At 52.2% G+C, this 123,488-nt stretch overlaps 1 protein-coding gene across 9 annotated transcripts; it reads left to right on the forward strand.

Annotated features, from left to right (window-relative positions):
* The first annotated feature begins 7,117 nt into the window (after positions 1–7,117).
* On the forward strand, positions 7,118–55,243 carry Src (SRC proto-oncogene, non-receptor tyrosine kinase). 9 transcript variants are annotated; one of them, XM_037205393.1, is made up of 18 exons: positions 7,546–7,614; positions 23,394–23,470; positions 30,625–30,752; positions 34,577–34,831; positions 40,035–40,211; positions 41,231–41,488; positions 42,843–42,942; positions 43,159–43,176; positions 45,338–45,370; positions 46,120–46,218; positions 46,385–46,488; positions 48,013–48,162; positions 49,090–49,245; positions 50,661–50,840; positions 51,657–51,733; positions 52,546–52,699; positions 52,809–52,940; positions 53,144–55,243. In XM_037205393.1, exons 6-18 carry the CDS (start codon positions 41,239–41,241, stop codon positions 53,350–53,352), a joined length of 1,662 nt encoding a protein of 553 aa, XP_037061288.1. In that variant the 5' UTR covers positions 7,546–7,614; positions 23,394–23,470; positions 30,625–30,752; positions 34,577–34,831; positions 40,035–40,211; positions 41,231–41,238; the 3' UTR covers positions 53,353–55,243. The 9 variants fall into 9 exon arrangements, with proteins under 9 accessions (XP_037061287.1, XP_037061288.1, XP_028711391.1 ...); XM_037205392.1 differs by lacking the exons at positions 7,546–7,614; positions 34,577–34,831 and adding an exon at positions 7,118–7,214; XM_028855558.1 differs by lacking the exon at positions 34,577–34,831.
* Positions 55,244–123,488: the final 68,245 nt, after the last annotated feature.

Genomic DNA, 123,488 nt, shown 5'->3' on the forward strand with positions numbered 1-123,488 from the left:
AGGTACCTACAACACATACTTGTTTTTGAGACAGGCTCTCACTAAGTAGCCCTGGCTGGCCTTGAACTACAGATACCCACCTGTCTCTGCCTCCTGAACACTGAGGTTAAAGGTGTGCGCCACTACAGTCAGCAGCCAGCAGACTTTTAAGGGAGGAAGGATGAGCATGTAGGAGGTTGGCGATGAGACCATGGGAAACTCCACCAGCAGTGAGTGAGCCTGGAGTAGCTGGAGAACAGCTGGGAGGCTCCAGCCCCAGCCTCTGGGCCGCCAACCCCCGCATACCTGGTAACCCCTGAGCCACAGCAGAGGAAGTAGCACTACCACTCAGCTGGTGAGCGAGAGTCGGGTCTCAGCTTCCCTTCCTGACGTGCCAAGTTTCTTCAGCACTGGGACCTGCCCCCAGCCCTAGCCCAGCCTCTGCATTGTGCATTGACTTGGGTGGTGGTAAACTCAAGATCCCAGGAGGGCTGAGAAGGAATCTCAAAGACCACTACTAGAGAATCCCAGGGACCGTGGCTTGCTGTGTCTACTTATTTGGAGACCATGTTGTGGTTGGGCCTGGGCTGTGGCTCTCAGGTCTTGATGGGACAAATTCCTTTCCATTCTTCAAGTCTTTACCCAAATGCCACTTGCCTGGGAAGCTCTAGGAGTCCTTGTAACAGTCGGGTCCTCCTCTGAGCTCCCGCAGCTCTCAGAACACCCTGGAAGAGACCCTGACCACTGAGCACTCACTGTGAGTGAGGCCTTCGCTGTCACACAGTAGGGCTTCTCACAGCATCGTGGTGCCAACATCTCCTTCTGTCCTGGGCCTTTTGGAAGTCACATGGTATGCCGATGGCCAGGCCAGGCCTCCAGGACACTGACTCTCCTGCTCAGTGTTCTCTCTTTCTCGCTGGGAAATACCCCGAATGGCAGGCCGGTATCCTTGGAGACCTGGTTCTGGACCCCGCCCCTCCTCTTCATCATTATGAGTCTCCAGGCTGGTCTCTTGTATACAGTAGGCAGTTAATAAGTTCTTATGACACCGATTCTAAGTTCTAGTCTAGATGCTATTATGATCTTGGGTGAGTCACTCTGTTCTCCTCGTCCTCAATGTCCCCAGCTTTGGGCTGGTTTTATGTCAGCTTGCCACAAGTTAGAGTCATTTCGGAAGAGGGAACCTCAATTGGAAAAATGTTCCCACCAGAGTGTGACAAACCTGGGGTGCATTTTCTTAATTAGAGATGGAGGTCGGAACCCGGCCCACGGGTGTGCTCCTCCATGGTATCCAAATTAGCTCCTGCCTCCAGGTTCCCACCCTGCTGGAGTTCCTGCCCTGACTGCCCTCACTGATGGACCGGACTGTGCTGTGAAATCTGTCTCCTCTTTGTCTCAAGGTTCTTAAATCTGGGAGTGAGAACACAGGACATGCCATTCCTGTCACCACGCCAGGAGCACACGTTATCAGGGTGACTAGGCATTGGTGACACTGACGTGGTCACCTGACAAAAGGAAGCATGGGTCAGGTGTGTCCACTGTCCAGTTAGTCCTTGTTCCTTTGCCCACTGTTTCCTCTGGGACACGCACGCACGCAGGGAGCAGGAGCTGGCGCCTCCCCCTCATGGGGGAATAGCAGCGTTTTTCTTCTGAGCACTCAGACAGGGCTGCATTCCATCTCCAGGGGAAAGTAGAGAGACTTTTCCAGAGGTGCAGACACAGGCCTGAGGGAGGGCTGCCCGGTGCGGGGCTTGTCCCTCCGGTGTGAAAGAGGGGAGCCCAGAGGCTCCCAGCAGGAGCCTTCCAAGGCGGCATCTGAGCCCAAATTAGGGAGGCTGACTTCTGCTCTCCCTCGCCATGTCCCCAACCACCATGTCACCGTCGTGCTTCCGCTCTGAGCTCATCCATTCCAGGGAAAGGCAGTATCTGCGCTCTCTCTCCAGCGAGGAACAAAGGACTGTTCTGAGGCTACACGTAGGCACTATCAGTGAGTGCATTGTCTCTGTAATTATCCCCCCACCCCTACCTGGAATCCCCCTACCCCCACTCCCCCCACCCCTCCCCAGTGCCCTTTCCCTCAGCAGGCTTCTAAGCTGCTCACACTTGGAAGAGAATCTCTGCTTTTGCTACAGACTTCCGGCTTGCCCTCTGCCCTCCTGTCAGGCCTGGGGAGGGTGCGGGTGGGGGTGGGGGGGGGGGCGGGCGGCGGGATATCAAGGGCCTGACTGACTTCTTTCATGTTTCTTCACAGACGTTTTAGAGGAAGGAGGCCTGGGCTGGAGGTCTCCACCCCTCTGCTCTGGGTGACCTTGGGAAGCTGTCTGGCCCTCTCTGGGCTTCTCCTAGGGCCTGAAAGGAGTAATTCCATAAGCCATTGAGTTTATTGGCACTTGGCCTTCTTGAGGGCTTGGTGGGACTAGACATCTCCCTAGTTTTCCACAGGCAAATTTCATTTTTCCCCCTCCGGTGCTGGGGACCCTCATGCCCGCTGAACACACATGCTACCACTGAGCTGTATCCCCAGTCATTTTCTACTTTTAATTCTGAGACGGGATCTCACGAAGTTGCCCAGGCTGGTGTTATCTTCGTAGCCCAGGCAGGGATTGAATTGTGAGTCTTGGGCCTCAGCTTTCCTGGGTACCAGGTTGACAGAGGAGACTCGTGTCTGCTCTTGACATCACGTTTGTTCTCCTCTCTTCCCTGGTCGGTGGGTAGGGGGAGGAGGCCCTGCTGGTGGCTGGTCACGCTTCCGGGTAGCCAGCCTCTGAAGGGATGGCACTCATGGCTCTGCCTGTTTTCTGGCTCACAGGAGGCTGTGTTAGGGTTTAGTTGTCCAAGACACTTGGCCTTAATTCCTCCACCACAGATCTGTGGTCACGCTCACGGGTGCGCGTGTATTCACACACAGCGCAGGAGCTCAGGCATCCACCTCACCTGTGTTCTGGCCCCCTGGGCCTGCCACCAGCATAAGGTCCCCACTGCCCCCTCCCTGCCTTTCACTGTCCCTCCCACATTCTCTGCTTCTCTGCTCACCATCCTCTCTGGGGTCCCACTTCTGTTGGGAGGAAAGCAAAGCTAAGAGTCCCTCACACTTGCTGGTCTTGGCTTCTCCTTGGGTCACAGGAGCGGCCCCAGGAGCCTCAGCCCACGCTCCGCTGCTCCGCTTAGGCAGACCCTCGCCACACCCAGCACACCACTGTTCTGTGGCCCGCTGGTACTTTCCCTAAGTTCTAGCTATGAGAGTGTGTGTAGCCTCGGTCCTCCACACAGCCCCTCGGCCCACATATTTGCCGTACCTTACCTGGTCGCCAACTCTCCAGCTCTTCAGATTCCACACATGCTGGGTGAGCCCCACCTCGCCCCTTAGTCCCCTCTGGGCTTGCCCGGCCTCTTACTGTGGGCTCTTGCAACTCACAGCAGGTCTGGCTTACTCACTGCGGTATCCCCAGCCCCGGGCCCAGACCCTGGTATCTACTAGAGACTCAGTAAGTACCCGCAGAAGAGAGGGAGGCCTGGGGGTGTGGGGGAGGGGCACTCCAGCAGAGATCAGGCCTTGCAAAGGCCCGGGGTCCGAATGAGGCACAGCAGAGAGCAGGCTTGACAGAAAGGCCAGGAACCTGAGGAGCTGGCGGAGGCCAATCAGAGGACAGCTCTGTGTAAACTGTAAAGTCCTGGACCCGGCCGGAAAGGCCAGCCTCATCTAACAGCCTCAGGCTGGAGCCTGGCTGGAGCCTGTCGGGAGCCTGTCTATGCCTCTACCCTCTCCTGCAGTTTCCAGGCTGGTGGCTTTAAGTAGAGGACTCACAGAAGGTCGTGCAGGGTATGGTGGGACTGGGTTGGAATTCCCCCGGAAGACTGGGATGGGTCTGATTTTCCAGCCATTGCCCGGAGGGTGCTCTGGGCTCTGCAGATCAGCTCTCACAGACTAGGGCCACCAGGGCTCCTAGTGAGGATGGGAATTGTCCCTGATCCCATGACATGGGACAGCCTTGACCCATGCGTCCACTACCATGTGTGAAGGGCCAGGCCTCTACAGGCTCCATCCTGTGTTCCATCTTTAGGCTTTTTCCTCTATAGGGGAAGAAGGGGTCTGAGGCACAGCACTGTGTACAAACATTGCTTTAAAAACCAATGTGTAGCGGCACACGCCTTTAATCCCAGCACTCGGGAGGCAGAGACACTCAGATTTCTGTGAGTTCGGGGCCAGCCTGGTCTACAGAGTGAGTTCTAGGACAGGCTCCAAAGCTACACACAGAAAACCTGTCTCAAAAAACAAACAAACAAACAAACAAAAAAACCCAAAAAAAACAAAAAACCAAAAAAACAAAAAAACCAACCAAACAACGCCCCGCCCCATCCCCCACCCCCGCAAAAAACCCCAAAACCAATGTGTATATATATTGTGTGTACATGTGTGTGCATGTGGAAGTGCACACACAAGTGTGTGTGTGTGTGTATGTGTGTGAATATACTTGTGTGTGTGTGTGTGGAGGCCAGAGAAGGATGTCCAATGTCTTCCTTTATTGCTTCGCCCCCCCACCCCCCACCCCCACCCCCTGCACCTTTTTTTATTCCCAGCCTTACTCCCTTGAGGCAGGGTCGGTCACTGAAGCTGAATCCTGCTTTTGTGGAAGCACTTTATGTCCACCCTCCACCGATGAGGTTTTGTGCAGGTGCAGCCGTAGGTGGCCGGAGATTCAGACTCAGATCCTCGTGCCTGTACAGTGTAGGACAAGTGCTCTGACCCACTGACTCATTCTCCCCTTCTGGCTGTGCAGTGCTCCTGATGACGTCACACGAGTAGAGTCTGCCCAAGCTAGGCAAGATGGCTTCTGCCTGGGCCTCTGGGCCTGGGAGGCCGAGACAGGACGGTCGGAAGTTTGAGTGAGGCCAGTGTGGGCTACAGAGAGAGACTTCTCTGGGGATGGGGGAGCACCTACCGGGGCTTGGTGATGGGTGCTGGGTTCCAAGCCTGGCCCCGGATGTTTCATAATAATGATGTGCAGACTGGAAGCTGTAAGTTGCTGTTTTTCTAACACAAAGCAAAGTCATGTACACAGTCATTTGTCTGCCGGGCCAGACCACCAACCCTCCCACCATGTTCTGCAAAGTGGTGGGACGCTCACTCCCATTTGACTGATGAGTAAACTGAGGCCCACAGAAGAAGGGTCACAGTCAGTGACAGAAAGTGTTGAAACTTGTTCTCAGAGAGTCTGTGGAGACCATGCCAGGGTGTTTTCCACAGCCAACTGGCCAGTGACCATTAGATGCTGGGCACAGGCCAGGCCATGGTTCCTGCCCTCAGGGTGGGGACAGACACACCCAGAATGGACTCGGGTCGTGTCTCTATCGGGGGCGTGTCTAGAAACAAGTCCTGGAGGGCATGGCCCTTACCCAGGATCTTGAAGGTCTGGGAGGGTGGGGAGGCTGGTGATAGGGGTGGGCATTCCTGGTGGGGGTTATAACTGAGCAAAAAGCCCAGAGGGGTGGTTAAAAATAAAGAGCACTCTGATAGCTCAATAATGAAACCATTGTGCTGGCCATTTCCTCAGAGAACCTCGCCTGTCACTCTGCCCTCAAAGCGAGGTAGCTCCAGGTGTGAGGCTGCATCACACCAGAGTCAACACCAGTCTTCTGTGTAGGGCTGTGAGCGCTTAACCCTTCAAACCGCCCTCACCTCTCTGTACCCTCACGCCAGCCTTCTCAGGAGGTGTCCTCCTTACCCATTTTGCAGGGTTTTGGCATGCTGAGCTTGGAAAAATAGCATGCTCTAGGTCATTCATTTATTTTCAAAGTAGTAGAGTTGAGGCTTCAACCCAAGCCTGTGGGTCCAAAGTTTGTGCTTTGAAGCTTGTCTCAGTTCTAGCAACGCCCAGATCTTTTCTGTTGAACTTCTGGCAATGGATTTAGTGATATGCTGGCAAATATTTAACAGCCAACTCTCTGGAAGAAAAAGCTAAGGCATGGTTTGTCAGATTTCTCCATTTCCAAGTCGAACGTACTTCCTCTGCGGCCGATGCCAGGTGACCAATCTGACATCACCGGAATATGGCACTGGGAAGGACAACGGTCATAAGTTCTTGCAAGCCGCTGAGAACCAGCTCCAGCACCTCATAGGAAGAGTATCCACCCTTCCCCCAGCCCAGTGTGGCCAGTAAAGGCCATTAGACAACTCTTTGGCAGAGAAGAGGGCAGAGAAACCTGCTCCTCCAGCCAGGGCCTGCCGAGTGGAGTCCTGGGAACTGCCGTTAATCTTTAAGCAAGTCTTGCAAACAGGAGTGGCTAGTTTGCCTGCTGTTCATGAGGAACCCTGATCAGCCCCATCCCCTCTTCGGCTTCAGTGGGCTACCCTGGCCACACTTCAGCAGTCCGGCCTCCAGTTCTTCAGTTCGTCCACTCCTACTTCAGAGGGGGCTGGAACAGGAAGCTGATGGGCTGAGCAAGCCCTGAGGCACCTGGCCTAGATGTGAACTCAGATCAGCCTGACTCAAAGCTTTGCTCCTTCCTGGTCTCCTGGAAGAGAGATTGTATCCTGAGGCTGGAGCCTCTTACATTCTAGGAGGATAGGGAACCTGCCCTTCAGAAGGGATCTCTCTAATCAGGAGAAGCTCAGGCCTGGTGCCATGGTGCCACATTAACCGGGCTGCATCTCAGTTGCCCATCTGTGAGATGGGAGCAATTTCAAGAAAGGACGATGGAGGCAGATGGTGATTGACAGCTGGTCAGACCCATCTTTGTAGAGCGGAAAGGAGGAGTCAAAGGTGGATCCCTGCCTGTCCCCAAGGGGCAGCCCTAGAACCTGGACAGGGACTGATTGTGTGTGGAGTGGTCTTCGAGACCAACCTGAAGCCACATCCTGCCCCCCTCGTCCCATTTTCCTTCTCCACTTCCTCTCCAGCTGGTCCTGCTGTCCTCAGTGGCTGGCTACCTGCACACTGCCCAGTAGATGTACATGGTCTCTGTATGCATTGAAAATGAGTTTTGGTTTGGCCTGATGCAGTCCCTTCCCTCCGTAGGCAGAGGCTGGAGGCTCCCCACAAGTTCAAGGCCAGCCTGGGCCACATAGTGAGCCACTGTTTCGCCTCTTGATACATTTTTAATAATGCTGCCTCTCCTCAGCACTCTGCCCTTCTGAACCCAGTCTCCGTTTAAAGACACGCAGGGCAAGGCTGGTGTGACCAGTGCCTCAGTTTCCGTGTCTGGAAGACGGTGCTTGCCATCGGCGCGTAGCTCAGGTAGCTAGGGTGCAACCCTAACGTGGTCCCGGGCGGCCGAGCCAGGCGCGTGGCGTGGAGGGCGCCCCGCGGGCGGAGCTGCGGGGAGGGGGCTGGGTGCGGGAGGCGCGGGCCCGGCTCGCGCAGCAGGTCCCCCGGGTCGCCGACGGGGCCCGGGTCCGCGCTTCCTTCTTTCTCCGGCTCGCCGCGACCGCGGCCCCTCCTCCCGCGCGCTCCCTCCCCCTCGCCGCCACCGCCGCCGCCGCCGCCGCCTCCTCCTCCTCCCTTTCTCTAGGTCTGTCTCTCCCGGCCCGGAATCCACCCGGCCGCCCCGCCGGAGCGGCCAGGCCGCCGCCCGCCAGCGCCGCGCGCCCCGTTGGGGTCCGCCCGGGCGCATCCGGAGCCCGCGGCCGCCGCGCAGGTGAGCGCCCCCGCCCCGCCGGCCCCGCGCCCGCTGCGGGCTCCCGCCCTGCCCACTCCCCGCCGCGGCCCGCGACCTGCCCGGCGCGGCCTTTTGTTGGGATGCGCGGGGAAGGCCGGGCGGGGCGCGGGGGGCACCGGCGCTTGGGGACCCTCGGCCGCGGACTCCCCGGCCCGGCTAGGCCACATCTGAAAACCCGGCTGATCGGCGCCGCCCGCGATCGCGGCTGCGGGGCCCTGCGCCCCCGGCCCGGAGTGGGTGGTGGGGGTGGGGTGGACCCTGAGGACTGGGTGCCCTGCCGGCCACACGACCTCCTTGGGTCTCGGGGCCTCGGTTAGGGCCTGGTGCTCCTGGCCTGGAAGAGACTGGGCCACTCTGTCCTCGGCCACCCCCAGCCCCCCAGCCTCGCCCCTGCTCAGGCCCAGCGACCGGCCGGCTCAGAAGTTGGCAAAAGTTTTGGGGTTTCACTACCACCACTAAGTCCGCTTGCCCACCCGGGCAGGTACTGGAGGTGAGTTTGTGTCCCCTACTAGGACCGACCACCACTTGTCATGCATGCTGTGTGTCTTGGGGACAACTGCCTTTGCTCTCTGAGCCAAGGTCCTCCTCAGTGATGGGTGGGCCTGGCCAGGACTGCTGAGCTGGTTGAAGGGTGGCGTGAACAGAGGGGACTCACCCCTGGGTAACCTTTAAACCTCTGGGGTATTCAGAGGGAGAAAAGTGGACAGAGGCATGTGAGCCTTATGAGGCCCTGAACAAGATTTTTCCAGCCCCACCAACTGCCCAATAAAGGCAATGCTGACGGGTTCACCTGGGTGGAAGTCAGAGTCAGTTTCCAAGGTGGGCATGGGGGCGGGGCGCGCGCGGGGTGGGGTGGGGGCTCTTTCCAGACTTGGGAGTCCAGGCATCTAAGTCTCTTGTTTTCGGCGTGATTTGAGCTGGGGGCCAGCCCCTTGGACCCTTCACGCCAGCGACAGGGCCCTCAGGTGACTAGTCCCCCGCGCTTCTGCAGCTGAGGAGTTGGCATACATGGGGACGGGGAACTCAATAAATGAGTCCCATCCTGGAGCCTGCTCAAGATGGCTGGGGTGCTTGTGGCACAGCCGCCTGCAGAAGAGGGTAGCTTCTGTGCCTCAAAGGGTGCCCTAGAGCCCCGCCAGAAAGAAATAGCGGGGCATCCTCCAGCGGCCCACAGCTGTGTGAATGTAGTTCTCTTTGGCCTCAGTCCTGTCAGGGAGGGATGATCAATTGGGTTGTGAGGGAACGCCGTGGTAGAGCACAGGCTTCGAGTGCCCGAGGCCCCGGTGCTAGCCGCGGCACCTCAGGGCGGACAGAGACATCAGATGGAGCCATGAGGACCAGAGATGCTGAAGTCCACTGAACTCCTCCTGGGGCTAGCTCAGTCTGCAGCTGGAACCGGAGGAGCCTGGACTTCAGAGGAGCTGGCTGGCTGCCCTTTAACCAGCAGGGACACCGAAGGCTGTGCAGTTTGGGGTCAGGCACAAGGCATTGTTGGAAAAGGCTCCTCCCATATCACCCCCACCTGGCAGAGCCATAAGTCTCTACTGGAGATGGGGTGTGTCCCGGTGAGGTGGCCTTTCCACAGGGGAAGTGAGTGACTTAGAGTGTGTCACCTCTCTCAGCTGACCGCCTGCCTACATCCTGGGGTACACACTGAGAATGAGTGCTAGGAGCACCCGCATCTCATGTTCATCCTTCTTCCAGCCTTAGGGCAACCCTATCTCTCCCACCCCATCCTCTCCTGTTTCCTGTTGTGCCCCGTCCCGTCCCCCCCCCCAGCCTCCAGCGCACAGGCTGCCTCCTGCTTGAGCTTTTACCTCCTTGTCATCTGGGAGTCCGGGTGGGGATGGGGCTTGTCTGGGTCCTCTAAGCCCCAGGGTCTAGGGAGGACTTGGTTAAATGACTTTTGTCCCTGCTCTCCATCTGGTCCTCGGCTGTCTTTGACTGTTCATTGAGCACTTACTATGTGCTAGGGCCTGTGAACTTTGGTGAACGGCTTTGTGGGGCTTCCTGGAGGAGGGGCTTGAGCTGCTGGCAGCAGTGGCCAGCTAAGCCAAGAGTGCAGCTGGGCCAGTGTTCTTCCTCTCTGCCCAGAAGGTCATCTGCCTGGGAACTTGCTGGGAAACTGTGAGCGGGTCCTTGGCTCCTAGAAACTGGACAATGGGGGATAAGCCAAGTGGCCAGATAAATGAGTATATAATCATGGCTGTGATAAGGGCAGGGCCTAGGGAACAGAGGAATCTTGAAGGAAGGGTGTAGGAGGGACCTGGGCATGAAGCTAGGGGAAGGTGCCCCAGGCAGAGGGGCAAAGTATGTGCAAAGGCCCTGAGGTCGGGGGAGTGTATGCCTTGCTGTGGAGAAACAAGGGGAGAGCCGTGAGAGAGGACTGTCTGGTCTCTGTGAGGGCTCCCAGAAGCCTTGAGAAGGCTCTTATCCTCCATTCTTACACAGGGAGCTGTGTGAACCCGCTTCTGGAGGCCGAGGCCCAGAGCTAATGGATAGATGTGTAGGCTGGCCTCTAATATTCTGTGGGGGCCTGCTCAGGTCTCAAGAGGAGGCAGTGTGTGAGACTAGGCTCTGAAGGTACAGTAGGAGTTCAACCCATGAAGCCAGGAGGCGGTGAGAACCAGGGATCAGGAAGCACAGTGCTGTGGAGTGGGGTGGGGGGCTTGGGAGTGAGCTGGAGGACAAGGATGGTCAGTCAGGAAACCGGAGATCATCTTGTGTGTCTGATAGGCCTGAGTTCAAGTTCTGACTGCTGACTGTCCCATTTGCTGTGTGTCTTTGGGTTCTTCGCTGCGTCTTTCTGAGGCTTGCCTTCTTCATTAAAAATGAGGACCAACAATCTCCCCCTTTCCAGTTAGGGTTGAGAGACGGCCCTGTGCCTGGCACTACTAAATGCCCAGAAAATGGGACCCAACTGGCTGTATGTGGCATTGGGAAGCCTGTTGGTATCTCTGGGCTCAGCCTTGCCATCTGGCCATGGCCTTGAGTGATGGCATGGATCTGAAGGTCTCAGTTTGGACAGAGCTTGTCTAGAAAGAGGATGTTGATAGGAAAGGACATCAGTGTGCTGGGTGACCGTGAGCCCTGTGCTCTGTGCCGGAAAGCTGAGCTGGGGGTTGTGTACATGAGATGGTCTAGCTTTCTGGATGTAAACTGTTGTTAAGACTTAGAGAGAAAAGGCCACTTGCCCATCCAGGGATGGGCTGTAGAGCTCTGAACTCCGCATTCAGAGTTGGTGCTACTGGAGTCTCAGAGCCCTGCAGAGGCCCTGTGTGGAGGCCCCACTGTGAGCCACAGCCTCAGTTTGAGGTCCTCCTGCCCCTCTGTGGTCCTCCAGACTTCACAGCCCTTTGGGTCTCTCATATACCTTACCCCTCCCCGGGGAAAACCTCTCTGGGTTTCTGGGGAGAGGTCATCACCTTTGAGGGGCCTCAGTGTCTTCATCCATGAAGTAGGGCTGGCTCATGGCTGCCTTGATGCCCCAAGAAGATGGACACAGGGTACCTAACACATTCAGGGCTTACTAAATGTGAGCAGGTTGGAACCAGACATGGGCGGAAGTCTTGCCTCCTCTAGCAGTTGGTCCTGGTCCTGAGACACAAGGCTGGAGCTGTAAAATGGACTAGCGACTGACAGGGCCAAGGAGAGGCTGGCATCCCACAGGTCTTCACTGGAGCTGGCTCTACCTCACTGCTCTTAGAGAGGGAGACCTGTTGCTCAAGGCCTCATTCCACGGGTGAGCCCTGAGTCAAACAAATCACAGCCTCTTTGCTAAGGTAATCCCAGTAGCTTAATCTACTGATTTTTTTTTTTTTTTGTACATTATATATATTTTCCCTTCTCTGGCTCAGACAAGAAGTTCTGACTTCCAGTTCCACAAACTGAAGTGCTGTGTTGAGCATTCTGACGTCCAGTGTTGGCTTCATGGGAGGCAGTGCTGTGATAGATTAGTAATGTCTGCTCTGGGCAGAAGATTAGCAAGCATCGTCTATGTTCTATGAGTTTGTCATTCCTGATCTATCCAGACCTTCTCCTTCATTGTGGGGGACGTGAAGGAGACAGACCCAGGGCACATTAGCCAAGCTGGGAAGGATGTAGGCCTGTCCCCACCAGCCACAACACTGCCAGACGGCCTGACGAGAGAGAGGGCCAGGCCATGAGGGAGAATCCCAGAGCAGGAAGCCAGAACCCCCATCTCGCCTCTCGTTGCTATGGGACTCGGGGCGAGTGACTTCCCCTAGGACTACTCAAAGGAGTTCTAGAAAGGAGAAGCAGGAAGCGAGAAGAAATTGAAAGACAGTGGTTTTATCTCTTCCTGTTCTGGTCCTCCGTGTCTTCGTCATGGAGCTCTTCCCTTGCTTGAGAACCTGAGTCAGGGTCCTAGCTGGAGGCGGGTGGGTGTTCAGGATGGGTGGAGGGCGTCTGCCAACTATTGGTGACGGTAGCCGTGGGTCCATAGGTGTCCTTGGGCCTGCTGGACTACGCAGCCAGCACGATCGAATCTGACATTGGAGGTTGGAAACAGGGCTGGCGTGGCACCGGGAGGCATGGTGGTCTTGCTGGAGGCTGGTAGCTTCTCTCAGGCCACTCTGTCCAACTTGTGGCCTCCACTTGGCTTTATCTGATGTCAGAATCCACACACTGTGTTCTCCAAAGCTGGGCCACAGCAGGGTGACCCACCGTATCTGCTCCTTATCCTGGAGTGGGTGGAGCTTTTCCTATTACGTGGAAGATGAGCAGGGTCCCCGAGAAGCAAAGGACTGTGGCTGTAGTCATCCAGCAAGTGAGATATGAGCATGGACTTCTGGAGTCTGGAGGACTGTGGATATCTGATTCCTGCTGGATGTCCCTGTGACCCCAGTGTGGCTGACGTCTTTCTTAGGCAGAGTATGAGTTCCCTGACTTCCTGGGCCTGTAATGTGGCTGGTGGATATTGGAAGGTCCAGGTGCATGATCTGGTAGTAGGAGATCCTAGGGAGGCAATTGGCTCTGGGTTTGAATCCTGGCATAGAGACCTGTTTGTTGCATCTGTTTGTGGGAAAAATGACTGCTCTGTGACTCAGTTTCCCCAATATGTGTAGCTCTAGTATAGCTGTGAGAAGATGGCCTGACCATCAGGCATGCTGGTATATGTCCAGTGCTTGGGCACAGGGCCCATCAGGGAGTTTTTGAGGCTATGAGGGAAGGTGATTCTGTGGTGAGGCAGAAAGGCATATTGATCCGGGAACCCTCAGGGCTGGCACGGGCCACCTTGGTTTCTGGTTGTCTTGCCCTACGCATCTAGGAGGGATTGCATTGATTGGGACCCGCCAGCTCCATCTAGCTACTCCAAAGCTAGCTCCCGCCTCTCCCTGCCCCTCCTAGAACCTGATCACATATCCGTCCCATGACCTCCAGTGCCTGAGACTCCCCTTACTTGTGGAGTCCTTTCTAGGAGGTATCTGCCATCTGGGCAGTGGGTGCTCCGCATGCTGGTCCACATGGCTTGAATACAAGCTGCACTTTCCTTGTGGTGGCAAAGAGAGGCTCATAGAAGGGCCCGAGCTCTGCCTAGGTTCTGGAGAAATCACCCGTTGGGACAGAGTTCCTTCCTGAGCCCCAGCCTCCCTTCTCCCATGCGTCTCTGTTGTGGGTTACCCTGCAGGCGCTCTGAGCCACTGGCTGGTTTCATGTTGGTCTAGATAGTTGGGTGTCCATGCCTTTGGCTATACCGGTTCTCTACTCCTGGGAAGGTCCTCTATTCTTTTATTGGGCAGGTGTGTGTGTGTGTGTGTGTGTGTGTGTGTGTGTGTGTGAGAGAGAGAGAGAGAGAGAGAGAGAGAGAGAGAGAGAGAGAGAGAGAGAGAGAGAGAGAGAGAGAGAAAGGTCTTGCTATATAGCCTAGGCTGATTTGGAACTCATCTTGTAGCCCAGACTGGCAGCAGTAATCCTCCTGCCTCAGTTTTCTGAGAGTTGGAATTACGGGATCCACCATTACACCTGACTGGGTACCCCACTGTTGCCCAAGGCCTCTAGTAGCTAAAGCATCTCTGGCCCTCCCCTTTCTCTGCTGTCCTTCAAGACTCCAGCTCTGTCTGAGGTGGCAAGTCCTGACTCTAGGCTGGTTTTCTCTGCCTCTAAGGAAATGTGTGGTAATTATCACTCCCAACGGTATAGCGCTTTATAGTTTACAAAGCACTTGTGTGTTGTTACCTGTGCACCCCAGCAGGGCTGTGAGGGAGGTGGAACCCAGTGAGCAACTTCATTTGACAGGTGAGGAAAATGGCCTCTGGTTGGCTCTCCCTGCTTGGGTAGCTAGAACACCCCGACGCTTCTGAGTCCTGTGAGTTCCTAGATGGATCAGAGAGGTAAAGCGACTTCCCTGGGGTCACATAGCACTGAAGGGGTGACACTGGGAGGTTCCTTCTAAGTAGTCGATGGCCAGGGTGTGCCCTGTGGACTTTGTTCTGAGCTGTCCCTCGTCCCCAGAGCAGGCTGAATCAGCTGGGCCTGTTCCACTTGCCTCTGCTGGAAGCCCAAGAAAATGGCTTCTTCCTTGTCCATGTCCGGAGGCAGCAGCTTTTTCTCTTGGGTTAGCTGGAAGATGACAAGCTCCTCCTCTCTAAATATCTTACAGCTTTAGGAAGTTTTCCCTCAGTGGTTGAGGTCGAGGGGCAGTGAAGGGAGATTGTTCCTGGCAGAGGATGGTGTGATCCAAGGCTTGCAGGTGGGGCAGCCTGGCATCCAAGGGGGGAAGGTTGTGGGTTCAGTGGGTCCCCACTGCAAGAGTTGCCTCCTGTTCCCCACCCCCACCCCTCCAGGTGTTCCAAAAGCCCGGAACCAGATGAGCCACCGTTCTATTTGGGGATAATTCTGCTGTTCCCGTTTCAATCCTGTGCCCTAGTTTTAGAAGCAATGTGGGTTTGGTTACCAGTTGGCCATTTGCAGGCAGCTCCCCCTCCACCCACTCTGCCCACACCTTAGATCCATGGGCATCATAGTCAGAACAGACCTTGGCTGCCTTTGGGGTGGCCTGCCTTTGGGGCTGTCTGCATGGGCGCTGGTGTCTGAGCCAGTGATGGGATGCCCACCTGGTGGGCACGGGCGGCCATTCCCGGGCTCTGAGAGGAGATGGACTTGGGAGGACAGGGCAGCTTGATCAGTCTTGGGGATTGATCTGGGACTCTCTGGGAGCAATGCTCTGGGGAGCCAAGTACAGACCCTGATGGTTGCTCTACTGTGAGCTAGGTACCACAGGAATAATGGCAGCCTAATAATGCCGGGAGGACTTCCCGGAGGTGATACCTAGGACTTAAAGGGTGAGCAAGAGGTCGTGAGAGAAAGAGAAGAGTGAGGGCATGCTAGACAGAGGGAGCCCAGGGACCAAAGTGTGTGTGTGTGTGTGTGTGTGTGTGTGTGTGTGTGTGTGTGTAACTTGGGGCTGTGGTGATGCATAGGTACTAAGAAGGGGCCTTGGTTCATCCAGCACACTCGGACTCTTGTCTTAGAGTGATGGGGGCAGGGCAGGCGTAGGTGGTGGAGGGCAGAGGAGGAAGAAGGGCTGGGATTCAGAACAGGGATCAAAGCCCCTCCCTGGGTGGAGGACAGCGGCTGGTTGAGGAGGAGCCTGATCAGGGCCTGATGGTACAGCGTGCAAGCTCCCTCTGAGCACTGGGAGCTGAGGTTTGGACCTGGTGCCCTCCGTGGACACCCCAAGCGTAATGCTGAAGTGTTGACACACAGCCTTACGGGGTGGGAGGGCTCTGGGGAGATGGATATATGCAGTTCTGTGGGTCATGCCTGGCTCAGGCAGTGTGGCCTCCCTGCAGTGGCCCAGGGAACTCTGCCGAGTGGTTCTGTCTGGGAATAGCAAGAGCCTGGGTGGGGTGGGGGAGCAGGGAGGCTTGCCACAGTCCCCTCTTACAGCATCTCTTGGTCACACTGCCCCTCAGGAAATGGGGGGATCCAGTGGTGGGTTCCACAGGCACCTGGGCTGGGCTCTGGTCCAGGTTCCAGCCTCCTTCCTTTTGAGTGAGCCTCCCGGGGCACAGTCCACCCTCTCTTGAGCTCCTTGTGGTCTGGGAACTATCTACTGTGGGACCCAACAGGCCTGGCTTTGAAGCCTCACTTTGATTCCAGCTGGGAGAGCTTGGCTAAGTGATTTTGCCTTCCTGAGCCTCAGTTTCTCCCCCCACAGAAGTGGAGACTGTCCTTTGGAGGGCTGTGTCCAGTGTTGTACGGTCCTGGGAGAACCTGGCTCAGAGCCGAGGCCTTGCTGAACTGCCAAGGGGCAGCTTCCGGGCGCCCTGGGTTCTCAGTTCCAAGGACAAAGCCCCTTTGTGGGGAGACAGATGGAGCCTGGGAGCCCCCGCCCTGGGGAGCAGAGCTGTCTGCCCCTCCTCTACACCCCATCCCCTGGGAGAAGGAGTTTTCTGAGGCCGAGGGTGGGAACCCCATGGGTTGCACAGCCTTGCCATTATGGCTAGGGAGCTCAGCGTCTCTTCCCTGTCTTGACCATTTCTCAGGGGCCCAGGCATCCCTGGCAAACCCTGAGCCTGCTGTGGGTGCTCTGTGCATCTGTCCTTCTGTCCACTATTCATCCTTTCATTCACCCATTCATCTTCCCATCTGTCCATCTTCCTTCCATCCCTCCACCCCAGGAACCTTCCGCTTGCTGGGCCTGTGCTTTTAGCCACACTGCTCTGTCTGAAGGTATCCAGCTATGTGTTAGTTTTGTTGTTGTTGTCTGTTTGTTTTTTTGGAGATAGGGTTTCTCTGTGTTGCTCTGGCTATCCTAGAACTCACTCTGTAGACCAGGCTGCCCTCGAACTCACAGCAATCCACCTGCCTCTGCCTCCCAAGTGCTGGGGTTAAAGCCGTGCACCACCACCGCCGGGCACTGTGTGCTAGTTTTAATACAACACTAACCACCAACTATCCATCTGAGAGCGAGTGGAGGTGGCCCTGCCCTCATCCAGAGATTGCTGCCGTCAGAGCAGAGATCCAGGCCAGGAAAGAGACATGGAGGGCCTCAGGCTGAGGGACCCTCCAGTGCCCTGAGAACATCTCTTTTGAACTGAGCCTGGAAGAGTGGAGATGGCTGGGGTGCTGTCATGGAAGTGCCTGTTGGAGTGGGGGACATGAGCCCTGAAGACTCAGAGAAAGTGAGGGAGGGAGGCATGTAGATGCGGGTGAGGTAGAGTAAACTCCGGGCAAAGAGAGTGGCCTGTGCAAGGGCCCTGAGGCAGGAGCATGCTGTTTCCAGGGAAGGGAGAGCTATTGACTGTACAGCAGAGGGAAAAGAGGGAAGGGTAGGGCTGGTGTGGTGACCGGGAGGGTATTGGGGCCCCTGTACAGACTTGGTCTTTCCTTTCGGGTAGGCCCTTTGGGGAGGGCAAGGGCTGAAGGATTCAGATCAGTGTTTCTGAGAAGCTTTCTGCTCCAGTTTCGTGGTGCATGAGAGAAGGATCCGAAGTGTTTGGAGCTGGGATTGACAAGGTTTGGAACCGGGCTACTGAAGACAGGAAACGGAGGCTGAGCGTGCCTTCTCGATGGCCAGGATCACAAGCAGGGAGGGCTGGATTTGGGCTGTCAAGGCCTAGGGGATCTATGGCTTTAGAGAATGCAGACCCTGGTCCCCAAATCCCAGCCAGCAATTTAAAAATATACCCATTTCTTGTCTTGGGAAGCGGAGACTGCTCAGTATGCCTCTAGGCTGGGGAAAGCTTGACTCCAACCTGCTGTATGAACTGAGCCTCAGTTTCTTCTGCTCACAGTCTCTCCCTCACAGTGCTGCGGGGAACCTCAGTCAGTGTCTGGGGTGTGAGGGCCTGCCCGGCCACAGCTGGGCGATGGAGCAAGGCTGGAGTTTCTTTTGGATATCTCAGCACCTTGGGGCTGAAGGTTCCTGGAGTCAGAGCCCAAAGCCTCTTTCCACGTGGAGAAGCAGCCCAGAAGGGCTCCACGGTTCTCAGAAGGCCCCTAGCCTGGCAGAACCGGACAGCGTTCTTTGCTCAGTCACTTAACTGCCTAGCCCCAGGGCCGGGCTCGCCCTGCCCTGCTCAGGCTCCACTCACTTCCTGGCCTTGCCCTCCTTCATCCTGGAAGCCAAGTTCCCAGCTTCTTGTCATTTCGACACAATGTTGTCATCTATATGGTTCAAGCTCCAGGGACTCTTGAGTTACACAAACAAAACAAAACAAAACAAAGCGGGGCGGCGGGTGGGGGGCGCGGGATCTTGTTTTAAGCAAGTTACAACTTTGTGTTAGGTTGCATTCATAGCTGGCCTGGGGTGCTGTGGCCTGAGGGCCGCAGTGTGGACTCCTTGGACGTCCAGGCTTAGGACACAGCCTAGTGGGAAGGGATCTTGTTCTTCATGGCCCAGGGCAGGGGCTCAAGTCCAGAAGAGAGCAATAGGGACCAGTGTGCCTGCACCAGGCTTGCTGCGTGAGCCTCATTTTCCTCTTGCTTAGCTTGTGTCTTCCCAGGCTGCGGGTCCTGGGTCCCAAAGCACCACCCCTCCACCTTTGCCAGGGCCAGCTGGAGCCTGCAGGCACTCTGCCCGGCGGCCCTGGCAGAGCCGGTTTGAGGCGTGACGGCCCCCAGCATGCCTGTACCGAGAATGCAGGGCCAGGCATGTTCTGACTGCTGTGGCCCTTGGAGCTGCCCGCTCCCCCACCCCCATGCGCCCTCGCTCACTCCTGCTCACTCCTTACTCACTTGGCAGACACCTCCCCCACCTCCCACCCCGTTCCTGGCCCAGGCCTGTGCTGGGTGGGGCCTGGGACGGGAGCTGCTTTATATTTTACTTTGCCTGTGTAAGCTGGGTGGTCAGAGTCTCTGCGGGGAACTCGTGCAGTTCAGGGTGCATGGAGAGCAGGGGATGGGGCTCAGCCTCGGGATGAATAGGCCTGTGGTTTAGGCTCCCTCTCCTTCCTGGGAGGCTCTAGTGGGGCCCATCCATCCCCCTAACTACCCACCCACTTGTCCACCTACTGTCTATCCACTCTTCTATCCCCACCCTGCCATCTTCTGTCCATCCGTCCGTCCGTCCGTCCGTCCATCCATCTGTCCACCTACTTACCTACTCATCCACCTGCCTATCTCTTAGTGGGGTCCATCCATGTGCATATCTGCCCACTCACCTACCTATCTGTCCTTCATTCATCCACCTACCTAGCCATCTTCACCCATCCATCTACCAATCCATCCTCCTACCTGTCCATGCATCCACCTACTATCCATGCATCCATGCATCCGTCCACCCACCATCATCCATCCATCCATGCATCCATCCATCCATCCATGCATCCATCCATCATCCATCTATCCATCCATCACCATCCATCTATCCACGATCAATCCGTGCATCCATCCATCTACCATCATCCATCTATCCATGAATTCATCCATCCATGCATGCATCCATCCTTCCGTGCATCAATCCATGCAGTCATCTATGCATCCATCCACCATCCAGCCATGTACACTGGGCACTTCTATGCACTGGACAGTGTTCTGGAGGCTGGAGACACATCAGAGAACCAGCTGGACACAGTCCCTGCCTTTGCAGTTTGTTGACCCACAGGGCGGCCAGAAAAGCAGCAAACAAGGGATCAGTGCGCATGGTCTGCTAGAGGGAGCCAAGTGCTGTGGACCCTACATAAAACAGGGAGGGGAAGTGGGTGGGCGGCCGGGAAGGTGCTCACACTGAAAGACTGGCTGGCACTGGGAGAAGGGTGGGCTTACAGCTCTCAGGAAGAGAACCTAGGGAGGGAATGCCAGTGCAAAGGCCCCGAGGCAGGGGCATGCTTGGAGTGTCGGAGCATCATCAAGAGTCTGGGGAGCAGGGTAGAAAAGGAGGAAGAAGAAGGCAGGAGGCTCTGAGGGGCAGAGCTGGTGCCCAGGGTGGTCTGTGGGCTGGAAGTGGGGTGGGGCTGCAGTACATGCTGGCGAGGAGCAGAGAGCTGTCTGCTTGGAGTACTTGGGTAGTGAGTACTGGAGTACTCAAGCATAGCTCGCTGTTCATTGTAGCCATCTTCTTTCTGTATCGAGGAGCCACAGCAGAGCCCTTGGCCCCTGGCCCTTCCTTTGCTCTCTCTCATGTCGTGATAAAGTAGATCTCCAGGGTCCCACGTTGAGTGTACATATTTCTGCAGAGCCACGGATCTGTAGTCTGCCCAAAGCCCACTGTTCCTTCCCACCAGTGGCCTCCTCCTTCCCCTGATAGTTTGCTGGTGAGGTTGATGTGGGTTATATGGGCAGCCTCCTGGCTGTGCTGAGTGGCCACACTAAGCCCGGGGCCTAGCGCTCAGTAGGTGCCCCGCACACAGTAGCCACTGCTCTGACGGGCAGCAGATACACAGAGCATGCTTGCTGGGCTCTAGGTCCTATTCTCAGGGCTCCACAGACAGGAACTTACTTTGTTCTCATGGCCTTTCTTTAAAGTAGGCTGTTTGTGTACCCTGGTTATATAGGCGAGGAAACAGGCACAGAGAGGTAGAGAAACTGCCAAGGTCACACAGTGAGGAAGGGTTGGAGCTGGGTTTTGAACCAAGGTGGTTCTATTCTTAATCCTCATGTTGAGGGAGGGCTCTGTTAGCCCAGATAAAGAGGAGCACCTCTTTTCACCTGGGTAAAGACAGGTGAGGTTGGGAACTGACCGTGATCAGTCCCTGATGAGGGAGCAGCATGTGCAAAGGCCCGGAAGCTGGAGAATCGTTTAGGGGTGAAGTATTGGGAGGGGGTGGAGAGAGATGGAGCGAGCCCCCAGCAGGCAGGGGCGTGTTTGGACCATCTTGCCGACCACTGCCCCCACTCATGTTCAGTGCCTTGCCCTCAGTTCGTGGAAAGGGAAAGGAGATGGCACCTTTGGACCGAGGGGTGGGGGCGGAGCTTAGGACTGCTAGTGCTGTGGGGCCCTGGCCACTTGGTGTTCCTGCCCACCCGTGTCCCTAAGGGAGATGCCACCTGGGTGTGGGCGGGGAGGAGGGGGCACTGTGTTCCCAGACTCGAGAAGCAACCAGAGCTGTTGGCAGGGAACAGCGGGCACCGTGGGCAGGGGCCGGCTGGCAGTCCCCCTCAGGGCCCATCCGCCTGCTGCCAGTGGGGAGAGGCCGCCCAGATGACCTTGGAGAGGCTGGGCAAAGATTGGAACTTGTTGCCTCCACGTCCCACGACGGTCACTCCCTCATCCTGAGCTTGTCAGAGACTGTGCCCAGATACTGGCTGAGGCCCAGAGGAAGTGTGGCCTGCCTGTGCAGGGCCACACAGTGATGGGGACCTCCCTGAACTCGTCAATAAGCCATCCCGGGGTGTCCCTTAGGCCTCAACTAAGTTGGGATAGCTCTAGCCATCCCTGCCTGCCTTTTTCTGGGATAGCGTGAAAAGGAAGGGTTTCCTGGCCCCCAGGAAGTCTCCCGAGCCCTGCCTTCAGATGTGAAACCATGAGGCCACGGCTGCTGAGCGCTCCATTCTGGGTGGTGTGAGCTCTTCCGGGAGGATCTGTCCCTGCCCAACGGCTCCTGTCTTTTTCCCAGGAGTCTGAGCTGGGTTCCAGGAAAGACCAGCCCAGCTGCAGGCTCTTAGAGCCTGTTCCAGCCCCTGGAGGCAGCCTGCTGTAGGAAAAACCTGGGGGCTTGTCACAGGAGTCACCAGCTGTCACAGGATGGGACCTTAGACTTGCCTGTTCTCATCTGTAAAATGGGCTGAAGAGTGACGCAAAGGGCCAGGCAGTGCCCGTGCACACCTTTCTTGGATCTTAGCACTTGGGAGGCAGAGGCAGGAGGATCTCAGTGAGTTCAAGGCCAGCCTGGTCTACAGAGTGAGGCTAGGCAAGGCTACACAGAGGAAACCTGTCTTGAAAAGGGGAGGGGGATGACACATAGGACTGGTATGGCGGCACACACCTTTAATTCCAGGACTTAGGAGGGAGGCAGAGGCAGGTGGATCTCTGAGTTCAAGGTCAGCCAGATCTACATTCTGAATTCTAGGCTATCCAGTGCTACTTAGCGTGACTCTTATCTCTGGAAAACTCATGAAAGGTGCTGGGGATGCCGCTGGGTGAGAGAGTGCTTACTCAAGGCCCTGGGTCTAGTCCCCACCACTGTGTAAGCTGAATTTGGGACGTGAAGGCAGGAGTTCGCACTTCAAGGTTATCCTCAGCTGCGTAGTGAGTCTGAGGCCAGCCTGGGCTATATGAGGCCCTGTGGGGGTATTCAGTAGATGCTAAGTAAGTCTCAGTCATCACTGCTGTTACGCATATTTCCTTAGTCCTTCATCCTTTCCACATTGTTAAGCTGCTTGTGGACGGCTACCCAGGCTGTTCCCATGGTAACGCTAAAGACAGAGTCAGGGAGCTTCCCCCCAAGAATGCCGCAGGGAGGATCCCTCCTGTGAGATTGGTGATGCCCTCCCAGGTCCTTTGACCCCCTACAGGAGGCCACTGCTGGGACCTGTCAGAATGTCAGCTGGGAGCCCATCCTTTGGTCCCTGCCACGCCCCTCTGCCTGGGAGGCTGGAGGGGAGGCTGTGGCGGCTTGGCTCCTGGGGTCTGTAGTGTGTACCCCTCTTTGGTCTCTGTTCCCCTTTGGAAAGATGAGCTGGACCGTGAACTTAAGGCTCCCCATGAGGTCAGCTGGGACAAGTGACCTTGGGAAGAGGGCTGGAAGATAGCTGGGACCTCAGATGGTGGCCCAGGCACCTACCTGACTTAGCTTCTTTGAGTATTTCCTGGCAGCTCTGCAGACAGATATGGCTGTGTGTCTGTCCCTGTGCCCAGGGCCTGGGAGAACTGGGGAGCTGGCAGTGAAGGTCCCTTGCCAAGGCAGCCAGTGGGTTAGGGTGCTGCCCCCAAGAATGACACCAAAGGAGGTTTCTAAGGACTTGTCCAGGAAATCCCAAACCATGATGCTCTCTTGACCTGGCTGAGATGCCTGTGGGGACCCCTGCACTGCCCAATGTACGTGCCACCTCCTACTCATTCCTACATGGCAGACATGCCCACTTTCCCAGTGCTCAGTGGTGCTGCTGACCTTGCTGGGAACAGCCCGAGGGAGAATGGACAATGGCAGACACAGGCCCTGCTAGTCACCATGGGATGGTCCCTGGGATATAGGAGACTCTGGACCCCAGACAATCTATGCTTGCTCTCTAATGCTGTCTCTTAGCTGCTGTAAACCTCTTTGTGCTCCAGTTTTCTCATCTACAGAAAGGAGCTGACCACACGGGTTGGGTGGAGCTTCCTGGATCCATGCATGGAGTGTACTGTTTAGCATGGTGTCTATCCCTGGGAGTCACCCTCCTCTGAGAGCCCCCAGTTTAGATAGATTCTGGGGTTTGTCCTCTGGGTTAGGGGAGAGGAGGGAGGGCTGAGAGTGCTAGGTGACTTTGTACAGTCCCTCTCCTGATCTGTGGGGTGGGGGCTGGGGGAAGGTCTGCTGGTCACAGCAGCGCCCTCTCTGGTTCTTCCTTTGTGTGCCCATCCCTTGGCTGCAGTCAGCTGGTCGACCATTCAGGGATGGGTGACTGAAAGACCCCCTCTGCCAGCGACTCCGTCCCTGCTGTGGGGACCCTTCTCTCCCCGCAGCCCTTCGTGGGGCTGCCTCTGCAGGAAGCCTGCCTGCTCTCTGCTGCTCTTGCACGCACGCCCCCTCTAAGGCTCTGGGTGACTAGGACAGTCACCTGGTGTCCATAGCAACATTGATCAGAGACTAGCCGGGACTGGGGCTTACCACAGCCATGGGGAGATGTCACTGACAAACATCCTTCTGCAGGACAGAATACGGAGACTGAGAGCACCGAGTGGCCTGTGCAGCCATGACAGGTTGAGCCAGGATCTGATCGGAGGCAGGTAAGCTGGGTAAAAGTCAGTTTCTGACTCAGGGGGGTGGGTCTCATGTGGTCTAGGCTGGCTGTGAACTAACTAGCCCAGGCTAACCTCTAACCGGCTGGGTAGTCCAACTCACTATAAAGCACAGGATCACTTCCAACTGACTGTGTAACCCAGGCTGACTTACAACTTACTGTAGCCTTGGCTGGCCTTCCGCTCACTATGTGGCCCAGAATGGTCATGAACTCATGTATAACTCTGAGGTTTTAATTTGGGTAGTGTTAACAGAGTGTCTTTTGGAGAAACAGTAGCTATGTGTGCTACCTTTCCTGGCTCCCCTCTTTCCTACCAGACTGGAGATGTTACTGGATTTGAGGCTGAATTATAGAAGTATCAGTTTGCCAATCTCTTGGGTGAACACTGATTTCCAGAATAGCTTAAAAAAAATCACAATGATATAAGATAAATTCCAATGACATTAATCCTTTTGAAGTGGTACATCACATGGTCTCATCAGAGTTGATTGTCTCTGTTCACTTAGCATAATATTTTCAAGATCTACTTAGTTGGGGCATCATGTATCCAGCTGTGCCAAGGTTTCATCTTATCAAATAATATTTCGTTGTTTGGATATGCCCTATGTCTGCCTGTCTGTCTCTGATCTCTGTCTCTCTCTGAGTGGGTGTGTGGGTATGCATACACACTTGGAGACTGGATTTGACGTCTTCCTCAATCACTTGTTCATCTTAATTTTTGAGATCGTGTCTGTCACTGAGCCTGCCTCTCACTGTCTTAGCTAGACAAGGTCAGAAAGACCCCGCAATCTGCCTGTCACTGCCTCCATCCCTGGGGTCACAGGCATGTGCCGCCATGCCCGGCTTTATATAGTGCTGGGTGTCTGAACTCAGGTCCTCATCATGCTTTCATAACAGACACTGTACCCACTGAGGCATCCCCCCAGACCCCATATATAGATCTATTTTTAACACATTGAAATGTTTTTGAGGGCTGGTGAAATGACTCCATGGGTAAAGAAGCTTGTCACCAAGGCTGACAACCTGAGTGTGCTCCCTGGGGCCCACATGTAGGAGAGAACTAACTCTTCCAAATTGTCCTCTGAGCTCCACATGCACACAGTGGCAGGAGTGTCCCCCCCTCCCCCCGCCACATACACACAAACTGTAGAGGCTGGAGAGATGGCTCAGTGGTTATGAGCACTGGCTGCTCTTCCAAAGGACCTGGGTTCAATTCCCAGCACCCACATGATGGCTAACAACAACCTGTAACTCCAATTTCAGGAGATCCAACACCCTCTTCTGCACAAGGTGCACAGACGTACACGCAAGCAAAACACTCACATAAAATAATAAATAAATCTCAAGACATGAAATGTAGTAAAAAATACCTTTAAATTTATATAAAATTGTTTATGGATAATGTGATTGATTGGTTGATTCTGTGCTGAGATGGAACCTTCTCTCATTCCTGCTAGGCAATTGCTCCATCCTAAGCCACAGTGTGTGTGTGTTTCTCTGTGTGAGAACATTCAGAATCACTCCTTGTGGCTTTTTGAAATGGGCAGTGCGTTATTACCTGTTGACACCCAGCTGTTCAGTGACAGGCACACAGGGACCTTAGTCCTAGAACATTCTGCACACTGATCCATCTTTCCTATCCACTTATTTTCTCTTTCCTCCTCATCCTCTGGTAAACACTGTTCTATCCCAGCATCTGTGATGTCAACACTTCTTTAAAACATATTTTTATTTATTTTATGTATATAGATGTTTTATCTGCATGTATATATCTGTATTCCAGTAGAAGGCATTGAATCTCATAGGACTACAGTTATAGACTGCTGTGATCTGCCATGTGAGTGCTGGGAATTGGACCCAGAACCTTTGGAAGAGCAGCCAGTGCTCCTAACCACTGAGCCATTTCTCATGATGTCAACATTTTAAAAAAACATTTATTTTTATTTTAAATATGTGTGTGTGCATGTGTTTGTGAGTGCAGATTCCTGAGGTGGCCAGAAGAGGGCATCATTCCTCTGGAGCTGGAGTTAACAGATGGTTGTGAATCACCATATAGATGCTGGGAACTGAACTTGGGTCCTCTGCAAGAGCAGCAAATACTTTTAACTGCTGTCTCTTCAGCTCCTGATAGTAACTTTTTGAGGCTCCACATGTGAGTGAGATCAGGTGGGACTTTTGGTACCTGACATATTTCACTTCCCACATGTCCTCCAGTTCTGTGTTGATTCAAATGACAGAGCTTCCTCTTTCTTTACTCGTTGTTTGGTAGACATTGGGCTGTTTCTTGGCTATTATGAATACTGCTGTGATGAACATGGAAGTTACCATGTCCCTCTGATGTATTCATTTTATTTTGAAACCAGAGGGCAATTTTATGGGCATTTGAGAGAAAAACAACAGGATAGGCAAGCTGAAGACCTCAGGTGCCAGGAGGAGGGGGATGGATAAGAATAAGGGAAAATCATGGCTTCCTGAGTTGGAGGGCAGGAACCCAGGTAAGCTCTGTGATGGACATCTGCCAACCAGCCTAATGGAGTTAGGGAACTCTTCAGATGGAGTAAGGATGCCCATAGTGCCCAAGTGCCAAGCCATGGGAGATGGAAAGAGGAGAAAGACAAACAGACTTTCCGAGTGGGTGGGCACAGCAGTGAGCCCTAAGGCCAGTGTTACTCCCCTGGCGGTACCCAGCAGGTGCACACTCTGCTCACAAGTTCATCAGTTGATGGGTGTTGGGTTGTTTCAGTGTGAGGCCACAGTGAGTGCTGCCCTGTGTGCAGTGGGGTGTGGGTTTTTGTGTGACTGTGTCTTGTCATTGCTGCTGATGTGTACCTGGGAGTGGACTTCCTGGATGGCGTGGTAAGTCTCTATGGAATCTTTTAAAGAAAGGCCAGACTTTTTCCAAGTGGCTGCATCGCCTGATGCCCCCCAACTACGGAGGAAGGTCCCAGTGCCCATGTTCTTGACAGTGCTTGGTGCTGGCTGCCTTTCTGATGACAGATGTTCTGTGGGTGGGACACAGCATCTCACATGACTGACTTGCCTTTTCTTGTGGATGCTGATGATGCGCTTCTGTCCATGTGGGCTGCAGGTTGGTTCTTGGGAGGGATGCCTGTTTGTGTCCTTTGCCCGTTTTTAAACTGGATTGTGAGTATTGTCCATTTGTAGTGCTAGGGTTTATACCTAGGCCCCCACTCACGCCAGCAAGTGCTCTGCCCCTTAGCCACCAGCCCAGGATTTATGTGTGTGTGTGTGTGTGTGTGCGTGCGTGCGTGCGTGCGTGCGTGCGTGCGTGTGTGTGTGTGTGTGTGTGTGTGTGTGTATGAATACAGGTTCCCTCCAGGCCAGAGAGGTTGTCAGTTCCCCTAGAACTGGGGGTACCAGTGGTTGTGAGCTGCCTGATATGAGAACTGAACTCTGGTCCTCTGTAAGGACAGCAAGTGCTCTTAACCACTGAGGCATCGCTCCAGACTTAGAATTTTTTTTTTCCCAAAACAGGGTTTCTCTGTGTAACAGCCCTAGCTGTCCTAGAACTCACTCTGTAGCCCAGGCTAGCCTCAAACTCACAGAGATCCACCTGTCTCTTCCTCCAAGTGCTGGAATTAAAGATGTGCACCATCACCACCCAGCCAGAACTTTTTTTTAACATTGATTTTTCTTTTCTTCCTTCCTTCTTTCCTTCCTTTCCCTCTCTCTCTCTCTCTCTCTCTCTCTCTCTCTCTCTCTCTCTCTCTCTCTCTCTCTCTCCTTTGGTGTGTGTGTGTGTGTGTGTGTGTGTGTGTGTGTGTTGCTCAAGTGTCATGGCCTGTGTATGATAGTCAGAGAACAGTTTTGGGGAGTTATTTTGCTCTTTCTACCATGTGGGTCCTGGGAGTTGAACTCAGATCTTTGGGCTTGGTAGCAAACACCTTTACCTCTCTGAGCCATCTTGATGGTCTAGGGTTCTTTATATCTTCTAGATATAAATCCCTTGTCACCTGATTTGGAAATATCTTCTTCCGTGTTTTGGACAGGGATTATCTTAGTTGCTTTTCCTGTTGCTGTCACGAAACACTCTGACAAGAGGAGAAAGGTCTCTGGTTCACAGTTCAAGAGCACAGTTTATCATGGCAGGGGAGTCAAGGTGCAGGAGCTGCGCCCAGCTGATAACGTTGCATCCACAGTCAGGAGGCAGAGAGGGCGAATGCAGGCTGCTGCCCAGCTCTCAGTCTGCTTATACGGTCCAGGATCCCAGCCAGGGAATGGTGCCACCCACAGTGGGTGTGTCTCCCACTTCAGATAAAGCAATCAAAATAATCTCCCACAGTCTTTCCCACTGGCCTGTCTTCCTAGTGAGTCTAGATTCTGTCTAGTTAACAATTAACATTAGGTGTAACGTGCCTTACTATGTAGCTCAGGCTAGCCTCTAATTCAGGATCCTTCTGCCTCAGCCTCCCACATGCTAGGATTCCAGTCCTGCTGTACCTTTCCTGGCTCCTCTCTTTGCTTTGTTAGGGGTGTCCTCTGGAAAGACCATCAAGATTTTAATTTAGGATAAATAGTAACTTATTTTTCTTCTGTTGCTTGCTACCTCATTGTCCTGTGTGAGAAATCATTATGCCCAAGGTCATGAAATTTTTGCTTATATTTCCTTATGAGTTTTTGCTTCTTTGTTTCTTTTTTTGCTCTTTTTGACTTTGTAGTTGAGGCTGATGCCCCTGCCTCCATTCCACTTCCCAAGTCCTGGGTTACAGGTGTGTGCCACCATGTCCAACTTTCTTCGTGCATGCTTTTCATTTTACCTCTTAGGTTCAGGCTTGTGATCCTTTTCAAGCTGGTTTTGTGTCTAGTTGGAGGAAACTGCCAAGCATCCTCCTGCCGTGTGTGGCTTCCCAGTTGCCCCAGCAGCCTTTGCTGAAAGACTGTGCTATCTCCACTGAGTTGTCTTGGCACCCTTGTAATGCCACCTGACTCTTTGAGTGTGTATTTCTTTCTTTCTTTCTTTCTTTCTTTCTTTCTTTCTTTCTTTCTTTCTTTCTTTCTTTCTTTCTTTCTTTCTCTCTCTCTCTCTCTCTCTCTCTCTCTCTCTCTCTCTTTCTTCTTTCTTCTTCTTTTTTTTTTTTTTTTTTTTTTTGTTTTTCAAGCAGGGTTTCTCTGTGTAACTGCACCTTTCCTGGAACTCACTCACTTGGTAGTCCAGGCTGGCCTCGAACTCACAGAGATCCACCTGGCTCTGCCTCCTGAGTGCTGGGAGTAAAGGCGTGCGCCACCACCGCCCACCCAGCTCATGTATTTCTTTTTAAAAATCCATTTATTAGCCGGGCGGTGGTGGCGCACGCCTTTAATCCTAGCACTCGGGAGGCAGAGGCAGGCGGATCTCTGTGAGTTCGAGGCCAGCCTGATCTATAGAGCGAGTTCCAGGAAAGGCGCAAAGCTACACACAGAAACCCTGTCTCGAAAAACCAAAAAAAAAAAAAAAAAATCCATTTATTATTATTAAGAGTGTATGTGTATGGGCGTGCATCGTGGTGTACACGTGGAGTTCAGAGAACAGCTTTGTGGAGTCATTTCTCTCCTACCTGTGTGTGTGTTCTGGGGATTGAACTGAGCCCATCAGGCTTATGATACAATCACATTGTCCGCTGAACCATCTTGTCAGCCCTGAAGCTGTGTTTCTGATGCTGTTCCTTTGGGTTGTGAGGTGTGGGGTGTAGCAGTCCACACTGTAGTGATGACCTCAGGTCTACAGTGTGTTTTCAAACTGAGAAGTGCAACTCCTCAGACTGTGCTTTCTGTTTCAGGATTGTTTTTGACAATTCTGGGTGTCTCAACTTTCCATACGTATTTTTAAGTCAGGTTGTCAGATTTGTAGAGAAGTCGGCTGGGACTCTGGTAAGGGCTGTGCCACCTCAGTTTAGCAGTGGGAGTATTGCCGTCTTTTGTGTGTGTGTGTGTGTGTGTGTGTGTGTGTGTGTGTGTTGGGGGTGAGGCTCCTTAGATGTCATTCATCAGGTGCCATCTACTTTGTTTGTTGAGACAGGTTCTCTCACTGACTTTTGGCTCTCCCTGTAGGCTAGGGCGCTGCAAGTGAGCTGCAGGGATCTGCTCTCTCTGCTTCACACAGCCGGGCTGTCGGCAGTGGGTGCTGTGCTGGGCTTCCCGGCGGTGGGTGCTGGGCTGGGCATACAGGCAGTGGGTGCTGGGCTGGGCTTCCCGGCGGTGGGTGCTGGGCTGGGCTTCCCGGCGGTGGGTGCTGGGGCTCAAACTCAGGTCTACATGGTTGTATGGCAGGTGTCTTGCTGACAGCACCCCCCCCCCCAGCCCACGTTGCCATCTGACCAGTATGTGCTCTCGTGACCTGTGAACAGGGTGGCTTTCCTTTCATCAGCTCTTTAATTTCTTACAGCAAGTTCGTAGCTTTTGGGAGCTTAGGTCTTTCCTTTCTTTTGTTGATCTTGCTCTAGATTCTTTGATGTTATGGGATATTCTTTTCTTATTTTCATTTTTGGTTTATTAGTTGCTAGTGTCTAGAAATGTATTAGTTGCTAGTGTCTAGTTTCTGTATCTTGTGGGGCTGGGGATGAAACCCAAGGCTGTGAGCAAGCTGTGAGCACTGTACCATTGAGCCACACTCCAAGCTCAATTAAAAAAGCTTTTTAAAATTTTTTATTTTGTGTGTGCACACGTGTGCATGTGCCACGGCATAGCATAAGTGGAGGTCAGAGGGCAGCTTTTGGGAGTTGGTTCTCTCCTTCCACCACGTGGGCCCTGGGGAATCAGTCAGGATGTGTGGCTTGGCAGCAGGCACCTTTACCCACGGAGCCGTCCATCTCTCTAGCCGCGTTTTTATGCGTTGATTCTGGAATGTTCAACCTTCCTGAGCTCACTCACTAGTTCTGAGATTTTAGTAGAATCCTTAGAGTTTTCTCTGTATGAATCATGTTGGCCCAGCATGGCGGTACATGCCTGTAATCCCAGAATTTAGGAGATGGAGGTAGGACAATCAGTTAGGAGCGAGCCTTGGAGCTCAAAGCCATCCTGGGCTACTCTGAGACAGTCTCAAAAGAAAACCAACAAGCAAACCAGCTGTGTCGTCTGCAAGTAGAGGTCATTTGGCACCTTCTTTCTTAGTCCGAGTGTGTTGAATGTTACTTTCCTCCTCAGCTGCCCTGGCTGGGGCCCTAAGTACAGTTTTAGACGGAAGAGCTGCTGGGGACGTCTGTCTGGGCTTTGCTGTCTGTCACCATTAACACCACGTGAGAGCTGTGGCTTTTCTAGACGCCCTCTGTCAGGTAAGGTAGTTCCCCACTTGCCCCGTCCATCTTCCCCATCTCTTCCTCTCCCTCATCCTCCTCTCTCACTTCCTCCTCCTGTTCCCCGATTCTTCGATAGAGTCTCACGTTGCCCAGGATAGCCTCAAAACCTGTGCTCTTTCTTCCTCTGCTTCCTGAGTATTGGAATCTCAGGTAGGGCCCACTGCTTTTTTTGTGTGTTTTGTGGTGAAAGGGTGTGGGGTTCCATCAGACATCTTTTCCGTGTGTGTTCAGATCACCCCACGTTGAGATCATCGTGTGGGTTTGTTCTGTAGGGTGGTGTGTTAGTCACCGGCTTTTAGAAGTGAAACCAAACATGCACCCTGGGATAAAGAGACACAGATTTTTCCCTATGTGTCCGGAGGCAGTTTGCTTGTTATCAGTGGACAGTTTTTACCTCCAGACTCTGAGATGTCAGTCTGTTATTTGCCTATGATGTCTTTGTGGCATTCCAGTGTAAAGGAGCACTGGCTTCATGGAGTGAATTGGAGATGTGCTCTGATGGAGAACTGGCCTTAACGCTCCCTGAGTATCTGGTCCAGTCCACCACTGAAGTCTCCCAGTCATTCGGCTAAGGTCAAGGGAAGTGAAACAATCTGGGCCTCTTTCTTTTTCTTTCTTTCTTTCTTTCTTTCTTTCTTTCTTTCTTTCTTTCTTTCTTTCTTTCTTTCTTTCTTTCTTTCTTTCTTTCTTTCTTCCTTCCTTCCTTCCTTCCTTCCTTCCTTCCTTCCTTCCTTTCTTTCTTTCTTCTTTTTTTTTTTTAAGACAGGTTTCTCTATGTAACCCTGGCTGTCCTAGAATTAGCTCTGTAGACCAGGCTGGCCTTGAACTCACAGAGATTTGCCTGCTCTCTAATGCTGGTATTGAAGGCATATGCCACTACTACCTGACTTGGTTTGAGCCTTTTTTTTTTTGGTTTTTCGAGACAGGGTTTCTCTGTGTAGCTTTGCGCCTTTCCTGGGACTCACTTGGTAGCCCAGGCTGGCCTCACAGAGATCCACCTGGCTCTGCCTCCCGAGTGCTGGGATTAAAGGTGTGCGCCACCACCACCCGGCGGTTTGAGCCTTTTTAAGGGAAGTTTTAAAATGACTAATTCAGGGACTGGAGAGATGAGTCAGTGGTTAGTAATGTGTGCTACTCTTCAAAGAGGATCTGAATTTGATTTCTTGTTCCCATGTTGGGAAGCGTATGACCACCTGCAACCCCAGCTCCAGAGGATCTGACACCCTCTTTTGGCTTCCGTGGACACCAACACATGGGTGGCATGCGTACATGCAGGCACAGACATGCACAAATAAAAAATGTACTGATTTAGGGCCAGCAAGGTGGCTCAGTGGATAAGGACACTGGCTGCCAAGACTCTAGTTCAATTCCCGGGACCCACACGGTAGAAGGAGAGAGTTGACATTCACAAGTTGTCCTCTGATGGTAGTCTCCCCTACCCTTCTAATGCATTTTCATTATGTAGCTCAGGCTACCCTCAAGCTCACCATCCTCTTGTGTCAGCTTCCAGAGTCCAGGGATTACAGGTATGCGTCACCACATCCTGCGTATTTTATTTCTTTCAGGGTTTTGATGATCTGCTTTCACTCCGGCCTGGGTAGTGTGAGTCTTCTCTTCCTTCCTTGCTCAGTAGCTATTAGAACTGTATTGTTGATCTTTCAAAAGCACTAACCTGCTTTTGTTGATTCTTCTCGCTCTTCTCTGCTCTGTCAATTCCACACTGAGCTTTATTATTTCTTTCATTTTGCTTACCCTGAGTTTGTTTGTTTAGACGGTGGTAGGTCAGCGTATTGTGTCGACCTCCCTTTTCTGGCAGAGACATTTAAGCTGCAAAGTCCTCTTGAAGTTCCCTGTTCACTGCATTCAGAATCTTGCTATGCTGTGTTTTCACTTTCTTTTCTAAGTATTTTCTGATTACTTTAGTGCTTTCTTCCTCGGGAGTTTTCACCTTTGAGGTCCCCGATCACTTTCTGTTATCGGCGTATTCCGCTCTGCCAGGGCTGGAAACACGCTTTGTGTGATTTCATTTCTTTTAAATGTACTGAGCCTTGTTTTATGGCACAGCACATGGTCTGACTTGGAGAATGTTCCATGCACACTTGAGGGGCCTGTGGACTCCGCTGTTGCTGGGTGTCCAGTGAGGTTCAGCTTGTGTCTGTCTGTTGAGGCTTGTGGTATGTTTACATCTCTTTCAGTTTGCTTTTCCTGTGAACTGACTGAGCTTATTTTTTTTTATCTTGTGTTATCTTTTATATATTAAGAAAAAACTCTTGTCTATCATATGAGTTGCAAACATTTTTTTTCTAATTTAAATTTGTTTATCAAGCCAGGCAGAGTTTGTGGGTTTTTTTTTTTGTTTTTGTTTTTGTTTTTGTTTTGTTTTGTTTTGTTTTGTTTTTTTGAGACAGGGTTTCTCTATGTAGCCCTGGCTGTCCTGGAACTCGATCTGTAGACTAGGTTGGTCTCAAACTCACAGAGATCTGCCTGCCTCTGCCTCCCGAGTGCAGGGATTAAAGGTGTGCACCACCATGCCTAGCCTAAGTAATATTTTAAAGACTTAGGTTTCTTTAGAAAAAGAAGACAAATCAGTCCACATAAAAACTTAGACCGTAGCTAAGCATGGAGGCACACTTGGGAACCCAGCACTGTCCTGGTGTAAGTTCCAGGACAGCCAGGGCTTCGAAGGAAGACCTGTCTCCAAACAAAAACACAAAACCAAAAGCAACAACAAGAAAATTGACTCACTAAAAGAAAAAGAAAAAAAATCAGGCCTAGAAAGATGGCCCAGTAGTTAAGAGCACTGGCTGCTCTTACGGAGAACCTGGGGTTAGTTTCTAGCACCTGCATGGTGACTCACAGTTGCGTGTATTCCAGTCCCCAGGAACCCAGTGTCCTTTTCTGGCCTCTGTGGGCAAAAAGCACAGCAAGGTGAACATATGTACATGAAAGCAAATACTTATATATGTAAAATAAAAATATATTTTATAAATCCCATTAGCGTCTTTTTTTTTTGGAGACAGGGTCTTATTATGTAGCCTTGGCTGTCCTGGAACTTACTTTGTAGACCAGGCTGGCCTTGAACTCACAGAGATCCATCTGCCTCTGCCTCCCAAGTGCTGGGATGAAAGGCGTGCACCACCACAACCAGTCCATTAGGTTTTTTATTTGTTTGTTTGTTTTGTTTTGTTTTTTTAATTTGTTGGTTTGTTTGATTTCTGGAGACAGGGTCTTACTATATAGCCCTGGTTGGCCTGGAACTCACTATGTGACCAGGTTAGCCTTGAACTCACAGAGATCCACTTGCTTCAGCCTTCTGAGTCCTGAGATTAAAGACAATTACAACCTTGCCTGGCATCTCATTAGGGTTTTTACAGGGCTCACGCTCACCTTGGAGGTTTTATGGGAATAATGCTGTTTATAATGCTAAGCTTTCCTTCATTTCACATTTAACGCTAATGGTGTATGAATGTTACTGACTTTCAGATAACAGCTTAGCCTACTGTCGTGTGTGACTGATTTTTGGTGTATTCTTTTTTTAAGATGTATATTATATTTTAGTTATGTGTATGTGTGTGTTTGTGTATGGGTGTGTGTACTTTAGTGCCAGTGCCCATGGAGGCCCCAGAACTGGGGTTACAGGTGTCTCGGTGCTCTCTAAACGTAGGTGCTGGGAACTGGATGTGGGACCTCTGCAGGAGCAGTATACACTTTTAACCACGGAGCCATTTCTCTGGTCTCTAGAATGTTCTCTCTGGCCTCCATACTGTCTATAGACTGTGACTCTCTGATTCCTTTCCTAGCCTGTCCCTTGGTGCTTGGGGAGACTTTGGGAGGTCTTTGTCCGATGGTGACAACAATCAAAAGAGGTCAGAGGTCAAGACAGCTCTTCCACAGAAATGAAGATATCTGCAGACACTTCCTGCCTGCTGAGGCCTGTGCAAACACCACTACCCTGAATCTTCCCTACAACACGCTCAATTAAACAGGAACAATCATGCCATTTCAAGTTTGGAGGGGTAAACCGAGGCCTGCCTAGTCTGTGTGCCTAGGAGAAGGTGAGCTGGCACCTGCCCCTGGCATTGTAGCCCCAGGCCTGAGATCACTCTTTGACTCCTGTGGTGCCTTGGGCATGGGGACCCTCTGCATGTTGGGCAGAGTCCAGGGGCATGTCTGGCACCCTTTATTTCCTCTGTTGCCTTGGGCCAGGCTCTGGCTTCTCTGAACCTTGGTCTCATCTTTGAGGGGTGCAGCCGTAGCCTCTACTTGGCTGTGCTGTAGGGACAATGGAAATCCCTTGTAAGTACCCAGCTTCGTGTTGGCATCCAAGGCCCCTCCAGCCCCTCTGTACTGCTTCTCTGTTCTCTGTGAGGACAGTGTTTGTCAGAAACCAATTCTATCCTGTCGCGTGGACTCTTAGCTCCAGATGTTAGGCTTATTATCAGCCCTGTCTGTCTGTCCATCCGGCTGTCTGTCTGTCCACCCACCCACCCATCCATCTGTCCATCTGTCCGTCCGGCCATCCACCCACCCATCCACCCACCCACCCATCCATCCATCTCTTTGTTTGCTTGTTTTGACTGTGGTGTTAATGGTGGGAGTGGGGTCTCATGTGTGTAGGCGAGCATCCTCCACCGAATCATACCCCAGCCCATGCCCATTTGACAGGAGGGAAACTGGAAGGGCACCATGGCTTGTGGAGAAGATTCAGTTAGATGCAAAGCCATGCCCCCGCCACACCTGGCCTCCCTCAACCTGAGAAGAGGAAACAGGTCTTCAGGGGAAAAGGACTATTGTGAACCTCCCAGAGAAGGAGTGTGGAGTCCCGGGCAGTGGGAGGCTGGGCAGTGAGGGCCATACCCAGAGCAGATCAGTGAACCCTGGGCCAGCCACTTAGGCCTTAGCACAGGGGGACTGTGCAGTACTCTCAAACGTTCTTAAGTACTCAGTGGTCCCGGGCTACTTGCCTAGTGAGCACGAGACCTCAGGTTCCATCCCTAACACTGCAGATAGTAGTTATTACCATGAGAAACTAACTTCCAGATGTCATCTGACACAGGATATAAAGTAAAGAGGAGATTTCCCTTTTCTGGTCCTACCCCTTGTCAGACAAAACATGTGAAGACTTGGGGATTCTTCCAGAATGTTCTCTAAGCCTTGAGCACGTGAGCATACACCTGCACACACAAATCATGCACAAACCAGTCTTACTACAGCAGTAGTGGTTCTTGTTTGCTGTAGGCAGCACAGAGCCCAGGGCCCGGGTCATCTCAATCCCTCACCAACCCTGTAGGGTCGGTAGCTGGTGAGATTGACCCCACTTTCCAGATGAGAAAAGCAAGGCTCCACGATGCCAGTGGAGATAGCTCCCTGCCATCAGGAGACCATAATCTTTACATTTTTCTCTCTACTTTGACAGTGAGGCAGGAGCATCTTTCCAAACTATGCTGAACTCTGGCGCTGCCCAGTGTCCTCAGGGTGATGAGGCTGTTGTTTCTTTTTTTTTTTTTTAAATGGTTTATTTATTTTTATTTTATGTGTATTGGTGTTTTGCCTGCATATATGTTTGTATGAGGCTGCCAGATCCCCTGGAGGTAGAGTTACAGGCAGTTATAGGCTGTCATGTGGGTGCTGGGAATTGAACCCAGGTCCTCTGGAAGAACAGCCAGTGCTCTTAACCGCTGAGCCATCTCTCCAGCCCCCAGTTGTTTCTTTAGAGCCCCCGATCTGTGGAGATCATTAGCCCTATGTGATTTGTAGAGAAGCCTCTGGCTTTAGGGTGGGGGTGAGGGGATTCGATGGCTGTGTCTTTGAGGGTGGCAGGGCCCTGGCTTGAGGGATGGGCCTGGGTTGGGTGAGGTTATATTGGGGGAAGAAGGTTCTGGAGTTTCCTCAGGGTTCCGTGCTGCAGCAGCTAGACCAGGCTTTCCCAGAGCCAGCGCTCTGCAAGTATTTGGTGACAGGCTGAGCTTCACAGGGGGTGGGGGCAGGCCTATGGAGGTGCTGGCTTCAGCAGGCCCTGGTCTATGGGTACTGGGATGTGGCAGGGGGTGTGGAGTTAATCAGGAGCCTATGGTCAGGCACTCGACCCACGGGAAAGGGCCACCTTCCTCTTGGGACCTCAGGCCTCCCAGTTCACATCCTCCACCGCTTCCCTTTGGCCCTCAAGGACCTATCTCTCCTTCATAGCTTTCAAGTGGCGGAAGAGATGGGGGGGGCCTCAAAAGAGTGACTCATGGTGACTGGGCAGATGTCACACCCCTACTCCAGGGAGCCTGAGGTCTGGGTCTGAGTTCTAGGAGAGATACCCTCCAAAGGGAGCCTCAACTCCACCCTGTATGTCCCCCCCCCCAAAAAAAAAAGCAACTGCTGAAGGCCTTGTTGGTGTACTCCTCAACTACTGGAGGGAGGGAGAGAGAGAGGGAGAGAGAGAAAGAGAGGTCGGTCCTGGGGCGCCCTGAGTTCCCTCCGGTCCCCTCAGGGAGCCCTTTTCCCTGCCTGCCCTGTGTGGCTCTTACTGCTGTCACCCTCCCCTTTTCACTCTTGCTGTGTGACTCCAGGCAGGTTCTTCAACTTCTCTGGGCCTGGGCCTCCCCATCAGTGAACTAAGGATGCTGTTAACACCCACATCCAAGATGCTCATGAGAATGCAGTGTTTGCCAAGAGCTTAGAGCGGGACCCAGCTTCTGGCGGGTCTGGACACTGACACCCAGCAATCCTCGCTCGGTCTCTGTAATGTGACCCTCTCAGTGACTAAGCGGGGCACAGTTTTGCGAGGCTGTGCTCAGTCAAACGTTTCCCGAGCAGCTGGTAGCGGCCTGTCTGTCCTGGGTGCTGCTGAGAGGGAACCTGGTGTCCAAGGCGCTTGGTGTCCATTGCCTCCTCATAGACAGCAGTTCCCAAGTCCACTTGGGCTGGTTACCGTGCTCCGAGGCCGGTACAGGCCCTCTGTTTCCGGTGCTGCGCTCGTCTATCCCTGCGGACCTGAGCACAGAAGTTCCACACTGCCGCCTGCAGCAGCCTGCAGGGTGCTGGTCGGAGAGCAACACTCATGTAGCGCTGCAGAAAAGAATTCCAGGATGAGTCGGTATAAAGCAGAGTTGAGTTCATTTAGGAAAGAGTTTGGGGGGTGGGGAGCTAAAGAGAGGGCTCAGCAGTTAAGAGCATTCGCTGCTCTTCCAGAGGACCTGGGTTCAATTCCCAGGACCCACATGGCAGTTCACAACTGTCTGTAACTCCATTTTCAGGGAACTGACTCCCTCACACAGACACGCATGTAGGCAAGACACCAATGCACACGAAATAAAAACAATCATTTTTAAAAGAAGAAGAAAAGAATTTAGGGCTAAGTGCTTGCCCCACATACAAAGGCCCTGGGTTCCCTTTCCAACAGGATAAACAGGGCTTGGCGGATCAGGAGGCTATCCTCAGCTACCTAGCAAGTTCAGGGTCAGCCTGGGCTATGGGAGAGCCTGTCTGGAAAAGATAAGGTGACGAAGCAGCGGAGGAAGCCGCCCTCCTGCCAGCATCTGGCTTCCGGTGTGCATGTGCTGGTGAGTGTGCCCACATATACACAGAAGCATGTACACCTCGCACGCGCACACAGACACAGATGTAAACATGGTTCGTTGCTGGTTCAGTGTATATTTATTATTGTGTGTGTGTGATATGCGTGAGTGTGGGCACAAGCATGCCACAGCGAGCCTGTGGAGGTCAGAAGACAACTTTTGGGAGTCCCCTCTCCTGTGGTTCTGTGGCTGGAGCCCTGGTTGTCGGGCTCCGCAGTGGCCTTGGCTGGCTGAGCCGTCTCTCTGGCCCTCCTTTAGCTTCTTACTGGAAATACCTCTACAAAAAAGGACGTTGCCTAGGTTGGCAGCCTCTCTGCAAGCTTTAGTTGTGCTGGAGTTACTAACTCTCGGCTAAAGAGAGACTTGGACAGTCTGTGTGAGAGGTTCTTTTCCTTTCCCACAATCCCTTGATTTCCCGTCTCTCTGTTCGCCCTCAGACTCAGAGGCTGCTGAGTGTCGCCTGCCCATCTGCCGCAGCCCACTCCTGGGCTGGCTCCCAACCTTGCTGCCTCTTCAGATACCTGGTGTTTGTATAGCCAGCATTAACCACAGACCTCTTCCACAGACAGCTCCTGCCCCCCACACCAGCCAGCATTGCCACCTGTGGTCCAGGCCCCCTTGGATTTGCCTTTAAGGCCCCCACTTTACTTGTCTGTATACTGGGCGGGGGTTCCCCTTGGTGTAAGGTCTCGGGTGCAGGGCCTATACCTGTGTTCTACCTCCTCAAAAGATGGGGCATACATCTTCCGCGGGCTGGTTCTCCCCCTCCATTCAGGCACATCTCTCGATAAGACATTCCTGACCCCCCTCCAGTGACAGGGGCACACTATGCACTGCTGTGATCATTCCAAAGAAAGCTCTTGCTTCCAGACAGTTCTTTGTATATGGTAAATAGATTTTATTTTTAAATCTGTTTTATATTTTGCATTGTCTCTTAAAATCCTTCTGGAACTGTTAGCCAAGGACCTGATGTCCAGGAACTAAACAACTTCCTGGGGGTTTGGGGGGGCCAACTGGGTTGGCTTCTAGCAAGCCAGGCTGTAGGGAAACCCATTGATCAGCAGACCCCTCAGAACAGAGTCTGTGAGTACAGATGGGCACTGTGACCTGGAAACAGGCCCTCCCTAACTGCCCACTGCTGGCCTGGCCCTCAGGAGTCTCTGATGATCCCCTTGGGCAGGCCTCCCCAGTCCCACGTCCCCCGTGTGAGCCTCCACAGCTCCAAGAGTAAAGGACGGACTGCTGTACCCAGGTCCTGGTGGGTAGGAGCCACAGTGCTGGGCTTGGTACTGAGGACACCTGAGGAGACTTGTTCCGTCACTGTACTTTGAGGAGCTCTGGCCTAATGCTGAGGCCTTCTGCATCCCAGGGATCTCCCCCACCCCCGGCACATCCAGAGCACATGCCAGTGACTGGGTGTGCAGAGTAACCCCTGCTGTGGCCCCATTTGGTCACGCTATAGCTGTCACATAAAGGGAAGAAATGGCATAGGGATGATGTCTCCTACCAGTGTAGTCTAGACAGCTGAGACCAGAACTGGGGAGTTGGCTTCTGAGCCTTCCAGACCGCTCTGCCACCTCCTTTCTCCTGTTCCCAGGATCTTTGGAAGGGACAACGGGCATTTTGGCAAGGGGGGGCTTCTGATGATCTTAGGGTGAGAGCGCTAACAGTTCCCATGTTCCCATCCCCACAGAGGCTCTGCAGATGCGGACGTTGAGGCCCAGAGAAGGGGAGCCACTCGCCTAGGGACACACAGCAAGAGAGGTGGAGCAAGGTCTCTAGGTCAAGACCCCGGACACCACAGCTGGCATTTGTGCCAAGGCCCCAGGCTGCTCCCCAGACCCGCTGGGGTAGCCCTGCTGCCCCCCAGGTGAGCGGAGATGAGAAAGGGAGCCCCAGCCCAGCCTCCTGGCTTGGGCACAGATGTGGAGGAGGGTAGCAGGGTATTGGATGCCATGGAGCCTTCAACATGGTTCTCTCTGTGTCCTGGTCCCAGGACCTCCCAAACCTTGGGCTTCATCTTTGAACTCAGGCTTCTCTCACCACTCATCATCCATTTGGCTGTTTATTAAGCACCTGCTGTGTACCTCACTCTGCACGGCAGTGAACAATTATAGGAATTAAAAGAAGAGGGGTTGCATGTAACCAAGGGCGGGTACAGTGGTCAGGGGGCTCATGAAAGGATTTGGAGGCCCCCTCCTAAAGGAAGTGATTGGAAATGTTTTTATATATATTGCGCTTTATTTATTTATTCTGTGTGCTTATCGGGAGGCGTGTGTGTGTGAGCCATGGCATGTGTGAAGGTCAGAAATCAGAGGGTAACTTGCAGGGGCATTTCTTCCCTCTCTTTCCACCGTGTGGGTCCTGGGGATTGAACTGAGGTTTGTGGCTACCTGCTGACCTCTACCTGCTGAGCCGCCTCCCCAGCCCAGGCAGCTGAGCGTTGACGGTACTGATTTGTCCTGGGGAAGCTGTCAGTGAACAGTTTGCAGAGGTCCTGTGGCTGGAGGGAAGGCCCAGTGGCCATCCCTTCTTCAGGCCACATACTGCCTGGATGACCACATTTAGCACAGCACACCACGCCCCGTGGTAGACAATTGGTCAAACCTGAGTGAGCCTCCTATGTGCTGGGGACACAGATATGACTCGGTGTCCCTGCAAACGAAAGCCTGAAACTGACTTTGGGTAGCGGAGGTCGGAGCTTTGGACTGGCGTGTCTTCTCTCCGTAGCTCGGTCCTAAGGTGCCAACCAGTGAAGAAACCGTGAGGCCAGCTCTCCCGGGCTGGCTCTTCCCCTTCCCAGGACCTGTTTCCCTACCCGCTGAGTGGGTGGGGTGCTTGTCTGCTCCCAGAGGCTCCCCTCTACTCAGGGTCTTCTGTCGCCCCCAGCCAGGACCATGGGCAGCAACAAGAGCAAGCCCAAAGACGCCAGCCAGAGGCGCCGCAGCCTGGAGCCCGCCGAGAACGTGCACGGGGCGGGGGGCGCCTTCCCGGCTTCGCAGACACCGAGCAAGCCCGCCTCCACCGACGGCCACCGGGGGCCCAGCGCTGCCTTCGTAGCCACCGCGGCCGCGGAGCCCAAGCTCTTTGGAGGCTTCAACTCCTCAGACACCGTCACCTCCCCGCAGAGGGCGGGGCCTCTGGCAGGTCGGCTCTCCCCCCTTGCTGTGTGTCTCTGGGCTGAGGTGCACCCTCTCTGGGCTCCGGGGGTTTGGTTTACCGGAGACTGCGAGTGGGGTAGGACTTGTAAACTGGAAAGCGGGGTTCCTGTCACTTTGGAGGCTGCTAGGTGCATAGCATAACGGGTTCCGAAGGAGAGGGCTGTAGGGAACCCCGAAGTCCAGAGGGAAGGACCGCCCTGGACCGCCCTGGACCGCCTAGCTGCAGCCTCCCGCCCAGCCTTTGTTTCCGACTGTGCCGTGCGGTGGCCCGAGTGCGCCCCTGCGCCCTCTGTTGGCGCTGCGAGGTGCCGCAGCCCTGTCGCCGAGGGGCTGGGCCGGGTGACTCACGCTCCTGCCAGATGAGTGCACGGCTACACACCCACTCGTGCAAATCCTACGCTTAGACCGAGCCACACGCACGGCTGCACACCGCCACGGGCACATCCCACGCTCAGACCCAGCCACACGCACGGCTGCACACCCCCACGGGCACACCCCACGCTCAGACCCAGCCACACGCACGGCTGCACACCCCCACGGGCAAACACCATGCTCAGACTCAGACCCAGCCACACGCACGGCTGCACACCCCCACGTGCAGACACCACGCTCAGACTCAGCCCCAGCCACACGCGCAGCTGCACACCCCACACAGGCACCTCTCACGGCCAGACCCAGCCATGATATGCGCCCACATTGGGCACGTGCCCACACTGAGTGGAGACACCATGGACATGTCCACTGTGCTCCTGGACGCACAACGAGGCCAGACACCCGCAGTGCAGCACACAAGGATACAGGTGTGCCCAGAGCCTCGCACCCTCAGACGCGGCTGTGCACTGCACCTCCAGTCATTGCTTGCACACGGGATGCAGACAGAGGCTAGGGTGCCCGGCCCCACAGCCCACCCCAGGCGACCCTTGGACAGGCTGCCGACTTCTGCCTGAAGCAGCCACACACCATCCGTTCATTTGGGAAGCATTTGGGGGCCTTAGGCCACAGAGGGTGGGCTGCAAGAGTCCAAGGAGCCGCTGCGGGTGAGGAGAGACTCTGAGGGGACGGGCTTTGTAGCTCGGCCCAGACACCCAGAGCTTCCAAGGACACAGACACCGAGGCGGAGTCCCCACTGCATGGGGCCTGAGCAGAGCAGGACGCCTGTTCTCCGCGGCCTCTGCTTGTGTCGATGGGACGCACCAGGCAGGGAGCACCTAGCCTGCCTGTCGCCCCTCGCTCCCTCGCGGGGACGCAGTGTGCCACTTCTCAGGGTTGGGCAGGTGGCTGAGGCAGGCAGTCTCCGATCCCAGCCCCAGGGCTCTGACGCCTCACGCCCCTCTCTGCAGGTGGGGTGACCACCTTTGTGGCCCTCTATGACTATGAGTCACGGACAGAGACTGACCTGTCCTTCAAGAAAGGAGAGCGCCTGCAGATTGTCAACAACACGTGAGTGGCACGCCGCCGGGAGAATGCACTGGGGGCGTGGACCCATCTCTCCCCAGAGCTGCCGGCAGAGGGCAGTGCAGACCCCGCACGGCCCCTCTGCCCGTGGTGGGTGGTGGCCCTCCCTAGACCTCCCCCACCTCTGTCCTCCCTCGTCCCGGGCCCTGCCTTCGCACCTCAGCCTCTCCCTCTCTCTGCTTCTCTCTCGCTGGCCCTTAGGAGGAAGGTGGATGTCAGGTGTGTACCGAGGCCAGGTGGAGGGGGATGCTTCGCTGAGGCTGGGGGCTGCTCTCTGCATGCGCTTCCCCCACTGCCCCTGGGTGTGGTCTCCAGCTCCCCCTCTCATCCTGCATCCCGCCCTTTAAGCCAACCCCTCCGTCTTCTCCCCATACTTTCCTGTTGGCTCCCCCCGCCCCCCCCCTTTCTGGTTTGTGATTCCACTCCGAGTGCCAGCGACACGCGGGACCCAGTGCATTCTGGAGGCCAGGGAGGGCGGCAGTGTGGTGGGGAGTGGGCTACCCCAGGCCAGGCCAAGGGTGGGTAGAGGTAGGCTGGGGTCCCCGAAAGGTGGCCCCAGGAGAGGGGCTGCCCGTCAGAGGAAGGAGCAACCTCCCTGGGAGGTGGGCAGCTGATGGTTGGAGGTGCTCGCTGGGCTGCGGGGAGGCCGGGGGCCCTCTCCTTGGAGCAGGTAAGGTTTGGGGAGTTTGATTTGGGGCGTTCTAAAGCGTAGAGGAATCCGTCACTGAGAGCCCACAGGCCTGGCCAAGGAGGCAAGCTTTCCACATCCTTCGATGTGTCTCGCTGCCCATGCCTCCTGATCCTTGCGCATGCTGTTCATTTGCCTGCAATATTCTTTCTCCTCTGTCCATCTGGTGAACTCCTATTCATCCCTCAAGATCCAGGGTGGGACTGCCTGCAGTGGGAGGCAAAAGCGAGCAGGTGCCATGTGCTGTGCCAGTCCTTCTCACCCATGCCCCCCATCATTTTGTCATCGCTGACCCTGGGGGCAGCAGTAATGGGGGAGGGGCCGGCCCTATTTTACATATGAGGAAACTGAGGCTCAGAGTTGTGAGGGCCCTTGTCCAAGGTCACATGGCTACTGAGTAGCAAGCCCCGGATGGAACCTGGACGTTTGCCCTCCCTTTCCTAGACTGCCATCCTGTCCCCTTGCTTCTCGGGGCCTCAGCCTCTGTGGATTCGGGTTGCTGCGTTTGGCTGTGGACGCCAGAGGCTCCTTGGACTTCAACCTCTCTCTGCTGTGGACTATGCTGTGTGGCTTTGGGCAAATCATGACTCTCTCTGTGCCTCATTTTCCCCATTGGGGAGATGGATGCTTTGGATTGAAAGATTTTAGAGAGCTTCTGACCTGAGTCTGTGTAGCTTTGGGCAAATCCTCTCCTACTCCGTGCCTCAGTTTCCCCAACTCTATAAAGAAAACACTGGTCTCTCTCGCCAGAGTGACTGCGTTTTCCTCCTCTCTCAAATGTGGTTTCTTCAGCTGGGGTGGGAGTCTTGCCTTCTTCCTTGTAGGATGACCTTGGGGGTCAAATCAGACAGGAAACTGTGTGCACCCCAAGCAGAGGTGGAGCTTTGGGGCACGGGTGCTGAGTGAGCTTGCACCCTGCCTTGTGTCTGTCCTGCACAGCTCAGTCATACCCTTTCACTGCACATGTCCATCTAGAAGGGACCCCTCTGGCCCAGCACCAGTCACCAGAGCCAGGTCTGATGCCCGCCTGGCCTCCAGCAGGTCCTTTGAGCTTTCCCAGCCCTGCTTGCCCCTGGCCTCAACCTCTCCGTCTATAAAGCTGGGTGAAGATATGCTCAGACATCAAGTGTGCTCAAGCTGGGACTGTGTGATGTGAGGCCAGGGCCTTTCTGTCTCTGGGCCGGGGTGGGGTCGCTGTACATCTTCTCAGGGTCGAGGCAGGGGCCAAGGACCACACCAGCTGGCTCATTTGATACCCATCTTGCCCGTCCGCAAACCTTGCATGGAGATGAGCTGGAAAGCCACTGAGCCTCATGGTACCCACAGGGAGGCACCTTCCCCGGGACCAGGACCTGGCTTGGCTGTGTGACCGTGCACAGAGCCCTTCGCTTCTCCAGCCTCAGTATTTCCATCTGTACAGGGGGTGTGGGAAGGGCTGGACCCCACCTCCCAGGCCCTGTGCCCCGATCTTCCCTCAGACCTCCAGCCTTTGCCCTGTCCCCTTTGGTTGCTTTGGATGTGAGGCCTCTGGCTGTCCCCTGGCCCCCGTTCCCAGTGTCCCCAGCACTGCCTGGCTCTCGCTCTCTCCCTCGGCCCCCTGCCACGGCCTCTCACCACCCCCATCTCTGCCTCTTCTCTCCTGTCGGGCTCTCGCTTGCTCCTCCCTCCTCTGTCTCTGGACCCCTGCTCCAGCCAGACCTGGTTCACATTCAGATGGCTGCAAAGGTACTTCCGCCCCCCCCCCTCCTGCCCAGGCCCAGAGCCCGAACCCTGCTAGGACCCCTCCTCCCTCCTCCCTCTTCCTCCTTCCTTCCCCTCTTCCTGGGGCAGTTGTTGTAAAGGGCCCTGGGCACCGGGGCTCTGACACCTCCTTCCCTATGACTCGCTGTGTGACTTTGGGCCTGGCCCAGTTCTCTCCGGCTTCACTTCCCCTGTGGACAGGGGTAGGCTGCAGTTTTGGTTAAGGACCTGTAGGAGTGAGCTATGATTTGGGACAGCGGCAGGTATGGCTTGTTTGAAGGGATGGACCTGGACTGTTGCTGGGCCCCAGAAGGGCCAGCCTTGTCTCCATTGGGTGTCAGGGCTCTCAGGGCTTGGCAAGACGTTGAAGGTCTAATGTGGCATTCATCTCATGTAAACCCTGCTTACCCCTCCTCCTCCCCTAGACAGGGAGCTTCCTTCCTCCCTCTCTCCCCAGGCAGCCCTTGGCACCTGCAGGCCGCTATGCACTTCTGGACAGTGCCTCTGGGCTCAGTCCTGGGGCTGACAGGGCTCAGTTTTGCTGAGGTTTTGGGTGGCATCCTTCTGGGTCAGCGTGACAGGGAGGTGTGAGTGCCAGGCTAGCTCCTGCTGGCTTGCTGTGGACACAGGCTAGCCCAGCTTCCTTTGCTGCAGAGCCTGGCTGTGCACCTGGGAAGGTCAGGGTTGCTGACCCGGCTCCTCTGATGATACCGTTCTTTGCTCCCTCCCATCAGAGAGGGGGACTGGTGGCTGGCACACTCGCTGAGCACGGGACAGACCGGTTACATCCCCAGCAACTACGTGGCACCCTCCGACTCCATCCAGGCTGAGGAGTGAGTATGTGGTTTAGCGTCTGCTTGCTGCCATTGCCACCTTGAGCAGTGGCCCTCCTGGGCCTGAGTGGCAGCGGTCTGGCCACTCTGGGTCCCAGCACCCAGCGCCAGCATGGTGAGCAGTGAACACTGGCCAACCAACACAGATTTGTCCCTCCCACCCCAGGTGGTACTTTGGCAAGATCACCCGACGGGAGTCCGAGCGGTTATTGCTCAATGCCGAGAACCCCAGAGGGACCTTCCTTGTGAGGGAGAGTGAGACCACAAAAGGTATGTCTGAGACATCTGTGGCTGGTGGAACTCGGCTTTGAGGGTATTGTCTGGGCTGGGTATTGGAGAGTAAGTAGGAGTTTGGTACATGGGATGGAGAGGGAAGAGCCCTTCGGTGGAAGACAGGTAATCCAGAGGTTTTCAGGGCAGCCACACTGAGGCTTTCTGTGTTGGCCTTAGTTTCTCACACGGGGGTGGGCACAGGTAATGAGTGCACACAGCCACACTTGTCCCTTGTTCCCGGGACGGTACAGATGCTGGGGGGCCCCCTCTGTTTCCCTTTCCCCTTTCCCAGGGGCCTCTCCTGGCCTTCCCCTTCCCCCACAGTCTGTTTCTGCTCTGTTCCTGCCTCTTCTCCTAGCCCATCACCATGGCAACCAAGCCAGGCTGCTTCCTGTGGGCCTGGGGCTCAGCGGGAGATGGAAAAGTGCCTGCTCCCCCCTTGTGTGCTTATGCATGGCTGGAGCTGGCCAGGGCTGCTCGGGAGTGAGATGTGGTGTGGTCCTGGTTCCTGGGACTGGGGGGTTGGGCGGTGATGGGCAAATGTGGTCACCGGGCATAGGTACATCACTGTGGGTATATGTGGTTCCGCTTGGCTATGGCCTTTAGCCCGTGCCTTCCGTATAAATGTGATGTGTGCCTTCTGCAGAAACCATGACTTCCCAGTGTAGCTTTGAGACCGGGAAGGATGGGTCCCAGGTCCAGCCCCGCCTAGCTCGCTCACAGGTTACCCGAGGATCATCGTATCTACCTGCCAATGTCAAGTGGGACTCCAGGGGCCTCGGCAGTGGGTCGTAGGGAGGCAGGCCTTCCATTCAGAGCTGCCTACTGCCCGTCAGATCCCTGGAACCTGTGCCCCTCCTCGGGGGCTCCCCTTGTTCCCTGATGCTACCCCAGATATCCCTGGCTCTATTTAACAAAGGTTTCTGTCTAGGACGTTGCCAGCTGGGGTTTTTCTAGGCTCCGGGGAGGCGGGGTGGCCCCACAGGCCACACTCAGTGTGTGCCTCCTGCCCTGGGCTGCTATGGCCGCCAGGGTCAGTCCTCACACATGTCCACATAGCCAGCTATGACTCCTGCCTGCTCCGCGTGTCTCCAGGAAGCAGAACAGGACAGACATGGCGGTGGGCAGATCCAGAGAGGGCAGCGGCCAAGCTAAGAACACACAGCTGCCTGGGGCCTTCCCTAGACCCCAGCCAGGATTTATGGAGTGCTTGCTGAGAACATATAAAGCTTCACAGTAGTCTCGTTGTGTAGAGGAGGAAACTGAGGCCCATAGAGGACCAGCAGTGGCTTCTCAGGGTCTCACAGTAGGGATTCGGAGTCTTACCAGAGCTAAGAGTTTGGGGTAATCCCTGCCCTGGGGGCTTCGCGCCTTGCCTGAATGACTGTGCCTGCGTGGCTGCTCTGGAGCCTGTTCCTGGTCACGCGAGGTGCTGAGAGAGGGTGAGGACTAAACTCACTTCCTCGAGCAGGGGGCACATCAGCAGGCTGGCACAGCTGTCTCCTCCCTGCCTGTCCACAGGTGCCTACTGCCTCTCCGTATCCGACTTCGACAACGCCAAGGGCCTCAACGTGAAGCACTACAAGATCCGCAAGCTGGACAGCGGCGGTTTCTACATCACCTCCCGCACCCAGTTCAACAGCCTGCAGCAGCTGGTGGCTTACTACTCCAGTGAGTGCCCCCTGGCTGCCACCCCAGGAGGGTGCGGGGTACCAGGGTGTGCCTCCTCAGCCCTGGGGTGCCTCTCCTCCACCTCTGCCCCGCTTCCCTCTCTCCCTGCCCAGCCCCCTCCTCTCCTTCCTCTGCAGCTGGCTGATGAGGAGGGGGTCTGCCTTGAGCAAGTTAGAAGGGAGGGGCGGAGGCTGCTGGTGATTGTTTCTGCAGCCCTAAGACTGGTCTGAACCGGTTCCTGGGAGAGGAGGAGGGGGAGGCCTCTTTGATAGAGAACAGCAGAGGGGGGCTGGAGCTGGGGTGCGGGGCCGTGTGCAGCCGTGAGGCTGCTGTGCCCGTCTGTGCATGGCGGCTGCAGGCGTAAGCTGCTAGAGCGGCCCCCTATGGTTTCTTTGGGACCAGCTGCCTCTCTATTGGTCTGCCTCTGCTCTGGGGCTTATTTGGTCCCCAGACCAAATCCTCTAGGGTGAGGTAACCACCCTAGTTACCCCTCAAAGCCAGACCAGGAACCTCTTCCTCTGGAATGCTTTCCAGAGCTCCCAAAGGATTCCCAAAGCCTGCTTGATCCCCCGTCTATCCTCTGTCACTTCTGTGGTCCTGAGAGGTGACTAGGGAAGCTTGACAGGTGTGTGTGTGTGTGTGTGTGTGTGTGTCTGTGGCTTCCTAGGGTAGGCTCCCATACCTGTTCGAACGCCCCTGGTTCTCTGGCACCCTCAAATCTGATGGATGAGTGAATGAATGAGTGGGTTGAGCAGGTGAATTTCGTGTTGCAGGCCTGTGAGGAGTGGAGACTTACAGGAGGGTGTCTGTCTAATCCCCCCCCCTCCGAGCTGGTGTGCACGCGATGAATAGGGCCGTCCCCCCAGGACAGGGAAGCCAGCTTGCTGGGGACCCTGCCTAAGCCCTATTGTCTGCCTCCATCTCCAGAACATGCTGATGGCCTGTGCCACCGCCTCACTACTGTGTGCCCCACATCCAAGCCTCAGACCCAGGGCCTGGCCAAGGATGCCTGGGAGATCCCCCGGGAGTCCCTGCGTCTGGAGGTCAAGTTGGGCCAGGGCTGCTTTGGAGAGGTGTGGATGGGTAAGCAACACACACCCCTGTCCCCACCCCAGCCAGCCAGCTCAAGGACCTCGGGTCCCCCTCTCCTTAATTGTCTCTGCTGAGCAGCTAGTCTGCTTTTATTTTATGATTGTACATTAACCGTACAGAGTGTCACATTTCCTGCGATATTTTCAAACCTACACGTAACATACTTGCTCATGCCCCTTCACCCTGACCATGACCCAACTGGCGTCAGCACTGAGATGGACACACCCGACTCCTTGTAGCCCATGCTTGGAAAGACTAGGGCAACTGTGTACCAAGAGCTGCTGGGGCCTGGGCACCACGGTCCTCCAGGCCTGTGAGTGTCTGGTCAGGTCTCGCACCAAGCCTTGGCCTCCTGATGTAAAATGGGGACCGATGTTACTCTTCAAGATGCATCTGCATATTAGCTTGGCACAGAAAGAGAAAGTGCTGTGGCGAAGGGGAAGTCAGTGTCCTGTTTCCTGTCTAACCCTGGATCCCTGGGAGTCCCCTGTGACAGTGAGCTGCAGACAGCCCTAGCCAAACCCAGGGCCTTCTGCCCAGCCAGGAGGAGCACAGGGGCACTGATTGGGGCTGCGGTGGCCAGACCATTTCACTCTCCTCCCTTCAGAGGGCGCTAGAGGGGCTGGAGCCAGGTGGGGAAGGGACGTATGTCCTGGTCTGTGGAGAAGAAGGGCAGAGGGAGAAGCCAGCTCCCAAGCTCAGACCAAAAGGAGGATTTAGGCAGAACCTGGGCGAGCCTCAGTCCTTCTCAACTATGATTCTTGGCAAGTGTGCAGTGGAGATCTGAGAGGGCCTCCCACTTTTTTCTGGGGCACTACATAGACCAGGAATTGCCATAAACAGATCCCTGGATAGTCTGACTCAAGAAGGGCCAGAGAGCTGACCTGTGCTACCCTCCGACCCAGTCCTGTGACAAGGGGGACTCCCGGGCTGGCCTGTCATTTCCCTGCCTGGTGAGGTGCTGGCACTGAGCTAACCTCTTGTTCTGGTGGCCCCAGTGGCCCCAGACATAGGCTTCCTTTGTCCTGGTTGCTGATGCCTGGAGTCCTGGCCGTGCCCCACCCAGCAGAAACATGGTCACCCCAAGTGAAAGCAATTGAGATGGGACCTTGGTCACCTACCCATCAGGCTACTGTCCTGCTCTCTGGCAACATTCCTTACCAATCACTGTCTCGTAGCAGCTGTGGTTTGTTCGCCGGCTCCAGGCGCTCCTTTCTCAGCCCTGGGGGGAGCCTCCATTCCTTGAGTCTATTTTAGAAGTGGGAACACAGAGTCTGAGTAAGGTCCCTGGCCATGGCTGAGCCCGTTCCATGAGTTCGGAGGCCAGAGTTGAGCTTAGGCACCCATGTAGGCCCCAGGGCAACAGCATGGTGGCCTGTGCTGAGGGCACTGTCACTCCCCCACAGGAACCTGGAACGGCACCACGAGGGTTGCCATCAAAACCCTGAAGCCAGGCACCATGTCTCCTGAGGCCTTCCTGCAGGAGGCCCAAGTCATGAAGAAACTGAGGCACGAGAAACTGGTGCAGCTGTACGCTGTGGTGTCGGAGGAACCTATCTACATTGTGACCGAGTACATGAGCAAGGGTAAGTAAGGCGCGTGCCTGGGGAGAGCGCCGCTCAGGGGCCTTGCACAGAGCAGGCCACACGAGGGCAGCTTACTTCTTACCCCGAGCCAACCCTCGCTGCGTGGACGGCTGGATGAGGGACCGCCTCGCTCCTTTCATAAATAATAACAAGAAATAATAATACCTCTTTTAAAAAAGGGATTATCCTTCGGTCCTTTACCACTGTCAAGATCCCTAGGTGGTGTGGTGACTCACACCCGTAATCCCAGTGCCCAGGGGGTTGAGGCAGGAGGATCTTGAGTTTGAGGCCAGCCTGGCTACATGGCAAGAATGCCTCAGTAAATGCCACGTGGGGCTGGGACTGGAGCTCAGTAGGTAGGGTACTTGCCTAGCGTGCACAAGGCCCGGAGTCTGGCCTTAGGTTGGATCCCTAGCTCTGCACCAATTAGGCATGATGACATAGACCTGTGGTCCCAGCACTGAGCGGGTAGAAGGAGGAAGATCAAGAGTTCGAGGTCAGCCTCCATTGCATAGTGAGCTGGGCTACTTGAGACCCGGACTCAAAACACAAAATGTGTATATAGCACCCACGTTACCTCAAGCTTCCCTGCTGCCCCTAGTGACCGGGACTCTCCAACCCCAGGCTGCCACTGGTTGGCAGGCTTGGTCCAGGTAAACATAATGTGTCTTGGGCTTTACACATAGTCTTTCGGGAGTGTATGCCTGAGTGTCAAACACTGAACTGAGGCTTTTGAGCAGGCGATCAGAGTCTGGGAGCCACAGCTTCCTGCACAGGGAAACCCTGGCAAGGCTAGAGCTGGCTTTTTCTCTCCAGGGAGTCTGCTGGACTTTCTCAAGGGGGAAACGGGCAAATACCTGCGGCTACCCCAGCTGGTGGACATGGCTGCTCAGGTGAGTCTCCCTTCCCACCTTCCTAGACACCTTTAGCTCTCGAGCTTAGAGCGCCCCCTCTGGGAGGCCTGCTTTCATTACACCCAAATCTCCCCTTGCTGCTCAGTGGAGCCCTGGCTGGTGCCTGGGGTGGTAGGTAGGTAGTTCTGGACAGCACACCATATCTGGGCATCAGAGACGCACATATACAGAATTAAAAATAAAAATAAAATATTAAAAGTTAAAATTTGTTGTTTCCATTTGACAGATGAGGAAACCGAGGCTCAGAGAGGGGACTTGGGACAACAGGCAGGACCAGGCATGTTCCTGTGTCCATGGGTCATCTGGGACCTCTTTTTATACTCACCTGCTTCCCTGGTTGCATCTTATTGTGACTTCTCCATCGCCCTTTGCCTGGCCCCCTCCCTCACTGAGCTCTGGTCTACCTTTTCCTTTTCTTTTTAAAATTTTTATTTATGTATGTTTTTTTGGGTATAAGTGCTCTGTCTGTACATATGCTTGCACACCAGAAGAAGGCATCAGATCCCATTATAGATGGCTGTGAGCCACCATGTGGTTGCTGGGAATTGAACTCAGGACCTCTGGAAGAGCAGCCAGTGCCTTAACCGCTGAGCCATCTCTCCAGTCATGGTCTATTTTTTCAAACCAGCGATGATTACTCTAAGCTGAATGAATTCCTTGCTTGAAAAGACATGGGATGGGCAAGGCGTTGGCCCTCTCTCTATCCTCGGGCATGACCAGCCTGGGGCACCGGTTTACAGCCCTGGGGTGGGTGTGGGTTGGCCCCTGAGCCAGGCTCTCCATCTCTACAGATCGCCTCAGGTATGGCCTATGTGGAGCGGATGAACTATGTGCACCGGGACCTCCGAGCCGCCAACATCCTGGTCGGGGAGAATCTGGTGTGTAAGGTGGCTGACTTTGGTCTGGCCCGGCTCATAGAAGACAACGAATACACAGCCCGGCAAGGTGGGAGCCCCTGGGGGGTGCATCCGATGGTTTCAGCCTGCCAAGTGGAAAGCAGAGTAATGCTCCTGTGGCAGACTGGTAGTGACGCCCTGCGCTTTCTTGCCGTTAGGTGCCAAATTCCCCATCAAGTGGACCGCTCCTGAAGCTGCTCTCTATGGCAGATTCACCATCAAGTCAGACGTGTGGTCCTTTGGGATCCTGCTGACCGAGCTCACCACCAAGGGACGGGTGCCCTACCCTGGTGAGGAGGCTACACCTGTGTCCCTGACCTTGGCCCTAAGAGCAAGTCTCACCCCCTACACTACTTCTGGGCTTCCTTTTCCTGGGGCTGGTTACCAAAGAGGCTAATCTCTGATCTCAGGCTGCCTCTGGTCAGGGCTCTTAGCCTCAGAGACAGGCTGCCTGGGTCTCCTAAGGCATCGCCTCACAGCCTTCTGTTCACAGGGATGGTGAACCGTGAAGTGCTGGACCAGGTGGAGCGGGGCTACCGGATGCCTTGTCCCCCCGAGTGCCCCGAGTCCCTGCATGACCTCATGTGCCAGTGCTGGCGGAAGGAGCCTGAGGAGCGGCCCACCTTCGAGTACCTACAGGCCTTCCTGGAGGACTACTTCACATCCACCGAGCCTCAGTACCAGCCTGGGGAGAACCTATAGGAACTGTGTGCACAGGACTGTCGCCCCGAGGCTTCTGGGTGTGGCCTCCGATGCACCTGCCTCCCTTCACCCTCTCTTTGGGGCTGGGTTGCCTCAGGGACAGGGAAGCCTGGAAGGACAGGTTGAGGCTGGTACAGTGACTGCCCCACAGCCTGCCCTGGCCACAGGCCGGCTCTGCATTCTCTCTGGAGTCAGCCTACTTCTCGTAGAAGACGCTTGGTGAAGAGCAGGGGTTGGGGGGGGGGGGCGGTTTTCCAGCCTCAGCCCACCCCACTCACCTGGCTCCTCCCCACATTCTTCACCCTGGGTCTGTTTTAGGCTGGCCAAAGAGCCTTTCCAAAGAGGAATGAGGCCCAGCCCTTGGCCTAAATCTACTTCCTGCCCCTGGCCGTCCTTGTTGGAGGCTTCTGGGTGGAATTTTGGGTCTGGAACCACCTTCCATGGCTCTCAGGCTAGACGGCCCAAGGCCCAACGTGCACACGTTGGGATGAGAGTCTGAGTGAGCTCTCCGTCAGCCCTGTCCTCCACAGGGGACCCTTGGCGATCACCAACACATTGTCCTCATTTCTCTGTTGGAAAATGGAATCCAGAGGGGCTGTGACTTGCCCAAGACCACGAGCAGTTCAGGGTTGAGGTGGGTTAGCACCTGGTGCTCCCTCTGTCTTCCTCAGGAACCAATGAGAACTGTCCTTAAAGGCAATGGACAGGCCGGGGCCTGAGACTGGTTTGCCGGTGGCAGAATTCTGCCCCTGACGCCCATGGGTCTGTCGTGGGGGAAGAATGGAGGCAAGCATGACGCTGAGCCAGGGATGAGGGGTGCAAGGTGATGGTGTGGACCAGGGTCAGTCACAATGTGGGTGGGCTTTGACCTTAAACCCCAGCCATGAAATGGAGTGAGCCCCCAGGCTGCAGAGGCAATCAAGCGGAAGAGTAAGAAGTTGGGAACCCCAGTTGTCCTCCTCCTTTTGTCCTGATCATTTCAACACCTGGCCCCTGCTCTCCGCCCATGCTGGTACCTCAGCTCATGGGGAGGGAGGGAGGGAGGGAGGGAGCTCCTTGGCCAGGGAAAGGTGGGTGGGGAGACCCTCACTGCTGTGTCCCGACACTGGCCCTGCCCTCTCTCTGAGCTACAGTCGCTGCCCCGTGGCTGTGGCCCAGGCCATTGTTCAGCCCCTGTATAGTTCACAGCTGGGAGTCCAAAGGGCCCACAGCCCCTGGACAGCAGTCAACTGACTGCTTGGTCCCTGACTCTTCTGCCCAGCCTTGGGGTATGTGGTGGCTTCCCTCTGCCTCAGTGTCCGCATCTGTAAGGTGGGGTAGTTGATGGTCTGTGGCATCTCAACTGAGGGCCCCTGTGTGTATGTGTGTGTACATGTGCCTGTGTGTCTCTCCTTGTGTCCATATTTAACATGTAAAAACACCCCACTCTCTCCCCAGACATGACCATTTCACCCACTGCCCGCCCCTTCACAGCAATAATGTCCTCACTGCCGGGGCTTCGAGCCAGCCAGGCCCTGCCTGCAGGGAAGGAGGCCAGGCTTGGCCTGCTCTGACATTTCCACTTCCCTCCATCGTCTCTTGCCCAAGTTTTCCCATCTACCTGGCAAGTCTGAGCTCGCCACCCCATTCTCGCCACCCCACTCCAGCTGCCCAAGGACCTTTGTATATGGTGGCCTCAACTGTCCTGTTTTCTTCTTTTTTCTTTCCTTTTCTTATTTTTTTCAACAGTGTTTTGTAGATTTCAGATGACTATGCAGAGGCCCTGGGGACCCTCCAGCTCTGGGCAGGACCTGGGGATCCCACATTCCGTGGCCCAGGTTTAGAGGGAGGGGAACCCAGAACTGGTTGTACATACTTTGCATACTGTCTGATTAAACACAAACAGACCTCAGTTTGGCCAGCTGTTTATTGAACATCTACCATGTGTGGGAGAGAAAGAAGAGTCCTGGCCTGGATGTGAGGGGACACAGCAGTTAGGCACCTTGATCCCTGCAGCTGGGTGGCTTCCGGGACTCGGGGGTGATGTGATCAGATGGGACAGATGCAGCAGCACCAAGGGTCTGGGGGAGGCGAAAGTTTAGGGCAAGGATGCTTATGAGACACGGGCAGCTGGCATGATGGGGGCAGGGCTGCCTAGCCTGCATGGAGTGTGTTCATGGGTGTTCTCAAAGGCTGTGTGTGTGTGTCCTGGTGGGGTGGGTAGGAGTGAACCCATGCAGACCCTGAGCCCCTGGGGAGAAGCCCTGACACCTTCCTTGCCTTGTCCCCGACCCATCTGGAGACCTGCAAAGACTTCTTTTCTCCAGAGTAAACCGGGGCCTGCAAGTCCCTGCCAGCCGCTCAGTTAAAACCAGAACACGTCTCACTTCATGTCCCTTCACAAGCCAGTACCACGGTGGACACCAAGGCCACCCCATTCTCCCGACTCCATCTCCCAAAGACTTTGTATAAGGTGGCCTCGACTGTCTACCTGCTTTCTTTCTTTTTTGAAAATGTGTGTCAAGGAACAAGGCAGGTGTGGATAGGGGCTTATGGCCTGTGTCTTCTGCTTCCCCGCAGATCTTCTATACTCGGTGCGGTCACGCTCTCTGCACACACACACACACACACACACACACACACACACACACACACACCCGTGCTCTGTGAGTAGGGGTGATCTAGGTGAATGTGGCATGCTACAATAGGTGGTGTGAGTTCACATCCACCTCCACGCAACGCTCTCTAGCTTTCCCTTTCCACTGTGACTCAGTTTCTCCTCCCTGTTGTCCTCTGTCCATTTCCAGCTTCATACTCTGGGCCTGGCTGGTTCTACTCTGGAAATCTCTATCCTCTTTCTAGCTCCTATTCAACCTTCAGAACATGTCCACGGCCACAGAGCACCAAGTTTTCTCTGAGCCCTGGGACCTTCAGGGGCTGCCATGGTGGTTCACAGAGCTCCACCCACTGGACCAGGTGCTGGGGGGCTGGCTGAGATGCCCCCAGACCCAGCCCGTGGGGCAAAATCTGTGCAGGGGAGGGAGGCGGTGGTCACTTCCCTCTCCGCTCCCCACCAGTTCCTTCTCTGGTTTCTAGTTCCACAGTCTGGCCATGTAAAGTTTGCTTTCACAGGGCTCTGTATGTGAGAGAGACAGGGACAGATGCAGACAGCAGAGGTGGAGGGGGGGGGCATGGGTTTGGCCTGCTTAACTATCCTGCTTCAGAGCATGAGACCCTGGGGCCCTTTCTGTGGCCATTGCTCCTACTCTGCAGATCTCTGGAGTTTGAGGCCAGCCTGGTCTACAGAGCGAGTGCCAGGACAGCCAGGGCTACACAGAGAGACCCTGTCTGGGGAGTGAGGGTCATGTGTCGCCCATCCCCCCCCCCTTTTTTTTTTTTGTTTTTTTTTTTGTTTGCCCTGGGTGGTGTGTTTATATGTGTGTGGTGACATCTCTCTGGCTCTGTAATTTCTCTACCCCTGTCTTTTACCCTTGCAGATCTGTCTTTCTCTTTCGTTCATTCATTCATTCATTTCACACCAAATGAATGTGGCTTTGATGTCTGCTGGTCTGTAAGGGGTGGCCCCCATGCTGTCTCCTACCCTTCAGGTCCAGGTTTCTGCAAAGCTCTTCAAACCTCCCCCTCCCCAGTCCCTTGATTCTGCCTTCCTTCCCACTCTCCTTGCCCCAGCTTCGGCTTCAGGGGTCACTGCCATCGGCTTGCTGGGGGGCGGGGCGGGGGTTTCCTTCTACTCCCATGGTTCTTCTGAAAACACGAACAGTGGAGCAGCTGTTCCTGCCCAGCTGCACGTGAGGGCGGGAGAGGGGCAGATAGAGGCCCTCATCCCTCCCTCCGTCCTCTCCCTGCCTCCAGGGAGTCGCCCAGTCCCTGGGACTGTGCATGCATGTGTGTGTGCCTGTGTGTGTGCTCCATACCGGGTAGGGGGGCTTCACTCACCCATTTCCTGCCGCCTTCCAGGTCTCCCTCCTCCATCCTGATTATTCCAGATGTGCTGGCCTCCCTCCGTGCCCTTCCCCCTTCCCCTCTGTTTTTATAATCTGCAAACCCTGAAAGCTGTCTCCAGCCTCCCTCCATCCCGCGTGTTCAGAACACTGGCTCCTCCGTTCTCTCCCTCCTGGTCCATTCATTTGTTTCCTTGACGACTTGTATGGAGTCCCTGACTCGGCCCCAACTGTAATTTGGGGGCTAGAGAATAAGCTGGGCCCACCAACCCCCTTCTGTCTAAATGAGAAGACAGGCCAGATGCAGAAAGTCCCTAGGCTTCAGGAGTGACAGACAACAGGCCCTGAGCTTGTCTGGATGGGAGGGTAGGGCTCCAGGGAAGTGAAAGCCTGATGGTGTGTGTGTGTGTGTGTGTGTGTGTGTGTGTGTGTGTGTGTGTGTGTGTGTAGATGTGTGTTTGCATGTGTGTGAACGTGTGTCAGTGTGTGTGTGTGTGCATGTGAGCTTGTGCACGTGTGTGTTTGTATTCATGTGTGTGGGTGCGTGTTTCCTTGGGTTTGGATCCCCCTTTCTTACCCAGCACCACCCAAACTCCCACAGTCCAGGTGTGTGACTCCCCCGAGTTGTATGAGGAATGTGGCACATGTGTGGTGTGGTTGCATTTTGTATGGTGGGAATTTGTGGTGTGTGGAGTGAGGCATCAGTGGCACACGAGGTGTAGTGTGGTACATAACATGTTTGGTGTGCGCGGTGTGGCATGTGTGGCATGTGACACACAGTGTGCGCGTGGCGGGGCCGTGATAGGACTTTGCATGTATGGCGTACAAAGCACGGCATATGTGCAGCCTTGGTGGTATGATCCCGGGTCTCTCCTGTCCCTGGATCCAGCAGGAGTGATGCCGAGATCCCTTCCACGGCTGGACAGAAACGGCTTCGTGTTCCCTGTGTTCGTAACTTGCTCCTGCGTTCAGCCCTCACTGCTGTTCTCAGGAGGTGGTCGGTGGCTGTCTGTCCTCCCTGTCTGTTTCCCAATCTCTCCTGTGTCTCTGCCCCAGGTTAGAGCTCTGTGTGCCGCCTGCTCTGGTACTGATTAGTTTCAATTGAAATGTGATTGCATAGTCCCAAGTGTGCGTCCGCCAGCATCCCACATGCCTTTCTGGCGCTCTTTTCAACACCACCCCCCCACCCCCGCCTCATTCAAGTCCCCTCAGGCGTGGCCTGTGGGGTCAGACTACTGGCTTCCTAGTGTGCGGCCTTCCCTCAGCTTTGGGGTCACTGCCATTGGTTGGGGAGGTTTTGTTTTCCTTCATTCCCATGGCTCTTCAGAAAGCACTCCTTGTAAAGCTGTTGCTGCTGCTAGCCATGTGAGTGTGTGAGTGAGTGTGTGAGTGAGTGTGTGTGTGTGGTGGGGGAGGGCGTTGGGTGTCCCTGAAGCCCCTATCTGTGGCCTGTGGCTTTCATGCCAATCTCGATGGCCCGTGCTTGTCCGTCCACGCACCCTTTGTTCTCCATCCGTCCAAGTGCACGTGCTGTAGCCTGAGACTCTGAGCCCTCCTAGTCTTTTCTGTCTCCAAGGTACTTCTGAAATCTGCCTGGTCCTGCGTGCATGCGCGCGTGCGCTCGCGGCATTCAGAGGTGTGTGTGTGTGTGTGTGTGTGTGTGTGTGTGTGTGTGTGTGTAAGCTGCCTGGTAACATGTCATTCCTGCCACTTTCCCTGCTCCCTTGTCCCATTCTGGGGTAATTCCCTTTACATTTGCTTTTGGTCAGCTCCTGTGAGGGCGTGGGTGAGCAAGCGGCAGCTGCTTCTGTCAGCTCAGCTCTGCTTTCTCCTGCAGCCTGCCTCGCTCAGCCTGCAGCCTCTCCCCAAGCCTCTCCCAGGCCCTTTGCAGGGTGGGGGGGCTCTCCCAGGCTTTGTCCCGTGTTTACATGTGCTCTGCAGATGTGGTCCAGGACCCACCTGCCCATCCCTTTGTCCTGCCCACCTCCTGTTTGTCCAAGAGTTATTTTAATTTTTTCCCCCATTTATTTATGTATTTAGTGTGTCCCAACTGCCTGAACTCAGGTCTTCAGGTTCGATACCAGGTAACTCTGCGGAGCCATCTCACTGGCCCTCGCTGATTATTTCCAGGCTCCTTTCTTGGGTGCCACAGCTGCCTATCCTCTGTGAGTATCTGTCCTTCTCCAACTCCATTCCCCACGGTGGGGATCCAGGCATCCAAGGCCTCTCTGCCCACTCACTTCCCAGCCCCCAACCCTCAAGGCCCGCCCCTTCCTCCCACTCCCCGGCCTGTGCCCTTGCTTCATCCCCACCCCACGGGTCCCCCACTAGTGGACGTCTCCTCTCCAGGTAGCTCCTTGCTGCCGGCTGAGGGGTCGGGGGTTCTCCCTTCGCTCTGCCCTTTCTCCTCACTGCTCACTGTTTGTGTTGCTGTTGTCCTGACCTTGCCTGGGTGACCTGGCCACCCTTCACGTGGGACCTGCTCTTGTCACCTCTTCCCATGGACATGTCCCACATCCCTCTCTTGTCTTCTTTCACTTCGAAAACGGGGAATAGCTTGTAGACCACAGAATGTGTGACTCTTCCTGATTCCCCCGGTATTGCTGACATTTGTTTTGAATTTTAATCTGTTAGGGTGTTTTAAAGAATATTTACTTAGTTATTTAGGAGTGTGTGAGTGTGTGTGTATGTGTGTGTGTGCATGTGTGTGCAAGCACACACCCCATGTGGAACTCGGAGGATATTATTATTATTATTATTATTATTATTATTATTATTATTTTATTGAGGCAGGGTCTCTCTATGTAGCCCTGGCTGTTCTGGAACTCATTATGTAGATTAGGCTGGATCTACACAGAGATCCACTGCCTCTGCCTCCTGAGTGCGGGGGATTACAGGAGTGCACCACAATGGCTGGCTTGTCCTCTGTGGCTTCTCTCCCAGGAGCCCCTTTGTCTTTATTCATTCAGCTCACATTTTCTAACATGGCTCTGTAAGTATGGTTTCTGCTCCCTCCCCAAGTTTCATTTAATTCTGCCTCCATGCTGTGTGCATGTGTGTGTGTACATGTGTGTGAACGTGTGTGCGCGCGCGCGTGCGTGTGTGTGTGTGTGTGTGTGTGAGGGGGAGGGGCTCCTCACCATCTTCCTCCCTCTGTGCTTCCCTGATCCCCTGATCTCTGCCTCCCTCCCTGGACACTCCTGCTGGACACTTTCAGGGGAGGCTGGCCCAACTTCTCCCCTGGCCCCTGCCTCCCTCCTGCTCCCCTCGCTGTCTCTGAGAGGTGGACCAGGATTCTGGCCTCCAGCCTTCCTGCCTTCTCCCTCCTTGGCGAGCTCTATGCTCCCTGGTGTACCCGGCTTTTGAGTTAGGACCTTGGACCCACATACCTACCGTGGTCTGTCTTTCCTACCCGAGAAGGACCTTCAACCCCATGTTGCCCTGCTCTGGGAAGACTTCACGCCTGGCTCTCCTTAGCCCCGACCCACTGGACTTTCTGCCGCCCCTTGACACACGGCTCTCAGGAGCTTGCCTGCCTTCCAACTTCTCCCCACCCTCTTGTAATTGTCCTCAACCTCTAGAAACACTGGGCCAGCCTCCCCTACTCCCAAGGGGTCCTTCTTACTCTCTCACTGTGCCCACCACCCCTGTCCCTACTCGGGAGCTCAGCACCCCCTCAGTAGGAACCACCCTGGTGTCTGTCGCCCCAGTGCGGGTCTCCCAGCATTCCAAATTCACGTCTAAGCCACCCCACTTTTGTGCCGGTCCCGCCTGGAGGCCCCCATTATAGCCTTCACCACCCACTTAGAACCCCGGTTTGGCCGGCACATCCCCTATGTCCCCCATAAACCCTGCCTCTCCTCCTGGGCCTGGCTTCCCTGCTACCTGTCACTTGGTACAGGGGCTACCTGTGGTCTTCCTTCATCAGGCAAATCAGGGTATTCACCAGCTGCCTTGTCTCTGTCGGGCAGCCCGGGGAGGTAGACATTTGGCTTAGGCGGGGCAGGACGGGGTGGGGGACACAGCATGTGTTCCATATAGTCTTCCTCATCTGAATCTCTTCACCTTCTCTGCCTCCCTTCCCCCCCCCCCATCCTTGAGGTGTGTCTCGTGGCTGCCAAGATCCCCACCAGCCTATCTATTGTCAAGGGAGGTACTGTGAGCCCTTGCCCCAGACAGAGGACTGGAGTCTGTCACCTCTGGGCGTTGGAATGTCTCTCTGTGGGTCAGCCATGCATCTGACTTGCGTGTGTGTGTCCGTGGGCATGTGTCTGGCACTCCATGTGTTGGGGTGTAGGTCCAGCTGGCCGTGTTTGCTCATCTGTATGTGGGTCACTGGTCATTCTGCCAGTGCACGTGGTGACTTGGGTGTCCGTGTCTCCTGTCTGCGTGGCTGTGTGTCCTTCCTTTTCACCCTCCTACTCTGCCTACTCTTTCGCTGCGCCCCTCCTTCCCTGAAGCCCCTCTCCTGGGGACTTTGCTGGGGTCTGCGCGTCAATGTCTGTGCGTGGCAGCCTCGCAGGCGAAGTGCGTCACAGCCCTGGCTGAGACGGCTCAGCGTGGGCTCAGCTTGTGTGCGTCATCCTGAGCCCTGGTGGAGAGGGGGTCTCGCCTCGCCTTGAGGCTCCCGCTCTGGCAGCTCCCTCTCTCCATCCTTCTCTCCCTCCTCCCTCCCCTTCCATTCCTTCCTCTTCAGAGCTCCTCACTTTGCCCTTCCGGTTGCCTCGGCTGGAGAGTCAGTGTTGGGAGAATCTGGGGTTCACCTGAATCTCCCATCAAGTCTCCCACAGGGGTGGAACTGGTCAGGGGCTCCTCGTGGCCTTATCTTCTTTCCTCCACCTGTTCTCCCTAAGGTCTCTAGGGCACCCCATCACAGAATCGAATTCCCAGTACTAACTACAACCAAAGTACGAAGACATGCTGCCTGCCGGCTCTAGCCCTGCGTTTCCCCGGCCCATCCTTTCCTCAAAATCGACAAGTTGCTCCTACCTTCATGCATCCGATTCTCCCTGCTGGAACCAGTTGCCAGAGATTTCCCTGCCCTCAGTTGCCTCCCTCAGGTCCCTGCTCCTGTGCCTCCTCTTTGGAGAGGCCTTCCCTGGAGTACTCTCGGATCTCAGCACCCTCTTTGCTGGGCTTCTCTGCTGCCCACTTATGCGTTCCTTTGGGGTGTATTCTTTGTCTCCCACATCAGTCTCTCTTTGCTATGTTGCTTCTCACCACCCTCCACGGGTTCTCCACCTCCAGCCTGTCCCTCCAGAACCCTTCTCCTCAGGGACCTGTTCCCCAGCTCCCGGAGCCTCCACTTGTCCAAGCCTCGGGGCCTCCACATGTTCGATGGTGCCGCCCTCTGTCCCTGCTTGTTGAATTCTGAAGTGTGCTGCTATTTCTTTTTAAATTAAAAACTTTAAAATTGAGATAAAATCGCATCCCACCTAAAACTGGCCTCTGGAGGTGACCAACTCAAAGCCTTAGAGCATTCCCAGCGTGTAAGGCCGCTGCCTCTCACCAGCCACCCCCACCCCCAGCCTGTCCCTGGAAACATTGTCTGTGCACTGTCCGTTGGACATCTGTTCCGGACACACTGTGTGAATGGGATCTCAGCATGCGACTGCAGAGTGACTTCTTTATTTACTGCTATTTGAGAGCTCATCCCGTAGGCATGGGCTCACCCCTGGGGGAGCCTGGGCTTTCCTGCTTCACGCCTCTCCAAGGCCCATGGCTTTTGCTATCTTTACGAGCCACACTCTGGCCCCTCTTGCTGCGATGATCCAGTCACGCCAGCTGGCTCCGGACCACGGCCCTCTGAGGCTGTGGCTCACAAGCCTCCGTCCCCGCTGCCTGCCTCTAGTGTACTCCCTTAGTGTCACTGCTGTTCTTTTCCAGTGTCCCCTGCTACCCTTGGCTGGCCACCTAGCCCTGACCCCTCTATCCCCTCTCTAGACATCAGCTCCTCCAACACACCCTTGATCTGCTTCAGCCATGCTGTCCCTTAAAGCTCCAGAATGGATGCAGTTCAGGCCTTAGCCAGGTGGTGGCATACTTTCCACACCTCGCTTCCCTTTGTCACCGGCTGGGATGGGATGGCCACCAGCATCCAGATGGCCAGCCACACACCTTCTTGCCCTCAGGGCCTTTATATCTGCTACCTTCCCCAGCCACGGGGTCCAGCCTGATGTGCCTTAGGCTGCCATCTGGCTGAAAGTCCCCTCCCCAAGCCTGTGAGTGGTTTCTGGTGCTCTGCATCTCTTGCGGTTAGCATCTTCCCTCTGCGGTATCCTGAGGGAAGAGCGCCCAGAACAGCCTCCCCCCCTGCTGTGTGCGGGCGGTATCAGGGTGTCCATCGGGGTGCCCATGAACCCCTTAGCACACGTGTGACCGTACCAGGATGGGCTTTCCTCCAGCAATTGTGGAGAAAGGCATTGGGTGAGAAAGGTAGAGAAGAGAGACGTGTCCCAGGCCATCACTCCTGCCTCTCCTCTCCTTTCCCCTGAGTCTTAGTGTTAGCTGGATGGCTCTGGACACCTTGAGCGTGCAGCAGAGATGTGTGTGCCCATGTGTGTGCACAGGAGATGCTGTAGCATACTAGGTCTCTCTTCTCCCAGTAGGATTGTCTGTCTGTCTGTCTGTCCATATGATCCTTTTACTGTACTGCTTTCTTCTCTGCTCTAGCCCTGGGGGTCACGTTCATTCTTTAAGAAGGTAGGATTGGGTAAGACAGGAGTCCCCCTGGGCTTCTCCACGGCCTCTTTTTTTGTGCCCTGGGAGTCAGGCTTTCATCCTGCATTCAATGTGTGAGTGTGTGTGTGTGTGTGTGTGTGTGTGTGTGTGTGAGAGAGAGAGAGAGAGAGAGAGAGAGAGAGAGAGAGAGAGAAATAGAATGTGTGTGAGAGAAAATGTATGCATGCACATGTGAGTGTGTGTGTGAGAGAGAATGTGTGTGTGAGAGAGAGAATTGTGTGTGTGAGAGAGAGAATGTGTGTGTGTGTGAGAGAGAGAATGTGTGTGTGTGTGAGAGAGAGAATGTGTGTGTGTGAGAGAGAGAATGTGTGTGTGTGTGAGAGAGAGAATGTGTGTGTGTGAGAGAGAGAATGTGTGTGTGTGTGTGTGTGTGTGTGTGTGTTCACGGTGCCTTCCCCTTGATCTGTTCTGTATCCAGAAGGTGTCACTTGGGAGGGTGCAGTACCGTGTCCCCAGCTCTTCCCCCCCCCCCCCCGCATGCCCCCCACTCCTCTCCCCAAGCCCTCCGTGTGCGGGCTGAGCTGTCAGGGCTTCCTTTCTCTGTCTTCAGTCTCCCCCTCTCTCAGCCCCCCACCCTCTTCCTTCTCCTCTTGGCCTGTCTCCTCTCAGCTCACTTTTTCCAGATGTGCCACGTCTGGCTACTTCATGCCTCATGCTTCCCTCACTCATCCACCGCCCCCCCTCGGGCTCTGTCTTCTCCTCTTCATCCCGCTCGTGTGTGTGTGTGTGTGTGTGTGTGTGTGTGTGTGTGTGAGAGAGAGAGAGAGAGAGAGAGAGAGAGAGAGAGAGAGAGAGCGCACAAGAGCGCCCATTGTTTCCTCTCACCCACTCTGCCTGCCTTGTCTCCGAGCCCTGTCTTCTTGCCGCCCTGGGTCCCTTTGTGGTTCACTCACTCCTGGGCACATTGCCCCCTGCTCCTGAGCTCTGGACATAGGATCTGGAGCCAGATGTGTGTACCAGTCATTCCTTCCCACCCCTCAGAAAGCCCCTAAGTGGCTTCCAATCCACTCTGCAGCTCCATGTCAGGCCACCCCGACCTCCCCAGGGAACCACCTTTCTGGCGTCGTGGATCAGCAATGCCCCATTCCAACCACATCGGCCTTAGGATGTGTAAAAACACAGCTGCCTCGTGGCCTCGTGGCCTCGTGGCTAGGGTGGGTGTGGGTGAGTGGCGCCCTGCTCCCTGCCCGCCATGCCCTTCCCAGCCACCATCACTCCTGCCGTTTGAGTCCCGGGCCGGCAAGCCGCGCTCCCTCTGCCCCCTCCCCTCCCTGCTTTCCTCCCAGAACGTCTCCGCATCCTGGCATCCTGGGCTCTGGGACTCTCTTCCAGAGGACCGTTGCCTGCCCTGGCTCAGACCGGACTTCCTACCCCGGCTGACCCTGAACTCCGGGCAACAGGCTGCAGCCTCAACCGGCACAAACCCGGTGAAAACGCCCTTTCTCTTTTGGAGTGAGGGCTACCTCTGTGGGGTTCGGAGCTCTAGGTCTTGTTGGTTTACTTCCCTCTAAGTCTCCTCTCACACCTGTGTGCTCTTGTGCATGAGTGTGTACGCATTTGTGTGTGCGTGCGTGAGTGCGTGTGCGTGTGCGTGTGCGTGTGCGTGTGCGTGTGCGTGTGTGTGTGTGTGTGTGTGTGTGCCCCCCCCCCCGCCTTCCCTGTTCTCTCTAGCTTTACTTTGCTTTGTTCCATTTTTCTTTCTTTTTCTTTCCAGGCACGTGGTTTTGCCTGATGTGAAAGGAATGAATCTATTTTTTTATGGCTGAACATGTAGGAGACAGAGGGAGAAAAATAAGAGTCTCCTGGCGTCCCTTTTCCCAAGGCAAGGGACGGCCGCAGCACCTGCTGTCAGTGTGTGGGAAGGGGGCGTGTGTCCGGCCCCCGCCTGCCTGCCCCTCTGCTTTATCTCAGTCGGGCTCTGTCCCTCTCCACCTCCGTCACCGGCCCTCTGGGCTGTTGCTGAGACTGCCTCCCTGCTCGTTTCTGCCTCTGCCCTGGGTCCCTCCTCATTCATTTCTTCATTCACTCATTCGCGCCTCACTGAATTTAGCCACCTCCCTGGAGTCCCAGCAGGACACTGGAGTGCTTGTGTCCGTATGTCCCTTGGTCAGTGTCCGCCTGTCTCGCTTCTGCCTCCCTGACTCTGTGGCTCTTTTCACTTACGCTGTGTGTGTTTACGTGTGTGTTTACGTGTGTGTTTACGTGTGTGTTTACGTGTGTGTTGTCTCTCTGTAGCTGCCTCCCGGTCTCCCTGGGGCACTCAGAGGGACTTTTGCTATTCCAAAAGTAGGACACAATTTTCTTCTGAATTGTGGGCCCTGAGTACAAAAAGCTTTGTTACCTTTGTAATAAGAAAAGCAAACAAACACCGCAGCCCTCACCACCATGAGGGCGGACTGGGCCCGTGTAGCCTGGTTACTGAGTTGTGAAGGTGGGGGCGGTATGGGGGGGGCGGGCTGTCCCTCCCCGGCTCCCCTCTCTCCTCTCCCCTTTCTCTCCCTTAGAGATTTCTGGAATTTCAATCTCTCTGCTCACGCTATGAGCCTGAAGGATGGTGTGTGAGTGTGTGTGTGTGTGTGTGTGTGTGTGGCTGTGTGTGTGTGTGTGTGTGTGTGTGTGTGTGTGTGGCTGTGTGTGTGTGTGTGTGGCTGTGTGTGTGTGTGTGTGGCTGTGTGTGTGTGTGTGTGTGGCTGTGTGGCTGTGTGTGTGTGGCTGTGTGCCTCCCACCTCTCCAGCTCTCACTGCTTCTGCAGCTTCTCCACGGGCTTTGTTCCCGCTCCGCGGACAGCTTCGCTCTTTGTGAAATGACATTTATTGTTTTCCTTCAGCTTCAGACAGAATACATGTTCGCTGTAGAAAAAGTAGGAAAAAAAAAAAAAGCAAAAAGTGCGTGCAGAAGAAGATAACATAAAATGTCAGGGTATCCACCTCCCGGTGAGGAGGGACCGGGTGACTCTGGGGTGCCTCACCACCTTCTTCGCTCCGTTTCCTCCCCTCACTTACGCACCCCTGCTAAAGCACTGGGGCCCCAGCTTGGGAGGTTGGCTTTGTCTGGAGAGTCCGTCTGTCTGAGAGGTCTGCTTCTATCCGGGGTGCATGTGTTGTGGGGAGCAGAGGTGAGACGGAGAGGGACACCCCGGATTAGTGGTCTTCTTCCTCTCCCCGTGCTCACTAGTGTGTCAAGGACACGACTGGGCCCTGGTCCCTTTGTTCTTTGGGACAGGAAATAGAATTGAGGAGGGGACAGGAGGCTTCCAGGTGTTTCTAAAAGATTCCCTGGAGCTAAGGGCGATCTGGGAAGTGCCTGGGCCGGGGAGGCCACCCACTGCCTCTCCCCAGGAGACAGCAAACACCTTCCCTTAGGCTCCCTGGGAGAACTCAGTGGGTCTCCATCTGTCCCTGTCCTTTGCAGGTCCCCCTCCAGGCTCTCAGCTCCATCTTGCTTTGCGTCTGACCCCCTGGGTCAGGAAAGTGACATCTCTGGAGCAGTGTCTTGGCCTGCAAGGTGAGGACAGGAAGGGCTTGGAGACCAAACGTGACAGTCTGTGTGGAGAATGCTTGGTGTGGGGTGGCAGGTGATAGAGTGGGTACCACGTCACCCAGCCAGATAACCGCTTGGGCGCCGTCCACCATTTCCTCCTTTCTGGCTGGATCATGGTAGTGGGGCCCAGGCAGCCATCTCTGTCCTCTCTTCACCTTTCCGCGGTCCACTGCCTTTTTGGTGAGCCGAGGTGGCTCAGCCCAATTCGCTGCCCTGTGTCACAGCCCGGGGCACCCAGCACATAAGGCACCCCACGCCCTCAGACATCTTCTCACAGCCAGGCTGCCTGAAGTGACCCCATGCTGCCAGTACATGGGGCGGGATGGGGTGGGGGGCTCAGAACCCTGGCCTCTTAGGCTTAGGCTGCCCTGCCTCTTGACAGTCTTCCCCAGAACATTTCCCTGGAGTCTGGCTTCTAGCCAGTTCCCTTGTTCTGGCGTGGCCCTGGTTGGTGTGGGCCCCTTCAGTAGCCTGTGGTCTGCTTGGAAGTGCCTGGTGTGCAGAGGGAGCCAAGGAGGAGGCCAGTAAGGGGTGTGGCCAGGAGATGGAGAGGTTCTCAGCGTGCTGACCCTGAGCCAGCTCTGGCCCTCCCTGTCTCCTCAACTCTCCAGTAAGACCCAGCAGCTGGGTGACAGGGCGTGGAGCAGGCATGAGGCAGGCCTGCATCCCAGGACCACCACTTCTGCTTCTGGGAAGCTCCTCACTCTGAGCCTCAGTTTCCTCCAGACTGGATCATGGTGGACAGTGGACTTTTGGGTAGGAGTGGCAGGGATGGAGGATGATTATACAGGGCTTAGATGAGGGCCTAGCACGTGACCTGTGCTCCTAGACGTTTGCTCTTGTGCTGTGCACCTTCCTGCCACTGTTCCAGCCCTTTCCACTGGGTCCTATGTCCATTACTGGCCTGTAGTGGGTGTAAATGGAAACACAGGGCCCCTTCTGGGAGCTGACCTGGCCAAGGCTGGCCAAGAGATATACAGATGAGTGTAACACGAATCTTAAAAAGTCTTATTAATAGAAAAAAAAAATAGAGCCAGATATTGGGGTGAAAACTGAAAGATCAGAGAAACTGAACAAGCCACAGCCAACCTCACCTCACCAACTCCTCAGCCGATCCTGTTTCCACGAATCCTCAGACAGAAAGCCTGAGTCCTCACCCCTGAGGGTCTTAGTTGAACTGCTCAAAAGCCTCTGGTTCCTGGTCCTCACACCTTATATACCTTTCTGCTTCCTGCCATCACTTCCTGGGAATAAAGGTATGTGTCTTTCCCAAGCAAAGACATGAGATCTTAAGGGATTAAAGTTGTGTGCCACCATGCCTGGCTCTGTTCCCAGTGTGGCCAGACGGATCTCCGCCTCCCAAGTGATAGGATTAAAGGTATGTATGCCACCACTGTCTGGCCTCTATGTCTAATCTAGTGGCTGGCTCTGTCCTCTGATCCCCAGATAAGTTTTATTTGTTAGAGCACAAATAAAATATTACCACAGATAAGCACGTGTGCGTGTGCGCGTGCGCGTGCGTGCGTGCGTGCGTGCGTGTGTGTGTGTGTGTGTGTGTGTGTGTGTGTGTGTGTACCAGCCAAGGACAGAAGAGGGTGTTAGATACCCGGGAGCAGGAGTTGGTGAGCTTTTAGGAACTGAACTCTGGTCCTCTGTATGAGCATGAAGTGCTCCTAACGGTTCAACCATCTCTCCAACCCTTATGTTGGCCTTTCTAAAGTTCCGAGTGCTCAAGGGCAGAGCAAGACAGAGCCCTCAAAAACAAGAGCAAGCTGGCCGTGGTGCCACACACCTTTAATCCCAGCACTTGAGAGCCAGGGGCAGACAGATCTCTGTGAGTTCAAGGCCAACCTGGGGTACATGGTAAGACTCTGTCTCAAGAAACAAAACAAAGAAACATACAAAAGACAGTGAATTTCCCCAGAGCACTTACTTCACTCTGGAAATACCCCCGAGGACCTCGTATAGGTGGCAGGGCTGTGTAGTCCTGTCCAGAGTAGACACTATCCCTGCTCCCATTTTATAGAAGAGGAAACCACGGCCCAGGAAGGTTAAGCGATGTACCCCAGTAAGTGGTGGAGGTGGGACTGAACCAAGGCTGGCTCCAGAGGAGTAAGGCCATGGAGAGGGCTGCTGTGGAAGCCTTTTCTTTCACAGTGTCCAAGGCGGCAGAGCCTCCTCTGCATCTCCTGCCCAAGCCCCGGGCCCCTGGACCCTCTTTCTGTTCCTCCCTGCTGGGCAACTGCTCCCTCGGTGCTGTGCTAACCCCGGAGTCCTCCCCAGGAGCCCCCAAAGACAAAGAAACAAAGCCAGCTCCATCTGGTTCTCTCACAGTCGCGTGCTGCAAGCCTGCCACTACAACTGCTTTGTTTCCTCCTCCTGTTCTCATTAGCGCCTGGCCTCACCACCCACAGGGGCTGCAGTCAGAGCCCCGAGTCATCCTCGACCCCTCCAGCTTCTGCCACCCACCACCCATCTGCCCCACTCGCCGTGATTCCATCCCACGCCACCCCCTGGGGTGCTCAGCGCCCCCTGCTTGGGCCCCACCTCCACCCTCGCCCCTCCACTTCTTGCTCAAACACCTGCTACTTTCCTAAGTCCCTTCCTAAGTCTGTAAACCGCAGCGACAACATGTTCCTCTTGAGATGTCTCGGGGATTAGTCAGACGCAGAGGCACCGTCCGCCAGGGTCGGGCGCCCAGCCTGTGGCTGTGACTGGAGATTAAAGTCGTAGTATTATCCAGGATGCCTTGGCCGATGAGTGGATGACCCTGGGGGCATTCTCTCCTCAGAACTCTCACCCACCCTTTCTCAGAGCAGGCATCTTGGTCCCTTTTGAGGGAGGGCTACCTTCTGGACAATTCTCCTGTCTGTGTAGTTGCAGGCTGAGCTCTCCCATATTTGAAAACCATCCTTCCCCTGACTCCAGCTCTCCCAGGAGAGCGCTTTTCTTTCTCCTTCTCAGAAAAGCTTTGCAAGACTTCCAGGACTTCTCACAAGGTCAAGGTCATCAGTGGCACCCATGTTGCCATTTTAGTCTATTTTAAAGATTTTTTTCATTCATTTATTGTGTGTGTATGGCTATCAGTGTGCGTGTGAGATCAGGGGACAATTTGTAGGTTGGTTCTCTCCTTCTACCATATGGCTCCTGGGGTCCAACTTGGGTCACCAAGTATGGCATCAAGTGACTTTATCTGCTGAGCTGTCTCTCTGGCCCGTCCCTTTTTTTTTTTTTTTTTTTTTTTTTTTTGTTTTTTTTTTTTTGTTTTTCTAGACAGGGTTTCTCTGTGTAGCTTTGCGCCTTTTCCTGGGACTCACTTGGTAGCCCAGGCTGGCCTCGAACTCACAGAGATCCACCTGGCTCTGCCTCCCAAGTGCTGGGATTAAAGGCGTGCGCCACCATCGCCCGGCCTGCCCTTCCCATTTTTATTTTGTACTGTATTTTATCTTTTGAGACAAAATCATGCTCTACGTTCCAGGCTGAACTTGAACTCAGTACCCACCTATCTCTCAGCCATCTGGATCCTGGGATCACAGGTGTGCACCCCCACACTTGGCTCCTAAGGTATTTATCTTTTATCTTTCATCTTTTTGGATTCACAGCAGCATTTCAGGAGGTGGGGAGTATTTGTGTCGGCATGTTTATGTGCATGTACATGTATGTGGGCATTCATGCACACTGAGGCCACAGGTCAGTGCTGGGTGCCTCCTCTACTGACTTCCACCTTATCTTTTCTTAAAGGTTTATTTATTTTTATGTGTATGAGTGTTTTGCTTGCATGCATGTGTCCATGCAATGTTTATGCCTGATACTTGCAGAGGCAAGAAAAGAATGTTGGGCCCCCAGGAACTGGAGTTACCGATGGCTGTGGGTGCTGGGAACCAAACCTGGCTCCTCTCCAGTGGGTGCCCTTAGCTGCTGAGCCACCTCTCCAGCCCTCTGCCTTATTTTCTGAGATAGGGTCACTCACTGAACCTGGAGCTTGCCGATTTGGTTAGACTATCTGGCAGGCAAGCCCCCGGGGTCTCCCTCTTTCTGCCTCCTCAGAACTGGGGTTACAGACATGTGTCACCATGTCTGCCTTTTGACGTGAGTGCTGGAGATCCCAACTCAGGTCTCAACTCCGCCATCTCCCCACCCCCTTCACGGCAGCATTTCAAAACTGCTCTCAAAACCCAAGACCCCCTCTCCATCTGCCCTCATGTCCTTCTGTGACCCCTGGAGGAAAGCAGGGAAGCTTTTCTCAGGCCTGTGGAAATGTGAGAAGCCATCGCTAATCCTGGCTGTGACTTCCCTCCCGCTCTGCCCTTTCCTCGGGACTCTTGATTCACCCAGTCTTGTGACTTGAACTCTACCCCCAACCATTTTTTGTTTTCTGAGACAGGGTCCCGAACTCACTCAAGGACAACCTTGAACTGCTCAGCCTCCTGCACGCACTGCCGGAAGTACAGACACGCACCGACACACCTGGTTTATGTGCTGCTGCAGACTGAACCCAGGGCTCAACGCTCTGCCATCTGAGTTACAGTCCCATCCTCAAACCCCAGCAAGCCTTTTATTCCTGACTTCTACCCTGAGGCCCGAGCCCCAGACGTCCGTGTCTCACTGCCCAACAGACGTTCGTGTGGAACCTGTAGGCATCTCTAAATGAGCTCCTGGCTTCCATGCCCTTCGCCTTACCCCACCCCGGCCTCCCTCACTCCAGTAACCTGGAGGCCTGCTGCTGCTCAAGCAGGCAGCATGGTTTCACTTCCAACAGTCCGTCCCTCATTCCCCGTGCCGTGTTCCCGGCCCTCCCTGTTCCTCTCTACCCCCCTCCTCTGCTCATGCTTTCAGTAACTGCTCAAATGTTTCTGTCTCTATTGGTTTTATCTCCAGACCTTTCTTGATGCTGGGGATCTGAACTACGGAATCAGCATTCTTTGCATACTTCCCTAGACGCTGGGTATTTGACGTTCCCTTCTGGGATCCATGTGGCCTATCATGGAGAGGACATCCTACAGCATGATTTTTATTGGTGTTGTTCTGGATGTTGAACCCAAGGCCTCGCACATGCTCCGTCCCAACCTGCACTTGCAGCCTCCTCTTCTACATCCTCCTCCTTTTCATCCCGAGACATGGGCTTGCTAAGCTGCACAGGTTGGCCTGGCACTTACTGTAGCCCACGAAGGCTCTGAACATGGGATCTTCCCACCTTAGCTTTCCCAGTAACCTGTATCACTCTGGATCCCGCCTTCTCTACATCGTCCTCTTCCCTCCATTGTCCCTGTCATCAGGGTGGTCATCTGCTACCTCTCATGGTGCTCCTGTCACGTCCTGGACTGTGCCTCCCAAGCACCAGCCATCTTGTCTCTCACCCTTAGCTGGGGTCACTTCTTTGACCTTGCTACACAATCAAAGCGCCACTCTGAAATCCCTGCTCCGGCCGACCTCTCCCGCCCAGCAGTCAGCTTCTGCGGTTTGATCGCTGACTCAGCAGACCTTCAATCTCAGTGAAACTTTCACCCCCAGCTCTTCTGTCCTTAGCTCCTGGACTCAGCCTTTTACCCCCACTTTGCTACTGACATTGCTTTTGGCAAAGACTGCCTGGGGCCTCCACCCTGTCAAGTTCAATGGCCGTTGCTCAGCTCTTATCTTCTTTGTCCTGGCTCCTGGCAGTGATGTTGGATGTGGCCTGTGACTTCCTCCATCTCAAAAACTCAGCATGCGTGATCCTATATTCTTTGAGAGGTCCTCTTCTGGCTTCGCTGCTGGACCGTGATGCAGCCCCAACCTCTGGGCTCCTCCACACTCTCGTCTCTCTCAGAATTCAGCTTAGGCACTCGACCACTGAGCCACATCCCCAGCCTCTTTGATTTAGTTTTGAGACAGGATCTTGCTACACAGACCAGGCTAGGATGGATTTACTATGTAGTCCAGGCTGGTCTTGAACTTAGAACAATCCTCTGGTCTGTCTCCTTTATGAGTCCCCTCTATCTGCACCCTCCCCTTAGATCAGTAGTTCTCAACCTTCCTAACACTGTGACTCTTTTTTTTTTTTTTTTGGATTTTCGAGACAGGGTTTCTCTGTGTAGCTTTGCGCCTTTCCTGGAACTCACTTGGTAGCCCAGGCTGGCCTCGAACTCACAGAGATCCGCCTGGCTCTGCCTCCCAAGTGCTGGGATTCACTGCCGCCACCACCACTACCACCCGGCAAACACTGTGACTCTTTATTACAGTTCTTCATGTTATGGTGACCCCCAACCATAAAATTGTTTTGCTGCTACTTCATAACTGCAATTTTGCCACTGTTATGAATCGCAATGTAAATATCTGATATGTAACTCCCCAAAGTGTCAAGACCCACAGGATGAGAACCACTGCCTTAGGAGATCATCCATTCATGAATATGGCACTCTCCTGTTTGCTGGTGAACCTGCCCCTGAATGCCACACCCTGTTCCCATCCATTTCTCTGCTTTGGTGATCATAGAGACCTCAGAGTCACCATGTCCAAAGATGAACTCATCCTCTCCCCTACAATCAGCCCCTTTTTTATTTGTCCCCATCAACGTATCAGTGAAATGACAGGACTCCAACGTCCTCCCGTCTTCCTGGAGTCCTATGTTCCTTCATGATTCATGCCTATGTTTTATCTACTGGAGTTCACTCATCTAGGATCCCAAAGCAGCCCAGATACACCCATGTCTTCTCCTCAGCTGCCCCCTCCTCACACAAGCTCCATCATTTCTTGGGGACACCAGCCCAGCCTCCTTTCCGGTTCTCTGTTTCGACTTCAGCTGCCAGTCTATTTCCCACCCAGAACCAGAGGGGTCTCACCAATCAGATCATGTGACCAATGCTTGTAAAATCCAAATTTGGGGGCATTCCCTACAAAACCTGAGGTGACTTGGCTCACACCCCTCTCCACGTCCATGTCTATCTTCCTTCCATTCACGGAGTCGTGGCCCCACCAGCCTGTTCGCCACCCCCAAACTGCCTTGGGACTTAGCTCTTGCAACTCTGTCAGGTCACAAGACTTCCCAGAAGTCCATGGGGCTTCTTTTCTCCTGCCACTCAACACAGGGGCGCCTTCCTTCTCTCTGGTCGGCCAACTCCCCTTTGGGCATACCCCACCTTGGCTGAGGCCTCTTGGGTCTGGCCCTCTCTTGAGGAGTGTCTGAGCGTATGAAGGCACATGCGTGCCCCGGTATACCCACCTGTGCCTGTCTCTCTCACCTTGGTGCACACGCCTTCTCCTTTTTCTCTCCTTGCATTTTGCTCTAACTCTGTCATCCATTCATTCATCTGTTGCTTTATACCATTATTTCACTTTGAAATATTTTGTTATACTACATGGTTTGGTGTATGATGTATAAGAGTGTCATGCAAGAGTATTTTCTATTTCAGGCTTCTATAAGAATTTTTATTTTGCATTGGCCTTTTTGTTTTGTTTTGTTTGTTTGAGACAGGGCCTCTCTGTGTGGCCTTGGCTATCCTGGATCTCGCTCTGTAGACCAGGCTGGCCTCAAACTCACAGAGATCCACCTGTCTCTGCCTCCCGAGTGCTGGGACCCAGGCTGGCCTCAAACTCACAGAGATCTGCCTGTCTCTGCCTCCTGAGTGCTGGGATCAAAGGCGTGCGCCACCTCTGGCCAGCTTGCTTTGGCTTTTTGAGACAAGGTCTCATTAGCTCAGGCTGGCCTCACACTCACTATGTAGCTAAGGATGGCTTTGAATGCCTAATCTTCCGGCCTCAGTCTCCCAAGCACTAGGATTACAGGCGTTGCCCCATACTAGCTTCTTGTCAGATTTTGTCCTCATTTCTAGATTATTCCATCCCCTAATTCATCTATCCTCCGATCTATCCATCTATAAATATACTCATCCACCCATAACTAACCCATCCACCATATATCTACCATTCATGCGGCCATATCCACACATTGTCTGTTGTCTTCTCTCCACTCGCTCCTCCATCCACCCACCCACCATCTAACTAAGCTCTGTGTCAATCAGTGGGAAGCAAGTGTGCAGTCACTCGGGTCAGAGTTCCCCACTTCCCTCCCTCCCAGCCACTGCCTCTATCTTGTTCCAAAGCTAGTCTCTCTCTTTCACATGGGACTCTCCCGTTCTGTTTTTTCTGATCTTTCTTTACACAACTGTGGCCTCTCACTTCCTTTCCACTGTTGCTTGGGCTGGGGGCTCCCAGTCTCAGATCTCCATCATTCATACTTTGCCCATCTATTTCTCGGTCAATCCACAGAAGTTGGTTAAACACGTGCTTTGTGTCAGGACCTGGCCAGTCCTGTGTATCTGTGCGCATGTGCACAAGTGTGTTGTCCACGGCGCCTCCCTCCTCTCCCTTCTCACCTGCTTTCATGACTTGGGACCTCACTACACGTCTCTCCTTCTCCGTCCCCACGTCCCATCCTTGGTGCCGGCAATGCTGCAGGCCAGATCTTCTTGCTCCTGAGTGGGAAACTCAAAGCCCATCTCCATCTGGCTTTGGTACCACAGGCCCCTCGCCCTCCCCTCGGCAGATGACAAGTTCACCGCATCACAGCATTTCCGCACGGTGATGTGTTTCTTTCCCTACTCTCATTAGCGCTGAGTGTCATTGCCTGCCTGGGTCCAGAGCCAGGAGCCCCAAGTCATCTCTGAGCTGTCATTCCCGTCACCCACAGCCCATCTGTTCTCCTTCCTCAGAAAGCTGCTCAGTCCCCATCCCACTGTCTCCTCAGCCTCGACTCATCCCAAGCCCAGACAGTCCAAGTCCAGACCACTGCATCCAACCCTCCCTCTATCCATCCATCCATTGACCCAGCCCTCCCTCCCTCCATCCCTCCCTCCCGCCCGCCACCTGTCCAACAAATCTGCACTGAGCAGTCACCAGTCTTCTTCTGAGGACACAGCTTTTAAGGCTCAAGCCACACCTTGCAGAAGTCCAGTGTCCCGGGGAAAATGGGGCCATTGTCACCGTGCTTCAAAATGAGGCATCACACTGTGTGGCGAGGGGGAGGGAGTGATAGTCATCTTCTTGGCCAGGGTGGCTTTTTCTTTTTTCTTTTTCTCCTTCCTCCTTTCTTCCCTCCTTCCTTTCCCCTTTGTTTTTATGTGGTGTGTGTTTGCGTGTAAACACACGTGTCTGTTTGTGCTTGTGGAGGCCAGAGGACAATTTCAGGTGTCAACCACCTTCTGCCTGTCTCCGCCTCCTCGGGGCAGTATTGCTGGCTTGTGCTACCTTGTCTGATTGCTTGTTCTGTTTTTAACACGGATTCTGGGGACTGAAACTCAGGACCTCAGCATGCAAATTCTTTACCCACTGAGCCCCCCGACTCCAGGCCCCGGGCTGTTTTCTCATCCCTCCTCCTTTCATGTTTTCTTCTATATCTGCTGTTCGTCCTGGGCATTCAGGGGCCCCTGGCCCTCCAGGAAGCCCTTCACAAAGGGCTGCAGTCTCTCCCGCTGCCCCTCCTACCACCCCATATGATGCCCAGTGACATCACAGATTCACCCAGACAGGATCAACCAAGAATCTAGATCCTCCTCTGTCTACGAGTCTAACCCTCACTGAACTCCAATGACCTACCGAACCTTCCTCTGGCGTCCCTCTCCGGTTCCTCCCTCTATACTATCCCATCTCCATGGCCGGTACTGTCCCTTGGCCTACGCTGCCCTCTACCTCTCTCCTGGCTCCTCCTGTCTGGCATCTTGCTTATGTCTTTCTCACTCATGGATGAGTTCTCCATCTTGGCTCATCTCCCTCCCGGGGACAGTGGGTGGGGTAGGAAGGGCATTCAGTGTTCCCCCTCCTCCCAACAACCACAGTGCTCATGCAGACCCCTCCACCAACTCCCATGAGCCCCATGCTGGATCCACAGTTACCTACCATGTCCTCTTTTCACTTCCCCAATCTTCTCTGTCAAGGAGAAGGGATGCTGTCATTTTCAATGACTGCCCACAGTAGGATTCCCGTCTCATCCCCGCCAGGTGCACCTTGGTTATAATTTTCTTTGCAAAAAAAAAAAAAAATCCTTCTCAGTCTCACCAATGATATATGAATACATCAGCTCCCCAAGTCACAGACAAGGTTGATCTCTCTGCTGTTCCATACCCCCTACTACAACATCCAGTCCTCTTTCCCAGTGGGAAACTACCATATCAGTGACAGAAAAGTCACCACACACAATGACCTATGTGTGTAAGAACTAGGGGTCAATCCTTACTACCACCAAAAATCCAAACCAAAACAACAACAACAAAAACCAAACCAAACCAAACCAAACAAAAAAGTAACATGAACATATTACTATAAAACAGTCCAATCATACCCAATGGGGAAAAGCTGCTTTCCTTCTGAAATCAGCAATGAAGACATGGTGTCTTTCACTGCTCCTGTTGAATACCACACTGGACACCTGAGCCCATTCAATAAGGCAGGAAAAAGAAATAAATGAGTGTAAAAACTGGAAAAGATGAACTGAAGCTGTCTCTATTAGAAAGTGACATTATTGTACACACAGAGAAACTTCTAGAGAGTCTAGAGGGAAAAAAATCTTCTAATGCTATTAAATGAATTTAGTTGGATCACAAGAAAAAAAGATAAATATAAAAACAATCAATGAGCAACTATACACCTCGTCAGAGAACAGAAGATGCAATATTGTAGTCTTGTCAGAACTTGTTTTATTTTTGTTAATTTCTAAGTTTAAAAATTTGTTTTTCTTTTATGTGTATGAATGTTTTGCCTGCATGTATCTTTGTGAAGCACACGTGTGCCTGATGCCGTGGAAGTCAGAAGAAGGCTTCAGATGCCGGAGAACTGGAGTTACAGATGGTTGTGAGTGGCCAATGTGAGGGCTGAGAATCGAACCCAGGTCCTCCAAATGAACAGTAAGTGCTCTTAACCCCCGGGCCATCTTTCCAGTCTCTTATTTTATTTTATTTTTAAAAAGGAATTGCCTCAGGCTGTATAAACTATTCCCTTCTAGGCTTTTGTTCTGAAAAGCTCTTTCAGGGGCCCTCCTTCTCTAGTGGTACCCAGATATTTTCTCCTGTTGCATGGGACTATAGAGGAGAGGAATATGGGTTCCAGCTCTCTTCCTGTGGGGGACATACGGGTGCCTCTTGCATTTTCGCCATTGGAAACAAGGGCCATGCCTCCCCTGGTTCCATTTCTTAGGTTCTGGAAGCGCCCAAGCCCATGTGTTCACCTGACTCTCGGCTCTCCTCTTTCCTTCTTTTCCTCAGTCTGTTTCTCATCTTTCCCCATCATCTTTGAACCTGGCCCTAGCCTGTGTGTGTGTGTGTGTGTGTGTGTGTGTGTGTGTGGTATGTTTGCATCTCTACCTACCTGCGTGCTCTCTCTAAGGGTTTCTCCTTCTCTCATTGACGCTTTGGCTTTTTAATTCACACATCACTGAACTTCTCTGTTCCCTCACTCAGCCCTGTTCTCTTCTACTCTCCTAAGAAGTGTGACTCAGTTGCTCTCTGAGTCTGGGTCATCCTCTCTCCCTGTGTGTGGTGGAGGGTAAGTGCACTCACAGCCGTCACCCCTCAGCTTCTCCTGCTTATGAGGTTTTCCACCTTTTCCAAGTCTTGCTTGCTGTGTGTGTGAACACACATTCACATACATTGGTCATGAATGGGCTCTGCCTCTGCCCTCAGGGACTCCTCATCTATCTGCCTGGGTGACCCTCTGGAGCACCAAGCTTGTGGCCACCTTACAGGCTCTGTTTGTCTGTCCAGCCTCTCTCTCCTTTCCTAAGTACTTTACACAGCCGCACATCTCAGGCTCTGGATGCCTATCATGGATCTTTCCCTCTTCCACATTCACTGGCCTTCTGGATGAGTCCACAAAGTTCTGTGTCCCTGTACCCCAGACCCTGATGCTTCTTTCCCTGTCCTGCCACCTATGGGATCATGGGGGCTGGTGCCAACACTCTAAGCGGCACATCCTTCCTATCGCCCTGGAGCCGTTTCTTGTTTCCCACCCAGTTCTCATTAGCGAGGAGCGTCACCACCACCTGGGACTTCACAGCTTCGAGCCCGAGTCATCTCTGACTCCATTTACTCCTACCACCCACCACCCATCTGTCTCCCCTTCTTGTCAAATCCTCTTCCAAGGGGGATCTCAGCGGCCCCCTCCCTGCTCCAATCAATCCTTGCCAGAGCCCAACCGTGAGTGTTTTGATATATGGACCATTCATCCATCCACCCACCACCCACCCATCATCCATCATTTACGCATCTACTCATCCAACAAGTGATCACCCACTGGAACAACGCTGAAGACACAGGTCCCAAAGCCCTGGGCCATATTCTGCGGGAGCTCAGACTCTGGGAGAAAACAGACCAGCTATTGCTGCATCCAGAGTGGCTGGACTCTGTGTCACTGGTGCATGGCACCGCGTGCTCCTTGATTTGTGCTTGTCCACATGCGCAGGCGCTGTCTATCCTGGGTACTTCTCCAGACCCTCCGCCCTCCTCCCAGCTCCCTCACGTGGATGCTCCCAGCAGGGGAATGCATCTCCCTCTGTCTCTTCTTCTCTGAGTCCTCTTTGCCATCCACTCCCAGAGGACCAGTGGCCTCTCCTCAAGATGCTCGGATGCCCATGGTGTGTCCAATGCCACACCTGGCTCTGGGTGGCTGTCAGTACAGCCTCACAGACTCACCGAGGCAGGACAACCTCCCCTTTCCCTCTGCTCTCCCACAGTCTTGCTCTCCCTTTCGCTAGCTCCTCGGTGGTCCTCAGAGCATCCTCATGCCACTCCCACACGGTCCCCTGCCTCCCTCCGGGTCCTCTCCAGGGGCACATGTTCAGTCTCTTCAGCCCTTGCGCTCACTCCTCCACAAAGGAGGGATAGCCATTGTCGCTGGCCCTTCTTCCCCCCTCTGACTCTGAATGCCTGCCCTAAGCCACGGAGCATTTGGACAGGGCCACTCCTGCACTCTGACAAACTGACAGCCCGTTTCTCTAACTCCCTGTCTCCTGAGCCTGTAGAGATTGGCTCCTGGGTCCTGGGGGCTCCGTCTCCTTCTCCCCGGGCCCTGTCTGGGCTCCTGCCTGCTGCTCCCGCCGCTGCCTCTCTGATTCCAAGGCTTGCCCAGACCATGCCAGAACCCTGGGGACAGCCGCACAAGAGCTCGCTTTGCAGTGTGGCCGTGCCCTAACCCCTCAGCTCCACACCAGGAGCAGAGGAGAAGGTCTGTTTCATCCTCTCAGAGAGTCTCTCCCACCCCCTCTTAGGGCCCCACGGGCACAGCAAACACGTCCCTGGGAGCAGGGTGTGTGGGGGCACCTTTCTCCTGGTCAAGCCCTAACTCTGTATGTAAGAGTGACTTCTCAGTGCACATACACACACACACACACACACACACACACACACACACACACACACACACAGAGAGAGACACACACACACACAGAGGGAGAGAGAGAGAGAGAGAGAGGTCTGTGCTCTCTGCTCTTCTCTGATAATACATTCTCTTTGTTGCTTCATGTTCCTTTTAGAAATAATCTCTTAAATCCACCAGGACCTACTGTATTAGTTAAAAACAAAACAAAACCCCAAAACCCAGAACTTAGACTATACGGCCATTGGCCTCTGTGGCGGTGCCTGGGCCTTTCATGACCCAGCATCACACAGCTGTCCCTTCAAAGTAAGGACGTCTGAAGAGGGTGCCTTCATCAAGGGCTGAGGCGGAAGCGTGGGAGCTGGCAATGCAGAGCCCAGAAGAGCCACGATCAACTTATCAGCAATGGAGAGCTCTCCAGAATCCCAGGGTCGCTGTGAGAAGAGGAAGCAGCAGCCTGAGCCCCCACACACACACCTCCGTGTCCTTGGGGCTTCTTTGTCTCCCCAGAGGTTTGTTCCGGCCTCTCCCACCACCTGGACGTCATGCATTGTCTCCTCAAACGCAGGCATTTGTGCCTCACTGCCCATCCCCCAGACCTCCCCCCTCTCTGGAGCCTCTCCGGTTCTTTGTGTGTCATCGCCCCTCTGTCTTCCTCTCCCTCAGCCCCGCTCCCTCCTCCCTGCTCTGCAGACAGCCTTTATAGAATTTTGCTCTGATTGTTCATCATTCCTGCTGTATGTGTGTGTGCACACGCACGCGTGTGCATGTGTGTGTGTGTGTGTGAATGCACACGCGTGCCTGTGTATGGAGAAGCCAGGAACCAACAGTCGACATCTTTCTTACTTCCAGGGATCTGCTTGTCTCTGCCCTCTCAGCTCTGGGACTATGATGCCAGGCCACCAGTCCTGGCTCTCACATGTCTTCTGGGGATCTGAACTTGGGTCCTCATGCTTTTGTGTCATGCACTTTACTTACTGAACCATCTGCACAGGTCTTACCTTGTTTTTGAGACAGGGTCTATCATTGGCCTGGAGCTGGCTCAGTTAGGCTGGAGTAGCTGGCTATCAAGCATCAGGGACCCATCCTTCTCTGCCTCCTCAGTGTTTGAATTACAAGCACAAGAAACATTATGCCAGGCATTTTTATGATTCTGGGATTCTTCTTTGTGTTATATGTGTGTTAACAAACAAGATTAGTTCCCACCTTTTCTGTCTTTCTTCATTTGTCTGCTTGTCTGTCTATTTACCACCCGTCAATCTATCCATTATCCATCCATCCATTATCCACTCACCCATCACCCATCCATTATCCACTCTTCCATCCATCTATCCATCCATCCATCTATTCATCTATCCATCCATCCATCCATCATCCACTCATCCATCACCCATCCATCCACCTATCTATCCATTCATCTGTCCATCATCCATCCATCCATCCATCCATCCATCCATCCATCCATCCATTCATCTATCCAAGTCAACAAATGTGAACTGGGCAGCTATTGTGTGCTTGCTGAGGCAGAGAGCTCAAAGTCCTAGTGTGCTCTGAAGAATGTGAGTCCACTCACACCCCAAGTGACTGAGGGTGACAGAGGCTCACCAAGAGTGCTTTTGGGTGTCACACTTTGGGAGTGTCTTTCTGTGGTACCCATGTCTCCCCCTTGCATCGCATCTTCCCAGCTTCAATAGGCCACAGGCAAGGTCATCTCCCGCAGCACCTGTTCACACACAGACACTTCCTGGATCATGCCACCCACTTATGAGGCTCCTGAGACAAGATTCCCTCCCCTTACCTCTGCATTGCCTGTGCCCTCCTGTGGATCTTGGTGTGGAATTATATTCACACATCCACACTTTCTAAGCCTGTCTGGAAGCTTCCTGAAACACTGCAGCAAACCCCAGGAACAATCAACTTCTAAGGGAAAAAAGAGTTCTGTGGGCCTCAGTTCTGGAGATTTTCAGTGCTTGGTTGAAGGCCTCTGTTGTTGTTAGAACTGCGATGATACATCCTGGCAGAAGTACGTGGCAGAGAAAGCCATTGACCTCACGGCATGAAAGTGGGAGGGGAGGGGTCAGGCCCCACATGCATTTCCAGTTCCGTCCCACTCAAAAGGTTATGCCTGTCACTGCACCGCAGCAAGCCTTTACCACAGGATTAAATCGTAGCACCCTGGGCGTTTCTGGGCTCCAGCCTTGACCTTCTGCTGTTCTTCTCCACTGCCCTCCTCCCTTGCATGCCTCCTACTTCAAGTTCAGCCAGCCTTTCCTTTCAGCTCCAGCCTCCTGCCTCCTTTGTATTTGTATACCACACCTCTGTGGAAAATCTCCTCTCCTGGGGTTTTGGAGGGAAGCCTGAACTCATTCAGCTCCCCCAAATGACCTTTCGTTCCCTGGCCATTCTTTCCTTTAGTCCACAGGCCACAGGGAACTGGAAGGGACGCCGGGCGCTGACCCACCACTTCCCTACCTCACACCTTGGCCACCTCCTGATGTGGCCAACGCCTGAGTCCACTGTGTCCACCTCTCAGCCCCCTGGAGGCTGCCAATAATCCATCTGCCGATCAAATCAGCTCTTTCCTCTCTCATTCTCCCCTCCGTTGCTAGGGCCCTCCAACCTTCACCAGACTTGGGATGGGTCCTTTAGCTTGTCTTGATCCCAGCAAAGCCAGCCTCCTGCTTTTCCCTGCTCCTTTCCTCTCAGGGCTCCCTTACCTACGGTGTCCTTCCCAGGGCCCCGGGGCACTCACATCTTGGCTTTCTTCTCACCTGAGATACCCCACGTCCATTGCCATGGCTGATGAGCAGCCCCCTTTGCCAGATCCCTGGGGGATTTTGCCATGGGCACTGGAATTTGGCTTTTTCTTTGAGCCTCTCAGGCTGTGTCTGCTTGCGGGGGGTGGGGGGTGGGGGGTGTCACAGCACTGGGATGGCTAGAGGGGTCATGGATGGGTGGACAGAGGGACATGTCTGTCCTGTAAGCTCTCTGGTCCTCCACTGCTGCCTCCACTGGTTTCATAGTTAATCTTTAATCTCTTAAGTGATGCATGGCTGCATCATCTTTGCACAGAAAGTGAAGTCCTCCCTAGGGCTCCGAGTCACTCTCTCTCTTTCCTGTCCAGTTTCTCAGCTTCCAGTTTCTCCCAGTTCCTGTTAGGTGTGTGTGGTCATCACACTCCTGTCCCAGTGTGGTGGTGATGGTGGTGATGGTGGTGATGGTGGTGATGGTGGTGATGGTGGTGATGGTGGTGTGTGTGTTGGGGGTGTCCCCACAGGAAAGGGAGGGGACACTCAAACTTAGGAATACTGTAAGGAGTTTACCAAGCTTGGGGGCTGGAGAGATGGCTCAGTGGTTAAGAACCTTGGCTGCTCTTCCAGAGGACCCGGGTTCAATTCCTAGTACCCACATGGTAGCTCACATCAGTCTGTAACTCCAGTTCTAGGGGATCCCCTGGCCTTTTCTGGCCTCTGAGGGCGCTGCACACACAGGGTGCAGACAAAGCATGCACACACATAACGTTACAAATAAAATGGGAAAAGGTAAAAAGGCCAGGCACGCAGGCACAGACTTAGAATCTCAGAACTTGGGAGGCAGAGACAGGTGGATGTCTGTGAGTTCTGGGACAGCTAAGGCTGCATTACTGAGACCCTGTATCCAAACAACCAGCAAAGAGACTACAGAGGTCTGTGCTGCAGGATCTGAGAGCTGAAGCACCAAAGAGGTTCTCCAGAGATGCAGAACTGACAGCCGCAGGGCTATGGCTACCTCTGCCTGCTGGGGGCGAGGGCAGCAGCGACCAAGACCTGCAGGAGAGCAGGGGCTGCCTGGCCTGCCACCTCATCACATCCTAACTCTTGCCAGGATGGCCATCGGCTAGACCCACACTGAACCCACTGACAGTCAGCCGTGGGGTCAGTCTCTTGGGGCAGAGAAAAGGATGCAGAGTAGCCCTGGAACTTTCTCTGAGCCCTTTGTTAGATTTGTTAGCTGTCCATCTATCTGTCCGTCTATCTGTCCGTCTATCTGTCCGTCTATCCATCCATCCATCCATCCATCCACCCACCCACCCACAGAGCCAGCGGGAACTGAGAACGCTCACGCTCCTGGTGCGCCTAGCAGCGTGAGGCACCCGTTGGACCCCAGCTGGGACCCTCCATGCCCCATCTGTCAGGTGCTCGTCCTGCTCCCCCTCTTCTCTTAACTTCCTTGTTGACAGGTAGCCCCCCTTCTCTTCCTGTATCTGATTTCATCTTGCTCATCTCCGCTTCATTCCTCTCTCCAGAGGAGAGTTATTGAATTTTGCTCGGAGGCTGTGCGTCATTCTTGCTGTGTGTACGTGCTGGCTGCCTTTCTCCCGAGTCTCTTCTTTCCCGGGGCTCTGTGGATGCTGTTCTCAGGCTCTGAGATTGTTTCTGCTTTCATCGATCCTGACTCCCTCCCACTCCTTTTCCTCAGAGGAAGTCTTGATCATCTCCATAGCCTGCAAAACGGCCACATCAGAGTCTTGGCCTGGAATGTAGCTCAGGCTGGCCTCAAACTTGTGGTAATCCTCCTCTGTGTATACCTCCTGGGTGTTGAGGTTATAGGCACGTGTGAGCACATCTGATTTTTCTTTTGGTTTCTTTATCCAATTTTATTCTTACTCTCTTCTTTCATCCTTTCTTCTCCTCCTCCTTCCCTCTCTCCACCATCCATGAATGACCTATCCACAGACCCACAATGCCTGTATACCAGGACTTGTGTCCTTTTTGGCTTATAGTCTCACCAGGAACTCTGTAGGTTTCTTCCTTCCAGAAGGATGGTGCGCATGGCCCCACCCTCTTTGCCCCTCCCCTTGCCTGTTCGTGTTCTCGATCTTTTGTATGTCTACAAACTGCTTAATTAGCTCAGTGCCAGGGAATCTCTGTCTCTTCTCCAATTCCTCTTCCTGCTCTCGGCCTTGAGCCCTTGAGCCGGCAAGTGATTCTCCACTCATTTGATGTGTTTTTCCAGGATGAACTAACCTAAGCTCCCCTGTGCCTAACCTGTCTTTTAGAAAAGATCCCCCACCCTTCTCCTCAAGCCACAGGTCCTACCAGGCTCCTCCACCCATCACATTATTTCTATGTCAGCAAGATGTGACTCCATTCTTAATAGCACTGGACATTGCTACCACCCAGGGCTCATGTTCAGGAGCCTGGAGTCATTTCTGCATGTCCTTTTCTCCCACTTATACATTGGGTCATTCATCCATCTACCCATCTACCCATCCATCCATCCATCCATCCATCCACCCACCCACCCATCCATCCATCCATCTATCCACCCACTCACCCATCCATCCATCCATCCATCCATCCATCCATCCATCCATCCATCCATCCACCCATCCATCCACCCACTCACCCACCCATCCATCCATCCACCCATCCATCCATCCATCCATCCACCCATCCATCCATCTACCCACTCACCCACCCACCCATCCATCCACCCATCTACCCATCCATCCATCCATCCACCCACCCACCCATCCATCCATCCATCCATCCACCACCCACCCATCCACCCATCCACCCATCCATCCATCCATCCATCCATCCATCCACCCATCCATCCATCTACCCACTCACCCACCCACCCATCCATCCACCCATCTACCCATCCATCCATCCATCCACCCACCCACCCATCCATCCATCCATCCATCCACCACCCACCCATCCACCCATCTATCCATCATCCATCCATCCATTCATCCATCCACCCACCCGTTCATTTATCAGTCCATTAAATGATCTGTTCATGCATCCATCCATTCACCTACCAAACTATCATCCATTGTCTACACATCTATTCATTCATCTGCTCATGCATCCGTCCACTCATTTATTCATCCATCCATCCAGCGAACACAGAACACTTATTGGCCGTTCCTTGAAGATCTAGATCTCATAGGCCACAACACATCCTGGACCTGAGTCCCTGGAAGAAGCAGACCCTTTATCTACAGTAAAAGTATAGCATAATAGGTGCAATGTAAGTTTTTTACTTTAAGCATCACAGTGTGTGTGAAAGATGTGATGACCCGCATCTCTGGGTTCACTGCAGACATGACTACAAAATGCCCAGGGCATTTTGGGCCTGTCGGGCCAACCCCACAACCAGAGCCTCACCAGTAGCAAAGACTAACCAAGTCCAAGAACTCTGCCTTTCTCTCCTTTCTTCAGATCCAGGACTGGAAGCACATAAGCGCTTCCCCTCATCTACCTTCCCCGTCTAACCTGGCTCCTTCTCCTGCCATGGCCCCTCCCTCTCTTCCATCGATCATCTGCGCTCCACCGTGCTGTTGCCCTAGCAACAGTTGTTTCTTCCTTCCTCCCTCGCCGGGCTTTCTCAGCAGGTGGACCCGCTCACCTCTCTCCCACCCGAGGAGACCTTGACCTTTTGTTCTCAACGTCTTCCTGTCCTCTTGGCATTATAGAACAGCTGGAGATGGGCACTTCACTGTGCCTGCTTCCCTTAGCCTGGCTCCACCCCCGCCCAAAGACCCTGGAGCTCTTTCCCTGCCCTACCTTCCTCCCTGTCTCTCAGGCCATTCTTCTGTATGTCCTTCATCTATTCCTGTACAGTCCCGGGCTCCAAGCTCCCTCTCAGAACCCTGTGCTGCCCTGGCTGATCTATGAGAGATGGTCTCCGCTTTTGTGCTGACCACACTCAGAGTGCCCTCGTCCTACCCCAGCAACCCTGCTGAGAAGGGTCACTGGGCATTCTCAGGAAGCCCTGTGCCCTCTCCAAACAAATGTTTGCCACGTAGACACGCAGGGATGTGTGTTATGGGGGGCATCTTCTCCGTCCTCTGTAGGCTGCTTGAGGGCCGGGCCAGCATCCATGGAGTGCTGGGAACCACTTGTGGCTAGAGAAGAGACAGAAGGTCCAAGGGTCTGGAGGTCCCTTCTCCTCTGCCAGCCCCCACTCCCTCTTTCCTCTCTATTTCCCTCCTGATTAAAAAAATTAAGGTGTGTGTGTGTGTGTGTGTGTGTGTGTGTGTGTATACGTTTGTGTGTGTGTGTGTGTGTGTGTGTGTGTGTGTGTGGCCCATGAGCACAAGTATGCATACCCACATCTCTAGAAGACAGAGGAGGATGTTGTGTCTTGAGACAGGATCTCTCACTGAACCTGGAGCTGGGCTAGCAGCCAGCAAGCTCCAGTGACCCTCCTGTCTCTGCCCCCAACAGCACATCAGGCTATAGGAACGTACAAACCTTTTTATGTGGGTGTCAGGGATTCAAACTCAGGTCTTCATGCTTCATAATGGTGCACCAAGTGCTCTTACCTACATTTCCCCAGCCCAACCAATGAGATTTTTTTTTTTTTTAAAATCTGGTGTTAGCTTGGGTCTCTATGGAGCTTGGTGAGGTCCTGGTTGGCATCTCCCAGCCCCCCCTTAGCACCGGTGTGTTGCTGATTTGACTTGGCCACAGTGGTAGCATTTACAGTGTAGAAAAGGACAAACATACAAAATGGCGTTTTTTTCCTTCTTCCCCTTCACCGAGGCCGTTTGTCAACTTGCTGCAGGCACAGGGCCCCTGTTTGAACACCTGCCCGAGCCCTTCCAGAGGAAAGGTGACCTGGGTTTGCTTGGCTCTCCTGCGGATGGAGTGTTTTTCTTTTCCCTTCAGGGCCCAAGAGGCTGCTCACCACACCTGTGCTCATGCAGGGCTCCTCCCTCCCTCCTGCCGTTCTTCTGGGTTCCAGGCTGCGGTTTAGACCTTGTCCACCATGTTTCTGTCTGTGGGCCTGTCACATGCACACACCACCTCCCTCCCTTCATACTCTCTTCTCCCTCACACTTCTCCTCCTCTCTGCATTTGACCCTGGAGGTCGCCCGCCGTTCCCCCGCCCATCTGCTTTGGGTGAATGCGTGGGCACGCCTTGACCTCTCCCTTCAGGCTTTTTCTTCGTCTGTTCTCCTCCTCCCCTCCCCATCCTCCGTGTGCACACGCCTGCCTGCCTGCCTCTTGCCTCTGGAGGGTCCCACTTCCCCTCTTCCATTTCTTTTGTAACTTTATTATTGATGTTCCACTCTCCACACCCCTGCGGCTTCTGCCTTCATCCCGCTCCGACGTGCTCCCTCCTCTCTGTAGAGAACATATTGGATTTGGCTTGGGGTTCGTGCGTCATCCCTGCTCTGCCTGTATGTGTGTCTGAGTGTGCGTGTGTGCGTGTGTCCAACACTTTCCCCTTCAGCTCCTTCTCTCTCTTTCTGGAGTGGCAGAGTTTTGCAGTTTGTCTCTATTTCCCAGCATGCTTGAGTGTCTGCCCGTGCCCCCGCATGTGAGCCACATCTTTGAGATGCGAGGTCCGGCTACAGAGTGACTCATGAGCACTGGCCCCGGGTCTGCCTGGCCCCTCACCTCCTGCCCTTGCATGGCCCACCTCCTCTCACATTGTGTTTCCTTCTTACACGAGCTCACCTCCTGCTGTCTGTGAGGACCCCCAATCTCTTCTTGTCCCCTAAATCTCTCCACCTCCTCTCTCTGGCATACACCCCAGATTCAGGGTTCAACTTCATCTCACGGTCTCCGTGCCCCAACAACTCCTTCCCTGCTGTCGTTAATGCAGGGTGTGCCACAACCCAGACCCCCACAAGGGGTGCGACACTTCTGCATTTTCACCCACCACCTTTCTGTGCATCTTCCTCTGAAGGCTGATGCAGCCCAGCCCCCTGCTCCCGGCATTTTGTGGCCAATGAACAGATGGCTACCGTTCAGCCAGCCATCAACAATGTCTGCGGAGCCCCTGGGAATTCTGAGGGGATAAAAATTCCAAGACCTCCAACCATGTCCCAAGGAGTTCAGGGACAAGAAAGATCAGTTACTACCAGATGATGAGTGACAGGAACTCCTAAAGTCTCTCAGCCTCTCTCAGCTTTACTGAGTGTGTGTGTGGTCTCACATAGTGTCCATATGTGTGCGTGTGAATACACACGTGTGTGCTTTGCTGGGGTCCGCCTTGGCCTCTTCCTCCACCCTTCTGTTACATGTCTATCTCCCTGTCTGTGCCCTCCAGGACTGGGTCCTCACTCATTTTTGCCCCTCTCTCGTGTGCTTTAGGGTCACACTGCTCCCAGTGGGTTTTGGGGACCCCATCTACATATGTCTGTCCTCACAAGCCCAGGTCCTGTGGTTCAGCACAGCACCAGACCTGAGGAGTCATCCTCCTCTCCTCAGCCCGGCCCAGTCTCCCACATCTGCTTCAACTATCCATCCCAGACACGTCCCTCCCTGCCCCCCTTCAGATGGATGAGGACCTCCCCTCCAAACCTCTTGTCCTGTCCTGTCCTGTCTTCTCCCGCTGTGGCCAGCATGGCCTCCACCTCTGCCCACGTTCCTCCAATATGAAGTGGGCCAGGCTCTGTCTGGTAAGCCACCGGCCCTCTCTTCCTGTGTCCTCTCATTCACAGAAGAGACTGGGAGGGAACCCTGGGACTGACCGCATCAATTCTCTTCCAGACCCAAACTCAAGCCAGCCTTGGTCACTGACCTAAGCTTCCTGGAGCCCCACCCAGGATCTTGAGCAAATCCCCCAGAGGCTATTTGGTAGCCAAATCCCACCTGCCTTTTGCCTCTTCATCTCCCTCCCCTTGCCCATTGGGCCCCAGTGACAGTGAGAATTCATCCTTGCCTAATCCACTCTCTCCTCCTGGCTTTTCTCCCATCCTTGGGTATCCCTGCTCCAAATCTTCGTCCTGTTGGCTTCTGAGGGGAGAGTTGCTCCCTAGGAGACAATGATCGCTGCCTCTTGTTCTTTATGGGCACAGAGCCATCTCTGCACACTCATGTCCCTGGACACGAACCGGAGGACAAAGGCTTGTTGTGCACACCAGAGAGGCTCCCTCTCCCTACACTGGCTTCCACTTCTTTACTCTCACCGGCCCAGCCACTTACGGAAGTGTAACGACCAAGCCGCGGGCACCTCTGACTCCTCCAGCTATGTCCAGCTCTGTAGTAGCAGCCCGGGCTCCTCCCAGCATCTAGGGACAGTGCCTTGGTCCTAAGCAGAAGCCACCACGCTGTCTGTGTGCCGCCTCCATCTACAGCCTCCCTCCTTCCATCCACACCAGCTTGCTTGCTTGAATGCATGCACACTTGCTTGCTTCCTAAACATTTACTATTTTATGTGTGAGGGTGTTTTGCCCGCATGTAAGTCTGTGTACCACATGCATGCCTTATGCCCATGGAGGCTAGAAGAAGTTGTCAGATCCCCTGGAACTGAATTTACAGATGGTTGTGAGTCACCATGTGATTGCTGGGAATCAAGTATGGGTCTTCTGCAAAGATGGCCACTGCCCTTAACCATTGACCAGCACCGACACACTGGTTTTCTAACTCCCCTGTCTGGGAGCTCACCCTCTGCCGGCTTAACCCTTCTCAGCCAGATCCCCACTGCACCCCTGGGCAAGTTCAAGCTGACTAATTTTGCTTCATGGCTTTCCAGATCAGCCCAAGTTCTTTCATGCTTTGAGACGTCTACTCTGTTCCTAGGCAGCCTCAGGAACCTCTTGAAGAGGCAGTGGTGGGGTGCAGGTCATGTACCATCCTCATGCTGGTCTTTGCACTGGAGCTCACTCAGCTCACAGCCTCACTACCTGACGAAGGAAGGTTAGACCACGGGCACACACCCCAGACAGCCAGGCCCAGGCGTGTGTTTGGAGATCTTTTCTCCCCACCAGACCACAAGCATCTCCAGGGCAGGGTCTGTCTGAGTGGTCCCCGGTCTTGGCACCTGCTGGGGAGGATGGCAGGACAGACAGAGTGTCTGTCTGTCTGTGGCTAGCTTCTTTCCCATGCTGTCTCTTATTCCCTTTTGCTTCCTTTTTCGTTCTCTCCCTTTGAAGAATTAATTGTTAATTATCTCAGCGATGGTGTGAACATGTTTGACTTAAAAACAGCTTCAAAACGTCACAGGAAAGACTAAAGTCTGCTTTGAACTGCCTCCCAAGTGTGGGCTCGGGACTGATCTTCCTTTATGATTCACAGTTATTAGATTGGTGTGAATTGCTCTGGTAGATGAATAGGTGGATAGACAGTGATTGGCAGGTAGATAGATATGAAGGTTCTAATCGGAAGGGGGCAGGGAGGACGGAAGGAAGAAAGGCAGGCAGGGAGCACAGCTCTCCCCGTTGGTCTGGCCATTGCCGCTGCTGTCTGAACATAAATCTGGCGACAGAACTCTTCATCCAGCAATGCTTTATGGGCTCATCCTTGTCAGAACTTAGACCCATCTAGCCTTTTTTTATCATCTCTCACCAGGGGCAGCCTGTGTGTATGCATGTGTACATTCAGGGTGTACATGTATGCATGAGTGTGCACTGGTATACATGTGCGTGTGCCTGGCACACATGTCTATGTGTGTGACATTTCTGTATATGTGTGAATATACAAACCACACATGTGTGCATACAGGGGTTTGTGTGAGTATGTGTGTGTGCACACATGTCCACAACATGCATGTATGTTCATGCATGTATACTTGCAGGATTCGTGCACACATGTATACACATGCAGCCTCATCTCTCTCTAAAGCAGAGTCTGGGTTGGCGCCCACTCCATCGTTCTTACAGACATCTCCCCTTTTGACCTCTCCCTCCCGCTGCCTAAGATGAGGCCAGGTCACTCTGGGAGGCGCTCTCTCTCCCCTCCTACCTTCTGCACTGCTGGGATGACTCATCCTGCCTCCCCTCGGGGTTGAAGCCTCCCTCCCTTGTCCTGCAGACTGGACCCTCCACAGGCGCCTCACACATGGTGGGTCGTCTCTGCACTGGAGCACATTTCTCATTAGCACCGCTGCCTGCCCGCGGGCACAGCACGATCGATCCTGAGCCATCTCTGACTTACTGCTCCCGCCTCCACAGCCCGCCTGTGCCTGTGCTGCCTCCTTCCATGCCCCCTCCAGGACCTTTCGGCCCCTGCTCCTGGCAGGTCCCAGCATCTTGTGTCCCTCCTTGGGCCTCAGCTTCAGCTCCTACCTTCTCTTCATCCCCCCACTGACCTCTGTTCATCCATCTCCCCCACGACTTCCTGGTGGCCTCAGGCATTACGTTGTTATCTCTGTTTCCTCCTGGCTGGGGCGTCTCCATCACACTGGCCTCCTGGACAGACAGACCTCACTCAGGACTCCTTGACAGCATCCGGTAGAGGATGTGAGTGGAGTCAAACCGCTGCCCTGGCTTGACCTTGCCTCTGCTTGGAGAGATGCTTAGTTTAAGTGCGCATTGACACAGCCACACACACCCTTGCACACTCCTTCCTGCCTCCTTGTTTTCAATCGTTTCCTGTCTTTTAATTTGTCTTACGGTTCTGGGTTACATTTGTTTGTTTGTTCGCTTGTTTCTTGGCCTGTCCAGGAATCTTTGGTTGGACCTAAGACACCGCTGACATCTGGAGTTTCCTTGTCTCTAGTTTAATACTGGCAAGAAATTAAACTCGGTGTTAATTGTTCCGTTAAACTGTTTTAGGGCAGCTCCCCAGTAGCCTTCTTTCAGGAGTCAGTTTATTCTCGCACTAGGGCTGGGGTAAGTGCCCTGGGTGATCACCAAGGGCTAGGTTGAGGGGACATTAAACCTGAATCTCTCTGTGAATGCTGAGAAATAAATGCTCCGGCTAAAATTTCTCAGCCCATGTTCTTAGTGCTCCAGAACTTCCAGCTAAGTAAATGCCATTAAAAAAAAAAATAGCTGGGTATCATGGCAGCACACACCTTAATTCCTCACACTCAGGAGGTAGAGATAGGAGGATCCGAGTTCCAGGACAAGCAGGATGACACAGTGAGACCTTATCTCAGAAACCCAACAACAAGTATAGAGCCCAGCCTCGGGAATTTGGTCACGGCTACGCAGAATGGACTAAGATTCTCTGGATTTCATTTCACTCAAACACGTTTTCTTTCCCTTTTAGGTGCTTCTCGGCACACCAGTCAAGTGCTCTACCTCTAAACTACATGCCAGCCAAAAGCTGAGTCTTCATCTTCACGTTGGGTCTCCTGCAGAGCTTAGCATTGGGGAGCCATGCAGGCCTGGTCTCTCCATGTTTGACAGCTACTAGTTAGTTTATCTCTTTCATGTCCCATTTCACTGCAAACACCAGAAATAAACCAGATGGCATCTTCAACATTCTGCCTGGAAACCTTGTAACTAGATCGTCCCGCTCATCTCATTAGGCGCGTTTCTGACTGTTTATGTTACTCTGAGTGGGCCTACACACCCTGCCCCCGCCTCAGAGGATCCCCACTTGCCCATTTCCAGTGAGCTTCTCCTCTTGGGTCCTCACCACTGGCTCCCCAGAGGAGACTTCCTTTGACATTCTCCCTTAGAACTCTTCAGTTCTTTATCTTTCAGTCTTTCTTCCCTATGTGGTCCCAAGTTTCAGGTTTTCATTACTGGAGCTGTCCATTTCCAAATACCAAAATATCATTTATCTGCCACTGTTCTTTGCCCTGCAATTTTCTTCACAGGGCTCTCCGAATGTCCCCAGGGCATGGCTGCTGGTTCCCTCCCCCACAGAAGCAATTACCCCCAAATTCCATGCTATCAATCCTGCTCTGTCCTGTTAGAAGCAAGTCACAGAGTCCTGGTCACATCAGGCTCTGCTTCTGGAGGAAGGATTGCTAAAGAATTTGCAGGCATGGTTTAAAACCATCACACTTGCTGTTCAAGGTTCCACGTGACCTAGATCACTCACACATCACCTCTGAACCTTTGAAGCTTCCCTGAGATCTTGGAGAGCCCAGCGGGTCCAGTTGAACCACAACCGGTTCTGGGCTTCCAGGGAGTGTCTTTTGTGCTGGAGATCTGGGCAAGACCACATACTTTCAGGTATGTGGCTCCACAAGGTCCCAGGACTGCCCCTGTGTATTGCAACACTCAGGCCGTGGCTTCCTTTCCCTGGGGCTCGGTTTCTTCATCTGCAAATCACAGGGAGCTGCCTTGCAGGGACTAAACAAGATGGCGGTGGAGCTGAGGCAGAGGAACATCTGTTTTGGGCCGGAGGATGCCAATCATCGCCATGCTGATTGATTGGAGTCAGCACAGACTAATTTCCTCCTACCTCAGCTGCATCCTAAGTGCCATTCAACGGCCCCTGCTCTGGTCTCCCGGCCTCTTCCTTTCCCATTTCCACAGCTGTTCTACAGCCTCTGTGTCCCTGGGCGGGCGATGGCCAGCCCCTCCCTCCCTCTCAGGCCTCTGCAGTCAGGGGCCGCACCTTCCTGTGTCAGAGGCCAGCTGTCTCTTGTCTGTCTCCTCCTGGGCCTCACACACTTTTCTTTCCCTCTGATTTTTTCCTTCCCACCCACAGCAATGTTCTTTTGCTCCCCTCCTGGGCAAGGTTCTCTAGCGAGCTCTCCGGGGCTCACTCTCTTGTCTCAGGCTCCACTGTCCCCAGGGCAGTCTAAGCTGCCGCCAGGCTCCCAGCTCTCCCGCCCGCCCGCCCTCCTTCTTCTTGGGAACTTCCGACATGGTCCACAGTGAAGTGGGGCAACTGTTGGAGACCCCAGACGGGATTTAGCTGACCTTCCTGGGACCCCCTACAAGGTTCCAGGATAAAGTTACCAGTGAGGTCTAATTATTTCACTGGCAGCTCAGCCCAACACTGAGGTATTGTTCCCTTCTAATCCCTCTCCTCAGCCTGGGTCTTTTCACTGTCAGTGTGGGGTCTCCAGCCGGCTTCAGCCCACCCCCCACCCAGGTTTGGCTAAGACCCGGTTTACACACTTGACAGCCCCTTCTAAGCCACTCTGAGCTCCCAGGGCATTCGACACCCCCCGGCCAGTGTCGTGATCAAGTGTTCCTGTGTCTGAGACCCCTAAACAGCTCTTCTCTGCAACAGTGGTCCCTGAAAGTTCCCAGTGCTGTCCCCTTCCTTGGTTTCTTACCTGTCTCTCTGGGTACCCCATTCCTCTGCTCCCCCCCCATCTCTCCCCCCCCCCCGGGGTTTTAGCCCTTAACGGCTTGAATCAATCAATAACTCTCAAGTTCTTGTCTTGAGTCTACTGCTGAGGCCCTGACCCGGGTCAGTGGGAACTCAACTATGATGAATGGTCAGCGGCAATGAACGCTCTTTGAATCCTGTTCGGATTCTGTCACCCACTGCATCCTTGAGTCCTGACCCTGTGGGTGAACCAGGCTCTTCCCAGCTCCAAGGGGCCACACTTGTCTGCTGTGATCTGACTCCCTTTGCTGGCTAGTTTTATGTCGACTTGACACAGGCTAGAGTCATCTGAGAGGAGGGAGCCTCGACTAAGAAATGCCCCCGTAACACTGGGCTGTAGACAAGCCTGTAGGGCATTTAAAATTGGTAATTAATGTGGCAGGACTCAGTCCATTATGGGTGGGGACACCCCTGGGCAGGTGGTCCTGGCTGCTGTAAGAAAGCAGGCTGAGCAAGCCATGAGGATCAAGCCAGTAAGCAGCACCCCTCCATGGCCTCTGCATCAGCTCCTGCCTCCAGGTCCCTGCCCTGTTTGAGTTCCTGTCCTGACTTCTTTCATTGACAACCAGGGATGTGGAAGTGAAAGCCGAATAAACCCTTTCCTCCCCAAGTTACTTTGGTCATGGTGTTTCATCACAGCAATAGAAACCCTAACTAAGACACCCTGCTCCTGCCTGGGACACAACATTCATTTCCCCACTCAGTACCCTCCCAGTTGACCTGACACTCACGGGCTAAACATTCGAACTTCCATATTCTCACCGGCACTGCTGAAATGTGCAACACTCCCATCCCCAAGCATGAGGCTACGCTACCAAGCCAAGGGGCAGGGGGATGACCCCTCGTGATTTAATGGCCTGTGGTCCAGTCTTCAAAAGCTGCTTGGCACACTAGGTGGAGTGACCTGAACCTTGTAATTCCGCCTGCTCCAGAGGCTGGTGAAGCAATTTGAGGCTTGCCCAGAAAACTTAGCAAGACCTTTGTCTCAAAATAAAAATCGAAAAAGGTGGGGTTTGGGACGTAGTTCAGTGTTATAGTGTTTCCTCACATATACAAAGCCCTGTCTGGCTCGGTCCCCAATACTGCAAGCCAAACCACACTGTCTCTGGTGAGTGTGTCTCTCCTCTTTTGCCCTCTTTTGGTTTACAAACATTTATTATTATTATTATTATTATTAGTAGTAGTAGTAGTATTCTTTTTTTTTTTTGAGACAGGGTTTCTCTGTGTAGCCCTGGCTGTCCTGGAACTCACTCTGTAGATCAGGCTGGCCTTGAACTCACAGAGATCCTCCTGCCCCCTCCCCACCAACCCCCAGTACTGGGACTAAAGGTGTGCACCACCACTGCCCAACTTATTTCATTATTTTTTAAATAATTATGTCTATGTGTGTCTGTGTTCATAAATGCAAGTGCCTACGGAGGTCAGAGACATTTGGATCCCCTAGAACTGGAGTTATAGTTACTTTGTGAGCTGCCCCAGCAGTTGCTGGGAATAAAACTTGAGTCCTCTGCAAGAACAGTATGCCTTCTTAACCACTGAGCCACCTCTCCAGCCTCCTGGCCTCTTGGCTTTTTGAAACAGGGCCTTGCTGGCCTAAGCCGATGCTGGAACTCTGACCTTCCTGCCCCTGTCTCTGATTACAGACTTACCACCATGCTTCCTTTTAAAAAAATGTACTTAGCTAATTAGACCTTGCTAGCCATGTTGAAATTCTGTGCAGGCTTTTTTTTTTTCCTTTTCTCTGTAGTGCTGGGGAGCCCAGAGCCAGGGGTATTCTACTACTGACCTAACCCTGAGTTCCATGTTTATATCTCCGTCTCGTGGGGTTGTGCAGTTACATGTGTTTGCTAAAAACTGCAGAGCGAAAGAATGGAGGTCACGGTAGGTAAATTATACCCCAACAAAACCAGGCTAAACAATAAAACTCTCTCTGAAGAGTGCAAATTAGTATAGTAGCTTTGTTAACACCTGCAGAAGCAGGACATAGTCCTTCCTCCTGGAACAGCAGCTCTGTCTTGAGAACATGCCAAACAGAACTGCATGCATAGGGTCCCCAGTGATGGGTGCATGCATTCAGGGTGCCCACAGCATGGTCACGTGTCACACCAAGGCTCTGGGAACCACCTAAACATTCACCGACAGAAGATGGGTAGATAAATAGGTCCATTGGTGTACTCACATGAGGGAGTCCTCCATGGAATGAGAAAGAAGAGGGTCTGGGGCCACGGCTCAGTCAATAAAGTGCTGTTGCACAAGCGTGAGGACCTGGGTTCAATTCCAGCACCCATGTAAAAGGCTGGCTGTGGTGGCATGTACTTCTCAGCACTGGGAAGGTGGAGGACGGCTCCTGAGGAACAACACCTGAGGTTGACCTCTGGTCTCTATGTGTACCCACCCCCGGGAACACACACACACACACACACACACACACACCACACCACACCACACCACACATACACACGCACGCACGCACTCACACATGTGCAAGCGCACACAGGCACACAGTCACATGGCTGAATCTCACAGATGTAAAAACATACACTGAATCAATCACAGGAAGTTCAAGAACAAGCAAAGCCATCCGGTGTTAGAAGTCTCCCTCTAGGAGGAGGGTGCTGAGCAGGAAGAGGTGCAGTGGAACCTTCCAGAGGGCTGAAATTGTTCTATACCTTGGTGGTTATGTGAAAACATCATTAAAGATTCAGTGTGCCACACTGTCCAGATGTGCGCAGGGCATGACGTGTTCCCCAGGTGTGTCTACCCAATCGAGTACATCCAGCACTTGTTTCTGTGCTGACCACCACAGGTGGTGAGGGGGGTGGGAGAAGAGGAAGAACAACATGACTCTCAGCAAGAGGGTACCTATGAGGCCACCCTCACCCGTAGATGGAGAACGCTAAGTCCCTGGGCGGACATTGGGATCAGGTTTCCCACGAAAGAGAGCTGGTTTAATTAAGTCTGGCTCAACCTAACCCTTGTGATTATTTGATGATAATCCCTGTATCCGTGCCCTCGGCTCCATCTGCTCTCTGACTGTCACATCCTTAATTGCTCTACGTCCCAGGCTGCTGCTTCTCAGAACACACACATGCTCACCTCTCCCATTCCATGAGGACCGGTGTCCATTGGACCCACCCGCTCCCGTCAGCTGCTCTCATATGACCCCCCAAGCCTCCCAAAGGCCACACTCAGGAGCACCAGTCCTTCCTGACTCCTACCCTATTTGGCAGCTCACATCCCTCAGTAACCATGCCCACCTTCTAGAAACACCCTCCCTTGGGTGCCATCCGTGACCCAGGCCCCAGCTCCTACCCATCAGCCTCTTGGAGCTTGTCTTCAGGGATGCCCTACATTCCCACATGTCTCTTACCATGGTTCCACCATGAGTATGTACAGAACAATGGGGCCCTAGGTGGGAACCAGGGCACCCACAATGGATAGAAAAGGAGGCCACATCTGTCTATTACAGACTATTTGTGGAGAGACTGAGGTCCAGAGCAAGGCGGTCATCTGCCTGGGGGCATAGACAGAGGGAAGAGGAAGAATGGGGGACAGAGAAGCCCCTGCCTGAGTCCCCTCCACCCTTACAGCTCCCCGCAGTCTAACACCCTGCTTCCACAGAGTGGGGCGCTGCTGAGATTAAAGGGCAGACTCCTATATGTCATGAAGGGGGCTCTCAGAGCTCTTGAGGACAGTGTTGTCCTGTGTGAAGCCTGGGACCCCTCCCTAGCATAGACTCTTCTCCCTCAGCCTCCCTCCCTCTTCCCCCAGCTCCAGAAGGTCCAGTAATGTCCCCTTGGACACTTCAGTTGTTTCAGTAATTAAGAAAGATTGAGCCACAGTCACTTCATGTGAGAGGGTTTATTGGCAGCTGCCAGGCTTCGTGCGCTTCGCCAGGTGCCGAGGTCCTTTAAAGGGGGCAGGCGGGGGCTCCAGCTGTGGAGTCGGGCAAAATGCTGTGGGCGCCCGTTGCTATTGGGCCCCAGAAGACGTTCAGCTCATGTTCCTTGGCAGAGGGAAAATGATTCAATTTTTTGCTCTTCGGTGAAACACATGTTCTCGTCCCGTACTCATTTCCCACTGCTGCACTTAGGTCCGCTCCCCAAGCCCCTGGTGCCTCAACTGCCTCCACTTGACGCCATCCTTCCCTGAAGAGTCAGTATGGCGACTTTATTTTTTGGTTCCAGCTTCCAGATTGCGACAGCATGAATTTTATTTTCTGTGCGAGCTGCATCTGTGAAGGGGACCCAGGGGGCAAGAAGGACAGGAGACAGGCTTCTCACTGGGCATTTATTTTGAATTTCGAACCATGTAAATCTTTTTTATTTCAAAATACTAATTTTTAAGAGTTTCTTTTTAAAAATACCTATCTGGCTAGGTGTGGTGGTGCATACCTATAATCCTAGCACTTGGAAGGCAGAGGAAGACTAACCTCTGAGTTTGAAGCTAGCCTGGTCTGTATGGTGAGTTCCAGGCCAGTCAGGGCTACAGTGAGACCCACGGCAGCGGTAACAAGAACTTCTCGGAAGCCCAGTGTCTTGGCCCTTGTGATGCCAGCACTCAGGTGGCATTAGCGGAAGGTAGTGAATTAAAGACCAGCCTTGGCCACACAGCCAAGACTGCTTCTCAGATTAACTTCCCTCATTCCTCTTGCTTACCCAGCCAGTCTAGTTTGTCTCCTTTGGTCAGAATTCCTTAGTGTCCCCTGAGGTTGCTCTGGGAAACATCCCCGAAGCCTCCCCATGGGTGAGCCAGCTCCTTGGCCTCCTTGGGCATGGGCCGCTGTTACTCAGCCTTTGGGGTGCTCTGTGTCCTGAGCTGGAAGGCTCTTCCGCGCTCATCTGTCTTCTGGCTTCGCCTGGTCCCTTTCCCTCAGCCTGGAACCTTGCCCTGTATGTCAGCATCTCTAGAGTTACAGCTCTCTAGTGGGCCCTGTGACCTCCGGTGTACGGGCCACACCAGTGTCTGTCCTGCCTGGGGTCTGCGCTTACGATGAAGCTTCAGAGTCCAGATCCACCTGTCTCTAGGACACTCTGATTGTTTACTCCAGGGATGGATGGTACACTGTGTGTCTGGATTGCCTGGCTCAGGTCTGTCCTCTGTCACCCCCCTGATGTGGGACAGCTTCTCCTGTTCCTGTTTCTGTTTGAAGATGCACTCTCATGTCAATGTATTGAGGGCTGGGGTGTGGCTCACTTGGTAAACAGCTTGCCCAGCATGCGTCAGTCTCTGAGTCCTGTTACGGGCACTGCAAAACCTGAGCACGGTGGCCCATGCCTGTAATCCCAACATCCCAGGAAGGCAGGAGGATCAGGAGTTTGAGGTCATCCTTGGCTACATCATGAGTTTAGTCAGCTATGAGACCCTGTCTTAACTTTTTTTTTTCTTTTTTTCTGTAAGCCAAGTTCTCAGGGCAGAGTCCATCATGCTGCACATTTATATAAAGGACACATTTGTGAGATGCAAATGTCCCAAGTCAGCTCCTAGTCTCACACACGCAAGCCCCATCCTATTGCAGGATCTCCCCGTTGCCATCCAGTTCACTCCAAGTGCAGGAGCCCACGGGTCTTGCCGGAACTGCCCCTTCCAGAGCATGCCCATTGTGAACTCTGGCCTCCCTGCCTCCAAACTGTGTCCCTGTCTCCACACCCTGCCTGGCCTGTGGCCTCATGAACTTGCTCTCATTAAGCTCATCAGTGTTCTACTAATTGCCAGATCAGAAGGAAAGATTCAGCCTTCATCGGTTTGGATTTTCTGCTACATTTGGTCCTGCTGATCCCATTCTCCTAGCAATGGCTCACTAGCTCGGTTTCCATGGCAACCTGGTCTGCCCGATCTGCTCACGTGCCACGTGGTGCTGACATTTCGTTCTCTCTGATGCTGTTGCAGGTGCCTTGGGCTCCTCAGCCTCTGAAATGGTGGTGTGAAGGTCCTGAAATGCTGCCTGGGAACTGGTTAACTCTTCATTTCCCTGAGGATGGCCAGATTTACAGTGAGCACCTCAACTCTGTCTCCAGTTGGGACACCCTGAGAGCCAAACTGTTAGACCTAAATCCCTGCTGGTTAGTTCTCCCAGGTGTCCACAAGCCTCTCAAAGTCAACTTTGGTCTGTTTCCTTCCCCAATCCCCAGGGAGAGCTCCATAAAACTCAGAGGTTGGGGATGAGCTCGGCGCGAGTGTGCATACATGAAGCTCTGGCTTTAAGCCCCAGCACCGAATAACCTGGGCATGGTAGCACTCACCTGTAATGGCAGCCCTTGGGAGGTTGAAGCAAGACCAGAAGATCAGAAACTCAAGGTCATTCTTGGCTACACAGTAAATTTGAAGCTAGCCTGAGCCACATGAGACCCTGAATAAAACAGCAAAACAACTAATAACTTGGTCCATGGCCCTTGCCTACTCAAAAGTCTTCCCTGGCTTGGCATTAAGCTCTTTAACTGTCAGGGGCTGCTACCCACTGATGTTTTCAGATGCCCTTCCCACCATGGCCCCATCTCATCCAAAACTCCAGGGATACCTACCAGGCCACTTGGTTCCTGTCTGTGTCTTTGTCTCCTCCGTCAGAGAGCCCTTCTGGTCTCTCTCTCCATGTCCCCATTTCTCAAGTAGCGGCTTCTTTAGGAAACCTCTTGCCGACAGCTCACCCCCATTTCTGAGTCCCCAGAATGAGGTGACACTACCCCCCCCGTATTTTTGGCACACTCTAAGTGGTAGATCCTTTCTCCCCAGGACAGTTCTGAGTACAAGCAACATACCTGAAGTCAGAAAGGGCTTTGAGTCAAAGAGGAATTCATTGGCTCAAGCAGAGCAGAGTTCTTTTGAGCTTTTGGGAAACTGAATGGAGAGGCGAGAGATGGAGGAGGATCCCTGGTACTCAGCCATGGCAATACAGAAACCATTTTATCATCATGTGCGTGTATTGAGGTATAACTTACATACAAATAATCCAACACATAAAATGTACTATCAGATGAATTCTGACACCAGTATACACTTAGCACAAGCCAAGAAAATGGCCGTTACCCATCAACCCCTGGGAATTCTGAAGTCCTTTGTGACTCCTTACACTTTTCATCTTACCTATCCCTCTCCCTCCATTCCCCGGGCAATTGCTGATGCCGCCACTACAAACCATCTGTAGTATCTAGAATGTTATGCAAATGGACCCATAGCCCATTTACTATTGTTTGGTCTGGCTTCTTTTCTCAGTGTCATTATTTGAGGTTATCCATATTGTGTGAATAGCTTATTATCCCCATTCATTGATGGCTGGCAGCCCATGGTGATTGCTTATCCATTCTCCTGGGGATGCATGTGTGGTACGTTTCTAGTTTGAGGCTTTTGCAGATAAAATTTCTCTGAATGGTCATGTACCAGTCTTTGTAAGGGCCCCTGCTTTCATGTCTCTGGTTAATTTACAGAAGAATGGCTGGACCACACCATAAATGTGATCCCAAATGGCCAACCTCTTTTCCAAAGTGGTTGTGCGATTTCACACTCCTATCCTGGAAACCATGAGAGTGCCCGTTGCCCCCACATCCCCACCCACACTTGGCATGGCCAATGTTTTTAACTTTGGACATTCAGGCACCATCGGAGTTTTCTTTTCTTTCCTGTGTGTGTTAGTACATGTAGGTGCAGTGTGTGCAGGCCAGAGGAGGCTGTCGGGTACTCTGCTCTCCATGCTATTACCTCTCACCGAACCTGCAGTTAGGTGGGTGGACAGTAAGGCCCAGCAAGCCTCCTGTTTCTGCCCCTACAGTGCTGGGTCTGTAAGAGCACATGGCCATGCCCATAGGTGTTGGGGACCCTCATGTCTGAGCTTGGGGACAGGGCCTCTTCCCGGCTGAGCCATCTTCCTAGCCTGCCTCCTGTGGTTTTAACTTGTTCTCCACGGACGAACGGTGTTTGTTTCCATCTGTTTATCTTCAGGGAGGTCTCTGTTCAGATCTTTCCTTAGTTTTTTTATTGACTTTTTTTTTTTTTTAAGCTTGAGTTTGAGACTTCATACAAGTCTTTCATTAGATATACTATTTGCAAATATTTTCTCCCAGTCTGTGGTTGGCCTTTTTATTCTGTCAGTAGCTCTTTCAAAGAGCATAAATTTTTAATACTTTCTGCACTGTTGAGGATCAAACCCAGGGCCTTGGGCATGCTGGGAAAATGCTCTACCATCGAGCTAACTCACAGCATAAGTTTCTTGATTCTTATGATCTGGTATACCCACTTGTTCTTTTCAACTTATTTCATTTATTTATTTATCGTGTGTGCGCACACATGCATGCACAAAGGCATGCCACTCTGCACAGCGCAGGAGTCACTTCTTTCCTTCTACACGTGGGTCCCAGGGTGGCACGCAGGTCGTCGGGCTTGGCCACTGAGCCATCTCAGCCCTGTTAGTTCGTTCGTGCCCATACTCTTATCTCTGTCCTCTCATGGTGCATTGAAATACTATTTGCCTGCCTCTGGGAGCTAAACATTTCCGTGTGTGTTCTGTTCTTCACGGTTTCTGGTTTTCTCCATTATGTTTGGCTTTTATTTTTGGGCTAAGTTAGTGGGGATTTGGTATGACCAAGAAGAGAGACCTCGCTAACACAGGCATCCATCTGAAAAGCAAAGCCCAAGCCTTCCCTGGCTCCTCCTTGACTTTGGAATAAAATCCCAGGCTCCCTACAAAGGGCCTGCAAGAGTGTTCTGACCCAGCTGGCTACCCCTCTCTTCTCTGGCACCCTTCCAAGCACTGTGCTCTGGATACACCAAACAGATCCTTTTTTTTTAGGCTCAGTGGCACAGCAACCCTTCTTCTGGGCTTTGGGGCAGGCTGGACCAGACAGCCAGGCTGAAGCAAGACTTGGCTGCCCTCTGGTCCAGAGATAATGGTTTTGACTTGGAGACGGCAGCCAGGACCCACTGGGCACCTTCCATTCATAACCTGCTCTCTCACGCCGCCATGGCCCCATGCCTCCCCCTTCACTCCAGTGTCCCAGCACACTTCTATTTTTTTTCTGGATGTGATTTTTTTTTTTTTTTTTGTTTCCACAGTGGGAATTATATCGTGTATACAATTTTCATCCTGGCTTCTCTGTTGTTGTTCACCATTAAAATATATATATATATATCATATATATGTATATATATAAAATTTTTCAGAGCTTTTTGTAAAAAAAAAAAAATTCAATTAGTCCATGAAGAATAGTCCAGAGCTTTTTATAAAAAAATACAATTAGTCTGTAAAGAATTATCCACCTGAGTGGATATAAAACAATCTGTTAGCGTTTCCCGGTGGTTGGTTATTTTGCTTATTTCCATTTTTTATTATAAACAAGGCCACACTTCTCTTTGTACATAAATCTTTTGTCAATCTGAGATTATTTCCCTCAGATGGAGCGCCATGAGTGTAATTACTGGGTCAGAGGCGGTAGTAATTTACATTCCCATCAGCTGAATCGTGTGTTTCCTCACACCCTAGCCAGCATGGGGTATTCTCATTAAAATTTCCCTCTTCACTCAGTGATGGGCAGTGTTATCTTGCTGTTGTTTTAATTTACTTTTTAAAAAATAATTAGATATTGGAAAATAGGTTCAACCTATGAGCCATAAGAAATTAATCTTGTGTTAATGAGTGTTCCTACCCGTTCACATTTATCCAGCAGTGACTTGAATTTTTAAAACTCAATTTGTGTGGGCTCTCTCAACACCAAGGATATTAACCTCTGCATGGAGCCGCAATGTTATTTTCAATTTTCCTACAATTAAATTTAGAAATTTCAAACCTCTCTTTCTTTTCCTTTGCACCGGCTTCCTTTGCTTTTGAGCTCGTGAGGCTCACCCAGAGCTCCGGGTGAACCTTTCTACTTTATTCAAGTGTGTTTTGTTTTTAATTGAAATCTTTAATCCAGCTGAACTTGATGCTAATATACGACAGAAAACAAAGAAGAAAGTGGATTTACTTTTTCAGACGACGTCTGGATCTTTCCAGCATGTCTCTCAAATGTCCTCTCTCTTTGCTGCTGGGGGTAGGGTAGGCCCCTACTCAACTGTGTGGAGCATTCGGCTTTTCTCTCTCTTTGGACTCTGATTTTCATGTTCTTTTCCTCACTCTCCACCCTCTCTGTGAGCTTCTGGGCACACTGCGCTGTAGAGCTGGCACCTCGGTCTTCTGCCCTGCCTGGGCTGGAGGCACTTGGGTGGGCTTTTGTCAGTCCCAGGCACAGAAGGCAGTTGTTAGGAGTGTTGTCTAAAGGATGGCCAGGAAAATGAAAGGCGCAGCTTTTTAGGGCTGGCCCTGGGGCTTGAGAAAGCAAAGGCTCCGGAGTCCCCAAAGCTCTTGGAGACTGGAGTCTCCAAGTGGCAAAGCTTACATGGAGAGAATAGACTGGAAAGAATTCACCATGCCAGAACCTGAGCCTCACGAAGGGGTAAGACCTGGGTAGAAGCAGGGGCGTCGAAGATTCTTTTAGAACCTGATATTGCTTGAGCCTCCACCCTCAGAAGAGGTCCACCTCTTGTCTTCTAAGTTCCAAGGAGAAATAGGGTGGGGGTCCCCCAAGCAGAGTCCTCAAATCTAACCTGAGGCTTGCAGCGAAGACAGAATGGAGCCCCAGCACAACCCGTGGGGACCGTGGACCCCTGAGAGTTGAAGTGAGTGGCCTGGAGTCCTCCGTCACTCACACACAAGTGCTGCACAGCAGTCTAGAGACTCATCCGTTCAGTGGGCTCAGGACTCAGCTGCCTGGAGACTTAGTGACAGTGACCGCCGCACAGGTCCTGGGTACACAGTGGAGCCCCGCGTCTCACTGGGGTCCTTGCCCTTCGTGACAAAGCCACCAGACACACTCTGTCCCTCCCAATCCCTCTCCCTCTGCCACACTTGGCTTGCGTACATGGTGTTGGCATATTCCACTGATTGCAAACTTTCAGGCTAAACATTTTTGACCCCACATTTCAGGCATTTTATTTCAAATCAGAAAAGATTTCTTTGGCAGCTGCCCATCAGCTGTCTCAATCAAACGAGACAGAGATTCCTGCCAAGGAGAGACACAGTTAAGTCACAAGGGGCCACATGTACATTCCCTGGAAGGAAGTGGGACACAGGTTTCTCTATAAAAAGCCACACGTGGACTTCTATCTCGAAGATAGCTCCTTCCCAGGGGCCTCCTCTCTTCGAAGGCCTCATTTAGCTAATGGCCCCTGCTCTGCAGTGACTTGAGTCCCACAGGTGTCTTCCTCTGGGAAAACTGGAATGCAGAAATTGCTCTCTCCTCTACGACCTCCTCCCACACACAGGTGGTCCCTAGGTCACCCGCATTCCTGACTCTTCCTTCAGGCCCTCTGGAACACTGCAAATTGGTCCCAAAGGCCAAGCCCAGGGCCACCAGTCAGCACTAGTGTCCCCTGGCCTCTTTGTTCTTCTGGAAGCACTCTCTCCGCTGCGGTCCTGGGACCTTCCTGGCATATATCTCTTGTTCCCCTTGTTCCTCTCCTCTCCAAATCCATCCCCTGCTGGTCTGTATAGAAAGGCCTGGGCCTCTCTTCTCTATGAACTCCATTCCTGCGTGTGTGTGTGTGTGTGTGTGTGTGTGTGTGTGTGTGTGTGTGTGTGTTCATGCAAGTATGTACATGTGTGTATGTGTGTATGTAGGCCAGAGTTTGACATCAAGTGTCTCCCTCAATCACTTTTTATCTTGTTTTTTGGACACGGGGTCTTTCCTTGAACTCGGCCAGCATGCTCCAGTTTTTGTCTTCCCAGAGTTGGATTTGCCTGGCTTTTTACGTGGGTGCTGGGCACTAAGCTTGGGTCTTCATGCTGGAACGGCAAGCACATTACCAGCCACCTCCCCAGCTCTCTGTCTCCCCTGCCTCCTTCCCCTCCCGTGTGTGTGTGTGTGTGTGTGTGTGTGTGTGTGTGTGTGTGTGTGTGTGTGTGGTTTCTCCATGGACTCCAGGCTGTCCTGAAACTCACAGAAATCCACCTGCCTTTGCCTCCTGAGTGCTAGGATTCAAGGCGTATGCTACCATGCCAGGCATGTATGCTTCGTTTCTTAATGTCACCCTGCCTGCCTCACCACCTTCTCTGGAGCCTTCTGTTTCCACCTGAGTCCTCCTCCCTAGTCCCCAAACCACAAGTCCCCAAGGCCTCTCATACTCAAGATATTCAACAGACAACTCTTTGTCCCCAGCCTACTCATTCCCCAAAGTCTCCCTTCCTACGGAAACACAGCACTGACCAGTGGATGCCAGGGGACTTTCTTTGGTTCTTCCTTGTCCACTCCAAAGTTTTGACCTCCCACAGGTGCCCCACCCTTCAGTCCCTTTCTGCCCCCCAATTGCGTCCAGTCCAGCTGCTGTCATTCCAGCTCTGGGTGACAGACAGGAAGGCAGAGATCTGTTTCTTTCCCACAGTATCTGCATCGGCTCCACTGGAGAGGCTCAAAGATCATGTGTAGAACTGAGTTGAAAACTCTTTCTTGGCTTCACAAGTTGCTTTCCAGCTCCAAGACAATATTGCTCTAACTTTTCTAATTATCTGCACTTAATTATCGAAACTTCTGCACCAAGGCCGCCTTTGCCTCTAACTATCTGTCATCCTCAGGCAGTGTGGTCAAGTTTCTGCTCCATCACACCCCCGAAACCACTCTTGCTGCGGGCTCCGATAACCCCCTAATTACCACCTCCAGTGGGTGTTTTTCCATCCCTGTCTTATTGGAATTCTCTGCAGGGTTTTGATATTGTTGATCACTCCCCTTCTCGGAAGCGCTTGTTCTCTTGGTTGCCATGACAACCCCCCTCTCCTTGTTTTTAAACCATCTCTATGACGACTTTTCCTCCCCACTCTCATTAATCAGAGTTTCTGACTCAACCACCCTTAAAATGTTAGGCTCCTGAAGATTCGATTTTGTGAAGCTGTCAGCTGCCCCAAACTAATGAGCAAACCTGATGTGTTCCTAATCAAAATCGCACTAGGGTTTTGTTTTGTTTTTTAAATGGTACTTAATACATTGATTCTAAAAGCCATATGGTAGAGGAAATGGGCAAAAACAGCCAGGATGATGTTAAGAAAGAAAAACAAGGTTGGGAACACAGGAGGAGGAAAAGGCCTGGATCTGCCCTACTAGGCGACAGATGACAATGTGACTGAGATTAGAGACTGAGGGAAATGGGAGAGGACTGAAGACTTCGGTGTCAATCAGGCCCGGGAACATTTGCTAGACATGAAGAAGGCACTCCTTCCTCAGTTCCTGGCCATCTCCCTCAGGCCGGATTGTTTCCTTCCTCCCTCCCACCCCCACCCACAACCTACCCCGGCAAAACTTCCCTATGTGGCACCCATCCCCTTAAGATGCCCCTTATTTTCTTCTGAATTGTCCTTTGTTTAGGCTTTCTTTCTTTTTGGGTCTAAAGCAGCCCAGGCTGGTCTCAAATTCTCTGACTGAGGATGGCCTTGAACTTCAGCTCCTCCCGTCTCTTCCTTTGAGTGCAGGGATCACAGACGTGTGCCACCGCATTCAACTTGAGTTTTCCTGTTGTGCAAGAAATACATGATCTTGGATGGCAAGTGTGTTCTGAAGTGGTCATTCTATCATTCTTGTACTCTTTTGTGTTTTTAAAATAAGTTGCCATAAACGCACTGACACTTGAACATAGCACAAAGTTTGAAGACTACTCGAAGTCTGGAGAATTTTTAAAAGTCTTGATAACAGTTCCAGCATCCACTGTCAGGTTCTGGGGAGCATCCAAAAAGCAGATCTCTTCTCATACACTTTTTTATGCTGAATGCTTTTATTATATAGCTACATAATCCTGCACCATGGTTTTACACTGATTATATGCTAAACATTTCCCAGTGTTAGTCAACAGTTATTGTAATTATTGAGTTTAATGACTGCTTAATAATCCAGCTAATGAATGGAACATAATTTGGTTAACTGCTCCCCTGAAGCTGGAGCTTTTGAGAGCTTCCTCCCCCCACTTCTGCCTCTCTCCCGCCCTCGATCCCTCTCGGCACAAGGCACATTTTTCTGCACACATCTTTGAGCACAGCTTTCGATCATTTTCTTGGGATGAATTTCAAGCAAATGGAGTTCAGAGTCCCAACATTCCGAATCCTTGCGCATCTGCAGCAAATGGCCTCCTACAGAGGTTTGCCATTTCACAGTGTGGCCAGCTGTGTGAGAGAGGTCCGAGGCCACAGCTGCCAGGGCTCGTGTTTGTAAAATGCTCCTCAGATGGGCCCCAAATGCCATCTCTGCATCTTCATTTACACTGATTTTGTTATGTGTAAGTTCAACATTTGCAAGCGAACTTGCCCTTTGAACTATATCTTTCATAAATGGACTCTTCACGCTTTTTATTATGCCGACATTTTGTTATGAAAATCCTTTCTGCCTCTGTGAATGTTTTATTTATGAGAGTTTTTGACACACATTCCCTCCAGTCAATTATATTTGTATTTCCCAGTGTAGTTCTCTCTGACTGCGACAGTTAGAGCGGCCTCCCGCACCGCTCTTAGGCATATGAACCGTTTCCACTTTGGGTGGTTTTTAATGTGCTTCTTGTTTTTGCATTTAAACCGCCTGACATTGATTTAGGTACCTGGTATAAAGGGAAATAAAAAGTGTAGGTATTTTGTTTCCCAAGTAGAGAAAATAATTGCATGGCTTCGCTTAGTGACGCATCTTTCCATTGCTCATTAGTTTGTGGAATGTCTGCACCATACATCACAGAGTTAGACACTTTCGGATCGGCTCTGGACTTCCTAGTCTGTTCTATGGAGATGGCTTTCTCTTTCTTTTTTTGAAAAAAAAAATATCTCTTTTACTTTATGTCATAGTATCTGTTTGCATTTAAAACTCTGAATTCTCCATTTCTTATCCGGTCAGTTGCTGCTGAGTCCTGCTTCACATCTAATTTCCGACTTGGTGTCTCACCGTATATTTTTCCCAGTGTCACTTTTTCATACAAAGACATAATTTTCTAGCTCCCTCTTGGAAGGACAGATCATGTCTCGTTGTATTCCACAGAGCTAGGCCAGTGGTGGGCCCAGCACTGAAGTCACAGTCGGGGCCAGGAGACACAGATGTGAGTCTGTCCCTGGCAGCTGGGTGCAGTGGTGGGCCACCCCACAACACATCACCTGCTGATCTGGAAACTGGGGTTGTGAGGTCCATGGGAGGCAAAGGATTTCAGACAGTCTTGTTCTTCACGTAGCCCGTCCATGCGGCTGCAGGAAGATGAGAGTAGGCATCTTCCTGATGAGAAGGTCTCTGCAGAAGTAATTCCCAGCCTGTGAGGGAGAACCCGTTCCTTCAGAGGGGGAGGGGTCTGCCAACGATGAGGTGGCGAGGGCCCACGGGACCTGGAGCCACACTGGGGAAGAAAGATGGGCAAGTGGCTATGGGGTGTGGGGGGGCTCTCTTCGGGGACACTGAGGCTGAACCAAACTGGTTGAGAAGTAGGTGTCTGGGAGCACATTTGAGGAATCCACAGAGACATTGCCAAGCTGGGAGGAACTGAAAGATTTCTCAGGGCAGGAGGAGTGGGTGCTGGGGTTCCCAGAAGGGGCAGATGTGCATATTGGGGAACCCGGAAGGCGGAGGGGGGGATGGGACTTTGTCCTAGGTGCAAGTGAGAGGTCACTGGAGGATGGACAGATCCCATGTGCCTCCTTAGGCTTGTGCTCCCGAGTGCTGGAGCAGGAGGAGGAAAGTGTGAGGCTACTGTGTCAGGATCGGAGGTTGTGGGAAGGGACATCCCAGGATGGCTCTAGAGACCGGATTGCCAGGACTGGCTGGGACTGAGGAAGGAACCGTCAGCGGGCCTCTGACGACCATAGGACTAGCCCGCATCCCTTCCACCCAGCTGCCACCTCTCTGCCCTGTCTCCCTGTCACACAGTTGTCACAGCATCTCTGTGACAAAAAGAATCTATCTGAATCTCCATTTCAGACACTGGAGTTGAGACAGACAATGATTACTCTGCCCCTACCTCGACAGCTGTCTGTTGCTAGGCGCCCAGAGCTACGAAGAGCGATAAGATACGACCCCGGCCACCAGGCAAGAAGAAGCCACAGCTAATTAAGGCTGCAGTTAGGACCCACAGGGCAGATGAAGGCTCCCTGAGAACATGGAGATCAGGTTCCCTGCACAAAGGAACATGAGTGCAGTTTGCTCTTTCTACCAACACAACTAATCCCCTCACCTCAACACTTAATCCCACTGCTCTGGGGCCCTCTGTGTCTGCCCCGACTCTGCAGGAGGGCTGGCCCAGCCTTCCCCTGTCCTGGTGTGGCCGGGGAGCAGGGGTGCCTTCCTGGTGCTGGAGCCCCTGCAGCCCCCTTCTCCCTCCTCACAGCCACATTAGAGGTCGACTGTCCCCCACCTGGGGGACTTCTGCCCTGTCCTCAGAGCTGTGCAGCAAAGGTCTCCAAAGCCATGTCATATTCTCCTCTCAGGGCTGGGCATATGGCCCATCAGTGGCCACTCATCCTTCTAGAAATTCTTCCCTGGCTTCTGGGACCCTACCTTTCCCTTCCTCTCAGGCTTCCCTTCCATGTCCTGTATATCTGCCAACACCATGTACTCCAGCTTTCTACTGCTGGGTATCATTTCCTTCAGCCCCGTGGGGCACTAAAGCTTTGCTCACTTCCAAGAGGTGGCTTCCCCCAAACAGGGCTGAGTGCTGGACCACCACCTGTCCATTTCCAGATCTAAACTCTCCCCTGAGCACTAGAATTTGATAGCAATTCCCTTAGACATTTCAATATGGCTACGTAGGCATCCCAACACCACCCAGACATCTCAACACTATCATCCAGTTATCCCAGCATTACCACCTATATATCCCAACTCCACTCAGATATCCCAATACCACATAAACATCCCAACATCTCCCAGACATCCAACACCACCTCCCAGACCCTCCAATAACCAAACATCCTAACACCTCCCAGACATCCAACACCACCACTATCTTGATATGCAACATTTTCCAGACATTTCAACACCACAAAGACATCTGTATATCTCTCAGACATCACAATATCACCATCTAGATATTCCTATATCTACTACCCAGACATCTGGACATTACCACCCCAACATCCAAAACATACCAGCACCATCCAGATTTCACAACACTACCTACACATCCCAAACATCACCCAGACAGCCCAACACTCCCTACACATACCAGCATCCCTCCAGCTAAACTCCATTCATTTTTTAAAATGTATTTGTGTTTGTTGATGTAACCAACCGTCTTATTAAATAAGAAACACAGAAACAATGTAAAAGAGAAAGCCAAGAGGTCAGAGCTCAGAGCTAAAATCTCACCCTTCCGCCTGCGGTGTCCCAGCTTCCCGAAAGAGGGCTACTTCCTGTCTGTACGTCTTTTTTATAGTATTATTGTTCTGCCTTCTCATTGGTTGTAAACCCAAACACGTGACTGCCTCGTCACTGAATGTACAGCCCCCTAGGTCTTAAAGGCATATGTCTCCAATGCTGGCTGTATCCCTGAACACAGAGAGATCTATGGGATTAAAGGCGTGTGCCACCACCGCCACACTCTGTCTATGGCTCTAATAGCTCTGACCCCTGGGCAACTTTATTTATTAACATACAATCAAAATAATAATTCAGTACAATTAGAATACCACCACATTTCCCCTTTTCTATTTTAATAAAAAGAAAAAAAAGCAAAAGGTTATAACTAACAAAAGAAAAACTATATACAAAAGTACAATAACTATATACAATATATACAAGTAATAAATACCTAAACAGGTATTTGACAAATCAGAGAAATAATTCCATTATCTATCCTATTTTGGTAAATCCAAGATGTATCTAATGCACTTTCTATCCTAATTAATTTTCAACTATAACTAACTAGTCTTCAACCATAACTAACTAATCTTCAACTCCCTCAGAGACCCAAGAAGGGAATAATATTAGCTAACAAAAATAAAAACAGGAAGTGCATGCAAGCAACTTCCAAAAAATTTGTGAGTTGACAGAAACAGCCAGCTGCCTGGGCAGTCACCTGAGGTTTCTCCGCAGTGTTGGGGCATCATCTTCAGCCTATAGGCTTAGTGTATCTGACAGACTCATTTGTGATGTAGGATGTACACAAGGTCAACAGTTCAACCTCACATTGGGTGAGAGCAGTCCACGTACCAGAAACACCTGAATTCCACTAGTGTCCTGTCATGATTCAGGTTTTTAAATTCTGGAAATTGTTGACAGTTTTTGAATTCAGCTGTCCATTCTTCTTGGCTGTGTATATATGGCTTCATCTCAGCATCCCCTTCTTCTCCACATCCCTCTATTAAATGCCAGTCTACTATTGAGAGGCGTGAGCTTTCAGTTGCTGTTCCATTGCACAACAGAAGCCATCGGCCCTCTGCCTGTTAAGCTGCCTTCGAAGAAAAGGGCACCGTACCTTTTCCGGATGCGAAGGCCACTTCAGGGATGGGGCCATATTGTCCTGGCCTCAGAAGATGCCTTTTGATAAAGCCATAACCACACTTGTTTTGGCAAGAATCAGTAGTCCCTTGTTTCGTGTTCTGTCTGTCCATTTTGTCCTGTTGATTCGAGGATACTTTGTTGTCCAGTGGCTAACTTTTGTCACAATGAAAGTTGACTCCATATGCAGTTTCTTCAATGCCCATATTTTCTCTGAAGTAGATTGGTACTGCCAGGAGCCGACATGTCTCAAAAAGGAAAAATTTTCTAAGTTATTAAAACATTTTAAATGCCATATTCTGTAGATCTCTGAAGGGTTTGAAGATGACCTGTCTAAAACATCTCTGCTCAATTTTTAAAACATATCTAATATGACTACAAGTTCTATTGTAATGTCTAACTACTAACTTTCATTTCTTTATATCCTAATAGTTGGTAATAATAACATTCAAGGATCAGAAATTTGCATTACATTGTTAAATGAATGGTATAAATACAATTAGAAATATACATATAGCATTTTCTAACAATATCAGTTTCAAATTTGTATACAATATAAAACAATCCAATCCAATGTAAAGTATTTAAAACTAGTAATTGTCTTTTTCTTTTCTTCCTTTCTTTTCCTTCCTTTTTTTTTTGTTTAAATAAGAACCTTAAATCTAATCTCCTTTGCTTAGCCTTTTTCCTAACCCTTGACAACAACTTGTAACCAACCCCCTAAATACTGAAAATTATCCCAGACCCAAAACCCATTAAAAAGACCAAGAAACCACCCGCCCCACACCATCTCTTTGGGAATGTGGGTGTCGTATTCTTAAAATTGCTTCCTGCTGGGTATGGGCGAAGTTTTCTTTATCCTGAAAGAAAAATTTTAGGTTAATTGTCAAATTCTAGGAAAGGTAACTATATCCTTCATTATCCAGTCTGTGTATAATGCCAAAGTTCAAGGTTTATCTCAAGTCCTTATTCAAGTAGTCTTTGAGACTGGATCATCTCAGCTAGTCATCTCAAAATTGCTCTGAGCACCTTGTAGTTCAAAGCTGATCTGTGGATGATGTTTGTCAGCTTAATGATATTATTATTGTCCACGTGGAATTGTTGTTGTTGTGGGGCCCCATCTTCTTTCTGGAGACTTCAGTTGATGTTAGGCCTGGCCGTGATTTCCTGCAGAAAACTGATAAGAGACTCGAACACAAAAACATATATATGCAGCTAGCCTTTTTTCTAGAATTAGTTAGTACTCTATATGACCATTCATATCTTAACAAAGTTTAAAATGTATATATATATATTAATCTTGTAAATTTTGATATAAAATTTATACTTTAAGAAAAGTTTAAAGAATCAGAATAGAATCAAAGAGTTGAGATTAGTAATAGAATAGTCCCTTAATTAATTTTGCTTTTGTCCTGTACCATAGCAGAAGATGGCTCTTTTATTCTGGCATAATACAGGGAGTTTGCATTTTCCTTTTAACAACATGCTTGATTTTAAAGAAGGAGAGAGCCATTCTCCAACTCCAAAGTCAGCTTTAAATTTTAATTGAACTGGGACTATTAGAACACCAATAGTGTTAAATCTTTAGAGAAAAGCAGAAACTAACATTTAGGAAGACATAAAATTTTTTAGATAATATATACCCATACACCGTTTCACTCTGTTTCTTGGGATAGATGATTTGTCCCTTTTCTTCAGTTGTCTCATTTGTCCAGTGTTCTTCAGATTCCTTAACCTTCATTCTCCTAAAAGACAAAAACAAAAACCTTTCCCCAAGACTAATTTTGGGGATGTTTCCTTTTGATAAGTTATTATCTGATTAAATGAAAAGGCATGTGTTATTGATACAAGTTAGTTTAAATTGGATGTTCATGCTGGTTGATGAACTATCACCTCCTCTAATTAAGAGGTCTCTCTTGTTCAAATCGAACCTTTATCAATTTTGATGGTACCCACAGCTTATCTTCTCCTGTAGAAACAAAAGCAAAACCTCGTCCCCAATGTAATACATACCCTGGTTTCCATTCTGAGGTCAGCACATCCTTAAAGTATATAGGCTGATTTAATTCTGTAGTTTTTTCTATTATCCAATGTCTCTCTGCAGCTGTTGTTCCTTTCTCATTGGCATTCAGAAAATTCAAAGTTAGAAGAGCACTATGCGATCTATTTCTGGGGGTTTTTCTTACCCATTTCTCTTTATTTAACATATCCTTTAGAGTTCTGTTTGATCTTTCTATAACTGCTTGACCTGTAGGATTATGTGGTATGCCTGTAATATGCTTTATATTGTAATAAGCAAAAAACTGTTTCATTTTAACAGAGACATATGATGGAGCATTGTCAGTTTTGATTTGTGCAGGTATACCCATGATGGCCATAACTTCTAGCAAATGAGTGATTACAGAATCAGCTTTTGCAGAACTCAAAGCCCATTGAAATCCTGAATAAGTATCGATGGTGTGGTGTACATATTTCAATTTTCCAAATTCTGCAAAGTAAAACACGTCCATCTGCCAGATTTCATTTCTCTGAGTACCCTTTGGGTTACATCCTGCTGGTAATGGCGTTTGGTTGTAAAAGGAACAAGTAGGACATTTCTTTACTATTTCTTTGGCTTGTTGCCAGGTTATGGAAAAATCCTTTTTTAAGCCTTTACTATTGACATGATGTTTTTTATGAAATTCTGAGGCCTCCAGCACATTTCCTATCAATAATTTATCAATCTCATCATTGCCTTGTGCTAGAGGGCCTGGCAGACCAGTATGGGATCGAATGTGAGTTATATATAAAGGATGATTCCTTTTCCTGATTGTATCTTGTAATTGAATAAATAGTGAAGTTAATTCTGAAGCATCAGGGATAAATTCTGCAGTCTCAATATGTAACACCACTCTTTCAGCATACTGAGAGTCAGTTACTATGTTGAGAGGTTCTGAAAAATCCATTAATACCAACAGAATAGCATACAATTCTGATTTTTGAACTGAATTATACGGACTTTGAACCACTTTACTTAAATTTTCTGATTTGTAACCTGCCTTTCCTTCTTTGTTGGCATCTGTATAAAATGTACGAACTCCAGATATGGGTTTTTGCCGTACAATTCGAGGCAAGATCCATTCAGCTCTCTTTATAAGATCAATTCTATTGCTTTTGGGATATTTGCTGTTAATTTCTCCCAAAAAATTACTGCAAGCTCTTTGCCAAGGTTCACTTTCTGTCCATAATTTTTCAATGTCCTCCTTAGTTAATGGTACGACAATTTCTGCTGGGTCTATGCCTGCTAATTGACGAAGTCTCAATTTTCCTTTGTAAATCAAGTCAGAGATTTTTTCCACATAAGTTTTTAATTTTTTATTTGGTTTATTTGGTAAAAATATCCATTCCAATATAATATCTTCCCTCTGCATTAATATTCCAGTAGGAGAACGCCTAGAAGGTAAAATAACCAAAATGCAATCCAGCTTTGGATCAATACGATCCACGTGTCCTTCATGCACTTTCTTTTCTACCAAGGCCAATTCTTTCTCAGCTTCAGGTGATAACTCTCTTGGACTATTTAAGTCCTTGTCACCTTCTAAGGTTTTGAACAAATTAGTCAGTTCATCATTTTTTACCCCAACAATAGTTCGTAGATGAGAAATATCTCCAAATAATCTTTGAAAGTCATTAAGAGTCTGTAGTCTATCTCTCCGAATTTGCACCTTTTGGGGTCTAATTTTTTGTAGCTCTATTTTATATCCTAAATAATTAATAGAATCTCCTCTTTGTATCTTTTCAGGAGCAATTTGTAATCCCCAGCAAGGCAAAATTTTCTTTACTTCTTCAAACATTATTTCTAAAGTATCTGCATTTGAGTCAGCTAGTAAAATATCGTCCATATAATGATAAATTATAGATTTAGGAAATTTTTTACGTGCTGTGGGATGATTTGTATGTCCTGTGGGAGCCCTTCTTGGGTTCCTTGTGGCATTACCCAGCAGGTCCGTATAGAGGATGATTAGGACCATGGGCCTGAGTGCAGGTGTTTGAGATGGTCTGCACCTGGCTGTGCTGGGGGATGGTCTGTATGTCAAGTTGTTCTGATTGGTCAATAAATAAAACCTGATCGGCCATGGCTAGGCAGGAAAGATAGGCGGGACTAACAGAGAGGAGAAATAAAAGGACAGAAGGGCAAGAAGGAGACGCTGCAGCCGCCGCCATGACCAGAGACACTGCAGCCACTGCCATGACCAGCAGCATGTGAAGACGCCGATAAGCCACCAGCCACGGGGCGAGGTATAGAGTAGTAATAAGCTCATAAGAAGTAAAGATACTAGTTGTGTATAAGAAGTAGAATGGGTTACTTAAAGATATAAGAAAAGTTAGCAAGAATGGGTTACTTAAAGATATAAGAAAAGTTAGCAAGAAGCCTGCCACGGCCATACAGTTTGTAAGCTATATAAGTCTCTGTGTTTACTTGGTTGGGTCTGAGCGGCTGTGGGACTGGCGGGTGACAGAGATTTGTCCTGACTGTGGGAAAGGCAGAAAAACTCAAGCTACATTTACGTATCACTTCCAATGGCTGTTGTACAAAGTATTGGCACAGAGTTGGGCTATTCAACATTCCCTGTGGGAGGACCCTCCATTGAAATCTTTTAACTGGTTGAGAATTATTATAAGTAGGCACTGTAAAAGCAAATCTTTCTTTGTCTTTTTCTTGTAAGGGTATTGAAAAGAAACAGTCTTTTAAATCAATAACTATGAGAGGCCATCCTTTTGGTAACAGAGTAGGCAAAGGCATCCCAGATTGTAGAGAGCCCATTGGCTGAATTACTTTGTTAATTGCTCTAAGGTCTGTTACCATTCTCCATTTACCAGATTTCTTTTTAATAACAAATACAGGAGAATTCCAAGGCTGGTTGGTTCTTCAATATGCTGAGCATTTAACTGTTCTTCTACCAGCTCTTCTAAAGCCTGGAGTTTCTCTGTTGTTAAAGGCCATTGTTGGACCCATACAGGCTTGTCTGTTAACCATTTTAAAGGTAGAGCTGTTGGTGTCTTTGGAAGATCATCAGTTATTGTGCCCTGTTCTTGTATAATATGGATGGCTGGTGACCACTCATTAGAACAATATCTTCTAATATTTCTCTCAGTAACATGTGTTAGTTTATGATTTGTTTCTGAGATTGGAGGGATGTTAATCTGAGTATTCCATTGTTGCAACAAGTCTCGACCCCACAGGTTCATAGTTATGTTAGCCACATATGGTTTTAATTTTCCTCTCTGTCCTTCTGGACCTATACATTCGAGCCATCTTGCACTCTGTTTCACCTGAGATAATGTCCCAATTCCTAACAGTTGAATGTTTACCTCCTGAAGAGGCCAAGTTGGATGCCAAAATTCTGGTGCAATTATGGTAACGTCCGCACCTGTGTCTACCAGACCAGACAACAAAACACCATTTATTTTTATCGTTAATTTTGGTCTTTGTTCATTAATAGCAGTTTGCCAAAAAATTTTCTTTATGTTTTCTCCTGAATTTGCTATTCTCTCTGTTTCATCATCCTGACCAGCATGATTTATTCCAATAGGCATTTGGTTATTTAATCGCTCAGAGCAGGGATTTCCTCTATGGCTGCAGGAAAGGTTTGAACTGGATTTGCAACCAGGGCCTGCGTGAGGCCCCTCTGGGAGTTTCCCGAAGACTGAGGCAAAGGATTACCCTGTCTGTCCTTTGTTGATCTACATTCGTTGGTCCAGTGTTTTCCCTTACCACACCTTCTGCATACTCCAGAAGGAAGGGGCATTCTGTTGCCATTGTTCCTTGAAGAAACATTTTTTTTAGGAATGACCTGTCTACAGTCCCTTTTCAAATGTCCTTGCTTTCCACATCCAAAACATCTAACACTCCTCAAACCTTTTGAAATTACTTCTCCTACCCACGTATCATCATGCTCATCAGCCTCAACATTAATTGTTTCTCTAATCCAATCTTCCATAGGTGCAGATCTTGCCCTAATGGCCTGATTATTCTTTTGCATGCTGCATTCGCATTCTCAAAGGCCAAAGATTCAATTATTGCCTTACCAGCTTCTGAATCCGAGACCATTCTCTTTACTGCTGAAGCCAGTCTTTGTAAAAAATCTGTAAAAGACTCTTTTGGGCCTTGCATAACCTTTGTAAATGACTCAGATTTTTTTCCTGGTTCCTCAACTCTGTCCCATGCATTCAAGGCTGCCGTTCGACATAAAATTAGGGTTTGGACATCATATAAACATTGTGTTTGTACTGAAGCATATTGGCCTTCTCCAATAAGCTGATCCTGGCAAACTTGTATTCCTTTATCCCTCCATTGTTTTTCTATGTTTTTAGCCTCCTCCTTAAACTAGGTCAGAAATTGAAGTCTCTGGCTGGGTTCCAGAACACCTTGTGCAAGGTCCCGCCAGTCCTGTGGTACTATCCTATTATATGTTGACCAAGAGTTTAACATTTGCTTTACATATGGGGAATGCATGCCATAAGATACTATTGCCTCTTTAAACCTTTTTAAATCCAACATTTCAATTGGAGCCCAAATATTTTGTGTAGCCATTTGATCAGGCATCTGCTGTACGGTTACAGGATAAATTAAGGATGACTGTGTGAAAACAGGTTTTCTTTCTGCAACCTTATGATCCTGACTTGAAACAACTTCACTGTTAATTTCTTCTGTCTGAATTTTTACAGGTTTAACAAGTTCTTCTAAAGCTGTTATCCTGGCACTTAAATTGACTATCTTTTTAAATATTAAAATGAGGATTAGCATAGTAATAAGGTGCATAATTCCACCAATACTAATATTATATAGTTGTTCCATTGTCAGACTGCCTAAAATTTCGAACAAAAACCAATTTTCTTCCAATGTACACATAAAACCCATTTTTTTTTAATGTGGAAAAAAATTCTCTTTTAGATAGTTTCCTTTAAAATATCTGATATGTTATGACTTACCAAATCTGCCTAGAACAGTAGAAATCCGAGGGGATTTTCAAAACAGCCACCTAGTGTCCCAGGTGTAAATCCAAAGAGAGAGAGATAGAGATAGAGAGAGAGAGAGAGCGTGCACAAGAAAGCTTAGCCGGCTAAAGTTTAAATGCAGCCACGTGTTCCCTCTTGTGCCGAGTCAAGGCTTGTGTCTGACTTCCTTAAGCTCTGACCATGTGCGTTGGCTTTACAGGCAGGGCCCTGTTCGGCAGGGCAGGTCTGAGTTGTTTGTAGCACCGGCTTTAAGCAAGCAGGATTTAAACAAGCAGCTCACTGATAGTCCAGCCTGAGGTCAAGCAGACCTAGACCCAGGCTAAGAAGTCGATTGCCGCCTGCCGCCCCCTGCCCTGCCGGCCGCCACAGGCCGCCGCCGGCCGCCTGCCGCCCTTGCGGGGAAAGCAGACCTGCCGCCAAGCCAAGTGGTTTTTAATGGATTCTTGTCACATTGGGCGCCAGATGTTGATGTAACCAACCGTCTTATTAAATAAGAAACACAGAAACAATGTAAAAGAGAAAGCCGAGAGGTCAGAGCTCAGAGCTAAAATCTCACCCTTCCACCTGCGGTGTCCCAGCTTCCCGAAAGAGGGCTACTTCCTGTCTGCACGTCTTTTTTTATAGTATTATTGTTCTGCCTTCTCATTGGTTGTAAACCCAAACACGTGACTGCCTCGTCACTGTCTGTATGTACAGCCCCCTAGGTCTTAAAGGCATATGTCTCCAATGCTGGCTGTATCCCTGAACACAGAGAGATCTATGGGATTAAAGGCGTGTGCCACCACCGCCACACTCTGTCTATGGCTCTAATAGCTCTGACCCCTGGGCAACTTTATTTATTAACATACAATCAAAATCACATTTCAGTACAATTAGAATACCACCACATGTGTGTGTATGACCAATGAATTTTTATGTGCACCACATGTATGCTGGGTGTCCACAGAAGCCAGAGGGACTCAGATCTCCTGGAGCTGGAATTACAGACAGTTGCCAGCCATCACAGATGTGGGTGCTGGGAACCCAACTCTGCTCCTCTGCAAAAGTAGCAAGTGCTTTTAACTGCTGAGGCATCATCCCTTTAGTCCTGTGCTTTTCCCAGCGGCTTGTCTCTCCATTCAGATTTCTAACCTGTCCTTGCCCAGTCTGATCTTGTCTGGTATTCTGCCTTGAGGGACAGTTCCAGCACTCTGGTGGGAGGTACTAAGTCTCTTCTTGGCTCTCCTGCTGCGCGACTGTGTGAGGACAGATGGCCATACTGACCCCTCTCCATCACCAATAGCTCCATCGAAGCTGTCACCACCCTCTGGCCCTCTGCAACTGCCTGCTCATTGGTCTGCTCAGATTGCTTCTTTCTCCACTCTGACCCAACCTCTCCTGGAGCAGCCAATGTTCTTTCCAAAAGGCGCACATTTTAATACCCGCCTCTCACTTTATGCCCTTCAGCAGCCTTCAGGGGAAGAGCAAATGGGCTTCTCCAGCCTTCAAGCACCATGTCTATGCCAGCATGGCTCCTACCTAGGCTATTCCTCCTTGGATCTGGGAAATGGGGGCCATGCTCTATGTCCTTCACGGAGCAGTGAGCCTCGTTCTCCTCGGTGGTGAATCATGATTGATAATGCCCACCTCTTTTGATAGTGACTGGTTTATGAGTAACAGGTGACACAAATCTCCTTAGTGAAAAGTAACTCTATGTGGGGCTGGAGAGGTGGCTCAGTGGTTAGGAAGACTTGCTGTTCACCTAGAGGATCTGGGTTCAGTTCCCAGCACCATATCTGGTAGCTCACAATTGCCTTTCTGTGCCTGCACATGTGTGCATGAGCACACGCACGCACGCACGCACGCACGCACGCACGCACGCACACATGCGCATGTGCAAATAAGTATTTTTAAATGAAATTTAGAAAGTAACTCTGGGGGCCAGAGAGATGGTTCAGCAGTTAAGAACAACACTGGTTTCTTTTCCAGAGGACCCAGGTTCAATTCCCAGCCCCCACATAGCAGCTCACAACTGTCTCCAACTCCAGTTCCAGGGGATCTGACACCTTCACACAGACATACATGCAGGCAAAACCCCAAAGCACATGAAATAAAAATAAAAATAAAATAAATAAAAAAGCAACTGTGTGTTTGTATGTATGTG

The sequence above is a fragment of the Peromyscus leucopus genome, chromosome 4, assembly GCF_004664715.2.
Source record: "Peromyscus leucopus breed LL Stock chromosome 4, UCI_PerLeu_2.1, whole genome shotgun sequence".
Taxonomy (NCBI): Eukaryota; Metazoa; Chordata; class Mammalia; order Rodentia; family Cricetidae; genus Peromyscus; species Peromyscus leucopus.

What these genes read in the sequence shown, in the direction of transcription:
- Src (XM_037205392.1), top strand. Translation starts at nt 41,239, where the DNA reads ATGGGCAGCAACAAGAGCAAGCCCAAAGACGCCAGCCAGAGGCGCCGC. An exon ending in ACATTCAGATGGCTGCAAAG is followed by an intron (nt 45,371 to 46,119) that starts GTACTTCCGCCC and finishes CCCTCCCATCAG; the next exon opens with AGAGGGGGACTGGTGGCTGG. An exon ending in GACTCCATCCAGGCTGAGGA is followed by an intron (nt 46,219 to 46,384) that starts GTGAGTATGTGG and finishes CTCCCACCCCAG; the next exon opens with GTGGTACTTTGGCAAGATCA.